Source organism: Elaeis guineensis, chromosome 2 (assembly GCF_000442705.2).
Source record: "Elaeis guineensis isolate ETL-2024a chromosome 2, EG11, whole genome shotgun sequence".
In the NCBI taxonomy this organism is placed as follows: Eukaryota; Viridiplantae; Streptophyta; class Magnoliopsida; order Arecales; family Arecaceae; genus Elaeis; species Elaeis guineensis.
Genome location: NC_025994.2, coordinates 119358243 through 119502421, shown reverse-complemented (window position 1 = coordinate 119502421; position 144179 = coordinate 119358243). Strand labels below are relative to the sequence as shown.

Genomic DNA, 144179 nt, shown 5'->3' with positions numbered 1-144179 from the left:
ATATATTTGTTGATAGATTGACATACAAGCTCAAGCTTGACATGGTGCATATGATATGCAAGTTCATGGTTGTCTAATATGAGCAGATGTAGTCTTCCTTTTGGGTTTTTCTCATGACCTTGGCCTCATTATTCATTAGGCCCAAACTATCAATTGATCAGAAGAACCATTTATATGATGTCAGACCAACATACAAACTCAATCTTGTCTAGTATGAGGCTATGAGCATCTCTAGCCTTCCTTTTGGGTTTTTTCTTGTGACATTGGCCTCATTAAGTCCAAGCTATGAATTGGTTTAAAGAGTCTCAAAGGCTTGCCTCTGTTAGTCTGGAGCTCGAGAACTTTTGCAAGCCCAAATAGTGCATACATTATTTTAAGTCTAATGCTTTAAAATAGTTTGCCTCTTTTAAGTAAGTATATATATGGTACTAAATCTGATTTGGTGCTCATCCCTGGTACTAGCTGAGGCAAGCGTTGCAGTATTCTTGGTCAGAGCCGATCCCGGGGAGGGTCGAACTGGGCAACCACTTTAGGCCTCAGATCCTGCATTGATGTTCCAATGGGATGCAAAAATAGTTTTCTATAATATTATAATAAAAAATAATTAAATAAGTTAATGATAGATTTTACATATTGCTTAACGAACATATTTATAAGAAATTATTGCATATAGATTAATTTTTTAATGATAATTGATGTTTAAAGTATGCTAATTTTTAATAGAGAATGTCTTATTTTTTCATTTGGCCCGAGGTCTAAAAAATGTCAGAACTCTGTTCTTGGTTCTTTGGTATCCGCATAAAAACCCTCGCTTTGGTGACGTCTTATCATCTCTCCTCGTTTTTATTATGTTTCAAGAAGGATGCTGAGTAATTTTTCCCATAAATTTCAATATTACCGCTTTTAACCATCTTGGAGAAAGAGCACAGGCGGGGATGTGGAGGAACCATGTCTTGCCCAGTGCTTACTATTTTGGGCTTCCAGCGCATATTTGCAAGCAAACGATTGGTGGAATCAACTACTATTCCTGTATTCCATCAAAAAATGAGTGCTTTAAAATAGTTACACTGCAACTGAAACCCGATTAGAACTAGTTTATTCAAAGTCCTTAATAACATTAATGTTATCACAATAACAACACTTTCTTAAAACCGCAACCAACAATTATAATGATTGAACGAGGCAAATATTATTTGCCAATATATCCCTTCCCGAAACTATTATCAATTTCCTTAATGATTACATGTTAAAGCAATCGTCTAGATTTGTCATCAAAATGATTACAACCTCAAATAATTGCCTGTGCCAAACATTTTTGCATTTTCAAAATTTAAAAGAAAAAAATGCACACAAAATGTATTTCAGGTTGTAAAAACCAGAAATATGATATTGTGAGGCAACCTAAATGGAAAGGGGAAAAAAATAATGGATAGAAAGACTTATTAAATAAGAATTTTTTTAATAAACAGTGTAAATTTTTTATGCTAATGGGATAGTTGTTACGATGGAATCCATTATGACCTTCCTCATGTTGCTATCGTAATAATCTATCTAATACATTAAAGGAGAGTTTGGTGCACTCTCGGAACACCAAGTGCCGAGCTGAGGTTGGGCCACATGTCGAGCATGCATGTGTCGATGCACATGTTATGCTATGCCATGACTATAGTCAGATCAGGGGCAGCTGGGCCTAGAGGTGAGGGATGGTGCCATATATCCCTTAGGTGTCTGAAGGTTCAGCTGAAAATAAAATAAAAAATATCAAATAGTGAGAGGAAAAAAATATTGAAAGAAGAAACAAATTAAAGCTGATCAGTGTTCCTTACCATTTGATTTAATAGGGAGGTAGTGGAACAGTCAACTAAGTGTATTTTAGGAGCTGAATAAAAAATTCAAAGCGAAAGAATATTCAATCCGATGGTAAGGGATGCTATTGGGATTCAAAATCGAATTAATGATGATGTATGTTTTTTTACCGCGGTTAACAGGCCATTCAGAAACAAAAAAGAAAAAAAAAAAAAAAAGAGAGAAAATGAGGTGATGGGGAACAGTTTAAAAAATTGAAAAAAAAAAAAAAAAAAGAAGAGATAAAAGTGGTGATGAAGGCTTCCCTTATAAATGTCGTTCCGTATCTGAAAGGTCAGTTGAAAATAGAATAAAAAATATTAAACAATGAGAGAGAAAAAATATTGAAAGAAGAATCAAATTAATGTTGATCAGTGTCCCTTGCCCTCCAATTTAACAGGGGAGGCAGCAGAACAGTTAATGGGGTGTTTTCTAGGAGTTGAATAAAAATTTAGAGCAAAAAAATATTCAATTAAAATAATAAGTGATGCTGTTGGGATTTAGAATCGAATTAATGCTGATGTATATTTTTTATCCCGATCAACAGGCCATTCATAATCAAATTAATGCTTATCGATTGCCGTCGGATTTAAGTGAGGATTCAGGAGATTGGGATATCAGATTGGAAGGAATAATCTAGATGAATGCAGATCGAAAAGCAACGGGGTGCACCGGATGCTTGACAGTAACTAGTCATTTCAATATGGTCCAACCAATGGGATCAAGTTTGCCTCTAGGATTTTATCTTGTTGTGTGTCATTCTCGATTGTGATCAAGGTGAGCTCCTTATGCCTTGATCGTTTAAGCACTCACCAGAGGAACTAATGGGAGGTTATTACAGGGACTTTGTAGCGTTTCTTTGCCATTCTACATTATCTGAGTTAGAAGGGATTTGTTTCAGCGTTGACAACGTAAGCCTCCATTTGTTTGATTTTTTTTTTTTTTTTAGATTCATCAGAGCATTGACGTATTGCTGTTAGTGGATGGCGGCCATCGTCAACCAACGTGGCATCATGTGAGATGGATTGGGCCGATTGAGGGATTAACAAAGAAAAGAAGAGTGAATAGATCGGTTCAGAAAAATAAAAAGGGACAGAATATACCTTACGGTTTGTGGGGGACAAATAAATAAATAAATAAATAAATATATATATATATTCATAAATTATTAAAAATATTTTTTCTCTGATTTCAGCTGGATATACCGGTACATTACAATCTATGGATTTTCCAGTTGATGATGGATTTCTTTTATATTTAAATCCCGTCGCGAAGGGTGGGTTCGGCGCCAGTGGAGCTTTATTTGAACTCGTGTTTTCACTGTGTAAAAAGGATGCGTCTATGTTTGCAGGTGGTGCACGTACACGTGTGACACAATGGACCATAACCACCACAATGACTACTGAGACATTATATCAAAGCAGTTGCTTTTAAATGTCGGCATATCTGCGGGAGATTGAAATCAACTATTGTCTAAGCACGAGAGTGCATGGGCAAATGGCTCTTCCAAGCCACGCAAAGCTGGTTGGGTTGAGGGCCACTGAACCCTAACCCAAATGGGTCACCATTGTACCCAAGAAGGTGATTGAATGGTGTTGCTGCTAGAATCTGAGGTCACTCGAGATTGGTACAGGTATGAGGTGCTGACGAGGTTGGATGCCTCTTGAGGTAAAGTAGAGAAGTGTGGTGAAGCAACCGCACTTGGAGACGTAGCTGTCCGGACTTTTTCGAAGTGGGGTTGCCTTAAAAATCAAATCCACTTATTGGAGATCTTTTGGCAGAAATCCTCTAATGCTCAAATCAATTGAATCATAGGAAATGATGGAAGAGAGAGAGTTTCAATGAAGAATGCTGTGGAAAAAGATTTATCTGAGGATTCTCCGACTCCCTCTGTTTAAAGGGAAAAATTGATGGTCGTCACTGAGATGGATGGAGTGTGGGTTAACCACCCAACAATGGTTTTCATCATGCAATAACTGCATGGTAACGACCATCCATATTTCTCTACATTTATAACTATTTTAATTATGCAATTAGAGTTTAATAGACATAACTGTCACCGAGACCGTAGCTGTAACATAATCGGGCATCTATCATCTCCCTGATTTATTTTCAGTTCATCATAATCCAAGGTGCATTACTTCGGGCAGCTTCAAGGTTATATTACTTTGGTTTACTCCAAGACTAAACAAGCAAATATTCACCATATCAAATAGTACAAAACATGCCCTTTGGATGGATCCGATCCTTCAGTTACACATTGTTGAGTAGTGTGGCTCGAAATATAGTGGTTCATCTCTTGGATAGGAAGATTCAATGCTTCTCAATCCTAGAAAAATAAGACCAAAACCTCCAACTTATTGTTGCTTGGAGAATGTGGTGGTGGAAAGTTGTCAGATTGCAAGTTAGATCAGATTGATATGGTCCGGACTTCATGGAATCAGACTGGTGCGAACCACCTTCGCAGGCAAACCGAAAACTAAAACCAGCTTGACTTGACATTGCACTTAAAAAGATGTTCAAATCACTCGGTTGAAGAAGAAGAAGAGTAGACTAGCCATTATAATTGAAGTTTTTTTTTCTCATAAAAGACTCTGCAAAATGATTAAACCAAAAAATTAAAAAAATACATTGTGTATTACAAACAGATATAAATGAACATATTAGTTCAATAATATACCCCTATTAACGAGGCATCATGTGTTTTCTTTTTTAATTTTCTTTGATGAAGGTATATTAGGTATGCCTTATAGTTTTGATTCAAGAATCTTCCATGTAATGCGCAAGAAAGATCAATTGTTTCCAAAATATAGGATAAATTATTTCCCACCAATGGGTCGGCTGCAATCTGAGAACCTGTCTTAGTCTAATTCTGATCTGCCTTGTAGTCTACTAGACCTTTTGTTTGCTAATTAAAGCCACAAAATAGAATTCGTTTTCATAACATGGTTGCGTACATCCCACTTGGGCCATGGCCCAGAATCCTCAGGCGATTTAAGTCGATGGGCCATGGAAAGCGATTAACGCTGATTGAGCATGTTAAAGAAAATTCTCACCTTAAAAAGAAAGTATGTCTTTATTTTTATTTTTATTTGTGAGGCTGGCGAAGCCCTGTATCTTAAAACTTTTCTTCGAATTTTTTGGTTTTTTATTTTTTAACAAACAAGCACGGTCATTCAGTTCTTTTTTTTTTTTTTTTTTTCTTTTGTTGTGTCTACGGTCATCCAGTTCTAAAGCGATGTAAAGGACGAGTTATCTGTTGGTGTTCACGGGCAAGGCCGTGGGTTAAATTTCCGAACTCAAATTGGTGCATGTCACCCTTATCTGCCCCTCACGTGTACATCTGGTACCCCAGAAGGCAACCAGCTATTATGCGATCAGAAGCGAGCTTGATCGGACTGATGAACGCCGCCACGTTTGCACACATGCATGGATACAACTTCGAACAAAAGTGTCAGGATGGAGCGAAAGGGCCGAGAGTGAGTGCTCAATTGGACCAACGAATGCCACCTCATATCCAAAGGCCAGGAGCGAGTGCTCAATCGGACGACTGATAAATGCCACCTCAGATCACAACTCACATGTTGACACGGTCGCATCCGCATTGCACCCAATGTCAGTCCATGGCACGAGAAGCCTTGCGGCATCAACACATACGAAGGTGGGGCTGCCGTTGAGCCATCAACAGTGCAGCACCATCGACAGTGGAAAGGAATATTTGCCTTCCCACGAATCTACCATTGGATCATCCACTTCTAGCTTTGAGATCTATATAGGCAGATAAATGATGGAGTTCAGAGTGCATTGAGATCTGTGCGGTGGGTGATCCAATGGTGGCTTCGCGCGTAGGCCCAAAAATGCCGCCGCTCGCTTCTCTCCACCTTTCCTCCCCCGGGGAAGGGGAAAAAGAAATTCTATAGCTTAGAAACCGTTCCAGGTCCCCTGATGATTGCTGCATTCTCTGATTGGAGAATTTCTCATTCTCGCAAAGAAAGTAACAGGTGAATTGAGATAGTTGTCCCACCTCTGGGGAGACATGCTAGCCTACCATGCAAAGGTATATGGAAGAGTCTCTCCGAGCCCAGCCATGCTGATGCAACTCTTTTTCGTAGAACTCGTGGTGTAATGTACAAGATTTTAAGCCTCAGGGCTCACCAACTTAAAAACTAATGAAGAAGAAGAAAATAATAAAAAAACTGCAAGTCCACCCAACCGAGTCAAGCCGTGATTAAGGTGCAAACTGTAGAGAGAAATAGGCAGAAAGGCATATGACCAGGCACTCAAATCCATTGTGGCTAGCAATCTGATTACCGGCATAGGCTCATCTGGCCAGCAATTAGAGAACAATGATCGGTATATGGTAGACCTCCACATAGCAAGACAAGTCACGATAAAAATATCAGAGCTCAATCCAACCTAACAATCCTAAATTAGTTAGGATAATGATTGGAATCAAATTGATCCCTGATTTAAAAAATAGCATGGAGAATGAAGGATAATACAAAGTCTGAATATAATTCCATTAAAAGATAGCATAAATTACATCAAAGCTAAACAATGCACCAAGGCCCTGGTCTAACATTATTTGTTCCTCTCATTTATTACATAATTAACCCTGAAAATTCAGCAAGGACAGGGAAGTTTCAGGGAAGCTAAGAGGGCATTAGACAACGGGTGTGATACACCGCTTTTAGCAGCTAGCATAGACAGTACTGAAATAGCTTTTGATGTTGTTGTCGCACAGGATCTGCAGGAGCTTGACGTTGGATGGGCTCACAAAGCACGGTGTCTTGAATTGGCTTATTGAAGTCCCAAGGCTTTAAGAATGTTCTAGAATCTTCTGGAAGGTTCCTTTCCGGACAACACGGAGCTCAAGCGGTCCAATGCCACCCGCCTTCCTTGAGCTGACATAGCCTGCATCCACAAAAGCTAGGTCTAAGCAGTTGCAACAGCTGCTTAGAACCTCGTCGCTGGCATCCGAGCTCAGCTCCAAGAAGATCGCATAGTGGCCAGGGTCTGTTGAACGATCGACATGGCTCGTAAAATCCACAAGCTCTAGTTCCTCGGCTGCTAAGAGCTTGTTTGCCTCCTCGGCAGCCACCATCACGTCTTTCTCCGTGTTCTTGTCGATGTTGACGGATAGGACTACGCTTCTCCGGCATACATACCTCAGCTCAGGCGTGGAGTTATGGGATCCTGCTACCTTTACGATGTCCCCCAGCCTATAGTGATATAGACCTGTCATCGGATGCAAACCACAAACACTATTGTCGGCAATTAGATACCACCAAAATAACTTCACTGATTTTTTTTTTTTTTAATGGTGATAAAGGAGGCAAGTGCCACTGTAATATTATTATTTTTTTGACTGAAAGCAGAGGTAGTAGGATGCTACTCTTTTTTATTACTGATAAAAATCAAAGTTATATTTCCAAGAAAAATAAAGAAACTACATTAGATATAGAAGGAAAAAAGAAAAAAAAAATATCAGCAATTTATTGCAGTAGTAGCTAAAGTATCCAGCTTCATTCTGAGTCTCCTGTGTTTGTCTTGATTCTTCACAGAACAGAGGTGTTTTCAGCCACGAAAAATCTGAAGAATATTTTGCAAAACAAAGAAAACAGACCCTTTCCTTCTTAGAAATATCTGATTGTTTTTTTTCCCTCCAAATTTTTTAACATACCGTGGTCAATAATTGATCACCTGCCTTACTCTCAAGTTTATTTTTATTTTTTCTTCTCTAAGTAGTCCACCATATAATATTATTAACCTGGAGAATGTACAAATGGAGGAGATTGGACGGAGTGAGAGAGAGAGAGAGAGAGGTTACCATGGGTTGCAGAAGCTCAATTAATGAACCCTTGAAATTTCAGCGACATCAAAGAGAAAGCACCTGACGTGGATGATATTTCACTGATTTCATATGGGCGAGTTGTATTAACATCACAAGTTTCAGGTGATCAAATTAAAATATAGCAGCAAAAATAGGAAATTTGCGGTATCATAGTACATGAAAGACATCCAACAATCATACAGAAGACACCTTATGAAAACGTCCATTAGAGCTTCTACTTCCAATTAAAGCTTTCCCAGCGTTTCACCAAACATGGCCTGAAGGCATGAACAGTAAAAATACGATGACAGGACAGAAAGAAATAGAGCAATACCTGTAAAACTGGTGATAACAACTTCATACTCTTTGCCAAGCTCAACTTCTGTAAGACCAACTGGCTCTGTGTCACGCCCCGAATCCAACACCCGGGTCGGATACGTGATGGCCGCACACTCCTTAGAGCAAGCCCTAAAGAATATGCAAGGCCAAATTAAATCATTACAATCTTATCAACCATAATATTTAATTTCAACAATAATTCATAAAACTTGCATAATTACAATTAACATTCCTTCAATCCTCTGATCAAGTATCAACGGTACTCTATCTATGTATCCGCTCACTCACAAATCCATACCATAGCCAACCATGGACATCTTGTAACTCTGAGAAGAAAAGAAAGATAAAGGAGTGTGAGCTTTACAGCCCAGTAAGAATTCCCATATCACACTGATATAGTAATATAGTCTGAAAATAAGGATAAGCAATAAAATATAAAATCTCATGTTCAATATCCAGAATAATGCAAACATTCATAAATTTTCTGTCTTGTCAAAATAGATGCATCATCATATGTTAACAGGTGAAACACTTTTATTCAACAATTATTTCATGTCTTATCTTTCATTCTCCTTTCATAATCACATGATTCTTAACAGTTTCTTTCTGGCTCTGGACTATCCAGTCTATACCTCAGTCATCATCCGGATCGAATCCATTTAAAAAGTCTTTCAAGACTATCCCAGGATGAGCTCCTGGCCGGCTGTCCCACGTACCAAAGCCCGTGAGAGGCTGTCCCAGGCATAAGCTCCTGGCGGGCTGTCCCAGGCATGAGCTCCTGACCGGCTGATCCACCTGTAAGCCAGTGGGGGCTGTCCCAGGTATAAGCTCCTGGCGGGCTGTCCCAGGCATAAGCTCCTGGCCGGCTGTTCCACATGACAAGGCTAGTCCATACCATATATCTCTTTCTTTTTATTTAATCATTATGTATTGATTTCATCAATCAATTCTGTCTTGCATTATGATCAATTCAGATATGTCATATCCATATAATCATGCCATCAATCTCTGATACGTATATATTAACATAACATACTCATGCTCAAAATCAAATAACAGTATCTCAGATATAATAAATTCATCGATCTCAAATCCGACAACGCAAAAACAATAATGCAAGACCAACAGTAAAATAGCATATATATAATAGTGATCATGTATAGAGATTCTTACCTTTACCGGTGACTAATCCAAACACAGAAATCAATGTTCTTCTTTGATTTATGAATTTCTCTAACAAGATATTCCACTCGATATCATATGCAGACAATCATCTCTTCATAACCCTGATCAATATAAAAATCACATATATGGAGAAAATTATCGATAATCGATCCTAATAACACAGATCGAGGACCTCTCTTAGAATTAATCAAAATTAGGATTTGTCTATGTATCAGGATCCTCCACTGATCCATAAGACTTCTAGAGAGAGAAAATCCATGAAGAGAGAGAAAATTCTAGAGAGAGAAAGTAGAAAGATAAAGTGGAGAGAGAAACCTTCGTATCCTTCCGATGAGGCAATCATGGTCGGGATCATCAGAGGTCCTATCAGGGTGACTCAATATGAATCAAGTGTTACAATTTCAAATAGGATCGGCTGGGATCAGATCTATCGCACGAATTTCGGAGCAATCTCAAATCATCTTATTTTCATCTCAATTTTATCCTAGGGTCCGTGATGAAATCAGAGAGAGAGAAAGACTTTAGAGAGATAAAATCCACAAAAAGAGAGAAAGATCTAGAGAGAGAAAATAGAAAGAGAATCTAGAGAGAGAAAGTAGAGAGAGGAGAGAGGAAAGATTTTTTTCTCTTCTTCTTCTTCTTATTTTATTTTTATTTTTATTTTTCTCTTTCTCTTTTTCCTTTTTTTTCTTTTCTTTTTCCTTTTTCTTTTCTTTTTCTTTTCTTCTTCTTCTTCCTTTCTTCTTTTCTTCCCGCGGCCACCCTTGGCTGAAACAGGAGAAGACCGTGAGGTCCCCCCCTCGGTGGCTCGGGCTCCGGCAGCTTGACCGGAGATCCGGCAACGACGGCGATGGGCAATGAACGGCCGGTGGCAAGGTTCGGCCGGCGAGAATCAAAAAGAGATCGGAAAAAAGGAGATTTCTTGTTCATGGATTTTCCGGCGAAGACGGTGGCCGGCGGCGAGGCTTTGGGCCAGAGGAGAAAGGGAAGAGGGAGAGGAAGAAGGGGAGGGGCTTACTTTGCTCCGACGGTTGAGAAGAGCTCCGGCGAACCCCTTTTCTTCCTGTTCAAAGAACTTGCAGAAAAATCTTGGAAAAATCCCTCTAAACTCTTAATAATCTCTCAAAATCCCATGTTAAAGACCTAAAGGGAGGGGAAAGGGGGTTTTATAGAGGAGGAATCTGGTTTTTACTCGGATTCCCCACTCCTTTTCACGGTGGGAAGAAGACTCTCAACGGGAGTCTTCTTCCTCCCGATTCCTCTGTTTTCTCTTTTTTTTTTTTTTTTTTTTTATGTGGGCTGTGGCTGATTCTGGGCCGGGGTGTTACACTCTGATTCTATGTAGTCAATGGTGGCACTATTCTCCAACTCCTGCAACTCAGGCTTTACCAGAGGAATAAATTCGAAGAACGAAATGCTCGGAAGCACTGCAAACGTTGCCAACTCAGGAGGCAGTCTAGAGTTTACATTTACACCAATGTTTCCCTCAGAAGCCCCATAATCCGCACTTATCAGTGGCAAGCTTCCTGCATAATATCTTAATTTTTTCAAGTATGGTTCCATTGCTCCCGTCATAATGCCATAGACAGACGTATTTGGCATTTGGAAAAAGTTCTGGGATCACACCGTACCAGTCACTTAAACCCTTACATTTTTTATATGTGGAATCTGCCAGTGTGGGATTTGGAAATAAAAGTTTAGAAACAGCTGCGCGCACGGATGGGACAGTACTTCTGCTGGAGAGAACCCCATGCCTGATATCATTACAAAGATCTTCCCAAACCAGCTCAAACGTTCGAAATGCAATAACTAAGCTGTAGGCAAATTGTGCAAATACGTGCTGCACTTCATCTGCGTAAATTAGCCCACACAGAAGGTGACAATAAAGAGACTGGTCGAAATCTGGACCAAATGTAACTTCATCAGGACTGCAACACTGAGATTGGATATCCTTCATTGTGCGTTTGAATTGTTCATGTGCAGCGGTGAGGCCCCCACTTGTTTTCATCTTGCATGCTACTGTTAGATGAATTGTAAAGCTTTTCCGTTCCCAGTTGGGGATTCTCTGCAAGAAGAAATTGTTGGTGGATTTAATATCCATGTTTGAATAAATGAATATATATCCGATAAGCATGCAAACAAATTAAGGCTCTCTCACATCAATCGAACAAAACATGGTTATATACTTTCTAGTTTGTCAAATGGATACAAATTACAGAACTATGGTATTTAGCCAAGGACGTCTAAACTAATTAAACTCGACGCTCAATTTTGACAGACCCGCGGTCCATTACCAGAAGGATAAAATAGGACGAGAGGACCTAAAAGGCCAGTAAACAAAGAAGCGGTCTATTCAAGTCAGTATGAAAGGTTATGAAATTTTGAGAAAAGGTACCACTAAGGATTTCATTGAAGGCTACCATACTGCGAAACACTTCGTACCGGTTTCTAAAAGAAAATGCAGTCTTATATGTCTGAAATATTCCTCCTTCATTAAAAGGCAAAAATTTGCGCTTCCCTTTTGTGGCACCAGAACTGTAGCAAAAGACAATATTCTTCCCAGTTAGCTGGCAATTGATATTTGGTAGTCAATATACCAAAGAAAACAAGGCACTCTACGTAATTAATACCTGAATGAAAATGCTGTTAAAGGCTTCCCGGTGAAAATTATCCATAGGTCCCTGGATGGATCCGATTATTTTTAAGTCCCTGGACTTTTCAAATTGAATAAAAAGTTCCTGAAATGCTAAGAAGTTATTTTTAAGTCCCTACCGTTCACACAGATTGGTTAAATAGATCCATGTTCAGATTACATGGATTTATATTTAAGTTACACAGGTTTATGTTCAGGTTACGTAGGTTACCTGATTTCAATACCTGGTTATGCACGTTCATATTTAGGTTATACAGATATGTACCTTGATTACACAGAAATAACTCCTTGGCATTTCAGAGACTTTTTATTGAACTTGAAAAGTTCAGGAATTTAAAAATAATTTCTGATCCATGTAGAGACCTATAGATAATTTTCCCATGATGTATCTCCATCGATGATCTTCTGAATGTAAGGCTCCAGATCTTCATGGGTTATAAGAGGAATGCAAGCCTTAAAACTCTTGGGGTCAGTTCTTCCTCCAAGACCGAATTTCTGCAAGTACTCTGCCTCACCATTTTGTTCAAGAATCTTTCGTAGGGTCTTTTTCGGGACCCAACCGGCATCCTTCATCAGCATCTCGAACTCCTCTATTACACTTTCAGGATTGAAAACCATCATCTTCTCCATGTCAACTAAGCTAAAAGCTTTAGAAAATATGTCTACCGAAGATCCAATGCCAACAAATCCTCAATGTTGTGTGAGGAGTCGAAGTGAGAAGGTTCCAATTTTATAGACCTCTTCACTTCATGAACCACAGAGGATACGGACACCTGGCCATTTGGATTGAGCTAGTCTTGTCACCGAAATAAGGATAGTGGGTCTACTCATGATATTTCGGTAGTTATATTTGTCAACGATTTGATCAAGGAAGCACTCATCATTAAAGAAACTTGAAGTTGCAATGGGTATATCATCACTTGCTCAGCACCATATAAAATTACCGTTAAGTGCCATCTAAAAGTATTACAAACTGGCTCATAGTAATAAGTTCACTTCATCTGGAGAACAAAGTTGAGCAGAATCGACGTCACAATATACTTACTGATTTCCCCACTGCAGTCAGCATCTACAAAATTAACTCCTCCCAACTATAATTAATCATGTCTACTGAAAAATCAATTGGTGATTATGCTAGTGAAATTGTGGAAGAAAAATGCCTGGTGTACTCCTAGCATACCTCCATTCTGTTGGCTTATTTTAACAAGCCACAAAGAGCAACTACTCACAAAAAACAAAGAGACAAAGTGTTGAAAAAGATTCTTCAATTCACGTCGTTTTTCATTTACATACATATTTATAGTTGTTTAAGAGATACAATTGGCATCCCTTTGAAAAGACACATCCCTGAAAACACCTCTTTATCCAATGGACACAACACTTCCCAATGGATACAACCCTTCCTAATGGAAACAACCTTTTATGAATGGACACAACCTTTGATGAATAGGTTTAGTAACCAACATATTCCCCTTTAAACCTATTCATAGAGAACAAACTCCAAGATTTATTCTTAATTCGCTAAAAGCCTCAAGTTGAAGTGGCTTTGTGAAGATATCTGCAATTTGATTTTTCGATTTGCAGAATTCAAGCTTAATAACCTTATCGTTAACTTGTTTCCCAATAAAGTGATACCTTGTATCTATATGCTTGCTTCTTCTATGTTGGATAGGATTCTGTGCTAGCTCGATCGTCGACTACTTATCAACAAAGATTGTAGTTGGGCCTTCTTGTGGATGACTTAATTTTGCCAATAAATTTCCTAGCCATATAGCTTCACAAACACTTGACACCACTGCAACATATTCTGCCTCACATGTAGATAGTGCTACAATTTATTGTTTTTTCAAGCTCAAGGTAAAAGCAGTAAATCTTAAGTAGAATACATATTATTAGGTGCTTTTTCTTTCATATTGATCTCCACCCCAATCACTATCTGTGCAACCAACCAACTGAAATAGGCTAGTTTTGGAATAATTTAAGCCATATCTAATTGTACCTTTTAAGTATCTTAGGATCCTTTTTGCTGCTTGCCAATGTGACTCTTTAGGATTCTCCATGTAATGACTCATTAAACCCATAGACAATATCTGGCCTGCTAATAGTCAAGTAGCGGAGACTTCCAACAAGACTTTTGAAGAGTGTGGAGTTCATTGATTTTCTGTTATCATCTTTACTAAGTTTTATTCCATATGCAGTTGGAGTACTAACGCCTTTGCAATGCTCCATTTTAAATTTCCTTAAGGTAGTCTTAGCATACCTTTTTTGAGATATAAAAATTCCATCATCACGTTGCTTTACTTCAATGCCCAAAAAATAAGACATGAGACCATCATTTGTTATTTCAAACTCTCTTGTCATGCTTGCTTTGAATTCTTGAATCATCTCATGACCACTTTCAGTGATTAATAAGTCATCCACATAGATGCAAATGATCAAAATATCTCTCTTTTTATCTTTCTTGATATATGTAGCATAGTCATATGGATATTTGTTGAAGCCACTTCCTTGGAGATAATTATCAAGTCGAGTATTCCATGCTCGAGGTGCCTGTTTCAAGCCATATAATACCTTTTTTAATTTATAAACTTTATTTTCCATACCTTTAACTTTATAGCCATCGAGTTGTTCAACATAGACTTCTTCTTCTTCTAAATAGTGATTAAAAAATACCAACTTGACATCCATTTAATATATCTTCCAATCATGTTGTGCTGCAAGAGAAAGAATCATCCTTATTGTATCAAAGCGAATGAACGGTGCAAATACCTCATTATAGTCAAATCCCTTCTTCTGCTTATATCCTTTTGCAATAAGTCTTGCTTTATACTTAATAATCATGCCATCTAAGGTTCGTTTGATTTTATATATCCACTTTATGCCAATAGCATTGTGGCCTTTAGGTAGCATAGTTAGTTCCCATGTTTTGTTTCTTTCAATGGCCTTAATTTCTTCATCCATAGCTGCTTTCTATGTTTCACTTTGTAAGGCATCTTCAACAGTTAGTGGCTCTTGGTCAACAAATAAACATTGTAAATTGATACCCTCTGTCTCTTCATAGATTTCATCCAAACTCCTCATCTTCAATAGACTTGTGTTTCTACTTGTTCTGGATGACCTTGATGATGAAGAAGATGAATTTTTAGATGATGAAGTTAGCATTTGTGGAGTAGATGCGGAATAAATTGGAGAAAGAATTGGTTGATTGTCTAGCATATGTATATTTTCCTTATCTTCAATAATTTCATCCATGAGCCTTTAACTTTGTCCTTCTTCTTGTGTGCTCCAATTCTATGAAGCATTTTCGTAAAAAATTATATCTCGGCTAATCACCACCCTTTTTGTCACTGGATTATAAAGTTTGCAAGCTTTTGATTGCTTGCTATATCCTATGAAGATGCTTTTCTCACCTCGATTGTCTAACTTTTTCCTTTTCTCCTTAGATACTTGGGTGTAAGCAATATACTCAAATATCTTAAGATGACATTACAAGAAATTAAGATATTAGCAATGGTCATTAGCGATAGCATTTCATTACTAATAGGGGTATTAACGACGATATTACCGACGGTAATTTTTTCATCATGAATAATTATTTTACCAACTGCTATCAGCGACGGCATTTCTGCTGTCGCTAATAGTAGTTTTAGTGATGGTGAAAATGGTATTAGAGATGACAAGACCGTCGCTAATAATCATTAGCAATAAAATTCATCATCACATATTTTTTTATTTATTAAAATTATTAGCGACGATGAAAAGAGTATTAGCGATGGCACTACCGTCTCTAATAATCATTAGTGATGGCATCTACCATCACAAAAAATATATTTTTTTATTTATTAAAATTATTAGTGACGGTGGAAGAGTATTAGCGACAGCATATGCCATCACTAATACTGAATGCAGAATATAATTTTTTTTTGAATATAATATAATTTTAAAATTTAAGACTATTTTCATCATTTATTATCTAAATAATTATCTTAGAGTATTATCACAAAAGACCACCTCAATCTGATATCCCTAGCTATGTCGATCAATAAAATTTTATTTTGATGGTCACGAACAATCATATAATGATCTGATAGTTAGAGACCACTGATGGATCTGAAAACTTACAAAGATAATTTTGATGATATTTATAGTATACTATCAAAATTTTACTTCAATCGGACATCACTATCATGGTCAATTTAGTATGAAATAATTTAGACCGTTAAATAAAAAATAAGTGATCAAAAGGCCCAAATGACATTCGATTATAAGATAATTTTTTAGATAAATGATCTTTGCTACTATTTTGATCATTTGTATAGTGGTGATCGTAAAATTCTAACCACACATATATGAACGATCCAAAATTATGTCTCTTGATACTCTTTCTTAAAGTTCTTAAGTAATTATACTCATACTTTTATAAGATCTGCTTAACATGGATGGTTCATATATGTATGGTTTGAATTTTATGATCACCACCATATAAATAATTAAAGTAGTAGCAAAGATCATTTATCTAAAAAATCATCTTAATTAGATTGGCCTTTTGATCATTCATTTTTTATTTAATGGTCGAAATCATCCTATGCTAAATTGAACATGATAATGATGTTCGATTGAAGTAAACTTTTGATAGTATGCTATAAATATCATTGAGATCATTGTAGCAAATTTTTGGACTCATCGGTGGTCTCTATCTATCAGATCATTTTACGGTCATTCGTGACTGTTGAAATTAAATTTTATTGATAGACATAGCTAGCGCTATCGGATCAAGATGATTTTTTATTATGATACTCTAATGATAATTATTTAGATAATTAATGATAAAAATAAATTTTAAATTCTAAAATTATATCATATTTAAAAAAAATAAAAAAAATTATATTCTACCTCTATAGTAGTGGTTGCGTAATAACTACTGCTATAGGTCTATTATAGCGATTACACAACCACTGCCATATATTGTATAGCAGCAGTTTATATATTACTATGACTAAAATAGATTTAAAAAAAATTAATTATAAATTTTTAAAAACTATTAACGACGGTATTAGAGACGAAAATACCATCGCTAATAATATTAGCGACAGCATTGAAGACGAAAAATACCATCGCTAACAATCTACCCCAAAAAAAAAATTTTTCCTCCCTTCGTGTGCCCTCATTTTCTCCTGCGCGCCCTCCCACCCCCCACGTTTTCCCCCACTCCCTCTTTCCCCCACCTTCATCTCCCCGAGCCCCCGACCACGAGCATCCGATTGCCTCCTGCCTCTCCAAGCCCCTAGCCGCAAGCACCTGGCCGCCTCCCCATGCCCCAGGCTGCCTCCTGACTCCTTGAGCCCCCAACTACCTCTTCGAGCCCCCAGCCACCTACCCGAGCCCCCGGTCGCCTCCCGCCTCCCTGACCTCTGGCCTGCCTCTCCGATCCCTCGATTGCCTCCCACCTCCCCGAGCTCCTAGCCATGAGCACCCGACCGCCTCCCGCCTCCCCGAGCCCTTGGCCGTGAGCCCCTGATCACTTCTCTCCTCCTCGAGCTCTCGACCACCTCATGCATCCCCGAGCCCCCGACCGCCTCCCACCTCTCACCTCACCAAGCCTCCGATTGCCTCCTACATCCCCAAGCCCCCTGCTGTGAGCAACCGGCCACCTCCCCGAACCTCCGGCTGCCTCCCGATGACCCCAGCTACCCTCGCCTCCCCTTGCCTCCGGTCATGAGCCCTTAGCCGCCTTTTGCCTCCTCGAGGCCCCAACCACGAGCCCCTGGCCGCCTCCCAGACCCTCGGCCACCTCCCACCTCTCTGAGCCCTTGGTCGCCTCCCATCTCCCCAAGCCTGCCGGCCTGACCTCGCAGCCCCTATCCTGCCGCCCCCAGCCTCTCGGCCCTGCCACCCCTAGCCCCACCACCCCAATCCTGCTAGCTTGTCGACTCGACCTCGCAGCCCCTATCCCACCAGCCCGGCCCCATGGCCTCGACCTTCCAGCCCTTGCCCCATCGGCCCAACCCCTTGACACCAACCCACACTGGCTTCCTGTGGCCCCATCTTTGCGCTCTCGTCTCTACGACCGCATCCTCGAACCGACATCCTATCTCCGAGCCAGCATCCCATATATGCGGTTGCTGTGTGCCTTGAAAAATTTGATAAATCCATGGTCATCAGCTGCGGTGTATATCGACCTGCGTTTAGGTATAGAGATTCGATCTCAACTTCATAGTAGATATGATCTACATTATAGATACGATCTATATTTTTTATTTTAGATTTCAGATTATGCATGTTAAGTCATAAGATCCTTACTTAGGTAGTTTTTAAATTAGATCTAATGCATGCTAGATTAAAGTGTTTAATCTAGATTCATTCCGCTGCATTAAGATTCAAAAAAAAATTTTAGTTACATGCATGAAACTACTTGCAAACTTTCAATGTTATCAGAGCCAGGTTGGGACATGAACATAAATGCATGAATCTGACATCTAAAAAATCAGAAATAAAATTGATTTGATTTATTGATGTTTCATGCAATACTATCAAAATCTGATTTTATTTACTTGCATATATGATATGTGTAGTGTAGTTTATTTTTTGAGTAGTCTAGTACTCCTCAAAATCTATGGTAAAGGCCATCCTGCCATGGAAGACTATGGTGGAAGGAGTGCCTGCATAAATTGAGAGAAAGAACCGCGAAAAGAAGACTTATATGATCTGAAACTTTGAAATTTTTGTGGTTGGCACACCTATCGAGTTGATTGATTTTTGATTTGAGATGGGCTACACAGCCTTAGGCAGTCCACCATTGAGCATTCTAGTTCACAGTCACCATCAGACTGGAGGTCCTATAGGGATCACTGGATACGGATGGACATATAGGGGGTCCTCTACAATCAGTGGAGCGGCGAAGAGTACTCCAGTAGATGGCAGAGGGTCCGACAGAATCGGGTCCACCCAGCAGGATCCGATCAGGCACATGGGCGACTCCGTCGACACACATATTGTGATCGACAGACTGATAAAAAATCTTTATCAAAACTCTTAACTAGAACTGTAAAAACTTATATATATATATATATATGCTTTAATTAATTTAATTTTATTATTTACTTATTGTAGATACGATAATTGGATCATCCATCAGGCCAGCTAAGGTTGTGGGAGGCCAGACACCAGTCTAGGAGGATTGATGATTACTTAAATTTTAGATCATGACAAATCATGATAAAAATTTCAAACTGTATTTATTAAGTTATTATAGGATCTGATATGTATATTAGAACTAATGTATTTCTGAATTATGTAGGCGGATTATGTGGAGTACGTTGTTGTGTGACATGACAATGATCCATCCACTCAGCCCCTCCTTGATGTTGAGGGATGGCTCGGGGTCACTGAAGGGGTGAATAGAAGCTGAGTCATAGGAGTCGGCCATAGCTTCGACCCTCCAGCGATTCGATACTGTTCGGTATCATCACAGGCCTTGACGTCCCAGATTTGGAGCGATGTGTACGTGGAGACGACAGTAGCAATGACAAAGCCATCGCTAATAGTTTTTTAAAAAAAATTAATTTAAAAAATAAAAAATTATTAAAAATGGTATTAGCGATAACAAAGCCATCACTAATAATTTTTTTAAAATTTTAATTTAAAAAATTAAAAACTATTAGCAACGGCATTATCGTCGCTAATGCTATTGCTAATAATATTATTAACGATGATAAAATTATCGTCGCTAATAATGATAATTAGTGATGGACGTATTTATGTTGGCTTTTTAGCAATAGAAAACCATCGTCAATAGCATTAGCGATGGCAAATTGATTATTAACGATGGCAAATAATCATCGCTAATAGTCAATTTTTTTGTAGTATGATTGATACTTGGCATATATCCACTCCATGCCTCTTGTGGGGTCATGTGCTTAAGACTCTTGGTCGGACTGCTATTAATCAAATAGGCTGTACACGCAACTGCTTCTGCCTAAAATAACTTTGGCAGTCCTTTCTCCTTAAGCATACTTCTTGTCATATCCAAAATAGTCCAATTCTTTCATTCTGCAATGTCATTTTGTTGGGGAGAGTATGCTGCTATAAATTATTGGTGAATTCTCTCTTCTTTGCAATAGCTTTTGAAAATATTCGAGGTGTATTCTCCATCTCTATCCGATCTTAATATCTTCAATTTATAACCCCTCTCCCTTTCTACCATGGTCTTAAATTCTTTGAAAGTAGAAAAGGCAGCGGACTTTTCTTGAAGGAAATAAATCTACAGTTTTTTAGTGTAATCATCAATGAATGTAATAAAATATTTATTACCTCCATATGACTCTGGTGTAGGTCTGCATATATCTAAGTGTACTAACTCCAAAAATGTTGAGGCACGCCATGTCTTGCCACTTCTAAAAGGAAGTCAAGTCTGTTTGCCAACTATACATCTGTAACGACCCAGAAAAAAAAAAAAAAATAGAGGAATCGGGAGGAAGAAGACTCCCGTTGAGAGTCTTCTTCCCACCGTGAAAAGGAGTGGGGAATCCGAGTAAAAACCGGATTCCTCCTCTATAAAATTCCCTTTCCCCTTCCTTTAGGTTTTTATCACGGGATTTTGAGAGATTGAGGAATTTTTTTCAAAAGGATCCGCGGGTTCTTAGATGGAAAAGAAAAAGATTGCCGGAGTTCTTCTCGGCTGCCGGAGCTCGAGGTAAGCCCCTCCCCTTCTTCCTCTCCCTCTTCCCTTTCTCCCCTGGCCCAAAGCCTCGCCGCCGGCCACCGTCTTCGCCGAAAAATCCATGAACAAGAAATCCCCTGTTTTCTGATCTCTTTTTGATTCTCGCCGGCCGAACCTTGCCACCGGCCGTTCATTGCCCATCGCCGTCGTTGCCGAACCTCCGGTCAAGCCGCCGGAGCCCGAGCCACCGAGGGGGGGGACCTCACGGTCCTCCCCTGTTTCAGCCAAGGGAGGCCGCGGGAAGAAAAGAAGAAGGAAGAAGAAGAAAAGAAAAGAAAAGAAAAAGGAAAAAAAAGAAAAAGAAAAAGAAAAGAAAAAGAAAAAAGAAAAGAAAAAAAAAAGGGAAAAAAGAGAAAGAGAAAAATAAAAATAAAAATAAAATAAAAAGAAGAAGAAGAGAGAAAAATCTTTCCTCTCTCCTCTCTCTACTTTCTCTCTCTAGTTTCTCTCTCTAGATTCTCTTTCTATTTTCTCTCTCTAGATCTTTCTCTCTTTTTGTGAATTTTATCTCTCTAGAATCTTTCTACTCTCTCTGATTGCATCACAAACCCTAGGATGTATTTGAATTAAAAATATGATGAATTGAGATTGCTCCGAAATTCGTGCAGTAGATCTGATCTCAGTCCGATTCTATTCAAAATTGTAACACTTGATTCATATTGAGTCATCCTGATAGGACCTCTAATGATCTCGATCATAAGTGCCTCATCGGAAGGATACGAAGGTTTCTCTCTCCACTTTCTCTCTCTAGAATTTTCTCTCTCTTCAAGAATTTTCTCTCTCTAGAAGTCTTATGGATCAATGGAGGATCCTGATACATAGACAAGTCCTAATTTTGATTAATCCTAAGAGAGGTCCTCGATTTGTGTATTAGGATCAATTATCGGTAATTTTCTCCATATATGTGATTTTTATATTGATCAGGGTTATGAAGAGATGATTGTCTGCAAATGATATCGAGTGGAATATTTTGTTAAAGAAATTCATAAATCAAAAAAGAACATTGATTTCTGTGTTTGGATCAGTCATCGGTAAAGGTAAGAATCCCTGTACATGATCACTATTATGTATATGCTATTTTGCTGTTGGTCTTGCATCGTTGGTTTTGTATCGTCGGATTTGAGATCGATGAATTTATTATACCTGAGATACTGTTATTTGATTTTGAGCATGAGTATGTTATGTCAATATATATGTATCAGAGATTGATGGCATGATTATATGGATATGACATATCTGAATTGATCATAATGCAAGACAGAATTGATTGATGAAATCAACACATAATGATTAAATGAAAAGAAAGAGATATATGGTATGGACTAGCCTTGTCATGTGGAACAGCCCGCCAGGAGCTTATGCCTGGGACAGCCCGCCATGAGCTTATGCCTGGGGCAGCCCCCACTGGCTTACAGGTGGATCAGCCGGCCAGGAGCTCATGCCTGGGACAGCCCGCCAGGAGCTTATGCCTGGGACAGCCTCTCACGGGCTTTGGTACGTGGGACAGCCGGCCAGGAGCTCATCCTGGGACAGTCTTGAAAGACTTTTTAAGTGGATTCGATCCGGATGATGACTGAGGTATAGACTTGGATAGTCCAGAGCCAGAAAGAAAATGTTAAAATCATATGATTATGAAAGGAGAAATGAAAGATAAGATATGAAACAATTGTTGAACAAAAGTGTTTCACCGGTTAACATATGATGATGCATCTATTTTGACAAGACAGAAAATTTATGAATGTTTGCATTATTCTGGACATTGAACATGAGATTTTATATTTTATTGCTTATCCTTATTTTCAGACTATACTACTATATCAGTGTGATATGGAAATTCTTACTGGGCTGTAAAGCTCACACCCCTTCATCTTTCTTTTTTTTCTCAGAGTTGCAGGATGACTTAGATTGGCTATGGCTTGGATTTACGGGTGAGCAGAAGGATAAATAGAGTGTCATAGTATCTGATCAGAGAATTGAAGGAATGTTAATTGTTATTATGCAAGTTTTATGAATTACTGTTGAAATTAAATATTATGGTTGATAAGATTGTAATGATTTATTTGGCCTTGCATATTCTTTAGGGTTTACTCTAAGGAGTGTGCGGCCATCACGTATCCGACCCGGGTGTTGGGTTCGGGGCGTGACAACATCCTTCACATATTTCTTTTGGATGGTTCATTTTTAGAAGCCCTTTCACCATTCCATTAATAGATAAAAACTTCAATCCATCAAAATTTAAATGCCCGTACTGCAAATGCCAAAGCCATGTGTCATCCCTCAAATGTGCTTGGAAGCATCTCTCAACCACTGTCTTTAAGTTGATAGAAAACATTCGATTTTTCGACATCCAAACCTTTGCAATCAACTTCTCATTCTTATTTCTTATTTTTTAAAGTCAATGTAGAGTCATCCATATGGATGATATAGTCTTTTTCTAGCAATTGTCCAGTGCTGAGGATGTTGCTCTTTGACTCTGATACATAGTATGCATTGGATATATACTCATGTGAGCCATTCTTCAAATGGATCATAATCTTTCTTTTTCTCTTCATTGAAACTTTGGAAGAGTCGCCAAACTTGATATTTCCATGTACATCATCATCTGTTTCCATGAATAGCTCTTTTTTGCCACACATGTGGTTTGTTGCACTTTAATCAAGGAACCATATGTTCGAAGCATCTTTGTAACCTTCTTGACAAGCAAGTAGGAGAGTTGGCTCTTCTTTCATAATACCATCAGTGTAGTTATTTTCTCTTCAATCTTTTTATTCCAACATTCTTTGCTATAATGACCATAGTTTTTGCAATTATAACATTGAATATTAGACTTACTAGTACCACGCCGATTAAAGTTTCAGTCATGATGGTATCCTCCTCTTGTAGAGTTGCGACCTCCATTAGTATAGAATCTACGATCATTACCTCCTTTTTTGTTGCAATTGTCTCCTTTGTGGTTCTCACTCTTTCGTTCATTTAGCTTTAACTTTATCTCCAAAACTTGTTCGATTGACTCTATATCAGATTTTTTTTACAACTTTTGCTCATGTACTTGAAGAGATCCTGTTAGTTGATCGATGGAGAGGAACTCGATGTCCTTCGACTCCTCTATGGCAATGATGATGTGCTCAAACTTTATAGTTAATGAGCGCAAAATCTTCTCTACAACTCAAACATTTTCAAATATCTCACCATTTCTCTTCATTTGATTCATAAGAATCAAAATCTGAGAAACATAGTCTGCAATACTTTCGGACTCCTTCATGCGGATGCCTTCAAACTCGGCTTGCAATTTCTGCAAGCAAATTCACTGCACACGCTCATCTCCTCTGAAGACGATGATGAGGATATCCCATGCTTCCTTGCTCGATGCCGCTTCAGCAATTTTCTCAAAAGAAGACTCCTTCATTGCTTGATAAAGGAAGAACAAAGCCTTCTTATATCCTTCAACTCATTTCTTTGATTTGCAGAAAAACAGCTTATTCTTGAGCCATAGGTTCATGATACCCATTATTGATGATCTCCCATAGATCTTGGGATCCAAACAATGCCTTCATTTGAAGAGATCAATTCTTATAATTTTTCTTTGAAAGTTTTGGAATTTGAGGTTGAAAAAGCTTGGTGGTCATTTTCCTTGACAAAATTTCTCCCTTGCCTTGGCTCTGATACCAGATGTGTTGGCTTATTTTAACAAGCCACAAAGAGCAACTCACTCACTCACAAAAAACAAAGAGACAAAGTGTTGAAAAAGATTCTTCAATTCACGTCCTGGTTTTTCATATACATACATATTTATAGTTGTTTAAGAGATACAATTGGCATTCCTTTGAAAAGACACATCCCTACAAACACCTCTTTATCCAATAGATACAGCACTTCCAATGGACACAACCTTTCCTAATTGAAACAACCTTTTATGAATGGACACAACCTTTTATGAATAGGTTTAGTAACCAACACATTCTATCTTTTGTAAATTGCTAGGGTAAAATGGCAACTCGTGAGCCACCTAACAGGTCATCTATGGTGTCCTCATTGGACCCATAGAACTAAAATCCAAGGGGTTTCTTGAAAGACCTCCAACCACCCTCTCTCTAACCAGACAACTTAGATCTCTTTAAATATCATTGGTGCCATTCTGTGCTCAGATTGGACAAACCGTGCTCTTTTTGAAAAAGTAGTGCCTGCATGTATTTGCTACAGCAAAAACATGAACGGTTTCGCATTGCCACATGCTTCATGTGTAGCACCAAACTATGGAGGGCCCATATAATAATTGCTTCAATCAGAGAGGTTTCATATCACAGTTATTGGGTTTCGGTTTGTATCTTTCCCATAAAAGAATGGTTTACCTTCTTACACGACATCAACCATTAAATTTCACAATGATCATTTTAAGATCTATGCAATAACTAAAATAAAAAGATTGAAAGCTTTGAGAGCTATGTAAGATACGATCCGACCTTATTGCTATCCAATCTAGGGCTTCAAGAGGAGGACTGAGGCACGATATGATTTTTCTGTATAATTAATTTATATGACATTTTCTCCTCTCAACTATAATTAATTATATCTATTGAAAAATCAATTTGTGATTATGCTAATGAAATTATGGAAGAAAAATGCTCGGTGTACTCCTAGCATACCTCCATTCTATTTTTTGTAAAATGTTAGGATAAAGCGCCAACTCATGGGCCACCTAACAGGTGATCTATAGTATCCTCATCAGACCCCTAGAAACTAAAATCCAAGGGGTTTCTTGAATGACCAGCAGCCACCTTTCGCTCTAGCCACACAACTTAGATCTCTTTAAATATTATTGGTGCCATTTTGCTGCTTTCTGTGTCCAGATTGGATGAACAATCCTTCTTTTTGAAAAAGTAGCGTGGGTACTTTTTTTGGGGTAGGGAAGTAGTGGATGGACTAGCTCCTCATTGATTCACTACTTTGCTTCTTTCTGTGGTTATCACTTTCTATTTTGGAGACCATGATGGAATCCTTACAGTTGGTAATTTTTGAATAATCCACTACTGTTTTGCTAAAGTTTGGATATTACTGTCTGAGTCTCTTTTATCTACTATCTTATGTTTTGGATCATTTCTACTATCACTGTTTATTCTCTGTAATTCTCTAAAATGAATTGTGTAATTTTTTAAGATATTTTTTTATTTTATTTTTATGTAAATATTTAATTTTTTTCTTAATAAATTTTTTGGTGAGTAGTCAGTTGTTCCCGCTGCTCTTCAATACATCAAAAAAAAAAAAAAAAAAAAAAAAGCAGTGGGCGTACTTGCTACAGCAAAAACATGAATGCTTTCTCAATGCCACATGCTTCATATGCAGCACCAAACTGCGGAGGGCCCATACAATAATTGCTTCAATCAGAGAGGTTTCATATCACAGTTATTGGGTTTTAGTTTGTATCTTTCATGTAAAAGGATGATTCATCTTCTTACGCGGCATCAATCGTTGGATTCCACAATGATCACTTCAAGATCTGTGCAATGAATAAAATAAAAGAATTGAAAGCTTTGAGAGCTGTGTAAGATGCAATCCAACGTGATTGCCGTCCAGTCTAGGGCTTCAAGAGGAGGACTAAGGCATGGTAGGATTTTTCTATATAATTAATTTATACGACAATTACTCCTCCCAACAATGATTAATTATGTCTACTGAAAAACCAATTTGTGATTATGCTCGTAAAATTATGGAAGGAAAATTAATGCTCAATGTTCTCCTAGCATACCTCCATTCTATTTTTTGTAAATTGTTAAGATAAAATGACAACTCGTGAAATAGGTGACCTATAGTATCCTCATCAGACCCCTAGAAACTAAAATCCAAAGGGTTTCTTGAAAGACCTGCAACCACCCTAGTATCCTCTCCAGCTCCCTCCTGACCACCGCCATTTTCCCCACTCACCCCATCAATGCCGCTTCCCCAACCCCCTCCCCTCTTCGGCTCTCTCCCGATCACTATCCTTTTCCCCATCTACCCCACCACTGCCGCTTCCCCAACCCTCTAGAATACCTTCATTCTATTTTTTATAAATTGCTAGGATAAAATGACAACTCGTGAGCCACCAAACAGGTGATCTATAGTAAGGGTTTTCTTGAAAGACTTGCAACTACCTTCCGCTCTAGCCATATGATTTAGATCTCTTTCAATATCATTGGTGCCATTTTGTCTCTTTCTGTGCCCAGATTGGACAAACAATCTTCTTTTTGAAAAAGCAGTGTCTTTGATGGGATCCGATGCATTAATGCTGGTATGATCGCATCCAACACGAGGACTTTCCAAGGGATCATCTATTTTAGTACTACTCTCGCCCAAGCATGCTTAGCTGCAGAGTTCTGACTAGATTTAATACATTAGTGCTGATATAATTGCACCTAATGGATACTACTGACTCTAATATGTGGATACTATTGACTCCAGAGAGTTCATTGGTGACTTGGGCTTAATTGACCTCAGCTACACTGGACCCCGATTCACTTGGTGCAAGAACCATCTTGGGGGAGCTAGGGTTTGAGAGAGGATTGATCGAACACTTGTTACTACTGATTGGCTCCAGCAATTTCCTCACCACCAAGTGCAGCACCTTTTGAGGATCGCTTCAGACCATTGTCCGCTTCTCATTACGACTAATGGCCCACGACTGCCCAGGGATCCATTCAACTTGATCAGGGAGGTTTGGAGGATGCAAGTGCATGAGGATGCAAGGTACTGGGTGGCTAGGAGGCTCGAGCTGACGAGGCATAGGATCATCCGATGGAATCATCTTGAAATTGGAAATATCTTTAGGTGGCTTGAGCAGGTAGAGGTAGATATTGCAATGCACCAGAGGAGAGAAGATTAGGAGGGGGGTCTAGTGGAGCTTGATTTGAGGGAGCTTCACTACAAACTCTCGAAGTGCCACTCTCTTTTATGATAGCAGGAGGTCTTTTGAAGGCAGAAGTCTAGGGTGCAGTGGATTAGAGAAAATAACCGCAATACTAGATTTTTCATTAGGCTACCATGCTCTGTAGGTCGACCAACTGAATCAGACAGTTGAGGGACCCCGATAGTAGGATGGTGGAGGATAGCGTGGGGATCCATGACCAGCTTTTTCAATTCTTCAGCTCCTGTTGGACTGCTCCCTTGGATGAGGATGCCCATCCTACTTGCAACATCTCTGATGATGAGAATATGGCTTTGACTCATCCAAAGTCTGCTATTGAGGTGCGTGGGGCCCTTTAGTCCCTCGAAGAGGATAAAGCCTCAGGGCTTGTTGGCTTTCCCCTCTTCTTTTGTAGATATTGGTCAATTGTCAGTGATGAGGTGATGGAGGCCATGCAGATGGTCTTTGATGCCAAAGGTATTCCTGAGTAGTGGTAGCAGATGTAGATCATCTTTATCCTGAAGCGACCCGATGCATTGGCTCTGGAGCATTACAGACTAATCAGCCTTTACACCCACTCTCTATAAAGTATGTGTGCAGGTTTTGATTAGACATTTACAATTGATTATTCCTTGACTGATCAGCCAGGAGCAGGGTGCTTTCCTCAGTGGCCACTGTATCATGGATAATTTCCTACTAGCTTAGGAGTTTATGTATGACTTGCGATGAGCCCCATTCATCGGAGTTTGATGGCCATCCAACTAGATATAAAGCGGACGTATGATCGAATGAGCTGGCGATTTTTGATCTGCATACTTCCTGAGTTTGGCATCCCTAACAGATGGATTGATTAGGTCATGGACTGTGTGGAGGCTCCAAGTTATGCCATCTTGGTCAATGGTTCCCCTACAGAGTTTTTCCACTCAACAGGTGGTCTTCGACAAGGGTGCCCTATCTCCCCTTATTTATTTTATATTTTGATGCTCTTTCTCATGCTCTTCGAGCGGCAGTCCAGAGGGTAAAGCTGGAGCCTTATTGGCCTACCCCAGGGATGCAGCCTCTCTCACATCTTCTTTTTGCAGATGATTGATTACTTATTGATCGTACTTTGGTATGAAATATGAGGTGCTTCTCATCTATTGTTGAGGCCTATTATCGAGCATCGGGCTAGCTTATGAATCTATAGAAATCTAGTATTATCTTCAGTCCCAAGATGAAGCCCCAGGTGAAGCAGGTGATTCGGGACAAGCTGGCGATGTCTGAGCATGTCGGAACCCTAACATATCTTGGGGTCCCTATCATCAAACAGCGACTTTGGAGAGTTGATTGTCGACCCATGGAGTAGTGGATCAAGAAGTAACTAGATGGCTAGCAAGCCAATACTCTCTAAATGGGGTATGTCACTCTTATCGGATCCGTATTGAGCTCCATCTCGATATACATTTTGGCGAATATTATTGTCCCATGCTATTATAGGACTTTTGTGGTGCCCCATAGCCTTGGAGGTGGCTACAAGTAGAGCTGATCGATAGGCTTTAGGTTCACTATGGCGGATGCGGTCATAAGTTAGGACGAGAGCGATCCTAGGGTGGAGACAGTGCATAGCATCCACAAACTCGAGGTTCAAGCAATGACAACTTCGAGGAGCTTAGTTGGGGCTTCAGATATCTAGAGGCACAAGATGGAGTGAGAAATCAAGAAAGGGCTAAAGACTGTAGTGAAAAGTAGATTTTAGGGTATTGGGTCAACTCAGTACTAGACTGGATTGATCAAGTCTGAGAGAGACAGAAAATAGGCTCTCAAAAAAATTGACATGATACGCAGGTTAGCCAGCTCAATTTTAGACTGAGTCGACTAAGTGCCAGATTAGTCGCCTCAGTCTGAGACTGAGCCGACTCAACTGCAGTGGGATTTTTGATTTTGTCTGGGATTGAATTTTGATCCTAAGATATTAAGGTCTGGTTTGTTAGGTCTTAAGGTGGCTAACTCAAGGATTTAAATTGAAATTAAGTCCAAAGATGAGAGCATATGAGACATAGGTGTATATGGGCTCGGGTGAGTGTTTTCATGTAATTGGGTCTAGCCAAGAGAGTTTTTCAGCTGGGGTTTATTAGGATATATGTGTAAATCCTAGGGTATATAAATCATGTATTATAACATATTGTTAATGGAACCAATACAAAGCTTTTCTCTCTAAATTCTTCATCTCTCTCTGGTTTGCACAGCGCCCTAGGTAGAGATCGAGCAAAAATCCTGATGTCACCTTCTTTGGTGCAGATTGCTAGTGTTCTCAAGCATCTGTGTCTTGAAAATCTGTACAATATTTGGTGCAAAGTGGAGTATGGAGAAGGAGACGTCAGGATTAAAGTTCTCTATCAAAGGTATCTTTCTCAATCAGATTTGTGTTGTTTGTGATTGTGGTTTGAGATATCATGAGCAGGGGTTGAAGATCAATTTTGAAAAGTTTGATGAAAAAAAATTTTCTTAATGTGGAGGACAAGGGTGGAGGATTTGTTGGTTCAGTAAGAGCTGGATCTGATTTTGGAGGAAAAGCCAAAGGGGATGACAGATCGAACTTGAAATTCTCTAGAAAAGAGGGTCTGTTCGCTGATCAGATGGTATTTGACGGACTCGATATTGTACGACGTGCTAGAAGAGAAGACATCCAAAAATTTATGATCAAGATTGCACTCTCTGTACATGTGAAGGAACATATGCAACAAGCTTATGCTGAAGAAATAATTTTATAACCTTCGGATGGAAGAAGGTGGAAATATGTTGGAACATATTCAATAGTTTGACCAGTTGAGTATGGATCTACTCAATTTAGGTGTGGCTATGGAGGAGGAGGATAAGTCCCTGATGTTGCTATGCTCGCTATCTGAGAGTTTTGATCTACGGGTGATGACTCTATTGTACGAAAAAAAGATACTGGTATATATGAGAAAATAGTGTCGATCCTTCAGACGAACGAGCAGAGGGAGTAGATGGTGAGAGGTAATATAAAGCTTTCTCAAGATGTCATGGTGGTTGGTGAAAGGTCTTGGAGGGGGAAGGATAGACATGAGGTAGCGGAGAGGCAGACATCTCCAAAGAGAATCAGGGAGGTTAGTTGCTACATGTGCCAACAGCTAGAGCACATGAAGAGAGATTATCCTCGAAGGAAGAGAGAAAAGGGAGAAGGTTCTAGATCAAAGTCATCTAATGCGGTGGCTGAGAGCAATATATCAGATGATCTTCTGATGTTATCAGCTAGACATAGAGAGGAGGCAGATCAATGGATACTGAACTCTGCTAGCTCTTATCATTGTACACCTCACCGAGTATTGTTTGCTTCTTACACGTAGGTGGGTGAAGGGCAGCAGGTGATATTAGGAGACGGGAGCTCTTATAGTGCAGCAGGAGTGGGTTCGATCAAGCTGAGGATGTTTGACGAGAGGATGCGAACCTTGACAGATGTGCATCATGTCTCGGATCTCAGGAGGAGCATAGTATCACTTGGATACTTGAAGGAGAAGGGCTTCATTTTCAGAAGTGATTCAAGGATGCTGAATATCCCCAAGGACAGCAGGATTGTGATGAGAGGGAGGAGATTGAGGAGTTGGCTGTATTAGATGGAGGGATCTGTTGTGTCCAGAGAGGTCGAGGTGATTGCTTTAGTCATGGAGGATCAATCGGAGGTTCCGTCGGTGCAGATTAAACAGTTGATGGTGTATTTATCAGAGTTGCCTATTGTGGGGTCGTTGGATCACAGAAAAGTGGAGCACTGAGGATAGGTGCATCCACATGTGGAGGAGCACCGAAGAGAGATTTCTTCATGGGTGATGATGAAGTCCATGGCCATGGCACGAGCTCTAGGTATCGAGGTGTAGAGGGAGATAGAGTTTTTCAGACACTCAAGCAGTGGTGAACGAACACTAGGAGATGGCCTAGAGGTATATGCATCGGGGATGGATGCTACGGTGGTGACAGAATGCAGAGAGAAACTTTCTACAAATGCATTTTTGGAGACTCATTTTCGAAAATGCACTGCTAAACTTTCACACAAGAACCTTGTATACAAAGTATCAACACAAGAAACTTGCTCCAAATGCACTGCTAAACTTTAGATAAACTCATTTTCGAAAAGGTAATAGATAGTAGTAGTATAAGAATTACTTGTTTGTACTAGTATCTTACTACCTTTCACATGAATTTGAGGCTTACCTCTTTGGCATTAATTATCATCTTCATTCTCAACCTGTCTCATCTTCTCACATTGCTCCCCATAATGGCGATAAAATTCTATCAACTTCATGGTTTTGTAGGACATTTGATGAAGAACATTGTTCATACTTTCACTTCTTTGAGTGGACTTCATGTGAGCAGAAAAATAATCTAAACTAAAAGTAGGGCACCACTTCTCTTTGATTCTGTACAATGCCTTCAACCATTTATTGTCAACAAGATTAAAACTTCTAATCATCTCACTCCAAGTTGATTGAAATTCAGTCTCTGATTGACAATCATAAAGACATTTATTAAACAAACTCCTGAACTCAGGCTTAGCATAGAAGCTCCCAATTCTTTGAGCAGCATTTTTGGAGATATGCCAATAGCAAAGACAATGACAAGTGTTAGGAAAAATCTGCTTTATAGCATTTGCCATTGCTTGACATTGATCAATGAAAATAGTCTTTGGTGGTTGGTTCTCCATTACCTCCAAGAATGTCTCAAACACCTAAGTGAATGTCTCTGTAGTTTCATTCAAAATAAAAGTACAGGCAAAAAATATATTTTTTCGATGATGGTTGATGCCAACAAAGGGTGCAAAAATCATATTATATTTGTTTGTTCGATAAGTTGTATCAAATACAACAACATCCCCAAAGCAATTGTATTCCAATTTTGATCCCATCCCTCCAAAAAAAGTTTTCTAATCACCCATCCTCATCCAATGTTTCAGAATGGTAAAACATCGGATCTTTGGCTAGACAATGATTAAACTAAGTTATCAAAGTTTGTGCATCATCCGTTTCAATTAAATTCATCTTTCTTCTATGGACAAAGTTCTGACAATCTCATTTAATAAAAGGAACACTCTTAGCACTACCCAATTCTTTAGACAAGTAAAAGTAAGCTTTTGTTCCTTCAATTTCTACATCTATCATCGAACTAATTACACTAGTATTTGTAGCATCAATATGCCTATTGATTTTCAAATATTGCCTCAATTCAGGTTTGATAAATTCATGATTATGCTCCTTATGAAAGTGAGTGACTTTCCAAACTCCATTATTAATTGTGAACCAAATACAAGCTTTACAACCAGTTCTCTATATCATTCTTCTAACCTTTTTTGGTTTACTAGTTTACCAGGGTTATCATCATTATAAGTTCCATAACAAAAACATAAATAATCACGTTGCTTGATAACTGACTTATCAGTAGCATTGTAGGGAATATTACCTTTCCGAATATCAAATCCTTTTTGTATGGCATACCCACAATACAACTTGTATGCTTTATCTTCACTACAAACTGACATTCTAATTTTAGATTCAGTCAGATCATCTTCATCATCAATACTTATATCTATTTATGATACAATGTGAAGAAAACAACATTCAGATATGAAAAATAAATTATGACTTTAGTTGTAAAATTGGTTTGCTAATTAAAAAACTTATAAGCTATAAGTAAAAGAAAAAAATAGAGTCTGAGATAGTGAGATTAATATACCTGCATTAAGATTCCCATCTTCAGTTTCTAATAGGCCAATCGATGCCATTTGTTTCTAGAACATAGTAAATACAAATAAATAATAGATTAAATACTTTGAATATACTATAAATTTGTATTTATGATGTTCTAATGAATGTTCTCGCAGAAGAGTGGAGCTAAAAAGAAAGAAGCTGAAGGAGTTTTTTTGTTATGGAAGTGATCTGGAAGATGAAACGGTGACGTATATAAATCTGGAAGTGATCTGGAAGATGTGGACATCCTAGTGACTCCATATTGTAGTTGCAGATTCTTCCTGGATCAACGGAGTCACTAGGAGCAACCATCCTGAAGTCTCGTGGGATCTTTCCTGAGACAAAATGGTACTGGATTGGTTTTGGTGCCTTGGTTGGATACACGCTGCTTTTCAATGCTCTGTGCACAGTGATCCTTACGTATATAAAACGTGAGTATAAATCTCATAACAACACGTTGTGGAAAAATTGCAAACTCTTGCAAGTTTCAGGTTTCAGTTGTAGGATTGAGAACTCTATTCTGAGCATTGTCTAATGTCCGCAGCATTTGGGAAAGCTCAACCAGTGATATCTGAAGAGACATTAAAAGAAAAGCATGCAAATTTAACTGGTGAAGTATTAGAAACATCATCCATAGGACGGAACTCTATAAATCAATCCACATTCGGAGGTAAGTCTAGTAAATGTGTTTGGCATAAGCTAATTTCGTTGCTGCACGCTTCACTAATTGTAATTTTTATGGTGTGCAGCAACTGCTGAAGCTGTTGATCCAAATCAGAACAAGAAGAAAGTGCTCCTTCCATTTGTACCACTTTCTGTCACCTTTGACAATATAAGATACTATGTGGACACGCCACAGGTAATACCATGGCAATATATGCTAAACCTCTGCGAGACTACCAACGTGACATACATAAATCCTGCCAAAAAAATTGAAATTTTTTGGCAATCTTGTAGGAAATGAAAGCAGCATAACAGAGGACCGATTAGAACTCCCAAAGGTGGTGAGCGGGTCTTTCAGGCCAGGAGTGCTAAGTGCTAACAGCTCTAATGGGTGCTAGAGGAGCCGGTAAGAGGGCATTGATGGACGTGTTGGCTGGGAGAAAAACAGGTCGATATATAGAGGGAAACATTACCATATCTGTCTACCCGAAGAAGCAAGAAACTTTAGCTCGTGTATCAGGATACTGTGAACAAAATGATATCCACTCTCCACACGTGCATATCAGGATCTGGCATGATATTAGCTGCCTTCAGCCTTCTCTCTTCTTGATAGCTCCATTAATATATCTGCATAGTGTTAACAGAGATGATTTATTTGCAGTCACCCAAAAAAATTGCGATAAAATGAGAGACTAAGTCAGTGCCTTAATTTTGAGCAGCTGATATTTACCGTAATATGTTCCTGCTCCTTGACAACTTCTAGAAAAGGCTAACGTTTCCGGCACTGTCATCTCACCTATATGAAGATCGTTTTGACTTACATAGGCCGCTATTCTCTGATGAACAAAATCATTCATTCCATGACCGAATTTCTCAGAATCTATGCTAGTTAGAACCCTTCTCCAACTTCTGTCGAGTTCTCTGTTTTCTCTTCGGGACTCTTGCTACGGATTTTTTTTTTTTAAATAATATTTTTTAATAAAATATTCTCAAAATATGGTGGTTTTGAAACTATTTCCAAAACAACCGTTCCATCGCTACCTCAGCTGAAATCATGGGTTCGTCCACATGGCCATCTGACGTGGGCCAAAAAAAAATTGAAATCATGGGCTCAGACCACGGTTTCACTAAAGTATGCGCTAAGATGATTTTTTTTTTTTTTGCATCGTTTCTCCTGCCCCCTCTCTCTCTTTTTTTTTTTTTTTTTTTCTTTTTTGTCCTTTTCCCATGCACGGCCGCCCTCCATTTTTTTTTTTTTTTCCACTCTACTCTACCAAGGAGCGTAGAAAAAGGGGCGTGGGTGGTCTTCGATACTCACGTGGAGCTGCGGGGGCTCGGATTCATCAGAGCTTGGGAAGGGAAGGAGAGGGGATGGCGATGGGGTCGGGCTGTGGAGGGTGCGGAGGCCGGTCGCACAGGAGGCTCTTGAGGTCGGGGAGGGGAGGTGAGGGAGGTTGGGGGCGTTGGAGCTGGGGGAGGGGAAGGGGTTGGTGGTGCCAGAGTGTGGGGAGGGGAGGGGGTTTGATAGTCATGTGGAGCTAGGGGCGGTGCGGACGGCTGCGGCCTGGGCCTCACGAAACGGGGGAGGTTTGGGGGGGGGAAAAAATATTTGAAGAAGAGGAGAAAAAAAATAATATTATTTTATTATTAATAATAATTTAAAATATTATTTCTAAATAATAATAAAGTAGTATTTAAAAAATTAAAAAAATAATATTTTAAAAAATAAAAGTAAGGGAGGGTAAGAGATGAAAACAATATTTTTTCAATAAAATATTTTTTTAAAAAAATAAAATATTATAAAAATAATAATAATAATTTTTTTAAACAAAAGGCAACATACTCCATCGTTAGTATATTTTTAAAATTAGAAAATAATATATTATTATTTTTAAATAATAATAAATTAATATTTTAAAAAATATTATTATTATTTTTATAATATTTTTAAAAAAATATTATTTTTTAAAAAAATATTATTTTCATCTCTCATCCCTTTCCAACTTTTATTTTTTAAAATATTATTTTTTTTAATTTTTAAAATACTACTTTTTTATTATTTAAAAATAATATTTTAAATAATTATTAATAATAAAATAATAATTTTTTTCTTCTCCCTCCTCAAATTTTTTTTCTTTTTTTCCCTTCCCTTCCCCCTACCGCCTCTCCTCCCCACCACTCTCCCCCCGTCGCGTGAGGCCCAAGCCACTGCCATCCACGTCGCCCCCGCCGCGGCCCTGCCCCACTGCTATCCACACCGCACCCATCATTCATGCCGCACCTGATTCTGTGCGACCACTAAACTCTCTCTCCTCCCCTCCGGCACCACCAACCCCCTTCACCTTCCCTTCTCGGCCCCGAGCACCTCCCATGCTACCTGCATCCCGCGCGACCGCCCCCCGACCCTTCATGGCCCTGCCCCGCTGCCGTCCTCTCTTCTTTCCTCCCTCGGTCCTGGCAAACCTGAGCCCCCACGGCTCCATGTGAGCATTGACGACTGTCGGCACCCATCCATCTGCGCTCCTCAGTAGAGTGGAGTGGAAAAAAAAATGAAGGGCGGCTATGCACAGGAAAAGAAAAAAAAAAAAGAGAGAGGGGGAAGGAGAAACAACGAAACAAAAAAAGAAAAATAAAGAAAAAAAATCTTGGGCTCAGCCCACGACCCACAATTTCAAATTTTTTTGGCTCACTTCAATGGCCATGTGGACTTGAAATCATGGGTTTAACTCATGATTTCAGCTGAGATGGCGATGGAACGGTAGTTTCAGAAATAGTTTCTGAACCACCGTATTTTAAAAATATTTTATTAAAAAAATATTATTTTAAAAAAAAATCCGTAGCAAGAGTCCTGAAGAGAAAACGGAGAACTCGACAGAAGTTAGAGAAGGGTTCTAACCAGCATAGATTCTGAGAACTTCGGTCTCAGCATCGAGCGGGCATTCTTTACAACAGTCTCAGTTGTATTGGACGTCTGACTCGGTACTCGTAAGCTTACTTATGTTCGGCTAAATCTCCCATTTAGTTACTGATATAAACTGACTAAATCCAAAAGCCATCCGCACACATGCACTAGTGATCCACGCTGCTGGAAATTTATGCTCTCCTTTCCCGTTGTTGCGCCTCCACTCCTGGACTTCATTCCTGCCTCTGATGCTCTGCAAAAACCTTCCTTTTCTCTATTTTTAGGTCTTACTCCAATCTCCAGCCGACATCAACCAACTCTCCAGGGAGTGCAGGGCTTTCTCGAGAACTATTCGCTTTGTGTTTGCTTCATAATTAAAATTTCTTCCATTTCTTTCCTTTCACAAACTCCAAACAACCCAGATTGTCAGTGCATCCCATGCTAGTTTAAGAAGTGAGCTTGGTAATTTGTTTCTCCAATTCGAACACAGGATGAGGATGGTGTAGCAGTTCGGGATACTCTGTATCGACAATTTAAATGTTATCTCATTCCAGATATCAGCTGAAAATCTGCACAACAAAAATAGATCGTTGATGTTTTCCTCTTCCGTGCAGCACAATGTGCAAAATGGTGGACCTGGGATGTTTCTTTTCAGATTGTTTGCTGTAAGCATCCTGTTGTTAAACAATAGCAAATTAAAACCTTTGATTTCTGTTGGAACCCGCATCTTTTGATTTATTCTAGCGAACTGAGGTGTGACTCCCTCGTGTTTGAAAAAATTGTAGTTGCATTGGACCGTGAATTTGTGCTTCTTTGCTGCATTTCCGTTATATAGTATCAGTTTTGGTTATAGTCTGAATGGTTGACATTCGACTTTCAATTAAGCCTTCCTGTCTTAAACTTCTTCTCTATAGCTGGGCCCACGTAATTGGATGATGATGATAATAGTTCTTCTGTTAAATTTTTTTTTTTTTTCTTTTATCTAGTCAAGGGTTGTTCTTTCACTCAACTTTGTTTTTTATTGTAAACAATGATTATTTATTTTTTTCATATTGTAAGTCCATTAAAAATCAGGTGTTTATGTATGGTAGCTGATCACTCATTTCTCAATTTCTGTTACATGCTCGACCTCTTAAATGGAAGATGCGCAAGCTTTTCAAACGCAGCAATATTGTTGAATTTTACCTTCAGTTTGGGGTATATTCAACGAGTATGGTGAGGTCTAGTTAGAAGTATTGTATTATGATTTGCATCTCAATTGAATTGTGAGGAAACAATAAATAATAAGTTGATACGTAATTGTAATCTCCTAGAACAAAGTTTGAAATATCAGATGTGTGATAAAGAACAGCAGATAAAACTTTGATATGGCGTCTCTTCCACTCTGAGAAGAATCAGATGGAATGGCAAAACAGTTGATGCTTTTTTTTTTAAAGGAAAGGGAATTAATGCCACTAAATAGTTAGTACAATTAAATTTAAAACATCACCGTAAAGGCGCAAACCATATCACACCAAGCCCTTAACCCCCGATACACTGTTGGCCAACCACTAGCGCAAATAACATCCTTCTCAGATTCTAGAAAGATCCATGCGTAATTTCAGCTATACACAAAAAATCATAAACATCAATTTGCTCGTCTTAAATTTCAGGAAATTTCAACAATAATGCATTGGAGATTTTCGAAAAGAAAACGATAATGCAGTGGAAATGTCATAAGACATCCCAGAGACATGGGCTCAAGCCGCCATGTGCACTTACAAAGCTCATGATTTAGGCACGAACCAGGAGTTAAGATCCTTCTGTTTCCAGTTAACTGGACCACAGTAGCCACAACCCAAAACAATATTTTTTCCACAGCAGAGATGTGCCAACTTTAAGTCGAGAGTTGGGCCAAGAAAATGAAGAGCTCAGAAGATGGCGGAATGACCTTTAAAACAGAATGGGTGATGGGCGCAAAACTGCTCTTCCGTTCTCATGGGTTATTAATTAAACAATCAGTCATATATTTCCCCACCAAGCGCTCAGCACATCAGCATACTGCTCCATGAATGGAAATCCACTTTTTTTAGGTAAAGGTGTTTTCCATCTAACATGAACTGAAGATAATTACACAAAATGTTGACCATTTAGCATAAGTTGAGCAAGAATAAATCACGGCCTATTATAAATACTGACATAATCTCAGTACACTCTATTTTTTTCTTTCTTTCTTTTTCTATTTTCCTTTTTTTTTTTTTTAATGAAAAGGTTGGCGTTAGCAACCATCATTTATTCATAAATCAGCGGAGATGCGTTGCCAATTGGACTGGCCCAAAAAAAAGGGAAAAAATAAAAAATAAAACAGAACCCACCAGCATATATAAAAGTCTTCTAGAATATCTAGAGTTCATCGTGGACATTGGCATTGGACGGAGATGCGTTGCGGTTTTCAAGAAGGTACCGTGCAGCAAGAGATGCATGAAGGGCTGCACCATGTGGGAGTGCCTCCTCGTTGATGGTAAAGTATGGAGAGTGCTCGACATGCGATGCTCCACGTGAATCGTTCTTAATCCCCACATTGTAGTAATACGCCCTGGGAACAGCTTCAGCGAAGAAAGCAAAGTCCTCGCCTCCCATCATTGGCTTCCACTCTCTGACATCGTTGGACCCAAGCATTTCTCCCGCAACCTTCTGGAAGTACTCATGAAGATCTTTGCTGTTGATTGTCACAGGTTAGAAAGGGTGTTGTTCGTTCATGAAGTCCGTAGTAGCATTGCACCTCTGCACAGATGCTTGTGCAACAATAACCTGTGGTTACCAAAACCAAGAGCATCAGTTTCTGGGCAAAAACTTATGTACAGCAGAAGGTAAAAACTCTCCTGTGCCCACAACACGCACTGCAAGAGCCTTAGGCTAGATACAGGTAGCTTCTAAGGGTTCATTAAACTTATGTGATGAGTGAGTGATCCAGCAAGCATATGTGACGATAAAACCCGTTATGACTCACAGGGAGGGTTCATAAATGGAAGGGTCAGAATTTCCCAAAGAGTTCATATTAATCTGACCTAATAATTCATATCCATAATTATTTACAGTAATTAGAGGAAAAGCAGGTGTAGTTGGGGTTCGCATTCGGTCAGGTTAGTTTAAGCACATGTTTGTAGGTTCCAGAGGAAACACGTAAATCTGAAGTCAGAAGAGGCATTTTGGATCCTTGACGGAATCTCCATCACTAAAATAGTTGATGCAAGACTTCATATGGAGATCATTATGGAGAGAATCCCGAAGACATAACCTCATTTCAAACTTGAAATTTTTGGGCACTGCAGGTTAGACTGGGTCTCATTCTTTTATGAGAAATATGTTAAAATATAATATTTGTTCTTTTAATTTTTAAGTTATGTAAGTTTTGGTTTAATTGTATGTTGGGCTCATGTTGTTATAGTAGTTGATGTATTGATGTATGAATTTTTGTAGGATGTGGTAGCTTCACATATAAGAAGCCTTATGTACTAAGGAAAAAAAAAAAAAAAGGAAAGAACTCTAGATTTATATACTCCCCCAATTTTCCATCTCATTCTCCACTTCAATCTTCTTCCAAATTTCATTAAGTTCATAAATAAAGCTAACAAAAGTGGTATCAGAGCCAAGTTGATCGACAAGATTTGAGTTTAAAAACAACAAGTGGGAAAGAAAGCACAATTCAAGAAGATCTCCATGGTAAGTTCAAGCAACATGAGTATGAGTATCAATCAACCTTCTATTCTTATTTTTTATGGACAAAACTATGATTATTGCAGCATCAAGATAAAGAACCTCTTCATTTCACAAGAGATTTGAGATTTGGTGGAGAGTGGGTATGAAGAGCCATCCACTTCAACTAATCAACAAAGGGAGCAAATGAAGAACTACAAAAAGAAAGATGTCAAAATCCTCTTCTTTATCCAACAAGCGGTGTCCGATAAGATTTTTTCAAGAATCATTAGAGCCACCAAATCAAAGAAGGCATGGGACATCTTACAAGAGGAATTTCAAGAGAATACCAAGGTAAGAACTGTCAAACTTCAAACTCTAAGAAGAGAGTTAGATAATTTAAGAATACAAGAAAATGAGAAGTTAAAGGATTACTTCTCCAAAATCATGGAGATTGTTAATCAAATGAAGAGCTATGGTGAAACCATCACCTAGCAAAAAATATGTAAAAAAATTTTGGCTAGTTTGCCTCCAAAGTTTGATACCATAGTTACTATTGTTAAATAATCTAAAGATCTTTCTATTTTAAGTATTCATGAGTTGATGGGATCTCTTGAAGCTCATGAGCAAAGATTGTTTAGGCACAAAGAATTATCATTAGAAGGTACCTTTCAATCTAAGCTCAAGGTGTTTGACAAAAGTCCTTAAAAAGAACCATCGAGTCAAGCACAAGTTAAAGGGGAGTCATCTAGAGGTGGAAACTAAAATAGAGGAAGAGGAAGAAATATGAGAGGAAGAGGAAGGGAAAGAAATAACTTTTCAAGAAGTTAAAATGATGAGAGCACTCAACTTAGGTGCAACATATGTAAAAGTTCTTCTCATGTTGAAAAAGATTGTTGGTTTAGAAAAAAACTCCAATATTATAATTACAAAAAGTTTGGCCATGTTCAAAATGATTGTAGATACCAAACAAGTGAGCAAGCACACTTCTCCGAAGAAAATGAAGGTGGTCAAAGCACATTCTAAGTATGTCAAACCGCAGAGGAGCAAAGAATGATGTATGGTACCTTGATAGTGGATGTAGCAACTACATGATCGGTGATAAGTCCATCTTTATTGACATTGATAGTTCTTCAATCTCACAAGTCAAGATGAAAAATTGTGCACTAGTCCAAGCAAGAGGCAAAGGGACCATTGCAATTGACACAACAAAAGAGAGAAAGTTCATCCATGATGTTCTACTTGTTCTGGACTTTACATAAAATATTTTAAGTGTTGGATAATTTATTGAGCATGGACACACGGTGCACTTTGAAAATAATGGATGCAAGATATATGACAAAAGAGAGAAAAAACAACTTATGGCAAATATCAACATGGAGAAAAATTGAAGCTTTTTTCTCATTTTGTACTATACAAAGAATGTTGCATAGAAGATGGAGGTGAATGATGAGTCATGGCTATGACACAAAAGGTATGGACATTTAAACTTTCAAAGCTTGAGAAGTCTACATCAAAAGAATATAGTGTATGGTCTACCGACAATACAAAATAAGAAAAAAATTTATGAAGGATGTGCACTTGAAAAACAACACCGAGAAGCATTTCCAAAAGAGCATGCATGGAGAGCCAAAGCACTATTGGAGCTTATTCACACCGACATATGTGGACCTATGAAAATTTTTTCTCATACCGGTAACATCTATTTCATTATCTTCATTGATGACTACTCAAGAATGATATAAGTATACTTTATGAGGCATAAGTCCGAGGCATTCACCATCTTCATGAAGTTCAAAAATCTTGTGGAAAGACAAAGTGAGCACTATATCAAGGTGCTAAGAAGTGATAGAGGTGGTGAATACAACTCAAATGAATTTAAAAAATTTTATGAAAATATTGGTTGGTAAAGATAATTGACCGTTGGCTATACACCAGAATAAAATGGAGTTACTAAAAGAAAGAACCATACTATTTTTAAGATGGCTAGATCTATGCTCAAAGATAAAGGCCTTCCAATTTTTTTTTGATCGGAAGCAGTGTACATAGCGATGTACTTGATGAATAGATGTCCAACAAAATCTCTCCAAAACAAAACACCATTTGAAGCTTTTGGTAGAAAGCCTTCGGTAAAGCATTTCAAAGTCTTTGGATATGTTACTATGCACATGTTCCAATGGAGAGGAGGCACAAACTTGATGAAGCAAGTGAAAAATACATTTTTGTTGGCTATAGTTCAAAATCAAAATGCTATAGACTTTTTAGCTTGAAGCACAATAAGGTGATCATATAAAAATATATTCTTTTCAATGAGAAAGCTACTTCGGATTGGAAAGATAAAAAAGTTGAAGAAAATGTTGTTACTCTTGATGAAAAAATTCATGATGTCCAAAATAAAGAAAATAAAGATGAAGGTTCACCATAAACTTCTCCAAATATAAGTCCATCACCAACTTCAAGCTCAAGCTTATCTCCAAATTTCACTCCTACAAGAATGAGAAGCCTAAGTGACATTTATGCCACTTGTAACTTTTGCATGATTGAGCGTAAAATTAATAAAGAAGCTATACATGAAGAAGTGTAGAATAAGGCAATGCAAGAAGAAATTGATATGATTGAGAAAAATAAAATTTGAGAGCTAGTGGAGAAACCAAATGATAAGGAAGTCATTGGCTTGAAGTGAATCTATAAAACAAAACACAATTCGGATGGATCCATTCAAAGATATAAAGCAAGATTGGTAGTAAAACGGTACTCTCAACTATTCGAATTGATTATCAAGAAATTTTTGCACCTATTACTCGACATGACACAATTAGAACTCTCATTTCTATGGTGACACACAAAAGTTAAAAACTACACCAACTTGATGTAAAATCGACATTCTTGAATGAGATATCGGAGGAAAAAATTTATATAGAACAACCTCAGGCTTCATCATCAAAGGTCAAGAAAGCAAACTGTACAAGTTAAAGAAAGCATTATATGGGTTGAAGCAAGCACTCCAAGCATGGTATTCTCAAATTGATGCCTACTTCAATGGAAAAGATTTTCAAAGAAGTCCAAGTGAACCAACACTTTATGTGAAGAAGCAAGATAATAACATTCTCATTGTTTCTCTTTATGTTGATGATTTGATCATTACCGATAACAATGAGAATATGATTTTAGTTTTCAAAAGTGATATGATGAGAAGATATGAAATAAATAATATGGATTTGCTCCATTACTTTTTGAAAATTGAAATCAAGCCAAGAGAAGATGGTATTTTTATTTATCAAAAGAAGTATATAGAAAGCATTCTCAAGAAGTTCAAAATGGAGAATTGCAATGTTGTGGCAACACCTTTAGTGATAAATGAGAAGTTCATGAAAGAAGATGAAAATGGTGAAGTCAATGCACTACTATATAGAAATATTATTGGAAGCTTATTGTATCTCACAGCTACAAGACCGGATATAATATTTGCATCAAGTTTACTTTATAGATTTATGCAAAAGCCAAGCAAGATCCATTTTGGGGTGGCAAAAAGAGTCTTGAGATACATCAAAAGAACCAAAGATTATGGCATCATATATGAAAGAAGTATAAATAATAATGTAAAGTTATTTAGATTTTGTGATAGTGATTGAGTCGGAAGCATTGATGATATGAAGTGCACATTGGTTATGCATTTACTTTTAGATCCGGTGTCATATTTTGGGCATCAAATAAGTAAGATATTATGGCATTGTCATCTGTGGAAGCCGAATATATCTCAACTACCTTGACGGCACAACAAATAATTTGGTTGAGAAGAATACTAGAAGATGTGGGTGAGAAGCAAAAAGAAGCCACTACACTACTTTGTAACAACAAGTCTACCATCTCTATAACAAAAAATTCTGTCTACCATAGCCACACCAAGTACATCAAAATCAAGTACCATTTCATAAAGGATGCGGTACAAAAAAAGAAGTTGAAGTATGTAAGGACTCAAGACCAAGTGGCGGACATCTTCACCAAGGCATTACCCAAAAAAAAATTCATCTACTTTAGAGATCTTATGGGCATTCAAGAATAACTATTAAAAGAAAGTGTTAAAATGTAATGTTTGTTCTTTTAATTTCTAAGTTATGTAAGTTTTGATTTAGTTGTATGTTGGGCTCATGTTGTCATAGTAGTTTATGTATTGATGTATGAATTTTTGTAGGATGTAATAGCCTCACATATAAAAGGCCTTATGTACTAAGAAAAAAAAGAAAAAAAGAACCCTAGATCTATATTCTCCCCTAATTTTCTATCTCATTCTCCACTTCAATCTCCTCCCAACTTTCATCAAGTTGGTAAACAAAGCCAACAAAATAATGAGTGCAGCTTATTGAGATCCCAACCGGACCTGACACATTGATGGTTATCGTTCTCTATAAACATTTAGCAGCATGGTGTTGGTTGACCTAATGGATTAGGCTCCTTCAGCAACATGATGAATTGATGATAGAATGAGGGCAAAACTGGCTCCAGCTTCTACCGATTGGGGCTGGTCTAAAACATGATGTTTCCAGAGTGATCAGTTTATGTTTGGAAAAAGTTCCTTAGGATAGCATACCTCCTCAATTCGCTGCTTCAGTTGATAAAAAGCTTTGTTTTGAAAGGGCGCGCAAAGTGCCACCAATTGTAACAGAATCTGGAATGACATTAAACGCGCTACCTCCTTAAAATTTTGCGACTGTTACTACCTGTAACGAAAAGCTACATGAATCCAATACCTCCACATCGTCATGAGAAGAGAGGAACCAGTAATGTAACTTCTAGCTTGACATGATCATGTAAACTTAGATGTCAAAGAAATTGATTGGGGGAATGAAATAGGCATTGTAATTTCAATCAAACAAGAAAACATGAATCAAGCAAGCTCCAAGAGTGTAGATGTTTTCCAAAATGATTTAAATGAGAAACATTCATATATATATATATATATATATATATATATATATATATATATATATATATATATATATATATATATATATAAACTAGATACCTGTGAATCCATGGGATCAGCCTCACGTGAAACAAGATGCTGCAAGCTTACAACCACATTTGATGCAGCTAAGATTGGATCTATTGTATCCTGGGGAGACGCACCATGACCTCCCTTTCCGCTAATTACAGCCTTGAAGAACCCAGTCGCAGCCAAAATTGGCCCAGGCCTGGATGCCACTACACCAACAGGAATCTCATGGTGTACATGATGAAACCCAAAAATAGCGTCTACGTTCTCCACAGCTCCAGCTTCTATCATTTTTTGTGCCCCACTACCTCTTTCCTCAGCTGGTTGGAAAAGAAGGACGACTGTTCCCTATTGCAAATAACAACTATCACGAGCAGTTCACAACATGAATGATGAGGCTTTGCCCCAAACATAAATTTTTAAAAAAAAAAAAAATTTGAAGAAGAAAATATATTCTTGATCACACAGTCACTCTAGAACATGAAAAGACTTTTTTTTGCAAAATAAGCATAAAAGATGGACAACAAAAAATGAATACAGTATTTACAATATTACAGAATAACTGCAGCAACATCATCATAGAAGAAAGCAAAATTAAGGATTCAAATTACACAGGCATCACGAAGCTGGAAGCCCCAATATTAAGATGAATTTTCATGAGCAAAAGATAATTACCAGATAGTTTACTTTGCCACGTTAAGGATCACATATCCTTGGATTGCACGACAAAGCAACTTTTATCTATGCAAAATAATTCTAATGACAGCAAAATACTAATGATCCTTCATCAGTGCAAAGGACTCACGAAGCAGTTAGACATACCAATGGTAACTTCCTAACACTGACCAAGCAAAAACACCATTTAAATTAAGAAGTAGGATGATTTAGGTTATGGATTTTGCATAACTGCAGAAAAAAAGCTAAATATAATTTAATGTGGTTCTTCCTTTACATGCATCTGTAATTCAACTCAAAAATTGTGAAAGCCTTTCTATGGTAAAAACTGTTGAAAATTAAACTTGATTTGGGCTAAGTTTCAATCAAAAAACATTGGGCCTTGGACTTGTATAAGCCCAATTGCACTAAAGAAGGTCCATAATATATAAAGATCTTCATATTTCTAAAAAACTCTATAAATATCTATTGTTAGAAATATCTAGAATCATATATCTTTCTTTAAAAAATATTTTATCTTGATTCTAAAAATCTCTTTTTTGTTTTAAACTCTATGTATCTAGAAAGATCTATGAGGGCTATAAATAGAAGACCTCTCCCCATTTGTACTATGCCAAGAAGAAGTAATAGCAAGTATTTCCTTTTCAAGTCTACACTCTTCTTCCTCCTGTGTTCTCTTCTTCCTCTTTCTAAAGCGTATATTTTTCCTTAGCAACCAATTCCTCTTCCCAATTATAAGTAGATTAGAGCTTTATCTTCCAATCAAGTCCCATTAGAGTTTTCCATAATCCAACATACTGGTATCAAAGCTAAGGCTCTAGAGTTAAGAGAATGGCCCAAGGCATGTCCTAGTTCCCCGGCTCACTAAAGATAACTTTGAGAATTGGTGTATTCAAATGAAGGCATTGTTGGGCTCTCTAGATGCTTGAGAGATTGTGGAGAAAGGCTACACCGAGCCTGAAGATGAAGCCACCCTAACTCAAGTTCAAAAGAATAGCTTGAGAGAAAAAAGAAAGAAGGACAAGGAGGCCCTCTTCTATATTGACCAAGATATGGATGAATTTTCATTTGAGAAGATCTCATGTGCTACCACCTTGAAACAAGCTTAGGAGATTCTTCAACAATCCTACAAAGGAAGAGAAGCAGTGAAAATGGTATATCTCCAAACACTTCGAGGTGAGTTTGAAGCTTTGCACATGAAAGCCTCGGAACCAATATCCAATTATTTCTCAAGAGTTTTAACTATTGTTAATCAACTCAAAAGAAATGGTGATAGCATAGATGATTTTTGGATAGTTGAGAAAATACTTCATTCTTTAGATCCAAAATTTGATTATGTGGTTGTAGCCACAGAAAAAATCAAAAGATATACCATGAGTGTTGATCAACTCACATGATCACTACAAGCCCATGAAGAAAGAATCAAGGAGGAGTCGGTGGAACAACTTCTACAAACAAAGCTCAATCTAAATGATGGCAAATGATGGCAATCGAAGGAACCAAAGAAGCCGTGGAAGAGGTCGTGGACGAGGCCGTGGACAAAGAAGATATGATCAAGCCGAGGGTGATGAAAGAAGTCAAAACCCACAACCTACAAGAGGTCGTGGAAGGGGAAGCTACTCGAGGTTTAGTAGAAGAGGAAGATACGATCAATCTCAAGTCAAATATTATAATTGCAATAAATTTGGCCATTATACTTCAAGTTACAAAAATCAAGTCCAAGAAAAAGCCAACTATGTTGAAGAGAAAGAAGAAGCAGAAAATACTTTATTCTTGGCCTACAAGGATGAGAAAAAAGGAGAAAAAGACTTATGGTATCTCGACACTGGGGCGAGCGATCACATGTGTGGAGACAAAAGCATGTTCGTGGAGCTTGATGAGTCGATGAATAGCAATGTCACCTTTGGAGACTCCTCCAATTAAAATTTCAGTAAAAGAAAAAGGTACGATGACTCAAGAATGATTAAGTCATCAATTTATCTCTAATGTCAACTATGTACCTGATATGAAGAGTAATATATTAAGCTTGGGTCAACTATTGAAAAAAGGCTATGATATTCATCTTAAAAATGGTGGTCTTTTTATAAGAGATCAAAAAAGTATCTTAATTGCCAAAGTTCCCATGACAAGTAATAGGATGTTCATGTTGAACATCCAAAATGATGTAGCAAAATGCCTAAAGGCACGCATAAAGGACCCTTCTTGGCTTTGGCACTTAAGATGTGGATATTTTAATTTGGTAGCCTGAGCTTGTTATCAAATAAGAATATAGTAAGAGGCCTACCTTCAATAGACCATCCTGATCAACTATGTGAAGGATGTCTACTTGAAAAGCAGCATAGAAAGAGCTTTCCAAAAAAGGCCATCTCTAGAGCAAAAAAGTCTCTAGAATTGGTTCATGCTAATATTTGCGGGCCTATTAAACCAACATCCTTTGGAGGCAATAGATATTTTTTTCTCTTTATTGATGACTTCAGTAGAGAAACATGGGTATTTCATGCAAGAAAAATCAAAAGCTTTTAATATATTCAAGAAATTCAAGGCTTATGTTGAAAAGAAATGTGGCCGTTCCATTAAGGCCATGAGGACTAACAGAGGGAGTGAATTCACATCAAAAGAGTTCATTCAATACTGTGAAGACCATAGCATTCGTCGCCCCTTGATTGTGCCTTATTCACCACAACAAAATGATGTTGTGGAGAGAAAAAATAGGCACATTCTTGATATGGCCTGTCGCATGATAAAGAGCAAGAAGATGCCTAAGGAGTTTTGAGTGAAGCTGTCAGCTGCGCTGTCAACATCACCAATCGATGTCCTTCAAGAAGCCTATGGAACAAAACTCCACAAGAAGTATGGAGCGGAACGAATCCTAGAGTCTCACACTTCAGAGTATTCGGAAGGATTGCTTATGCACATATTCCTGAACAAAAAAGACCCAAGCTAGATGATAGAAGTCAAAAGCTCATCTTTGTTGGCTATAAAGCTCAATCGAAAGGCTAAAGGCTCTACAATCCAAGCAATGGCCGAGTCATCATTAGCAGAGACGTGGAGTTTGATGAAGAAGGCACATGGAATTGGTCCTCTCACTTAGAAGGCCAAAGCATTTCTCATCCAATTGAAGAACAAGAGGAAGATGAACATCAAGAAATAAATGAGCCTGCATTTCCACAATCACCGACCCTAATCCAAGAGGAGTCATTATCAGAAGAAAGCCCGAGGCAAAAGACCCCAAGAGTCAGGAGTCTCGAAGAAATTTATGAGATAACACAACTATTTGAAGATATAACGTTATTTTGTCTCTTTGTCGACTGTGAGCCAATAGGCTACGAAGAAGCAATGCAAAGCAAGAAGTGGAAGCAAGTATGGATGAAGAGATCAAGGCCACAGAAAAAAATCATACATGGGAGCTGACAACACTTCCACAAAGCAAGAAAACAATAGGAGTGAAGTGAATCTACAGAGCAAAAAAGAATATGAAGGGAGAAATTGAGAAGTTCAAAGCCAAACTAGTCACAAAAGGCTATAGTCAAAAAGCAGAAATCGACTATAATGAGGTATTTGCTCCCGTTGCTCACTTAGAAACTATTAGATTACTTATTTCTCTTGCAGCACAATATAGATGGAGTATTTATTAAATAGATATTAAGTCAGCCTTCTTAAATGGTTTTCTTGAAGAAGAAGTTTATATTGAACAACCAACTGGCTATGTTATTAAAGGCCATAAGGATAAAGTTCTTAAACAAAAAAGAGCTTTATATGGGCTAAAGCAAGCACTGAGAGCTTGGAATAGTAGAATAGACAAGTATTTTCAAGATAATAATAAATACCCTCATGAATATGCTTTATATTCCAAAGTTAATGAAAATGGAGATCTGTTGCTTGTATGTGGATGATTTGATCCTTACAGGAAATAAGCAAAGCATGATAGAAGATTTCAAGAAGACGATGGCCAAAGAATTTGAGATGGCAGACATCGACCTCATGTCATACTATCTTGAAATAGAAGTGTGACAAACAGAAGCTGGGATCTTTATTTCCCAAGAACATTATGCTAAGGAGATCCTTAAGAAGTTCGAAATGGATATGTGCAAGCTGATCAACACGCCTGTGGAATATGGCATCAAGTTATCAAGAAAGTCACCTGGAGAAAAGATTGATCCTACTCTATTCAAGAGCCTCATTGGAAGTCTAAGGTACTTAATATGTACGAGGACAGATATTCTCTTTGGAGTTGGTCTTATCAGCCACTACATGGAAGAGCCGACTGATATTCATATGAAAGCTGCTGTTATTAAAAGGTACGATCAACTTCGGCCTACTCTATTCATCATCTAATAGCTTCAAGCTCTTTGGATATAGTGATAGCGATTGGGCCAGAGATGTAGATGACCGAAAAAGCACAAGCGGCTTCGTATTCTACATGAGAGATACAGCATTTACATGAAGTTCTAAGAAGCAACCTATTGTGGCACTATCCAATACTTGTGAAGCTGAGTATGTGGCCGCTTCGTCTTATGTTTGTCATGTAATTTGGCTGAAGAATATGTTAAAGAAGATCAAATTAGTTCAAGAAAGCCCAACAGAGATTTACGTGGACAACAAGTCAGCACTTGCTCTAGCAAAGAATCTAGTTTTTCATGAAAGAAGCAAGTACATCGATACAATGTTCCATTTTATAAGAGAGCAAGTGGCAAATAAAGAGGTGCATCTTGAGTTCATAAGGTCAGATGACCAAGTTGTTGACATCTTCACCAAGCCCCTCAAGTATGAAGTATTATTCAAGTTGAGAGGACTTGTTGGAATGACAAAATCAAGTTTAAGAGGGGGTGTTAAAAATTAAACTTGATTTGGGCTAAGTTTCAATCAAGAAACATTGGGCCTTGGACTTGTATAAGCTCAATTGCACTAAAAAAAGTCCATAATATATAAAGATCTTCATATTTCTAAAAAGCTCTATAAATATCTATTGTTAGAAATATCTAGAATCATCTATCTTTGTTTAAAAAATATTTTATCTTGATTTTAGAAATCTCTTTTTTGTTTTGAAGTCTATGTATCCAGAAAGGTCCATGAAGGCTATAAATAGAGGACCTCTCCCTATTTATACTATACCAAGAAGAAGTAATAGCAAGTGTTTCCTTTTCAAGTCTCCACTCTTCTTCCTCCTGTGTTCTCTTCTTCTTCTTTCTAAAGCATATATTTCTCCTTAGCAACCAATTTCTCTTCCCAATTATAAGTAGATTAGAGCTTTATCTTCCAATCAAGTCTCATTAGAGTTTTCCATAATCCAACAAAAACTACTCAAATGTGTTAAACTGCAAGTAGTAGTGTGGTAATCATATCATGAAAGAGTTGTTCTTCCTCACTTCCTTTCATAAATTCTTCTAAATCACTGCAAACACTCAGCACCTACCCTCATCCTTCATGTAACAGAGTAATCTTGTTACTAATTACTAACTTCAGATTTTTAAAAAGCTTTTTTTTTTTTTTAATAATTGCCCCTTATACCACGGAAAATTTTACATCCTGTTCATAGAGCATGGCTATTGCCCTTATAGGGAACAACATCACCTTATTGCTTTTACTTCATCACACAAATGGGAAAGAGGTGCAGAATTTTAATAAATAAATTTGCAGTTATACAGTATAGTAGTAGGAAACAAAAGTAGAGCACATCGAGAGCGAGAGGAATCGATTTCAAAAATTGTAGATATCTCGTACCAAAATAAAGCGTGCTTAGATGGAAAATGATCCTAGCTGGTTTCAAATACGGCCACTTCACCAAAAGTATACATCCCAAAAGTATATATATCTGTTGTGAACTCTGTCAGAAAGATTCTGACCTTAACTGTGGATATCTATTGTAAAGCTAAACTGTAGCTATTCATGATTTAAGATAAGTTCAGCGCATAGCGCAATTGTTTCTTCAATCCCTTCTACAGCGTTATCTGCTGAGGTAAGTTTGCCTAAATCAAGACATAACCAAGAACTCAACAAATTAATTTTTATGCACTTTCCAACTCATACAATTCAGTAACAATATATCTTGTCACGGAAAACCCAAAAACTTAATGCCAAAAAATTAATTAGCCTCGATAAATTAACACAACCACCCACACAACCCAGCCTTTTCCATCAAGATGGAGTTGTTTCATAGGTTCATCTTGGGATTGGGAAAGCTCGCTCCAACAAAGGAACAAGTATATGGTTCTGACTAGCTTTTAGCATTATATCCACCCTCTTACAAATTGCGCAAACATTCCCGTTAAGATGAAGAGCTCAGGTTGGCACAAAATAAGCCTACACTGAGTAACAGCCAAAAGATCCCAGGTTAGCAGGTAACTTGATGGTGACCATTCAGCGTGCAAATGTCAATAACTAAAATTATTTACGTTTACAAGAAAGGGCATAATGCTTAAGGATCGGATATGATGGGCTGCATGCATGCATGCATCCATGCATACATACATCCATACATACATGCACATACATACATACATAGATATATGCATACATACACACATGCATACATACATATGTGCATGCACGCATCCATGCAGACATACACACATATGTGCATGTGCATGTGTGCATATGTGTGTATGCGTGCTCGCGTGCGAGTAAAGGCCATAACCTCTCAGAAGATTAGAAAAGAATTGATGAATATATATATCAAACCTGCAACTCATCACGATACCCTTGAAGAAGCTTAGCTGCACCTAGCAGCATCGCGACATGGGCATCATGGCCGCATGCATGCATCTTGCCAGGGACTTTACTTTTGTGCTCCCACTCCACGCTCTCCTATTCATTGCCAATAGAGCTGGAATTCAGCATAAACATTGCCAAGAATTGGAATTTGCGAAAAATAATGCATGATGTAATAAATTTCACGAAGAAATAACTTTTATAAACATGCTGATCACTTGTTTCTTTTTGGGAGGGCGGGGCACTGGAAGTAAGCTTTTTCTTTTTTTCTTTTTTTAATCGGAAGGAAACATTTTTTTTTTTTTTTTTAAGGAGATCAAACTCTAAAATTCCCAACCCAGTAACCAACAATGTAACAAGCTTTTAGAGCTTAAAAAGCACCGGACCTCCACGGGGAGGGCATCCATATCGGCCCGCAACGCGACAAACGGAGGCTTCCCCGTGCCGACAAAACCTGCAACACCCGTGACGGCGATCGGATGCTTATAGGCGAGACCCATGGCGTCGAGCTCCCTCCTGCTGAGCTCGCCGGTTTCGAATTCCTCGTAGCCGAGCTCCGGATTCTCGTGGATCCTCCTCTTGATGCCCACCATCCAGTCCGAGAACTCCGATTCCTTAGCCCTCCGGAGGAATCCAGCGGGATCGAGAGGAGAGGAAGACGTGAGGACCGAGCTCAGCAGAGAAGAAAGGAGAGACAAAGCGACCCATCTTGGGGAAGCCATCCGCTTCGCCCTCTTCGGAAGAGTGATCAAGCGGAGAAAAGGGAGAAAGAGAGGGTTTTATGGAGGTTTTGTATGGAGACGGGCGCCATGGGTGGGGTGTTGGATGGATTATTATATCAATTTCAACTGGTGGAGCCGTAGCAGGAAAGCGGTTGGAAAATTGTTTCAAAAAGGAACATTTTAACTCGGGCCCATTACCATGCTTTCGGCTCTTCCCATACTTATCATCTCGTACGTGCACGTGAAAAATATGCATCCGAACTCGGAAGGATCAAAATAATGAAATTTGGTACGAAGAATGGATGGAGAATAAGATGAACAGTATTACGATCAAATATATAAAAAATTATTTATTTTTATCTATAAATTTTATAATTTTATCTATAAAAAATATTTTTCAAAAAAAGATGGTTCCTTCCTATATAAATTAAATTTTTTTTTGACTCACAACTAATATGGAACTAATAAAGCTCTTCTTCTACACCATAATAAATAAAAGATTACAGAAAAGATGGATGAAGAAGATGATGGATAAAAAATTGCTATTATCATGCTTTAGGCTCTTCCCATACTTATTTATCTCATGCACCTGAAAAATATGCATCGAGAGGGCAAAGATGATGCTGGTAAATTTTTTTCTTCTATTTGATACGAAAGATGGATGAAGAAGAGAAGAGATAAAAGATTAGAGGAAAGATAAATAAAGAAGAGGATAGATGCAAGAATCTTCTATCTATCTTTCATATGTCTGGTGACACATAAAAAGATAGATAAAAATAATTTTCTTCTCTATTTGATAAAAGATGAATGAAAGAAAGGATGGATAATATTTATATAATATTTTTACTAGACTATCTTTTAATAAAAATATTACTATTATCAATTTATAATACTTATTTATAATAAAAAAATAAATAATATATAAATTTATAATCATTATAATCCATAATTATATAAAAAATTATATAAATATTTATTTTTAATTTAATTTAATAAATAATTTTATAAATTAAATATTAATTAATTATATATTAATTAATTAATTAATTAATTAATTAATAATTTAATTTAAATGATTAATTAATTTTATATAAATAGTTAATTAAAAATAGTAAATAAAAATAGAGAAATAGAAGATACTTCAAATTGTTTAATTATAACCATCAAAATTGTGTACTAAAATTCAAATAATTAGTAATAAAAGTTAATAATATGTATAAAAATATATATGAATAATATGAATAAAAAAATATTATAGTTTTATCAAAAAAATTAATGAAGAATAATTTTATCAATGCAAAAATTCATCTATCAATGCCCATCCATTAGAAAGCTAGGGTGGATGGACAATCACTTCTTTTTTATCCATCATCCCTATAATTTTTTGAACCAAATAATGGATAAAGATCATCCATCTTTTCAATATCATCCATCCATCCTATCATGATTCTAATTGAATATAAGATACAAGTTCACCAAGAAATTTGTGAAATGTAGATAATCATATAGTAATTTTCTATCATAATTGTTGGTACGAAAAATTGCCTAATATCGAGGCATTGGAACTAATGACAAGATAGGCCTCCTGAACATGCGACCTTGCAAGTTGGCATTATCCCACACGATCAGGATATGATTCGTTGGGCATGAGATTATTGCTCGATATTTTGAAATATCATGATTGAAGTTACCTTATTGGTTCAATGACAACTATTGCCTAGCAGATGCTGTGTTTTAAATGAAATTGCAAATCTGAACACTGCAGAGATAAGAAATGGTCGGCGATGACTAGAAGCCGATCGTCATCGTCGAGGTCTACTCCGTAATGCACGAATGGTCAGTCTTAGATCGTCAGAGAGGAGAATGGCCAACCTCAGACAGGTGGAGAAAGTAGTGATCGATCTTAAGTTGGCGATAACCTCAGTTGATGGGCCTGTCAGATACAGTCATTTTGGGCTCTCAGACTTTTCACTAATTCGGCTCATCCAAAAATTCCCCCAACAATAATAATTGAAATAAAATAGTTGGCTAACAGGAGAAATGATGTGTGACTGCATGACTTTTAAATAATTTGGAGAACATATTGTAGCTACATGCAATGTGATTTCTGCAATATCTACACCTATAAAATGGAAAGGAGATAGAAATATAACCGCTCTCCAAAATTTAAAAAAAAGAGATGAAAAATCATTAAAAGGTCATCTAAAATATCCAAAATATTTTTAAAAATAGATATATTAAAATTATTTAAATTATTGCAAGCTCGTAATTTTTTCTACAAAGCCCAGGGCAAAGGGTCAATTACATAAAAGTGAGATATCCTTAGACATGCCTTATAGCATACACAGGAGACAGACTTCTTTGTAAACTAATAAATGGATTCTTACCACAAAAAAAAAACTAATAAATGGATTGGTTTGGGAAAGCTAGAGATTTATTCTTATCTAATAATTGAGCAACCTTGAGGCCAGATGCGAAGTATTGTCCATAAAATATCCATATCCACGCAAGTGGGCAAGTCATAACTGACAAAACGCGGCGTTAGTTTAAATATAACGGAATGTTAGTTATATATATATATTCTTATGGGGGTTCTCCGAGAGAGACGGGTGAGATTTGGGTGCAGATGGGGAGAGTTTATGCTATGTGCCTTCAAAAGCCGGCAGGCGCAGAAAAGAAAGGGGAATAATTCGATGGCGACCAAAACAAGTTTCCTTGCCATTTCTTATCTGAAAAATATGCAACATTTTCTGGAATATTCTATATCAAATGCCGACTTTTCTCAACTGCAATTGCAATTTTTTGCCCCATTGGAGGTGGGGTATGCAGATAGATCGAGGCCTACTTCGGATCATTGTTTTGCAAGTCAAATGAAATTTTGGATCGTCTTGGATTTGCTTGGACCGGACCGAATAATTGGGTGTTGGTCCAAAGTCTTAATGTATGCCCTGCTGGTATCGATCATTTCTTATTTCATCAACGGGGATTTGATTTATGAACACTTCCGGCAATGGAAATGATTGACTATGTTGCAAATTTTTCGTTTGGTAGTTTCAAGAATGTTGGAGGTGCAAATCTTGTTGAGCACAATAGTTGTCTTCATTTCCTTTTCCTTTTTTCGTTTTATTTACAGCCCAAAAATTTACCCGTTCTTGTTGTTATTGTGAGCCATACGGGTCTCAAATTTCTGTTCACAAGGAGGTGAAGAAGAGAGAGAATCTGAAGGACCGGGAAATCTTAGAATCCGGTTAAATTATCTAAAAAAAAATACATGTTTTTATAGGATGCAAAAAATTCTCTATCTCTCTCTCTTTTTTCTTCTTCTTCTTCTTTTTTTCCCCTTTTTTCTTGAGGATGACCCCCAACAAACAAACAAGCTATGAAGTGAGACCACGAGATTGTGAATTGACACCGGTAGAGCAGATGAAATCCTGCTCTATATTTCAAAATGCATGGAACAAAGGTGAAAAAATGGCGAGTTAATTTCATAAAAATCGTCCTCGCCCACGTCAAATGCCCATGAGTACCGAGCATGCTTTCTCTTGACCGTAGACGTTACCTTATTATTTGCACCGTAACTACAAAAATATTAAATTTGATTACGAATAGCAAACTGTTAAGACCATAATACCTTCAGCAAGGTGTGGCAAAAACTCGCATCCCTTGATAGCCCAACCTGGCTCAATAATTTGATCCCATTTGCATTGAGTTTCTTCTATGTTTTTTGGTTTGAGCCGGAGAAAAGTCTGAATTTTCCCTGGCTCAGGTTTATGACAACAAAAATTTTTGATTCGGATGAACCAAAACCACCTAGCATCAAATTGGTTTGACCAACCAGGTTGTCTAAGACCAGCTGGTACTCAACTTATTGTTAGTTGTGGAATATGTTTTTGCAAGCACCAGGAGTTGATACGGATCCAAGTGAGCAAGTTGAGTTGGATGGATGGGTCAACCAAAGATGGGATGGATGTGGGTGCCAAATAGGTTGGACGGATTAGTTACGGAATGAATAAAAAATTTATAAATTTAAATTAAATATATTTATTAAATAGATTAAAAATTTAGATATGAATTCGATCTATATATTAAACAGAAAATCTGAATCGATCCACATAATCTATTTATTAAACAAGTCAAGTCAGATTAGACAAGTTAATTAAATAGATGTTTAATGATTAAAATGATTTAAATAGATCAAGTGAGTTGGATTAAATATGACAGAAAATAGATTAAATACGTCTTAAACAGATTAAATAGATCAGATTATGATTCAATCCAATTATTAAATGGATCAAAAATCTAAATTTGAATCGATCTATTTAATAAATAAGTTTAAATGGATTGATTCATTTATAATCCACATTCATTTATATCAAATCCGAATTTGCTTAAAGTAGGACGTTCACAAGGTAAATTGATAGATCAGATCATAAATTGTCTCTCTAGAGAGTCTCTATCTCGAGGACATGGAACTCATTTAGCTGACAAGCTTGTTCTTTTTTTTTTTGATAATATAGAGAAAAATAAAATAGATACAGTAAGGAAACACCAGGATGGTCTAAAATAAAATCTCTCTCTAACATCAACTTTCAATAAAAAGATAAAATCAGGATGAAGACTAAAGGCATCAGTAAAATGAACATTGGTACTAGTTCCAACCATCCAATCTTCTATAGAGTTCACTTTGCCTAAATACATGAACTGTTTTAAAGTCTTGAAATAAATGAACAAACAAATCGCTGGAGCGTACAAAGCATGGACATGGACTAAGTCACAGACAAAGAGGGACAAGCTTGTATTTTTGAGAGTAAAACTTAAAAAATAGGCGGACGAGAGGCCAATGAGCTTGTTAATATTGCTTGTTTTGTACAATCATTTTGCACGTGGACCACCCATTTCTCTGAGTCAATCACCTCTGCGTATCGATGCTGATGTTGCTCTTTGAACAGAATGCAATGGTAGGTCTTGAGCCAATGGCGCATGGGGAGCGTCCACATGTTTTATACACAAATAAATAAATAAATACAATGGACCGGATTGGATCATGCAAAATACGTCAGGCCAGTTTGGTAGAATCTGGTCTTGGTAGTGGACCAAAGGCATAGACAGCAAAAGCCAAAACACTGGTCATGCCAAATTCAGTTCAAGGGTACACGTAGACATTAATGCTTAACCAACCCAATCTAAACCATTGCAAACATGTGATCCTCTTCCTGGAAAGAAAGTAATGTCGGTAACCAAAAAAAAAAGAAAGTAATGTCTGTTTTTTTTCCCCCTTTTTTATCTAATTTGAGGCTGGCGAAGCCCTACGATTTTTTTTTTTAAATTTTTTTGATGAACACGAATGGTCCTCCAGCCCTAAAGTGATATAAACGACAAAAAATGTCTGTTGGTGTTCGTGGCCATGGCTGTGGATTAAATTTGCGAACTAAATTTGGTGCACGTCACCCTCATCGGCCTCTCGCGGGTACATCTGAGACCACATGCCTACCCGTCCAAGCCACTGTGGCTCCGCATGCCTCCGTCCATCCATTTTTCCTACCGAAAATGACCAAAATACCATCAGATTTCTTCCATTATAACAATTTCCGCCCATCCCCGGCAGAGCTATGAAAAATAGGAAAAAATGACAGGCCGAGTGGCTGCCAAGTGGCGATCTTCTGCAGATGCTGGCTGAAGTGAATATTTGTCAATTGTCGTGATAGAAAATCATTAAGGTATATTTACCGGTACTAACTTATTTCATGCAAATTATGACATGCATATATATATATATATATATATATATAAAAGATTTATTTGCCTGTTGCATTGTGTCTATGAGTTTTGTCATGGTTGCCCCATATTTATTCAACTTGTATTAGAAGTTTAAGCCCAAATTAAAGAGTCTAAATCACCTATAATTCATATTTTATATGGCAAAAGGCGATATATGTTTGGACAGCCGACAAATTATCCATATCAGATTGTACCAAAAAAAATTACTCATGCTCAAGAGAGAATGAGAGATGCAAATCAAAATGGAGCCAAAATAAAATTTGAAATATCTTTGATTCCGAATATGGTAGAATAGCTTATGTATGTCTAAAAAAAGAATCCAATCTTATTTTTAGAAACATGGGTGCCGGCAACCACAAAATGGATATTGCATGTTTTTTATTTTTCATAGTTAGAACTGATCAAAAAAAAAAAAACTTTAACATTGAAATCCAGCCATTTGATCAACGGAATAGGTTGGGCATTGATTTGAATCTTGGTTTTGAAGTGATCCTTGCAAATAAAGTCAAGTTGGATCCAACTGATTTGCTCTTCTTTGCATGAGTAGATGGTTCACGTGCATCATCAACTTTTATCTTATCTGCTCATTTTTTTTCAAGTGGTTTGAAAAAAAAACTTGGATAAATTATAAAACTTTTAATATCAACCACATAATCTATCATCTTCTGAAAATTCCATCAATTCACATGTCGTAGAAAGAATATACATGTTGCGATAACGATAAAAAATGGTTACTTCTAGTTTACAAGTAAATGTCAAATATAGCATCATCTTTATACTTTCTTTCAGATTCATTCCAACCGTATCTCTTTTTTTTTTTTTTTTTTTTTTTGTGTTAAACAACATTATCTTTTCTAGAATTGCATATATGATTCTAACATACATTTTTTTTCCATAAATATTCATTGTATTTGCGATATCAAAATAGTATCCAGCATGTGATTGTCTAACTTTTTTTCTAAGCCTTCATGCAAATTACTTGTGACCCATCACATCAAATATAATAAAATAGCAATCCATTCTCAAATATTTTATAAAATTCTACTGCAAAATTACAATGAGGATATTAGAAAATATGCCACCACTGCAATCCTTCCAACATTTGCATCACTATATCTACCCTAACTAAAAAAAGGGCCTTCACGCGCATGAAAGTGGTGATTTATGACTTCCAAATATTTTCCATTCATTTATTTTTGTGGGTTGTATCAGTAACTCCACCCCTAATCCGGTGACTGGCCCAAGTAAACGGCCGGAAGGGCTCGCTCGTACGACGGATCTAGGTTTCCGTTTCTAAAAGCAAAGCGGGAAAAAAAAAAAAAAAGGAAAAAGGAAAGGAAGCCGGACCGCCTGGATCCATCTCTGTTCCCATATCTGTATATAAAAGAATACCCCCGCCGCCACCGATAACTCCGAGAAGAACAACCTTACTCCCCAACTTCTCCTCTTCTTCTTCTCTCCGCCGCCGCCAAGCAGCGGAAAGGGAAAGAAAGAAAGAAACCAGGAACAAGAAAATGGAGGCTGCCGCCGTGTGATTCTTCCGATCTGATCGCTCGCTCGTTCGTGGACGATTCGACCGCCGCCGCCGCCATCGCCTGTGGGACTGGGCCTTGGGAGGGTTCGTTCTTCTCCGCCTCTGGGTCTTGGTTAGGGTTTGGTTGGGTCTGATGGCGTCGGAGGATGTGAAGAGCACGAGCGAGTCCGCGGTCAAGACGATCGTGAATCTGGCGGAGGAGGCGAAGCTCGCCAGAGAGGGTGTCAGGGCTCCCGGGCACGCGCTCCTCAGCATCTGCAAGTCTCTGGTGGCCGGTGGCGTCGCCGGTGGAGTGTGAGTTCTTGAAAACTTCGGTTATTGCAGATTTTCTTGGCAAACATTTCTCTTTTCTTGATGATATATGTATATGTATATATTTTGATTCCCCCCTATTTTCGCATTTTATAGTTTGCTTTTCTCGTATGGAAACCAGTTGTGGTGATTTATTTTATTTTTTTAAAAGTTTGATTTTCGAGTCCTTTTGACTGCAAATTTTCACGATCTGTATATATTCGCTATCGGTTCTAAATTTTAAATTTTTTTGGTTGCTTCCTTGTTTGGTTTTAAACTCTAACCAAGTTCTTGATTCTTGTCTATGGTGACTAGTATCGTGGCATGCTGATAGCTGCTTTAGGATAATTATTTGTTGCTTAGATGTTAAACGGCCATTGACTGTATCAACAACTATGCTGGAGGACATGGACATCTCCATAAGATGATGTATATTTGTGATACCATAGCCTACTAGGTCAACCCTTTCTGTTCAGATTGTTGGTGTTTCTCTGACAACTTAGCTCATCATAACAGTGTCACAGGGAACGATTGCATTAAACAAATTATTTATCTGGTGGTTGTATTTGACATATACATGAGATATAGGAATGATGGAGAAAAATATGTTTAACAAGAATTGTTTACTGTAATTAAGAAACAGATGGGTGATTCTTGATGGAATTGTATCAGAGCATGTTTGATGCCCTAGGTAGATGAATCCAGATACTAAGATGCACCAGTCTAGTATGACATTAACCTAAATAAGGACTCATGGCTTTTTGAACTCTAGAATAGAAACAATGAACAAAGAAGAAGAGTGGTGATTCTGCATATTTGCTGAAGCTTCCGATGTTAGTAGCATGAAAACCATTCATCTTTTGTTTTTTTCTTTTCTTTTCTTTTTCTTTTTCTCTTTTTTGGAAAAAAGGAACCTTTGGTAATTTTTTTTTTTTTTAAATTTTTTGAGAAGCACACCTGTAACTTTTGTTCCTTATGAAACATGAAAAGGTGCAATGCTGAGATATGAACAAAATGAAGTGTATATTGAAGTTTGTTGAAGAATTCAGAGTTATTATTTTTCTTTTATGAGTTTAAATTCTGTGGCAAATAAGAGGTAAAATTACCCCAGATCCATTGAATCTTTCCAAAAGCTATGATCTTGTAATGCAATGCAAGTTGCTTTATCTTTACCAGAATGTAAACGTACAATATGATAGTTGACATCCCAAACTATGTGGTAATTTTGAACTTCTGTAACTTTTCCATGTAAACCACTTTATATGGTTCCCCTGTTGGATGGTTAGCCATCAAAGCGGTTTGTCTGGAATATGTTCAGTAGATCCAATTGGACTATTTTTACAGTCCATATCTGTTTTTGATCTTCATATGATCACATGATCTGCTGGCCTCTATTTTGCTACTATTTGTTCTCTGTTCTTGCCTTCAGCCTCTCATGCAATGATCCTGCAGACTAATTCTCCCAGTTTTTGGCATGAATGCATTCACTTATATGGTTCCTCAGTCCTTCCTCTAATGCAACAAGAAGGCAAAATATGTTAAAGCCCAGATCCAAAACTTCCTTTTTCACTGAGAAGCCCTCACCAAAGCATGTTGATTAAGCATGATACTCTCTGCAGGAAATATACCTTGTCTTCATCTATTGATGCTGTCGTTTTCAGCATTCCATTGACCTCTCCCATGATAGTATGTTTGAGAATCTAGAACTCATTGCCACTCAGTGACCTAAGTGAGTGTGGCGTTATAATTTGTCAATTTGTGTCACATATTTTTGGTATGAAGTTTCATATTAGTAACAGTCTTCTGATAGTATGCTTTTCCTTGCAAATTTCATCTTAGTGCAATGGAATTTGTGCAGGTCACGGACTGCTGTCGCTCCTCTCGAGCGGTTAAAAATCTTGCTTCAGGTAGGTTCTTCTTTTCACTAATTTCCTTTCTTTTCTTGTGTTTTTGACTACTGGTTAAAAATCTTGCTGTTTCTTTTTTCCTCCCAACTACTGAAATTGGTTCAGGAATTTTAATGTTAGCAAATAGTCGATCATTAGTATTGCATCTTAATCTAATTTGGAACAAGCTTGAGTTCTTTGATGTATAATTGCATGTCTCCTGAATGGGTACTTTGTTGAGTGTATCCCAACCAATTTACATAATAATAAAGGATCGGAAACTTTCTATGCAGGATGTTTCCTTTCCAAAGAATCTTTGTCAGCTTGTAATTTAATGATGGCAATTTTTTTCCACAGACTAAGCCTTCTGTGTTTGTTTCCTCACCTGTCTCATAAGGAGTAGAACCTATATCAAATTATCAGCGTATCTCCTCCTATCATATTTAAAATTGGCAGAAATGCACCTATGTACATTACATTAACAAAATGAATCATCTCTTTTTCATTTCTGATCCTTATCTGGACTTGCTTTCACAAATCTTTTTGTATTTTCTTGTGTATATTGCATAACCAAAATGATTCGTCTCTTTTTTTTTCCTTTGCTGGTGATCATCTGGACTCTCTTTTACAAATCCTTCTGTGTTTTGGTCAAGATCCATCATATCAGATATTTTGTCCCTTTTTCTAAGCTAACATATACCTTTCAGTGTCATTGCAAGTATTTGAATGCAATAAAATGAATGAAACACTGGCCTTCAAGAAGTTGCTAAATTTATATGAATAAAAGCTTTTTATACCACAGGCTACTCGTTATGTCCTCTTTTGAACGTTAAAGATGTCAACCTTTTATTCGCATTGCATACTAGAGATCCCCTGATAATTCTACTCCACATTAATTAATTAGTTTAAGTCATGAATCATGTTTGATCCAGGCCAATCACTGTGCTTTTGCATATCATGAAAGACCTTATTGTGAGAGATGGTATTTTGGATTAAGATTTGATATTCATCACAACATGTAGCTTGAGTGTCTCTTCACTCTGCATTTATGAAAGAGTGACGAGAAGCAGTTAGAGTCGTTATTGAGATGGATGTGCTTTAGTTATAATGGAACTAAACCTAGGGCCAGTCTTTAATCTCTTTACTCTTTCAGAAATGAAGAAAATATTGGTAATCAGGCATTGGTGTTATGATATTTTTGGAGGGACCAGTGATGAAATAAGAAGATGAAATTATATTATGTTAAATTCCAAAATGGAAATATGGAAGAAAGCTTATTACATATAAATATGGTGTATCTGGACTTAAAATATACCTCTCTTGGACTAACATGTTTCAATGGACTTTGGTTGTTTTGAGAATTTGCACCCAAAAAAAAAAAAAAAATCTTGCCATATCATCTGAACATCAAGATGGGCTTGAAGAAATTTTTTCTTATTAAAGAAGCCTTTTGTGTTCTGTTTTTTAAATACTTCATGAAATGTGTTAACTAATCACTTTAATATTTCCTTGCATATGCATATATAATTGCATATGGACACAGAACTATGTGAAAACCATGGTAAACATTGATTAAGTTGTATGTAAGACAAAGGTGGTGTTGATAATTGGTCTTCATTATGGATCCTCAATTAGGTGAGTGCTAAAAGGTTTGCTGTTGTGTGAGATTCAAAAGCAAGTCACTCTAGGTGGGACATTGAGGAATTGGCTAATTTTTGCCTGGGAATCTTGGCTATTAATTTCTAACAGACTAGTTTTTCTTCTTTACAGTTGCAGTTGTTTTGATCTGTGAAATATTGATTTAAGAGTATATAAGAATAGAGTGGTCTTTATAATAGGTCTTCATTACATATATTTGATGGAGGTGAGCGCTAAAAGATTTGCTGTTGTGTGAGATTCCAAAGCAAGTGACTTTAGGTAGGACATCAAGGATTTGGCAAAATTATTTTTCCTTGGAAGCTTAGCAGTTAATTTTTAACAAACTAATTTGCCTTCTTTTATGGTCAAGGTTGTTTTGATCCATGACATCAATATCATTTAGGGAAGTGGAGAGATGGACTGAAGTCACAAAATTGTGTCAAAATAGTTGGTTACTTAATTAGTTCCTATCTCGGACTTCTTATTCAGAACGAAGGAGGTACTTGTGCATAAAAGAAATCTGTTCCTCGATGATGAATAGTTGTTGGGAAATTAAGTAGGCTAGAGTGACTTCTTTTTTGAAATCATTGAAGTCATTGAAATATGTTTCAGATAGTGTTATTCTATTAACTGGAAATGAGACAACTTATTGAGTGTCAGTTATATATAACAATATAAAAATATCAAATAAAGATAATGTTTTACAAGTACATATTTTGCTTTTACTGTTGAAAATCTTCACGTAATCGAACATTTACAAGGCCTTGATATTTTCGAATGGTTTGGCCCTAGCACAATTCTTTTATTCAAGCCTAAGTATGTTATGTGGTACTAGAGGGTTGTTAAGCCACACAAACACATCATGCACGCATGATATATTCATATGTTGTTTTTTAATTGGAAAGAGTATTTGATTGTAATGGAGAATTTATTGAGACAGTATGGACATGTATAATGGTGATCTAAAGAAGCAAGTAGTGGTACTTTAATCTTTGTTGAAGAATGTAGGAAGAGGAGGGGAAAACCTAAGGTAACATTGATGGAAGATGTGGTAAAGAATATGGAAAAGATTGAATAACATCTAAGGCAGCCTAAATTGGAATTTTTGGAGAGCAAGGATTTATAGAGCGAGTGCAAAATGCTTGGGCAAATTGCTATGCTTGTGGTTGGAGTATGTGAATATGTGAATATCTCGTGATAATGAAATGTTATTCTGTCCTCTTTATTTGTGGAATTTATCATTTTAATTGTGTAGTATTGCTGGCAAAATGCAGGTCCAAAATCCTCACAATATAAAGTATAATGGAACAATTCAAGGCCTTAAATATATATGGAGGACTGAAGGTTTTCGAGGACTATTCAAAGGCAATGGTACTAACTGTGCACGCATTGTCCCAAACTCAGCAGTCAAGTTCTTTAGCTATGAGCAAGCATCCAGGTATGATTTTGAATCACATAATCTCATTTTTGTATTAGCTAGATGAAAATAATGCACGCTTTTATAAGCTTAGAAGATTTCGAGGTACTGCTATGTTGCTGTTTTGACTTCTGCATCTGCTCTTGTCTAGCTTTTTATGTTCTCTAGCATGACAGACTGGCAGAGCACTGAAATCATGCAGCACAAATGCTTGAAATGCACTTAATGTCAAGCTTCTCCTGCATACAGTTGTTTGTTATCCTTAGATAAAGTTCAAATGGAGATTTGGGATAAATCTTGCTGCAGTCGAAGTTAAAACATGGTTCCCATATCCTAGGTTCCTTGATTGGAATTAATAAGCAAGATCCTGGGAAAAATGGAATGCAGAGAACAAGGCAAAAAATTAATTTCTAAACATTGTTGATGAGTGATTGCTCTTAGTTTGTGTGACAAATATGCTATACTTATACTTAAATCTGCTGTACAAAAATCTTGTTTCTCACTTTACCCCAGAGATAAAGCTCCTTTTATGGCATTAACAGATATATGTGTGAATGTATGTGCAATACAATTTTCCATGCATGTTTATGGTCAAATTTTGCTAGAAGATGGAAGAAATGATTTTGTACATGGACATGCATGTGCAGAAGTTATATGCTTCAGAACTTATGTGCTGGCTGTGCATGCTTGTTGATAGTTGATCTGTTCATTGAACAAGACACAATATAATGATACATATCCTTTTCATGTGCAAGTATGGAATCCGTTTGATATTTATTATGTAGTAAATTTATATTATATATAAGACCTATTTATTTTCTTCTCTTTCTTACTAATATTTGAATTTTTTGCAGTGGAATTTTGTGGCTTTACCGACGGCAATCAGGCAATGGTATGACCATCCCTTTGTTTTCTAGCAACTTTTTAATATCATACAGGCCATGTTTTGTGAGACTGTCAATGATTTATTAGCTAATATCATGTTACGTTGCTCGTCTGTTTTGCAAACCTTCACCAATCCTGATATTTGAATGTTTATGCAAGACATGCCCCTTGCTCAAGCATGGCACATGTATCGATGCACATAAGCATGTAGACAAAGGTGTGATCTCGTATGTCGAAGTTTTTGATCAATATCTACATATGTATAAATAATGGAAAACTTAGCTGTGTTTAATAATTCTAAACAGTTTATATTAATCTCTTCTTGCTTGTTCACTTTAAAAAAAAAAAAAAAAAAGATAATGGTCACTTAAAGAAGATACAGAGTTTTATTTTATTTTTTTCCTTTTTTAAGTTCTATGCATTCATCAGTACTAGTTAAAATTTTAATGAGGGTTAAGAACATTTTGACACTGTCCTGTAGAAGGAATTAATGCTTTACTTTGCATTGGGTTGTTCATTGCTGTAATTTGTTACAATTAGAATACTTGTGAAGTTGAAGTCTCAAATGAATGTATTTTCGTTGATATTAATAATTGCCTAGTGCCTTGATTTGAGTACCATATCAATTAAAATTTGACCCAACATTGTTGCTCTGGTGGATTGTAGCAACACGTTCATGCTATAGCAGCAGACAACTCATCTTCTTATGTGATTTTCTTGTGTACAAATCAAATTCTTGTTGTGATAGAAAAGGAAGAGCTAGATCAGTAATATGTCAAATATTTGGACATGAGACTAAGTTTTGCATATTTAAGTGAACTTGCTGATTTTGTCTTAAAACTTTGAGTTTCTTTTTTGTCATAATTATGTACTTATTGAATTGCCAAATTGTTCCATTTTAACTTATGCAGAAGATGCTAAACTCACTCCTGTATTGCGCCTTGGAGCTGGAGCATGTGCTGGAATCATTGCTATGTCTGCCACTTATCCTATGGACATGGTCCGGGGCAGGATAACCGTTCAGGTGCTGTTTCAGGTTTCCTTTAGTGAATTATTGTCATTAATCATAACTCAGATAATTCAGTGCACTGCCTTTGGATCTTTGTGGTGAAAGTGTGGTGATTGTTTCTTGTTTTTCGTTCCTTGCCATTAAATCTTTCCTTTTCTTTTTCTTTTTTTGTTCCCCTGCAGACTGAAAAGTCTCCTTATCAATACAGAGGAATGTTTCATGCACTAGGTACGGTCTATCGAGAGGAAGGCTTTCGTGCTCTGTATAAAGGCTGGCTTCCATCAGTAATAGGAGTGGTAAGTTCTTTCTCCACTATATGGGCAAGAATCCTATTTCATCCATAGTTGAACTGCCAAAATTAATGGTTGGGTATTAATGCAGTGTTGATGTCATATTGGAAAACTTTTTTACAATGACTTACTAATGTCCTGTTTTATTTGTCTGGTATTTATGTGAAAAACTGATATTTCTTCATGCCTCTGTCGGTAAAATTTGGTGGATGACTAGTTTTATTTTGTCTCATTTTCAGTAAATTGTTGCTTTAAAAAACTCCATTAGTAAAATTTGTGATTGTAGCCGTCATATATGTACTCAACGTAAATAAAAGCAAAATGCAGTGGACTTAACACTGTTAACATTTCCATGGAACATTCATATCATCATAGTTCAATAATGTGTTCTGCTGAAAAGTAAATGATGTGAAAAGGATGTAGTTTGATTGAGTCCATATTTTTGTAGTTGTCCCATTGATGCATTTAAATCTACCGAGATCTGTCTTCTTCAACAACCCCCCCCCAACCTCCTCTCCCTTCTGTCCCTATTATACCCCTCTATTCCCCCTGCCCTGAGCCTCTGAGCTCCTCTCCCTTATAAAACCCACTCTCTGTCCCCCTACCATAAGTCACTGACCTCCTCTCCCTCTTCTCAACCACCTTCCCCCCATGCATGCAAATCACACGCTTATATATAGGTTCTTCTGGATGCTGAGACACCCATGTCATGTCTCTTAGCATTAATTTTTATGTTTTTGGAACTCAAATTTTGTTTTTACTTGCAGATTCCATATGTGGGCCTCAATTTTGCAGTCTATGAATCCTTAAAAGATTGGTTAATCAAATCCAGGCCATTGGGTCTTGTTGAAGACTCAGAGCTGAGTGTGGTGACAAAGCTTGCTTGTGGTGCTGTTGCTGGAACCGTTGGCCAAACTGTTGCCTACCCTCTAGATGTTATTCGGAGAAGAATGCAGATGGTGGGTTGGAACCATGCTGCTTCTGTTGTGGCAGGCCAAGGAAGAAGCAAGGCACCATTGGAGTATACTGGAATGGTTGATGCATTTAGGAAAACAGTGCATAATGAAGGCTTTGGGGCATTATACAAGGGCCTCGTTCCCAATTCAGTAAAGGTTAGTGTTTAAAGAATCAGCTTAATGAAAGTTATCAGGTTGCCATCAAACCATGAGTCTCCTTGTTTAAAGAATCAAACATTACATTTGAAGTATGTATAAGTGTAAATCTATTATACTTTGTTTCAGGTGGTGCCGTCCATTGCGATTGCATTTGTAACATATGAGGTTGTGAAGGATATTCTTGGAGTAGAAATGAGAATATCAGATTGAAGCAAGAAAATGGGGTCCAACACTCCCAACTGCTATTTTGTAGGTGCTTTGACTACCTTTTTTGTAGGTGGATGGTAGAAGATAGGAAAGGTGTTCAGTATTAAGGCCTCAATCCGTGTTGATATCCAACCAGTATTTCAGTACCTGTTGCCAGACATCTAGATTTCATCTCGTCAACTTGAAGAATAAATTGGCTGTATGGCAGGGAGAGTATGTGTCGCTTCCATGATATCTATTGACTCAATATTGAGATTGTTATATCAGTTGTTTTGCTTCTCTGATTGTCCATGCAGTATGGGCCATCTTGTCTTTTCTTCTTTAACAAAGCCTTCCTGTTAATCCAGATGAAAGCCATAGGTGTTCCCACCCTTAAATAAAAGCTACTATTATAATGAGAAATGGCCTATTTATTTATTTATTTTGGTAGACTCATGTTTCTTCCTATATGTAGTGTAAGCATGATGGTTCAAGAGGTATTTGCTTCCTTTTAATTTCTGGGTTTTGGTTTTTGGTCAGTGCATGCAGGGTTGTAGTTGATAGTTTTTAATTTTGCATGATTTTGATTGTTCCTCCTCTCTTTTGATGATAATGGTCCTCCTCTTAAAGATATTAATTTCACCTTTTTATGTTCTGGTAATTGACCATATGGCTGAAACCGTGAGATCCGTGGGGATTGAGATGGTCCGCCTCTCAATAAAAATGGGTGGAATTATGAAGCTTCTGATGTGATGCATGAAATTGCTTTCAGAAATAATAGATGCAGATGAGTAAGAAAATGCAGACACCATTAAGTTTCTCTTCCCTGTGTGGGAGGGAAGTCCATCACAACCATTGCTGATGGCAGGAGTCAGGTTGCAAGGGAGGTTTGGTTTTTCCTGCTACTCAAGACAATGGTGCGAGGTAGTGTAAGATGAAGATGTCAGTTCAGCTCAGCATAGGAAGCGAAGGTAGGAGGGAATCAGAGATAGATCAGGATAAGAAGCAGATGCAGAACAGAATCAGAGAAGGCAAGTTGGTGAAAGTATCTGCAAGATGTCATGCGCGTGTTGTTTATGGGTCGTGCGCAACTTACCTACCGCATTCAGAACTTCCAATGCTTCAATGGCCCGTTGATGCTCTTGGTTTTGTGTTGAGAAGCTGAATGGGAGAGAATCCTAGGTAGGCTGAACTCAGCTGCAAAAAAAGAATCAATTTGTATTGTGCGTACAAGAGAGATTCTAATCCAGAAAACCCGGCAACGTGGGCCCTAGTAAGTTTATTATTTCTCTACAGGAAGCTACCAGAGTAGCCTTGTCCCCAAAATTTATTTTTGTACAGCACAATAATAATAAAAAGGAGGATGGAGGCTCGGGAATTGCACCGTTAGTTAAATGGGCTGGGATATTAATTAGCGGATTAGGAGCTCCATGGATGAATCATCTGAAAAATGCTTACCATCCTAGAAGAAAGCTTGGTATGCTTGTTAAAGGAACTGTAGTTAACGTTTTGCCTATTTGGAAGGACATCGGTAAGGAGTTCGATGCATTTTGGAGCAGCACCTCTTTTAGATTTGATAATGGAGAAAATATCCGAATCTAGAAGGACACATGGACAGGCTTGATACCCTTCTCTTACCTCTTTGTTCAGCTTTACCACATGCTTGTCAGACTACGATCAACTGGAGAAGCATGAGATGGAATACTAAATTGTCTCGTTCACAATCTCTTCAAAAATCTAGATAGCTTGAATTGATGCAGGATCCCTTTTGTACCTTCAGACCTTCAAGACTAGCAAATGTTCCTATGGAACCTAACTGATAATGGCATCTTCATTATAGACTCTTATTACAGGTGCATTGACAATGGGGTTTTACTCTGTCCATACCACAAATCTGTTCGAAAAGCTATTATGCTGAAGTAAAAGTTTTCTTTAACTTGCACCGAAAAACAGAGGCACAAAGGGAAGATCCTTGCTAAAAATGGTTGGAGGGTGAGCTCTCATGGTCCATTTTGTGGACCTAGCTTGGAAATAGCGTTGCATCATTTTATTAGGTGCTCATTCTCTGAAAAGCATTTGGTTTGCTTTAATATTTCCCTTTAATGTGGATGGTCAACCCCTGAACCTTCATGCACTATGGACTTCCCAGAGAGGCAAGAAGATAAGTTCATCTATTAGAAAAACATGGGATCAATTTCTTATGGCTCTTGCTTGCTAAATTTGGCATGAAATAAATGCAAGGATCTTCCTTTGGAATAGTCTGTTGATCAGCATTGTTCTTCCAAAAACACATCACACCATCCAGTTTGGCAAATTTTATGTTTGGATAAAATGGTAGACACTCACAGAAAGCTCGGGAGATCTCTGGCTCCCTTGATGACTGTTAACACTAATGATCCTTCACCACCATTGTGGTTCCTTCTCTTTCTCTATATTTTTCTCTTTCATGTTTTCTCCTGTAAACTCTAGTATTTATACATACGAAATTGATGTATAAATTTGTTCACTTCCCTCATTATTCCCCAACAATCACAAATGAATTCTTGCAATTTGAAAGGAAACACCTTTGCTTCTTACCATTTTCCCCAGCATGCCAGTCACATTCACTGTTTATAGAACGTATGAGTCGCGAAAGCATGCCTCAGCTAACTTCTGCATTCTTAAAGTGATGGTTTTTTTAACGATTTGATGCTGAGCTGAACCACAGCCTCCATTCTCTTCCCACAATCTCACTGGTTATCCAAAGTCAGCGAAAGAAGAGATGGGGAAAACAAGGAATTTTACAATGAACGTCCAGTTCTCTTGAGTATTGCAGGGAGGTACCGGACAAGATAATCACACTTCTCGCGGTGGTATTCAATCGACAAACATAACTGTCTTATGGCCTCCCTTTTCTCATCATTCTTGGCCAGCACCTCCTCTTCCTTCTCCTTCACCCTCTTCTCCAGGTCCTCCATCTTCTTCTGAGACTCGTGCACATTTTCCATCAACTTCACTTTCTTTTTCCTTCTCAGCCAACTTAGCTCCTAGACTCCCTGCCTCATCTTTTAACATCAAGATCATCCCATCCTTGCATTCCAATCTCATTGTCAGCTCAGCTTTCTCTTTTATCAGTATTTCCTTCTCATAAATCCGCTCCCCCAACTAACTCTTCATGATCTTTAGCTCTTCCATGCATATTAATAATTGACTTGGGATCTGACTGTGCTCCGGTTCAGAGAGGGTTTCTAGCTCACGTAGTCCCATATCTAAAGCTGAAATCCCAGGGTTGACAGCTGTTTTCACTCTTATGAGCTCATTTTCTCAGAAATCCAACTTTTTACCAGATGTGTACATCTGTTCCTCAAGTTCTATGCATTTCTTCTGCATGACTTCCACCATCTTCTTATGTATTTCTTCCCTCTCCTTGTTTTCAGTTTCAGTTATTTCAAGCTTCTGGTTTGATAAGTGGAGTTGGACTTTAACTGTTTGAACTTGTCCGTTCAACTTCGCAATCTCTTTATCCACCCAGGTTTTTTCTGTTTCAGAAAGTGAGATTTTTTCCAAGAGTTCACTGCAATTCTCCACGAGATTGTTTATTTGTTTTTTCTGCTCTTTGCTCACAGTCTCTGCACTATGAAACTTTGCATATAACTCCCGATACTGATCCTTGAATTGATTGCACGTCTTAGGCAATTCATGAAAGCTACTGCTCAGCTCTTCCAGCATAGTTTCGTGAATTAAAATTTTACTCGTTAGCTTGTTTTCCAAGTCATTCATCAAAATCTGATTTTCTAAGCAAGCATCCCTAATAATTTTCATCTGTTCTTCCACTATGTTTTTCTGGATGTGCAGCAAATCTAGCTCCATTTGAATTTCATTTGCATGGATGGATGCTTCCTTCAGCACTTCAAGCTTCTTAGTGAGAGATAACACTTCACCTCTTGTTTCTTCCAGCCTTCTCTCCAGATCAGTGTTTTGATTGTACAGATCTTCATTATCTTGTTGCAGCATGCACTTTTCTTCCTTCAGCCGTTGCAGCTCAATTTCTAGTTTCCTAACATTATCCTTTGCCTGCTCTAACTCTGAGGTCAATGCATTTTTTTCCTCCACTGCAGCTCCAATTTCTCTATTCTGATCACTCAATTGGAGATCCACTATTTCCAATTTAAGATTCAGGTCATCAATTTCAATCTGCAACAGAGATTTACCATATCTTAGTTGTTCTGATTCATTCTTTGACTCATTGAAGAGCTTCTTAGCCACCTCCAGCTTGCTTTTGTGCTCCTGCGGTATCAAATTTTCCTCTTTCAACTGTTTCAACTCATTTTCTTGTTCCTTATTATAAGCATCTGCCTGCTTTAAGTTGCTCATAGCCCTTGAATTTTCTGAGGCCAATGTGTTAATTTTGTCTGCTGCTGTGCGAAGTTCGTTGTTCAGACCAGTCAGTTGGAGATTGGCTCCATCCAAGTCAAGGCCCAGGTCATTGAGTTTGACAAGCAATTGAGATTTATCAATTTCTAGTTGTTCTATTTGAGCTTCCAAATCATTCACATTGATTTCAGCCTGCTCTATTTTGCTTGAAAGTGCTAGAGTTTCTGTGATCAATAAGTGCTTCTCATCATTCGTTGCCTGCAAGCTCTGCCTTAACTCAGATGCTTCCTGGGTTCTAGCTGTCAGTTCCTGCCCCAGCTCCTCGTAATTAAGCAATAACGGGGAGTTCATATTCTTTATATTTTCCATTTCCATCATCAAGATTTCTTCTTTATCCCATGCTTCTTGAGCCAGTTCCACAGCTTCCTTATGGTTAGATTTCAAAGCATAAAATTCCTCGTTTTTGGCTTTTATTTGCTGGCACAGATCATTAACAGTATTCAGCAATTTTGCTTGTTCATCTTTCAACACTTCAGAGTCCATTGTCAGATTTTTAATGGTGTTCTCAGCCTCTTGTATCTGTGACAATGACCTTACAATCTCTGACTCCAAAGCTCACTTCTCTTCTTCACTTGCTGCCAACCTCTGGTTCAGTGCATCTCCTTTTCTCCGAGAACCATTCAGCTTAAGTTTCAAACTTTCCTTCAGAGACAACAACTGCTTCTTCTCGAAAGACAGCCAATCAGTAGCCGATTTCTGGTTCTTAATAGTATTCTCAGCCTCTTGCATCGGATGTGAGGACCTTAGAATCTCTGACTCCAAAGTTCCCTTCTCTTTTCCAATAGCTGCCAATCTCTGGTTCAATTCATCCCCATTTCTCTGAGAATCCTCCAGCTTAATTTTCAAATTTTCATTCTCAGACAACAACTGCTTGTTCTCAATAGACAGCCTATCAGATTCATCTCTGAGGTCTGCCAAAGCTTTCTCTGCATCCTGTATCTTGCTCCAAAAAAAGAAGCTTTCAGATTTCAATGCTTCCTTTTCTTTATTTGTATTGCTTAATTGCTGAATCAAATAATCCACCAGCTGAGCTCTCTCTTCCATTTCTTGCTTCAATTCTCTGTTATCGGATGCCAATTTGGATATCTCATTTTTCATCCATTCATTTTCAAGTCTGCATTCTTCTATGTCTTTTTCTGCATCATGTAGCCAACTAAAAGCTTTTGTGTTTTCTAATATCAGAATTTCATTTTGTTCGTTAAAACTTCCTATCCTCTGATATATGTCAACTTCTTTCTGAGAGAGAATTTCTAACTTCTGCTTAAGATCTCCATTCTTAGTTTGCAAGATTTTGACACTCTTAGCCATGGATTGGAGATTGTTCTCCGATTTTGCAATCACTGCTTGCCTTTCTGCTAAATTAGCTGAGAGCCTTTCTGAAAGAATGGTATGCCCTACAAAGCCAATAAATCTTATTATTTGATAATAAAGTAATATTTTATTTTCACTACATGCATATTTCATGGGTATTGCTTTGATGTTATATTTGATGACATAATCTATCCTTATGTTCCATCGTATGGAATTCATGTTGATGATAGAGATCATTGACAGGGAGACATGATATTCTATTTTCTTTGTAACATTAAATTTGTCCACAATCTAAGTGCCTAGTTAGGATAATGTGCTCATTGTTGGTTGCTGCATGTTGTAGTATTATTTGTCATAGAATGATATGTCTCAATCACTAGAGTGGAGACTCTTAGTAACATTGAAAATATTTGTAGGAGCCAAATATTGAATTGGACCAGTATATATATTCTTAAATCTAACACTATCACCGTGTTCTAAGCACAATACACAGAAAGTCTTTATGACCTGAGGATGTTATTAAGTCTGATGTACAATTTGTGTGGTTTTGATATTGTCAACTAGTGATGCCTAATAAAAGGCTATATACGGATATGTTGGACTACACAATGAGTGCACGAAGGCTTGTTGTCATCCAATAGAGAATTCATCATTCCTATGGTAGAAAAGAATATTTTAGATTGTGTCTCTTATATTGAACAGAAAATCCGGCTGATCAATTTGAAAAATTGTGTTATGTTTTATCTATAATAATAAATATATATGATATATATTTCTAAATTAAAAATTTTAAATTAATTTAATTGTTCATTTATTATATAGAGACATACATATAAGTTGAAGATTGATAGTGTCATTGGTGGTTTAATCCTATTAGCTTATATGAAATATTAGTTGATGGAGGGACTAATATGTGAGAAACTATGAAAGGGGTCTCACAAATAAATCTCTAATCCTTTGGGTGAGATTGTAATTTGTTGATGGGCATGATTACAATTGTTAAGTTAGTGGGGACTAATTTACTAGAGGAAGAGATCCCATAAGGATCCCACGCTACATGTTTTTACCCTAGCCTGTATACATGAAATAAGATATCGGAATTTCATGTCACTAAGACCTCACTAAATGTTTAGAAGGCTTTGGGAATTCTACAAATTCAATATACCATCATGACCTTACTAAATATTTGGAAGTTTTGGGAATTCTAGGAATTCAATATACTATCATGACCTGACAAAATATTTGGAGGTTTTGGGAATTCCAGGAATTCAATATACCATGATGGCCTCACTAAATGTTTAGGAGGTTTTGGAATTCTAAAAGTCATTTAAGAATTCATGACCTGACTAAACAAATAAAAATTCTAAAAGCTTTTGAAAAGCTATATCAAGGGTTTAAGAAACCCTATAAAGCATGGATGTAGAATCTTATGTTATGGAAGCCATCACTCCCTCTTAAGGCATAAAGGGCGAAAAGTTCAAGAACATCGTGTGTGAACTTTGGAGGATTTTGCACATGTGAAATCTCTATAAGGTAACCCTTGTCCATCATATAAAGATACGTTGTTCACGTGGTTGGTTAATTCTGCACAATTATTTATTTATATACTTTCTAAATTAGATTTGAAAGCATTTCAACTAGAACTTTCAAAATCAGAAAGATTTGCAAACATTGTTGCAGCTCCAGCCCGTAGCTCATTCTCTCTCCTTTTTGCATCCTCCAACTGTTCCCGCAAAGTTATGTAATCCTCTAATAAGCTCTGCACTTCCACTTTCCATTCTTGAATTTTGCTTCATCTTTCCTTGTCATAAATTTCTGCTGATTCCAAATCTAATGAGTCTGATTCAGAGGAACCAAAGGCAGATGAAAAGCTTCCACTGCTTTTTTCATGGTGAACTTTCTTGTTTAACTTCACAGACAAGCTATCATAAAGTGCCAAGAGAGTTTGGTAGACTTTGTGAAAATCCTTGATAAGGGAAGCCAATTCAGACTTGTTAAATGAATTTGCAGATGGATCACTCTCCTTCTCACTTATTAGCTTCAGTATTTTCTCTACATACTTCTTGATGTCTGCAGAAAGAAAATATAACTGGTCCACTCACAGTTTTTTTTTTTTTTTCCTTTCTTTTTTTAAAAAGGGTGAAATTACATGGAAAGAACCCCAGGTTAACTAAAATATCCAATACCAGACTAAAGAACAATTGGAATATGTTTGCATGTCAAAACTGGACAAACTGATAATGGAAATAACCATATGGCAGCAACACTCTTGCAGACTGTAACCAGTAAATTATTAAAAAATGACAACAAAGGCTCGTGCTTGTATCACAGATCAGTCAAGAGAGAAGCTGGAAACATACCCAGGCATCTTTTTGACCAATGGAAGAAAATTTGTAGAAAATAACGACAGCAATCTCAGGACACCATTCCAAAAAAAAGGATATTTTTCAACGGATTAAGAATGTAGTATGAAGACCTTATGCAGTAGTACCTTTCTTGTTCTCCAGTATGTCTGACTTCTTAGCATTGATGCAGCTCCCGAATATGGAAGATAAGAATTTCCTATATCTATGTTTCTTCTTCATCTCTAAAAGCTTAGCTTTCACCTCACAGTAGCCTCTAAGCAAAACTTATTTCCATTAACTTGTCTGTATTTGAGAAACTACGCACCAGGAATCTGAAAGATACAAGAAAATAAGTCTTTTCCAGGACATGCAGATGATAGCCATATTCATATTATTCATACTATAAACTGCATGAGTGACAAATTGGCTCATAGAGTGAAAATAACATATAGAGAAAATTATCAAAAATTCACTGAAATCAATTTTCTTTTTTCCTTTTTTCCCTCGGTGAAATGAACAGTTAAATGCATCACAAATGCAGGGACAGCAAAATCTACAGAGACAGGTTAACCATGCCCAAAAAAGTTCCAATTATTACAATATGAGTTGTCTTTCAATTCTACAGTGAAAGCTCATGTCCATTTTACTGCGTACGAGATAGTTAACAGCTTTGCATTTAAAACATAGAATGTCATAAGAAGGTTCACTAACATGATAAAAATTCGTGATGAGCAGGGTATTAAGCATTTTAGATCCATGTTTGCCTATGAAACCTAGAAAGAAAGAAAATGTGCTGGCTGATGAGCGGAAAACTAAATGTTAACACCTCAACTCTGCTTTCAGCAGATAGAATATACAGGAGAAATTTATGCCCTCCTGTAAATCTTAAACCCGAACAAGGAGATTTGGTAGTGGTGTGGAAAAGTTGAAAGAAAAGGTATCATTCCATATGGAAATTATGTTCTGCTTAGAGTCCTTGGAGGTCTGGATATGCGGCTGAGTAGGACATCCTCGTCATGGTTAAGAGCTTGAATGACATCCATATCATCATTTACCACCTAGCTCCTTCTTGGATTTTTGTACCTTGTGTTGTATTGTTCATCAGATTCCATTATATTCTATCATAAATAAGAAAGCTATCCCATTATTGTTACTTTTGACATTTTATATAACTCTAGACATTACATCTAATGGTTTGAACCATAACCAGTGTCAAAATGTTTCTTTTCATCGAAGACAACACAAGATAGTCCAGCCAACTCTGATATCCCATAATAAATAGATCAACTTCTGCAATACTGGCAAGGGACATCTGTGTATGGGTGCTTGATGAAGAAGAAATAACATCAAGGAATAATGAGAATTTGATCAAGAGTATCATTGGTAATGGTCAATTTCTTTTGCCTTTGGAAGATTTTATCTGTATCAATTTTTTGCAATGAATTAATAATGTGGTTTTCAAACAAGCTCAACAATGTGTGATAAGGCTAGTCGCCAAGTCCCCGCATAAATACAATTTTATTCTGCAAGCAATTCTACGCTCTATTGAGGAAAGATTGTCCTTCACAGCAAAACAACTAAAATGGACCTAAAAGTACTTGATAAGTTTTTTGACTTCTTACTGTAGTTAAAATTAAGAAACTCATGCAAATACTAACTTAATAAGGTAGCTATCATACTAAGCGATGTTAATCTTAAGGGTCAGATAAGTCTTAAGGGTCAGATAAGTCATGGATCTACAATACAAATTGCTTTTCACTGAAAGTTGCCGCATGTGTAAAAGGTTCTAAGTTTTGATCAACACCAATTTGAAACACACCTAGGTTCAGAGTCCTGATCAGTTTCAGTCAGTTTGAACTAATTTAAGTGGTTTTAGCCGTTTTTCACCAAATTAGATTGATTTTGATTCTCTCCCTCACCCACTCCTCTGTCTCTCTCTGTATGTGTCTCTCTCCTTGTGTGCACATGTACATGCTTTTGTGTTTGTGACTTCGTGAATGTGTGGGTTCACACACACAGCCGGTGGAGACATTTCTGATAAAGGATCCCTGTTTGTGTGGTCCATTCTAGTGACACTATTCCTACTTTTATCATCACTTCGATATTGGCAGGGGTAATTACTATGTTATTAACCGATTGAAACTTTAATACAACCTTCTTTGGTGTGAGCATGCACAAGTGCTTGTGAGGATAGTCAAGGAGCATAGTGCTGCTTGAATGGAGAGGCTTGGAGGACTGAATTCAGGACGAGATTGACGCCATCATTGCGGTGAATAGCTTGAAAGGTTCTATTAAGATGACTACTAGCTTTCTATGTTACTCTTAAACTATCTGTACAATGATATCTAGGAACTGCAAAGCCTCTTCTTGTTGTCAAATACTTATTTTTCCTTGAATTTCTATTAAATTACATAGGTATGTAAAATGATGGCACAAAAATCCAACTTTGGTGCTTGTGTAGCTATATTCCTACAGAACTGAGCTGAATATCTTTTAGGATTCATGGATTGGACTGTCCGTTTAAAAATGGCCTTATATCAACCAAACTTCATCCAGCTCAAATCCTATAGAAAGCAAAAAAAAAAAAGATATATGAAGGTCTTTTTTTCTTTTCTACAGCATAAAGGCTAAGATTTGGGTTGGGTTTGGATAGGCTATAAGAAAACGCAAGCCAGATGGACCAACATGCCCAATTCCTAAAGAATTTTCAGCCTAATCCTATAGGAATATCCAAATAGGCCTTTAATGGTGTCAATGACCCAGGCTTATCCTTAAAGCCCTAGCAAACATCCTCAGGTGGCAAGCTTCTTATTTATGGAATTGCGAATAAACATATAATCGCAAATTTCTTCAAACTTGATAGAAATGAGGCCCACATATAAATCAAAATGGTTCAAATGCTCAAGAAGATCTATGCAGCCCTAGAGTGACAGAGGAGCTAGGCCTAGCACATCATGCTAGACCGAATGCATTGCAGAAACCACCCAATGGGTGAGGCCCAAAAAATCCATCAGGCTGATATAAAATCCTCATAAATACCATCATATTCCTGAAAAAAATTATCTACTTTACTATATGAACTCAATAAAAAAAAAATCAAAGACCCATTTAGGGATCATCATCCCACTCTGCCACCGTCTCTACAAAGAAAACTACCATAATATTGTCCATCAAGCTTTTCGTCCAATTCTTAATCTGGTTTCTTCTAGCCTCGACTCAAATCATCTAAATTCAAAATTTTAAATCCTATGGGATGTGGTTGAGATAGAGGATGTCCCAAGGCATCCCTATTGGGACGTTGGGATGTTAGTGGGATGGCCCTATCCCGATGCATGGGATGATACCCTGTCTCGAGATCCTATGGGACATCCCGCTCGGACTTGAATCTTTGTCTAAATTCAACACAGAAAATATGTTGCTTTCAAATTGAACAACACAAATGACATCCAAAAACAATAAAAGGAATAGAACTACAAAGCACAAATTGCAGCATATCCACTAAAATTTCATAGCATTCGGATAAAAAGCAAATGATTTCATCAATATCTCTCTTTTGTTTAACTCAAAAAAATCAAGAAATAGAACCATACCTCAAATCTTTTCTCCTCCTTTCAAAATCCTCCCAAGAATGAAAACAAACAGCGGCAGAAGACCTGAAACAACCGAAGCAAATCAATTGCGAGCCCAATAATTTGTCAAAAGACTCAAAACAACTATTGGGAAGAAATGAAGGAAAAAAAACCACCTGAAGGGTGTTAAGAGCTTGGAGAGTTTAAGTGGAGCAGAGAGCAATGAAGGATGGAGAAGGGATTATAATTTGGAAGCTTCCTAAATAAATTCGCCATCCAAATCTTTGTGAATCCGGCAGCAAGATTCAGTGTTTCTTTTATTATTTTTGGTAAACCGGATTTATTAAACCATTCTGCCATAAATACACCCGGAGCCACGGAATCAATCTTTCGGCACCCGGACAAGGTTGCCAGTGGCGGGAATTCTCCTATACCGAACCTGTTTTTGTTTTTTCCAAAAAGAAACCATTGGGGTCGCCGAGAGCGGTCGTCTTGACACTTTGGGTCTCTTTGCGGCTTTTCATCGAGCGGGTGGTAGGGCCGGCTTACGGCGGAGGATGGACAGTCCAATGGGATCTGGAAATGGAGGAAGCCGAGCGTCGGCAGTCGCCGGCGAAGGGGCTCGAACGTGGCTAAGGTTGCCTAGGGCCAATCGCGGCAGACTGTGTGGACGTCGCATAAGATCTCGGCGGGTGAGGTGGAGCAACTTCAGCGATACTTCACGAAGGTCCTGGAGTTCCCTGAAGACGAGATGGAGGAAGCGCAGGGAAATCGGAGAAGGTGGCAATGTTCGCCCGGAGTCTTGGCCGCGGGTTCCCATCGACTGGGTTTCGAACGATTTTAAAGGAAAAGGCTGGCCGGAAGGGAATGTCGAAGCTTTTTCACTGGCCGAAGATCACCTGCTTTTTCGGTTTAAATTGGAAGAGGAACGGGATGTTATACTCAATGCTGGCCCCTGGATCGTCGCCGGTTAGCTCCTTGCCGTCGAGCCGTGGGTGCCAGATTTTGTGCCGGGAACAGATATGGTCAAAGAACAATGGTGTGGCTACGTCTCCCTTCTCTCCCGATTGAGTTTTGGAGTACGCGGCGGATTTTGGGCACTATGGAGGAGCCCAGGAAGCCGGTGGTCATCGACAACTTCACCGACCAGCTCCAGAAAACGCGGTTCGCCCGAGTCAAGGTGGAGATCGACGCATCGGCGCCGTTGAAGCCCGGAGTCTCCATCAACGGGAAGAATCGGATCTGTGCTTCTCCTGTGGACGGATCGGCCATTCCGATGAAACGTGTTGTTTGCCGCCAGCCAACAGCTCTCTTTGGCCGGAGAATGTTGTTGAGGTGAATCCGGCACCATGGAGGTTTTGAGCTGGATCCCATCAAGCCGGCGTCGTTCGGTGGTGGAGAGGGACCGGGAGCTGTGGCCCGGCCTCGGCTGGGCCCTTGGCTGATGACTTCCAAACTCCAGCCTCCTAGGGTTGCCACCGGTTGATCAAAGGGGAAGAAGGAAGGTGAGTCACGACCCGCCGTGTCGACTCCTAGACCGAGTCATGTGGAATCGCCCCTGAGGCATCCGAGTCTTCCAGGTTCCCCCTCGGATTTGGAAGAAGCCATATAAAGTGTCTCGCCGGCGGTCTCCAGATCAGCAGTCCGACCGGCGCAACTCGGGGGCGTCGGTGTGCGGCGATTCGCCAACTCAGTCCGGGTCTCCCCCATCCGTGTTGGCTGACCGAGGGTTGGCTCAGGTGGACATGGACATGGCCCGGGTGGAGGGCCCAGTGACTTCGGACCTGCAGATGGTGGAGATGTGCTTTTAGACCTCGGGCAAGGAGGGTGCGACTCCGGGCCTGGCCCGGACACAGCCCGCGGACCAACGGCCTGCCCGGCATTTGAAGATGGACTTGGCCCGTTTGGTTCTCTTGGGTTTGGTGCTGACGGGCTGTCTTCGTGGCGTGATTAGGGTTGTCAAAAATTTCATTCAAATCATTTAAACCATCCAACCCGATCCGAACCGAATCAAATATAGCGAACTGATGGTTTAAGTGGTTCAATTCGGTTGAATAAATTAAAAAAATTAATATTTCAATTTGATTGTTGATTTATTAATTTATGCTATCCGTTGTAACCGAACCAAACTGATAAACCGAAATTAAATCCGATGAAACCAAACCAAATTGATAAACCGAAATTAAAATACTGTCATTACACACACACACACACACACACACACACATATATATATATATAGACACACACACACACACACATACATACATACATATGTATATATATGTATATGTATATATATATCTGTATATGTATATATATACATATATATATGTTACATGCTTCATATATTTATATATACACTCGTGTTACATGTTTGTTCAGAGTTGGATTATGTACTTTGTACGAATTAAGAATCTGAAATATTAATTTTGTCCTATTTCAATTCAATGTGAACCAAATTTGACTTGATTATGTACCATAATAAAGAAACAAAAAATAAAAATCTAATCGACTAATCCACTTAAACTGAAAAATTATTCTAATCGTTCAAATATTTGGGAAAGCTATATGAACAAACCAAATTGATATAAAATTAAACCGAAGAAATCGATTATATTTAGTGAAAATATTTAATTTTAAAAAATTTTAAATCGAAACATCAATTTGATTTAAAAAATCATTCAAAATCGAATTGGTCGAATTGTATCTAGCCCTAGGCATAACTGGGGTGATCCAGTGGAGGCAATGACATGGACTGTTGAAGGGTTACATTGACTGCTGAAGGGTTGTCCTCGCCTTTACCTCCAAATAACTTCGATTTTTGGATAAGCCCAATCGTCCGAAAACCCTTAAAATTTTTCTCCCCTCGTCCCTTTATTTCTCTCCAATTCCGTCAAAAATTTTCAAACTAAGGTTAGGGTTTACAACATCCTTATCGGAGTGCTTGTCATCCTCGTTCGCAATCGTGATGTAGATAGGCACGAACCAAAAGAACAACTCTAGGGCTTCCGCACCGAAATGGCCACAGTAGGAGATTGATGGCTTCAAGGTCTTCTTCGATGATCTCGAGTGCTTCTCCACTGAGGATCTCGTCTTCTTCTTGGAGTCCTCATTCTGAAAGTCTAAGTATGAGACGGTCACAGTGATTTTGAGTTCGCGGGAGAAATCCCTCAAGATCGAGATTGGGAGGATGAGGGCGGTTGAGGATGGCGTTCTGGATGCAAAATATAAGAGCTTGGATGTCCAGGCAGAGGCCGTCGCTGAGAGGTGCTTGGAATGAGAAGAGAAGTCCAAGAAAGGAGAGGTGGGACTTCGAAGAAGAGTCTTCGAGTTGGAGCAGAAGCTTCACGAGGAGAGGGACTTCAGTGCCTCACTGGAGGCAAAGCATAGGGAGTCAGAGGTTCAGAAGCTCATCGCATGTGAGGAGCTTGAGAAATTCAAAAAGAATTGTATGAGACTCGAAGAGTAGTTAACCAGAATCAAAAAAGACCTATGTATAGTGAAAGTGAGGGAACAGAGGGCTCTACATAGAATCGATGCTTCATTAGCAGAGCTTAAGAAGGAGGAAGAGAGAAAGGATGAGTTTATTAAGCTCAAGGCAGTGAATAGGGATGGAGAGTGCATGAAGCGAATGTCAAAGGATGAGTGGAAAAAGAAGTTTGTAGAGTTACAAGTTCGGACGTTGCGGCTGATCGAAGAGAATGCTAGTATAATAGAGCGGCAAAAGTCGGCAGAGAAAGAGAAGCGGGGAAAGCAATCAGAGGAGAATAGCAGCCAACGAAATGTGGAAGCTCATGGAAACCATGCTCTAACGCGGTGCTCGGCAAAGCATCAAATGGGTTCTGCAAAAAAGAAACCTCCTTTTATGCAGCTTAAGGCATACAGTCTATCAAAAATGTTCATTGATATCACTAGTAGCAGTGATAGTGATGAAAAGACAAGCGCCACTGCCAACACTTTGAAGAGTGCTGAGAAGTTCAATTCTGATTGGAGAAAGGTTGATGCATTGGACTATGGAAATAGGCAATACAAGGAGAATTGCTTATGCACGTCATCTTCCAAAAGGAAGCATGCTTCTGAAATGGTGGCCAGTGGCAGAAAGAGTCAGGATGATGATAAGGATGATAATGACAATGATGATAGGATTCCGATTGGTAAACTTATTCAAGGAAAAGAGAGTAGGTGAAGTTCTTCATGATTTTTAATCTTTCTTCTAGCCAGAGAAAGCGGAGAAGTCATGGTCACTTTAAGGAACTAGTCGGGTTCGATGCAACAATGCGAAGGAGCAAAAAGTGAGCAGAAGGAAACTTCTATTATGGAGCTGAAGGCTAAATTTTTGCCACCATATGATGCTGGATTCGATAATGCTTCTGAAGAGAAGCTAGTGATTTAACTTTGCTTTGTGCTATATACTATCGATCAATCAAGGAATCAGCAAGGGCAAAACAACATCCCAATCGATAAAGGCAAAACAACATCCCAGCAGGAGATTTCGCACTTTTGATGCATACAGGTATTGACTTTCTTTTAAAAGCTTAATTTTTTCGGTATTCTTTCTTAATCAAGCTAAGCAATGCTTCTGGATGTGCTTGCTAGCTTTAGTATGATGGTATAGCAAACATCCATCACTTGTTCACCGAACCAAATGCATGAGCATAGAGATCTTGCACCTTTGATGCATACAAGTACTGACTTTCTTTTAAAAACTTAATTTTTTTCGGTATTCTTTTTAATTGAACTAAGCAATGCTTCTGAATGTGCTTGCATTTCTGAGCACTCATCCCTCAGCCTAGGATAGAAGATGATAGACCTATAGGTAGAGCACTCATCCCTCAGCCTTTTTAGAGTAGACGACCGACTGGTTCGATTGGCGACTCTCTTCCGAGCCCGATGGTAGAGATTTTCTCTTTGACTGAACCCATCGTCATTTGTCTCCAGGATCAGTACTACATCCTGAAGTAGTTTCAGCTATTTGCACAGGATCCGGATAGTTGGATGATTTCTCTTCCTTCGGATCAGATTGCCTTTTATGTTAAGAACTTTTGGGCTGGGCTCTAGTTCCCGATTCTGGAGTTCATTCGAAATATTCTTGATTATTACCAACTCTGTCCAGCCCAACTTGTGCGGAATTCCAATCGACTTCTTATTGCTTTTGCTTTATTGTGTCGTATGATCCCGATCAAACCCAGACCTTCTCTTTTTCTTGCTTTCTTTGTTCTTCGCTCTCATCCGAAGGTTGAAGACTAGTGGTTCTTCAGTCTAAGGAAGGGTCTATCTTTCATTCTTAGTCTCCCGTCCTCCATCCATGATTGGAAGACGCAATTTTTCTTTATTTCTTCTTCTAAACTTTCCTTCCACTTGGAGGAATCCAAGGGCTAGCCCAAATGAACACAGCTGGATTGATGAAATCAATTAGAAAGACTTCCTCCGATTGAAGGATATGGAAGTTCTCTCGCAACAGGAGCTGTTGATGGAGCAGTCTCTCTACGACATCGGATTTAGTTCAGTGCTTGCCATAGGTATAATATAGTTGACCTTTCATTTTCATCATCATTTTTTTTATCTGGCTTCAGATTTGTAACTAAGTTGCTACTTTTTATTTGCAGCTATGCAGCGTACAGCTCGACCTTCGACAGATGAAGTCCGACGGCTTGCCGCCAAGAAGAGGCCTACTGCAAGTGCAGGCCCTTCCCAAGCTCCGAAGAAGGGTCAGATCGATACTCCTTCGACAGTAGTGAGCCAGACCAACATTCCGTCAGTAGTTGTCACACAGGTTCGAGCTAAGCCGGTCATCACACTATCAGCCCCGACGATGCTTCTGCCACCAGAAGTCTCATTATCGGAGTAGTCTGACATTAATGATGTCACCACTACTGAACCACCACCAGCTAGAGCCACATCGATGGAGTCTCGGGCAACTCCCATGCTTGAACCAGAACCAGTCACCACGGCACCGATATAACTTTGGTACCTTCAACACCTAAATAGATGGCGGCATCAAATGATCAGTCACTTACTGGAGAGCGAGGGAAGGCACCGGTGACTTCGACTGATGATGGGTCGTCGACGGGCTTCATAGAGCTCTTCGACATTCAGATTCTAGCCGGTGAGTCGGCTTTAGCAAACCCTAAGTTGGCCAAGCGATTCTTTGAGACTACACTTCTTCTGACCGACAGGGAGAGTAGGAAGAGTTGGACGGTGTCTGAAATATTTTCATCCTTCTACCCAATAATCCTTAATATAAGTCGGTATTTTACTTTCCAATTGTCTTCTCTAATTTATTTTTCTAACTTGTTTTCTCTTCTTTTCAGTTTGCGTAAGACATGTTGCGCTGGAGAGTGGTTATCAAAATATCACGGACTTCCATCGAATGTGGACCGAAAAGGTTGCGCTCGCCAATGTCAAAAAAGCCGTTGGCATCGAGTGTTTTCAAACAGTAACTGAATGAAAAAAGACAACGGTTGAGTGGGAGAAAGTGCACCAAGAGGAAATCTCTCACATTAAGGCTGAGTTGGAGTCGACTAGAGCCGAATTAGAGTTGGCCCAATAGACTATTGAGTCCCTGGAGTCCCAAATTAAGAGCAAGAAGCGCTCGATCAACCGGCTCCGAAGAAAATATGATGGCTGCATCGAGGAGCTGGAGAAGGAATGGAGAAGGTATCGGGCCACTGAGGAGAGGTTGGTACTGATCGATGCAGAGTTGGCTTTTGCCAAAGAGGAAGTGAAGTTAGCTCGAGAGGCACTCAATCAGGCATAGGAGCAGGCCGTTGATGATTATAAAGTATTTGAGAATTTCAAGAATGAAATCTTTGAGGGTGGCAACAGGCCTACTGGATTGGATATGAAGATGGCAGAAACATTATCGAAAAATTTTATCTGGACCTCAACCTGAGCCATATCACCATCCTAGCGGGGTGGTAGAAGAGAAGCCAACCGATAAGGCAACAGTCTCGACTGAGGAAGTTGCATCAATCACGATAGAGTCTATCCCAACTACAGAGGAAACCGCACTAGAGTCGGTCGGAATAGAATCGGCCACAATCGAAGGCTATGAAATTGGAGCTGCGGCAGCTATTGACATAGTTAAGGAGGAGGCCGATTAGCGATCATAGATTTTTCTTTTTGTTGTCGGATGATAGTCCGACTTTTCTTTTGTAACTGGATCTTGGATCCAATTTTGCACTCTTTTGTTGATAAATAAATAAAAAGTTTTCTAAGTGTTGAACTCTTTGAATGTGTTGTTCGTCATCATTACCAATGCAGTCAAATATCTATCGGATAATCGATCATCAATCGGTATGCCGACTCAGAATTGATAGTTGAAGTCATAAAAGTCGTAGAATTCATCTGTTAGCTGGATATCAACCAACTGAACTTTAGACAAAATTTTTTTTAAGTATTCGATATATGGTGACAAACCGAATATCTTTCGACCGACCGAAGTCGAGTCAGTATATTTTTTGACTTAGTCGAGATCAAATCGACTTATTATTCTGCTCAATCGTGATTAAGTCGGCATATTGTTTCGCTCAATCATAGCTGAGTCAGCATATATAGTTATTTGACTGAAGTTGGTATATAGAGTTGTCTGACCAAGATTGGATCTTTGGCTGATTAGTTGTCGGTCAGATATCATTTTGTAGATGAATATTTAAGAAAAATTAAAATTCGATCATTTCATTTCAGATGTGTTGTACGTGGATAACTTTATTGATAATATATTTTCAAATTATCAGTATTTTATGTCCGAAGAATAGTTGTTCCATCGAGAGTCTCTAGTTGGTATGCATCCAGACGAAGGATTTTGATTATCCAGTAGGATCCTTCTCAGTTTGAAGATAATTTTTCTTGGTCTCAAAGTTTTGAAAATTCTACATTCTTTAAAACCAAGTCTTCTGGATGGAAGACCTTCAGTTTGACCCTCGCATTGTAATATCGGATGGCTCTTTACCGATATACGACCATTCGAATTTGAACTTGTTGTCGAGTCTCTGAGAGTAAGTTCAAATCGGCTCTTCAACATTCGGAGTTACTTGGCCCTGCATATTGTTCAACTCTCATTGATGGCAATCCAATCTCTACTGGGATCACTGCTTCTATTCCATAGGCCAAGTTGAATGGTGATTTTTTTTTATTGAAATGCGAGTTGTCCGATACGCCCATAAAATCATATATAATTCTTCTATCCAGAGGCCTTAGACTTTATTTAGTCAGATATTGAGATCATATAGAATCGTCTGATTTGTCACCTCCACCTTAAAGTTAGATTGTGGATGGCTGACTGAAATGAGTTTGTATGTAATATGAAGCTAAGTACAAAATTCTTTAAAATTCTGATTACCAGATTATCGAATTATTGATCATTGTCGGTGATAATGGTATACGGCAAACTGAATCTTTGAATGATAGACTTTTGAATGAAGTCTTTCATCTTGCTTTCAGTGATCTGCATCAGGGGTTCAACTTCCATCCGTTTGGTGAAGTAGTCTACTATGACCATCAAAAATTTTCTCTAACCAAGCGTCAAAGGGAAGTGATCGAGTATGTTAACTCCCTATTGCACGAATGGCCATGGTGCAATGATCGATGTCAACTGGCTGGCTAGTTGATGATGTATGTTGGCATATTTCTTACATGGTTCGCACCTCCAAATAAACTCTACTATATCTTTCTTCATGGTGAGCCAGTAATACCTCTGTCATAGGACTTTATAAGTCAATGACTTGTCCTCCAAGTGATTTCCGTAAATTTCTTCGTAAACTTCTCGGAGAGCATAGTCGGCATCAGTTGATCCTAAACATTTAAGCAGTGAAAGAAAGAACGACCTCTTGTAAAGTTGTCCATTCATCAAGATGCATTGCGAGGCCATCCACCTTAGTCGTTTGGCTTCCAAAAGATCCATGGGCAAAGTCCCATCGATCAAGTATTGGATGATCGGATCCATCCAACTTGGTTCATCATTTATTTATAGTATTTCATCAACTTTATCGATACTCGACTGTTCGAGATATTCAATAAATATTCGATCGAGTAAGTTTGATGAAGTGATTGCGAGTCGAGACAATGCATCAGCTCGGACATTCTCTATTCTCAAAATATGTGAGATCTTAAAATACTTGAAGGTTGGTGTGAGATCTTTCACCTTCTAAAAGTACTTCATCATAGTCAGATCTCAAACTTCAAATTCATCCTTGACTTATCTCATAATCAGTTGTGAGTCGGTAAAGACTTTCAGGGTGTCTATGCCGAGCTCTTTGGCAATCTTCAAGCCAGCTAGTAAGACTTCATATTCGATTTGATTATTTGATGCTTTAAAGTCAAACCAAAGAACGTATTCCATTACAGTCCCTTCAGAGTTAGTAAGGATGAGGCCAGTCCCACTCCCCTAGGCATTGGATACTCTATCGATATGAAGCACCCATATCGACTCAGATTCGACCTTGGCACTTTTAACTTCTTCCGACTTGTCATCAAATTTGTGCTCAGGTCTATCATCGGGCATAGTACATTCGGCGATAAAGTCGGCTAAAATTTGGACCTTCATTGATGGTCGTGGGCGATATTGGATGTCAAACTCACTGAGCTTGATTATCCATTTTGCCATCCGACCAAAGATATCTGATCGATACAAAATTATCTTTAACGGCTAGTCCGTCAAGATCACTATTAAATGTGCTTGAAAGTATGATCGAAGTCATTATGTCGATATGATCAGAGCATAGCTCATCTTCTTTGTTCTTGGATATCACATTTTGGTATTATGGAGTACCTTATTGGTGTAGTAAATTGGCCATTGAATCCAATTTTCATCCTCTCAGACAAGCACCGAATTGATCGCTTTTGTTGAAGTCACCAAGTAGAGATACGATATTTCTTCCATCTTCGATTTTATGAGTAGTGGGGGAGATATCAGATATTTTTTCAGATCTTCGAAGGACTGTCAGTATTCATCCAACCATAAGAAGTCTTTCATTTATCGCAAGGTCTTGAAGAAGGACAGACATCTTCCTACCGACTTTGAGATGAATCAACTAAGTACGGCGATCCTTTCATTGAGTTGTTGTATCTCTTTCTTGGAGCTAGAATGTTTTATATTGATGATGGCCTTTATTTTCTCCGAGTTAGCTTCGATTCTTCATTGCGATATAAAAAATCTAAAAAAATTTTTGACAGTCACTTCGAATGTACACTTGGTTGGATTTAGCTTTATCCGATGTTGTCGAAGTATGTCGAAGACTTCTTATAAATTTTGAATATGATCAAAAGTTTCAGCACTTTTTATCAGCATATCATCGATGTTGACTTTCATGTTACATCTGATTTGTGTCTTGAACACTTTGTTGACCAGCTGTTAGTAAGTTGCTCCAGTATTCTTTAAATCGAACAGCATCACTTTGTAACAATAAATGTCTTTGTCGATTGTGAGGGCAGTATGCTCGTCATTTTCAGATATCATCTGAATCTGATTGTAGCTCACGAAGGCATCCATGAAGCTCAAAAGTTGATGTCCTGATGTTGCATCGACTAGTTGGTCAATCTTTGATAAGAAAATATTGTCTTTCGGGCATGCTTCGTTCAGGTTGGTATAGTCGATATAGATTCATCACTTTTCATTGGCTTTTCTCACCATTACAATATTAGCGAGCCAATTAGGATAGTTGGCTTCTCTAATGAAGTCGGTTGTGAGGATCGATGATCCTTTATCTTTCGAAGGTGAAAGATATTTTCTTCTGTCTCATTGGTCTAACTTTAGGATCGATGTTTAATCGATGAGTTATCACTTTCAAAGGAATCTCTGGTATATCAGTCATCGATCAAGTAAAAACATCAATGTTTGCTCTCAGCATGTCCATCAGTTGTTTTTGCTCTGGATCAAATAACTGTGACCAAATTTGAATTATCTTTGTAGGGTCATCTTCTCTTAGTGGGATCAAAACTAGTTGCTCAGCTGGCTCACCCATTTCTTCATTTTTTCTTTATCCAGTTTGTCGATCGATAGAGAGTCTTCAGGCTTACTACTTTTGACAGAAATCATAAAGCAGCGTCGAGCTAGTTGTTCATCCCTACGTATTTTTTTGATTCTATTCTTTATTGAAAATCAGACAAGTAGATGATATGTCGACACCACCGCTCTCAATGCATTAAGTCCCAATCATTCGAGTATGGCATTGCAAGCCGAAGGGACTCAGACAATCGTGAACATCAAAAGGATGGTGTTTTGTTGTGGGTCGGTTCTTATAGTTAGTGGGAGTAATTTCTCCTTCCACATTGACTGCATCTCTAGTAAAGCCGACTAAGAGCGTAGAGACTCTTTTGAGTCGGTCAGTTGGTAGTCGTATTTTTGAAAAAGTCGAATAGAATAAAACATCAGTTGAACTTTTATTATCAACTAGAATTCTCTTCACATAGTTTACTATCATCATCGAGACGACGATAACAGTATCATGGAGAGTCTGTATTCTCCAAACATCATCTTTCGAAAAAAAATTACATTATCATCAAGTCATTGCTTCTTTGTAGATTCTTCTTCAGAAGTGACCCCCCAATCTCTTGATCACTTGAAAATCATATTGATAACTCCTACTGTCGGTCAATTATCGATCGCTTCCTCAGATTGAGGCTGTGGTTGTCGATCGGTATGAGTGTGAATCAGACGATCGCATCAAAATTTGGTAAGGTAGCCTCATTGGATCAGGGTTTCAATCTCGTCTCTGAGTTGAATGCACTGTTCGATATCATAACCATGATCATGGTGAAACCAATAGTATTTTTTTTTATCGTGGCTCTTTGGTGGTGCTTTCATCAGTGGAGGATGACGGAGATACTTTTCTTCCTCAATCTCCATCAGAATCTACGCACAGGGAGCAGAAAGAGGAGTATAGGAGTCATACTTGCTGCCGTAATTATTCGACTTTGGACTCTGTCGGTGAGGTGAAGCTTCCTTGTTGGTTGTTGCCGACTTGATTTGGCTGGAGCTTCACTTTTTTTTTTTTTTTTTCATCTTTTCTTTCTTTTTGACGTTGGTCAGTAGCGTCTTCATCCGCATGAATATACTTATACGTGCACTCCAAAAGTTTTGTATAAATTCGAGGGAGAGTCTTATCCACAGAGTTAGTGAATCTGGATCCCATCAGACCTCTCTTCATGGTCGAGATGGCCATATCTTCATTGAGATCTCGGACCTCAAGTGTGATGGCGTTGAAATGCGCCACGAAGTCTCTCAGTATCTCTCCTTTATCCTGCTTGATGGAGAAGAAACTATCGGATGTTCTCAGCATCTTTTGGCTGGTACTGAAGTGAGTCACGAATGATTGTTCGAGCTACTCAAAAGAGTTTATGCACTCCAACTGAAGTACAGAATATCAAGCTCGAGCAACCTTCCAAATGGTAGTCGGAAAGCTAATGCATAGGAGGGCATCGGTTGCCCTTTGAATCATTATTATAGCTTTGTAGCTCTTCAAATAGTCGATCGGATCAATGGAGCCATCATATGGCTCCATCTACGGTATCTTGAATCTTGGCGGAATTGGCTCATCCAAGATGTGATCGGAGAAAGATGAAGCAGTGTGGATGCCAAGGTCGTTGGAGGACCTTCAACCATCCACTCGAAGTCAGACAAGTTGACGGTCAATTTCTTTAAATTTACACTCGTAGTCGTCGAGCCATCATTACCATGAGAATCCAGAGATAGAGTCTTTTGAAGAACTCGAGGATCGAGAAGTTGAGGGTATGCACGACCTCTTCTCCTTCTTGATGCTATATTAATGCGAAGGAGGAGACCGCCGCAAATGACGGGCGGCACGGTGAGTGTCGAGAAAGTGCCGGTTCGATATGGTGAGAGTGTCGAGACGATCGTCGTTCTAAGAATGGAGAAAGAGATCATCGTGGAGCATGGCAACTGTGCCTGGATGGCACTGTATGCACTGCCAACTCCTCTACTGTCGATTGCTGCTGCTGTGTCTGTTATTGTTGGAGACTGTGTATTGCCTTCGTCAGTATTTTCATTTGTTGCATTAAAGCAGTGAGTTGGGCGTCCATAGTGATAACAAGATGCAAAGAATTGAGCTCTGCCATTGAAGGTGGAGGAAGGAGGTCTTCCCGATGAGAAGATTATCTGACGGAGCCGATGGAGTTCTCTTGAGCTTTTATTTTTATCATAATTTCTTCGCTTCTATTCCCGACCTAGTGCGCCAATCTATTGTGGTCAATCTCCTATTGCGCCTAGCTCCGACGTAGAGCAATCTGCAAAAGAAGTCCACCAATCGAAATCGTATCTGACGGAGATCCTCCAATACTTAAGTCAGTGGAGAGTGGTGATAGCAAATAAAATATTCAAAGTGACAGAGTATTAGTCCAGAAGTATTTTATCCATACTGTTCATTTACCTCTCTTTTATAGATGAGTTATTGTTAATCGTTTATAATGGTTAAGCACGTGGGTCTCATTTAATACGATACTATGCGATTGTAGGATGGACAATTAATGTCCACTAACGATCGTGGTATGTAATCGTTACGTACTTTATGCGCGGGTGATTTTTAATATATCAACTTTATGTTAGTAAATATGACGCATCGACTGTATATCGATGCTATTGATGGTCCGACTGACCATCGATCGGTAATTCCGATATATCAATCAGTCAACTGTTATGTAGTTGATCAAGTTGTTATGTTGTATCTGTCAGGAAAATCGATCGAATGTTACTGACAGTCGGTCGGCTTGCCAATTAATAGTCAATTATTTATCCCCTAGCACTGATAGAAGGTCAGGCATTGAGATCCATAGAAGCTTGAATTGGACCTTGTTTGATAACTTGACTTTGACGATTTGTCGTCTATCACCGATCCATAATTGGAATGACCAACAATAAATCAGGAAGCCGATACTAAACCAGAGGGAGCAGATTTGATTGCCCCAACACCTAGAATCACCAGTTTACTGTTTGCACTATGTTACACGATGTCTAACATTGGGTAATATTCATGGGATATTGTTGTTCCTTTATAAATGGTTAAAGTCTTTCTTTCTGGAGCATGGTCATTTTTTCCCTCAAAAGAAACAAATTTTGTTTGGTATACAATTTAGAGCAATATGATACCTCGTGCACTGAGAATTTCTTACAACTGGACAGAAGTAGGCCAGGGAAAGTGGATTGCCGACATTCTTTCAATCCTTGTGGCCACGGTATATTGCAGAGATTGTTCATTAGGGTTGTTATAGCTGGTGTCTATGAATCTTCCTCTGGATTTGCCCAAGACAAGAAACTTGGTAGTCATAACAACAAGCTATCTAGATAATCTTTTTATTTTCTAATTGAGATCATACTGCTTAAGTAATGATGATTAAGGACACAACTGGCCCTCTATGGCCTAAAAGGGATAGAATCCAGGATATCAAAGGTGACATACGCCTGCTTTTTGTTGATCTTCTCTGCAGTGTTAAATGTTGCCTAGTACATTGTATCTAGTTGAGTGCTAAATATGCAATCTCTAACTTCCAAACCCTGCTCTGATTTCATGATCTTCTAGTTGAGCACTAAAAGGAAGAGTTTAGCATCCTATGATGATCTAATAATAGTACTTGGAACAAAAATAATACACCTTATGACATCTATTAGTTTTTGTATGGCTGATTTTGCCACCACCCAGATAGCAATAAACAGCGAGTCATGTTGCAGTTGAATTCATGTCCTTCGTAGATTGGATTTGGACTTTGTTGCTAGTGGATTGGATTTAGTTCAACACCACAAGGGGTGCTAGTTTTCTCTTCCCTGATTTTGTTATTTTCCGGCCTTCTAATGTTGCTCCTGGACACGTGTATGCCCCTCGGTGGATCTGGTTTTGCCGCAACCCACGACTTCCCAAAAGTAGAAGGCCATCTAACATATAGCACGCACAAAAAAAGCAAGCATTTCTTCTATAGAAAAATAAATAGCAGGCATGTATATATTTGTTCCCAAGTGTTACACGAACGCATTGTTTTGGTCCAGATACACAGTTTTGTTATTAAAATCATCCACGATGAGACTTTTTAAAGCACTTCCTTTGCAGCATAATGTCGAAAAGGGGCGTGCATGCATGTTCTTGCTAGCACAAACATATGATATATAGATTGGTAGAGAAAAGTAGGCTGTCAAAAATTCCCAAATGTTGCATCTTAGAAAGGTAATCATAAAAAACATAGCAGTGTTGCGAGGTGATGAGCTAAATGTATGAAAAGTTTTCAATAAAATTCAGCTTTAAATAATGCAATTACTAGCAAATCTCAAAATCTATTGGAACATGTTAAAGCTGATCATCATTATTGTAAAAATTTAAAAAATAAGACTAAGCTGATAAAAAGTATAAATATGCAATACATCACTAACTTGGAGCAATGGTCTTAATTTCTCGATGGATGATTATAGAATATAGAGTACCATGTTATGATGTAAAACTACTGCGAAAGCAGCATGGTGATTGGAAAACAATGTTTGTTAAATCTAATGATCATATCTCCAGAAGAAAAAAATGATAGTATATATGTTAAACAACAAAAAAAGAATTAAATACAACAGGAGATGACAGCAGTGTTTGGAGATTTGGAGATAAGGCTATACGAGAGAGAATGAGCAAGCCGTACTTAGGGTGAAATACTAACTTCTTTGTGAAAAATAAGACAGATAAGGGGGAGGGCTGTAAGAAAAAATGCAACTCTTCTCAAAAGTGTAACAATGACAGTGAAATGAATTTAGTCTTCTCTAATTGGATAATAAGAATATATAATAAATTATCATTTCCTCTATGAACATAGGGTTTCTAGAATGGTAGCTGGATTAAGCTCTTCTTTGCTCTTCATAATGAATAAGAAATTTATGCTTGTCTTTCTCAGTCAATCTCACGGCTTATTTGAATTTTTCTATAAAAACTACTTTATTCATTTTTTTGCGGTTCATCTTAAAAGCAATATCTTAGAATCAAAATGCAATAACAAACATATGCTTATCTTGCTTTGTTAAACCGATAATTTGTTCAATATTTTGTAATTACACTTCTCATATTTGTAAGTCATCTTAGAGCCATCTACTTTTAAGGGGCATTTGATTGGGAGGAGGTGGGGTGGAATAGCATGGCCCAATCCAACCCCCCTCCCCCCCCTCAAATCTAATCCTGACTCTCTCTTAAAGATTCAAATCTTTATGCTGATTCTGGTTCTAATTCTAGTCATGAGCCGAATGCTTCGAAAAATATGGCGACTCCAATACTCCATTCGAATTCATTATGATTACAATTCTAGTTGCAATCGATCATCCTCTTAGTTCTTAATATGAGGAAGATATGTTTGATTTACAATCAGAATCGAAATAAATTATAATGAAGATCAGAATGACCATATCTTTTGAAGCATTTGATTCGTAATCGAAATCGAAATCATTATGGAGATTTGGATCATCAAGAGAGAGAGTTGGGAAGAGGTTTTAGGAAAATTGAGTTATTCTAATTTGACTTCAAAATTAAAATCAGAACTGAATTCTTTCAACTAAATGGTTAAAATGAGAGTCACCCATTTCAGACCCAACTCCTCCCAACTAAATGCTTTCTCAATAAGAGTTTAATAATTTTTTGGTGGATTCTACTTTGTACCCGAGCTTTTTAGAAGCAGCAAACAGGCAAAGGCAAAAAAAAAAAAAAAAAAAAAAAAAGCTATAATTCCAAATTTCCGTTACGGCGTTGTGGCTTTTCTAACACAAGATCCGTCGCGGGTACATGCCGTTCAAAAAAAAAACCCCTAAACGCGGGGCCATGCGAATTGCACGTGCCAGAGAACAGCTTACTGTATGCGGATGGGAATTATGCTGTTTCTCAACATGTCCCCACATCGTCCCCACACCGTCCGATCGTCCACGTGAACTCCGTCGTCGTGGCCCCGGGCTGGACTGCCCACGTGACGTCGCTCCTCTCCCCACCCCCCACGCACGTGCGGTGGCCCCCGGGGTTGTGGGGCCCACACGCCCGCTGGCTTCCTTTTCCTTCGGGCCACAGCTTATAGCGGAGGGACGTGGTCCTTCCCTGGCCTCTTGGGCCGTCGCCCCGGCCTCTTCTCTCGAACAGGAACCACCATTTTCCATCAATCAGAACCTGGCCCGCGAAAAAAAATACGTGGAAACTGCTAATTTTACTGACGTGTCAGGTAAGAAACGGAAGGTACAGTTGATGATGTATTCGGTTGCAACCCAGCGGTGGCAGATTTCTTAGAACTGCATGTCGGATGGGTCCCTGATGAAAAGAAAGCCGTCCGGTACTTGGAGCGCGGGCCCCACTTTCTGGCCCCTTGATTTCTGCGGGCGAGATAACGTTCCGATGAACCGCCGGAACATTCACAGGAGGTTCCGATTGTACCTTGAAAGAGAGAGAATGATTGATCTCCTTTTGAGATGCCAACTATTGGATGTTCCTCACGCAAATTACAACATACTTCGATATCAGTGCTAATAGATATCAAAATGATTATTATACGATCTAATAATTGATATCATCAAAAATAATTAATTATTATTTTATATAAAAAATATAAATTGAACCTTCCATGAAAAGATAAGTGAACCATATGGATCCAAGTGTTAGCATTCTGTTATATGATTTTATCGTGATTCGATATTTATATCTATAAAAATTATTTACCATTTGATTAGGATTCACGTCAATTCTATATTTAACTCGAATTAGATCCGAGATAAGCCATGCTGCAACTTTGGGCATCTATAACCGTCATATCACATGTGCCATTTCTTGAGAATTCAATCAACATTTTTTATGTAACTAAACATGAGTCCATTGGGCTTCAATGCAGTTGATCAGATATAATTGACGTTAATTTTCTTTTGAGTGAATGATAGAATTAACATTAGTTGATGATATGGATTATAGTGCCTCAAATATAAACTCAATCCACACACTGTTTGTCAAATTTGAGCCAAGCTCTGATAACTAAGAGTCAATTGGATGCTATTTGGAGATCATCCTAGACATAAACACAGTTTATATATTATAACTGGATGAGTGCTAGGAAAACGTTCCTAACTCAGAAATCCAATAAGTTATATATATACAGACAGGTAGATATGGATTTGAATGGAATCGATTAATTAAATGAACTAACTCCAAATATTTGGTTCTAAATCCCTGTTCTTGGCCCCGTTTGGGTTTCTACCAAAAAAAAAAAAAACGTTCGGGTTGCATCTGGGTCAGGCGTAACTGTCACTTCATTTTTTTAATTAGACGGCTGCTAGGAAGCGGCGCTCAGCCCATATTTGCAATTTTTAGATGGTTGGCCCGGGGAGCCCCACGTCACCGAGCCAGACTTCTTTTAAAGTAAACTCGTGTCTATTTTATTCCCCTCGCTTTTTCACCTGAGCTCGGAGGGGCTAAGAAAACTAAGGCACCGCTCCACCGGAAATTAATTAAATATAACAAATATATATATATATATATATATATATATATATATATTTATTTATTTATTTATTTATTTGTTAGATACATGTACGAATGCGGTGGAATAAAATAATAAAATCTTAAAAATTGTCAAACTAAAGACACGATAAGATGTTTTCCGATTCGCGACCCGAATTGATTGCTTCAAGCGTCGGAAGAGAGAGAAAGAAGGAGAGAGAGATTCATTCGTGGTAAGTGCTCCTAAAAAACCTCAGTTCTTTCCACTTATGGAAATTTTAGGGTTCCTGCATTCGCGGTTTTTCGCTTCATTAATTTAGGTATAGAGTCGCGACTTGGGCAGAGTTCGATCGCTCAAGTTCGAATCGATTTCGGATTTTCTGGTTTTTTGCTTCAATTTTCACTCGTTTTGGTGCGGCCTGAGTAGTTAGGGTTCGTGTTTGCTTCTTCTTCATCTTCTTCTTCTTTTTGCCTTGATTCCTTCTTTATGTGGGTTTTCTTCATCTTAATCTTGCTTTCCGTTTGTTCATTCTAATTCTTTATAATAACAGTCTTTTCTTTTCTTTTTTTTTTTTGTCTTAATCGAGTACATGGATTCATCAAACTTGGATTTTTCGGCGGTGCAGTGGAATCGGTAATCAAATGCTACGATTGCTGGCATTTGAAGAGGAGTCTGAGAATTTCTGGTGGTTAAAAGATCTTTCCTTTCTAACTGGTTTCTTTGTGGCATTGGTTTTAACTGGGTTATATCCGGAGTTTTCCAAGAAATGTTCGCCGTTTGATATGGTTCTGGCTATTGGTTTTGGGTTCGTTTTATTCATGCTTAATAAACGCCAGGAACGGATTATATAGTTGATTTCTTTTTGGTTGTTCATTTGGCTATTGCTTTAAAGCTGCTCAATGTATTGCTGAGGTCCTATATTTGTTTGATAGCTAGATATGTAGTAGGGTTTTTGCCGTGCATGCGATATGTACGGATGAAAAGTGTTACGGGCTTGTTGAGGAAGCCGGGGATTTCTGTTGCAGTTCATGCAACTGTGGATTCTTTTAAGATTATGTTTAGCCCATTTGGTTCCTGAAGTTTGCCCATCTTATTCAGTTCAAGTTCTCCATTTGAACCGCATGGAAGGGAATGCTGAAGTGAGTGAGACCATAGAGAGCTCCATGGAGGCTACTCACCTGAAAAGGAAAGAGAATGATCAATCACCACCGCAACCAGATACCCACAATCCCTTGCAAACAGCTGCTCCAGTCGTCTCTCGGCAAGTTGTTTGGCCTGAAGGTTTCTCTTTGCTTGATTCACCCGACATGTTTCTAGAAACTATAGCCGGAAAGAATCTAAGTTACGGTACAGCTTCACAATCTGGGTCTGAGCCACTTTGGGCAAGCCCTCGCTCTTCAAATGATCCTGGAGTTATGGTGGAAGAGTTGACTCTGAAGAACTACAAGAATCCTAACCTGTCTATTGGTGACAGCTCTGTTAGTGGAGAAAAACCACTTGTCAGGAAAAGCCTATGGCAAAATTTTAGGAGGCTTGCAGGTGGACAGAGAGATGTGGCAGCCAAAGAATCATCGACAATGGGCCACCAGGAGGATGCAGGGAAAATAATTCTGTCACCACCCAGGATTCAGAGACCTCCGCCATGCACACAATTGGACCCAAATAATTACAAGTTCTCTGAGCATTTGGCTGAAAGTGATAACCAGATGGCCTCAAGCAATGCCCTGACAAGATCGCCTTATGGGATCCGGACTAAGGTCTTATCTGCACCAGGTTTTCCACAAGTTTTGGTCAAGAACTCCTTGAAGGGTAAGGGGGTCGCATATAGATATCAAGGAACTTATCAAGCCCCAGGCATGATGATCCAAAGTCAAAATATCGAAAGGCCTAGTGGCAATGTTGATATAGTTTCTAATTCATCACATAGACCCAGTGGAAAAGCAGATGGCATGGCACTTTTCGCTGGCTGCAGTGGTAGGGTTTCAAATTCTCATGATGATGGAATTAGCTTGAGGGAATGGCTTAAACCCAAGCACAAAAAGATAAACAAGATTGAGAGGCTGCGTATCTTTAAGCAGATCCTGGAGCTTGTAGATAGTTGCCACGCTCAAGGACTTGCTTTACAGCATTTACGGCCATCATATTTCATAATAATGCCTTCAAATCAAGTTAACTACATTGGCTCTTTTGTTCCCCAAGGTCAGATGGAGCAGTTGTCAGCCTCAGCAAGTCAAGATTTTCATCCCTTGGAGAATCACTTGAAAAGGAAAGTGTACATGGAACAGAATAAAGATGCCCACGAAATTTTTATGTCAAAGCATCAGAAACTTAATGAGCATCATAGTACCAGCACGCAGCATCATGTTTATCCTCCCACCGGTGGCTTGAAAGGTGAAGATCATAATGGAGAAATTGATGTTATTATTTCCAGAGAAAGAAATTCTATGTGTGATTTAAGGGAACAAGTAGGATTTGGGGAATCATATGACACTTGTAACCTATCCTGCACTCCAAGTAAACCCAATTCCAGAACCCAACAGTCAATATCTGAAATTTTGAACCTGGAGGGGAGGTGGTATGCTAGTCCGGAGGAGACAAATGACAGTATATGCACTTTCTCCTCGAACATCTACAGTCTTGGGGTTCTTCTTTTTGAGGTATGAAGAATGTTTACTATGTCCTTTTGATAGTTTATATTTTAATAAAGTAAAAGCTCATCAATGTCTAGCTATATTCTGAATTTTCATGTGATGGAGTTTTTGAGATTATTCTTAATTATAGATGCATGTACCTATAGAGTACTACATATTTACATAGTCTTCATATCTTTTGATCCACATAAATCCGTAGTTATGTGTCTGTTGGTTTCTTTTATTTTGATTTGGGTTTATATGTTGCAATTTGCTCTTGTTCAATGAATCAAGTTGGTTTGCATTGGGGGAAAGCATTAGAAGATAATGAAGGAAAAAGAAAGAAGATTTAGATAGACTATTAAAAATAAATATGATTCTTTTGCATGGAATAAGACCATAAAGTGAATTGGTTCACTCCCTACCAGTTTGTGATGACCATCAAAATAAGGTTTAGACACAAGCGTATAAGCATTTCCAGCATATTATGTGCCTCCATATAGCTCATATTAGCATTTGTTTTATGTAGTGTTGTTTGGCATAGTGTGCTGAAGTTGTTGACCTGGATCAAACTGCTGTGGTGGCTGGGTTGCTGGTTTCTGGTTCAACCGTGGGTCAACTGCAATTTGACTGGTTGAAATAAATATGTAATTTCTAATATTTCCCTCTCTCAAATACCCAGCAACCAGTCTCCTCCCAATTCGAAATCTGATGGACGCAGTGCCTCTGATCCCATATCATCTGGGTTGAACAGTCCAACTAATGAACCCTCCGGGTGAGATAAATATGTGATTTCTATTATTCTCCTTCGAAATCTGATGGATGCGGCATCTTTCTTGGTTGAATGATCCAACTAATTAACCTGCTGATCAAACGCTATTGATTCAGTGCATTTCCTGGTACACTACAACCTGTTATTCAAAATTTCCAGAGGCCCTTTTTAAATGATGGAGACTCATGATACATGTAGCTTGGGAATCCAAACTGTTCTTTATCATTGACAATGGTTAATGTGCCTAAAAACTGCAAATCTCTGTTGGAACAGTTTATCATTCATTTTTAGCTCCTTAACTCTATTTATGCCATTTGTTTTGTTGACACTTGTTGCATAGGTAACTTCCACATCGTAGGAATTGAGTTCGATATGCTAACTCTCTCTATTGATATGATATTTTTCTTCCTCTTCAGCTCTTTTGCTATTTTGAAACATGGGAAGTGCATTCTGCTGCTATGTCAGATCTTCGCCATAGGATTCTTCCTCAAAATTTTCTTTCAAAAAGTCCTAAGGAGGCCGGATTTTGTCTTTGGTTACTGCATCCAGTGCCTTCATCTCGTCCCAAGTCAAGGTAAGTTCCTGCTGATATAATTATTGATGTACTTGAATGCAAATACGATTTATATATTGGGACAATATTTTGTACATGTGGTGTCTAATGAAAACTGCTGCTAAAGCCTTTCCCATGAAGTCTTTCATGTTTAACAGTCATGACCTTTATTATGCTTCTCTTTTTCATTTAGGCATAGATTTACTAAAGGATGCAAGAAAATAATTTTCTGTTTGCTTTTTTCTAGCATTTTGATGCTATGATAATCATGACTAATAATTTGAGGTCCACAAGCATATTATATTTAAATAAATTATTATGTGAAATCAGCCTTCTAGGTGGACTTAGATTTCATTCCAGATTGTAATATAAAGAAAAGTCAAAGGTTTTTTCACAGCCTAGGCTTGTGATAATGGAATGAGATGCACATGACTCATCTTTAGATCATGAAAATTAATCTTGTCCGATGAAGAAGTAACAAGAGGGAAAAGTCTCATGAGCCATAGGCTGAAAGTTGAAACTACGGCATTATTCCCTAACTTCTAATATGTGGGAGCCTAACTTGTCGCATCTGCTTGAGGTCCACTTTGTGGCCTCATATCCATGGAATGCAAAGGCATTACCATCTTAGTTTCTAGCCTTTTTTCCCTGAAAAAGAAGTCAATTTAATGCAGTCAGCATTCAAGCTTTAGAAAAAGACCATTACGATGTCATGTTTGGTAATCAGTAATTTTTTTTTTTTTTGAGCAAGAAAGCAAGCAAGCATGATGATGTTTCCTGATTTCTATTATTCTCTGTTACCATCAAATTAAAACTGATGGTCTCATTAAGATATATTGGCTTAAGGACTTCAGATATTTCTCATACAGTCCTAAACTCCACGTGATGTCCAGGGTTTTGTAGTTTTTGCTGAAGATACTTTCATAGACGTAGCCTAAAGGATGTTAGATCCTTTATAGGTATAGCAACCCATTTTTCAGCAGGGACGTACTCCATCTGAGATGTGCCTATTTTTGTCCTTTTCATTAGATCGAGATTATAAAGAAGCCTGAGATTTACACTTTAGTTACGAAAGACAAGAGAGCCTTAAGGTTCAAGAGTGTGTTAGTAGAGAAAGGAAATGCCCAAGGTAAGTTATAAACTTGAAATTATGACGGGGGGGGGGGGGGGGGGGACCATCATAAACAACTACAGATAAAAAGTGGGCCACCTGGTGCCATTCAACCATATTTAGTGCTCTAATGTTGCCGGAGACTATATATTTGTGAGCACATTGTTCTTGATCATTGGCTGGCGTAAAGCAAGAGCCTTTGACTGGTCAACTGGCTACTGGGCTATAGAAGGAATCTACATATGGAAGGAGGACGAATCAAGAGTTAATAAGTTATAACAGTAAGCAAATAACTGACAGAAAAGGCAGTGCTAAACTACTCAGTGGACAACACACCTATGTATCCAACATTTTCCTCACTTCCCTTTCTGTCAAAACCCTCTAGTTTCAGGAGAGCAAGCCACAATTTGCAAGCTTAATGAAACATGTTCGACGGACAGCAAACCTATGCATCCAACAGTTTGCCTCACTTCCCTTTCCATCAAAACCCTCCAGTTTCAGGTTGGCAAGCCACATTTTGCAACCTCGCTGGAACATGTTTTGCACTCCTGGAACCCACGTATTTGTCCATCTCATAAAAGCGATAATTGCTACACTATGCTGTCAAGCCATTAGCAAGCCAAACTTGTTAGTGCTCTCTTGATCCACTTGGTTCATGCATGCACTATTGGCTTCCAAGATTCAACCAAAGCCTGGAGAGATCACATATCTTAAGGTGTGATTCTGGTGGATTCTAAGCACTTTAAGAGTGAACATGGACAGTGAACAGCGGCATTGGGCCAAGCTAACTCATGCACAAGGAAAAAAAATTGTACAAGAAGTTAGCATGGTAGAGTATGTCTCGGTGGCAAATGCATGGCCCTCAGTATTTTGAAATTTGCCTATTCTAGGCAATGCTTATTTTTTCTTGATTGAAATGAGTCAGGGAAAGCCTAACTCAGTAATATTATTACTTAATAGTTAGAGTTACAGAAAAGAGCATTAGTTTCCAGACAAAACCATGCTTTGGGTTCCAACCCCACAGCCTTTCGCTATTAATAATGTGCTTGTACCATGAGGGCAGGATGCTTCTCGTGTGCATGCCCACCACACAAGCAGATGACTTGACCTTTCAAGGGGGAAAGAAGGTGGTATTTGGCATTGTAGTGTTTCTCCTCAAAAGTAATAGTGAAGTGTTGAGATCTTGAAAACTTCATTTCCGATGCAGTTTTCATTCTCATTTTAAGCCATCGAGCTAGAGGAGACAAGAGGATGGAGTGCATCATGAACTATGAAAATGGAAGTAGTGTACTTCTGCAAAGTGAAGGAGATCCATGATAGGAAGAGGGATGCTGCCAACGTGCAGTAGGGCGAGGCATGACTGCTCTAAATCGAAAGATCCTATTGTTCCGCTCCTTCTAAAGACACCAATATCCCGCTACGATTAGAGCTTCTATACCAGGTATTAGATCCTTATTAGGAAGCGGTGAGTGCTATGAACCCCAAAGTTCTAGTTGATTGAATGGCATATTAGGATGCTAACGTATGAGAAAAGGTAGTTCTGAATTGCTTGTGAAAACTGACATCCGATCACCAAGTGGTCTACTGTCTTCAAGTAGGACTGGTAAAATATGATCCGACCCGCCAATCCAATCCATGTTCGACCCGCTATAAACAGGTTTTTGTTTAGGTTAAACGAGTTTGGATCATAAACGGATCGACCCGTTTAACCCATTTAATAATTGGGTCGAATTTAGATTTTAGATATCTGACCCATTTAACTCGTTTAATATTCAGGGCGGGTTGAGTTAGATAGCCCATTTAACCTGTTTAACCTATTTCTGACCAATTTAATCTGACTTGTTTCACATGTTTAACCCATTTAAGACTCATTTAACCTATTTAAAACTTGTTTAACCTGTTTCTAATCTATTTAATCCGATCTGTTTAATCTGTTTAATCCGTTTAACCTGTTTAATCCGTTTAACCTAATTTGACCTATTTAATAAATGGGTCAAACGGATCGGATCGGATTACTTGTTTAATAAATAGGTCGGTTCATGTTTGAATTTTTGACCCATTTAATAAACAGTTTGGGTTGACGATTTTCTGATCTGATCCGTATTGATCTGATCCATTTATGACCCGACCCGATTCGATTGCCACCCCTATCTCCAAGTGATCGCCACAGAGGCTATAGTTGATTGGTCCTGTCCAACCTCTCTTCACCAAGTTAATTCGTGTTAAGATCCTATCTTGGACACATAGGAAGGTGAAAATCTTGGCTTTTTCAGGAACTTGAATCTTCCATACAAGTTTACTGAAGGCAAGTCGAATGCCCCCATCAATTAAAAATCTGTAGCAGTGCTTGGCAGAGAATTTCGATATTTGGAACCACCTCCAACTCACTCCATTGCTTTCATTTGATGTTTCTATGTTGTGAAGGATTGAGGTAAGCATCTGAAACTCTTCAAGTGCTCGTGATGGGAGTGGCAATTGAAACGTTGTGAGGAGGTCTTGCTGTTGGATAAATTTGTTGAGAGAGGTTCCAGAATCTATAGCCATCAAAAAGAGGATCGAGAGCCTTTCTTTCAGTGGTAGATCGCCCATCCATTGGTCATACTGAAATGAAATTCGCAGACCATTTCCAACTAGGGGGAATGATAGGGTTCGGAATAGTTCTTGATTTTTCAAAACACCCTTCCAAAAGGGTGAAGCATGCCTATGAATGTTGTTTGTAGGATTGGATGGCAAGAATCAGTTGTAGTAAATCCTTTGTACCAGTGTGCAGTATGGCTTACTTAGGCTTTCAAAAAAATTCCATCACCATTGTAGGAGCAAGATCTGATTGAAGACAGAAGGATTAATAATGCCCAAGCCTCTAAACTTCTTAGGTTTGCAAATGTTTGTCCATTTTACCAGGCAATGACCTGGTGAGCAGCTACCCTTGCCCCTCTAGAGGAATGATCTTCTTAGCCTATCAATTTTTCAAATGATCTCCTTTGGTAGAAGAAAGACAGACATCCAGTAGGTTGGTGTGGCCGTGAGAACCGCATTCACAAGTGTTAACCTTCCAACAATTGATGAGGTATTGGCTTTCCATACTGCTAGTCTTTTTCCATTTTTTATTATAAGGGAGTTCCAATCTGATTTTCTAAGGGATGAGTGGTGAAGTATACCTGAATAGGTAATGGGAAACTCAGCCTTCTTACTACCCAGTATATTAGCAAACATTGACACTTGAGAATTGGATAATCTGATGCCAAGCACATATGATTTTTGAAAGTCGATCTGCAAACCAGTTAGGAGCTCGTAAGAGTAAAGGATAAACTTGAGGTTGTGAACGTGGACGACATCTGCATTGCAAAACAATAAGGTGTCATCTGCAAACTGTAGACGTTGCATTTGACCAGTGATTTGGAGTGGACTGATACCTACAATTAGATTGTTGGATGCTGCTCTCTTGAAGACTCGATCTAGAGTATCTGCCACCAATAACAAGAGTTGTGGAGAGAGGGCATCGCCTTGTCCAAGGTCCTTAGAATGCTGAAAATTCCTCCCAGGTTTGCCATTTATGAATATAGAAGATTTCGATGTACTAAGGAGGTTAAAAGTCCATTTACACCACTTGGATCGAAAGCCTCTAGCTGATAGGAGCTGGAGAAGACAATCCCAGACCATACTATTAAAAGCTTTTTCCAAATCTACCTTGAATACGACACCCTTTTGTTTAGCTTTTGAACAGAGAGATAATTTCAGCAGCTGTTGAAAAATTTTCAGAATGACAGGCCAATTGAGAATGACAAGCAATGCCCATTACCAATCAATAGGAGTAAAGAATTAGATAGATCTATGCTACGAAATGGAAACATATCTTGCCCATGATGACTTGTTTACATTTTGGTTGTAGAGGGCCCACACTTGAAAGGAGGCCCTTGTTTATCTGTTTTGAATGCAATTTTTTTCACCATATAATGGTGCTAGTCCAATAAGAATTACCACTTTGAATCTGTCCACAGGGATTTTGCATTGTAATATGCAAACCTCATTTTCTTATTTAAATTACCACTATGACCACCTCTTTATTTATATATATGTATGTATGTATAACTATGTCCATGTGTATGTGTATTAGTGTCTGCTGGTAGAATTTTACATATGGCATCAAATTAAATTAAGAAGGGGATATTTTTTTTCCTCCTTTACATAAATTTTAAGTATCATTTTAGTCTGAATTGTCCACTGAAGTCATCCTCTGATAATTGGTGCTTCTCCTTTTCTTGTGCCAGGGATGTGCTGCTATGTGATTTAATATGTGAAGGTAGAGATTTATCATCCTTAGATCACTCAACAGCAGCTGTTGATGAGAAAGATGCAGAAGCAGACTTGTTGTTGCATTTCCTCTTATCTTTGAAAGAACAAAAAGAGAAGCGCACTGCCAAGTTAGAAGCAGACCTTGGACGTTTAAAAGCAGATGTTGAAGAGGCTGAGAGAAGACATTTATCAAGAGCTAATTTTGTTTCTAATGGCAAAGATCTGCTGCATAACATCAGTGATATCTCAGACATGTACTCTTGCAAAGGACGTGTAAATGTGGAGGATATATCTAGCATGTCCAGGTCAAGTATTTATCAGGAGAGGTTGATGAGGAATATGGACCAACTTGAAAGTGCATATTTTTCCATGAGATCCAGAGTTGAGATGCTGGAAACTCATGCTCCAACACGTCCAGATATTGATGTTTTGAAGATTCGTGATAAATGTTATGGATTTGAGAATGGTACTGACATGTTGACTGAATCAACTGACTGTCTTGGAGCCTTTTTTGATGGTTTATGCAAGTATGCTCGACATAATAAATTTGAAGTGCGTGGAAGTTTGAAGAATGTAGATATCCTTAACTCTGCAAATGTTATTTGTTCATTGAGTTTTGACCGGGATGAAGACTATTTTGCTGCTGCTGGGGTATCAAAGAAAATTAAGATTTTTGAGTTTGATGCTCTTTTAAATGACGATGTTGATATTCACTACCCTTTAATTGAGATGTCGAGTCGATCAAAACTCAGCTGTGTCTGTTGGAATAACTATATCAAGAACTATTTAGCTTCGACAGACCATGAAGGTGTAGTTCAGGTCTGTATTCCTTATGCTCATGTGATTTTTCATTTGGTCGTATAACTCTGCTCATACTATTTCTAGTGTACTTTGGGTGGTTACTTTGGTATATAGCTTTAATTTCCACCCTAACTTTATACTCATGAGTAATTATCTATATCCTCATAATTATAGCAGCATCTTTTTTTAACCAACTTGCTTCATATGGAATCAATGGGTAATATTGAGAGCTTTTTCAGAACTATCTTTGTTTCCTGAAAATGAAGAGTAAATCTGGTTATTTGGTCAGAGGCCTGTGATTTGCTGCACATGAAATTGTGTTTTTTCATATAAGTGTCAATGTTACTAGGTTGCATTCAGTATTCACTAATTCAAAGTACATACAAAGAATCTGATTTCTTGAAGTTTGACCGCCGCTGAAGGTGTCACAAGTGTCAAACCTTATGTGGAAGTACAAATTAAGTTAAAATGCACAATGATTTTCATAATTGTAACCATCAGGTATGCCCCCTAATATGTAGGTTAGCTTTGTGAGACCTCATTTGACAAGTATGCCTGTTGAGGGATTCCTTTGATGTTTTTGCGAGCTTAGGATGTATTGTAAATCCTGAAGATCTAATGCTGATGGATTTCCTAAAGTGGTATGTGTTGTCTCTGGCTGCAGTATTGTGTAGCACTGGTTGCCGTCATGCAATACTTGCTTGAATGTATATATTTGTCTTTCGAGTTTCAAGACTTAGGATTGTTGATATTATTTGAGCCGATGTGGAGTACTGAAATCTAGGTGCACTTCTATTAGGCATAAATATAGAAATTAGGAAACTTTATTTTATTTGGGAATTAGAAAATTTTATTTTTATGTGGACTATAGGACTAGAATTTTATAAGGACTCCAGTATCTTATTTCTATGTGGGCTTTTATTAGAGTTTTGGATTGTCTATATAAATCTATTACCGTGTTAATTGAGAATACAATTTATATTATTGAGATTTGAGAATACAGAATTTTGAGTTGCCTTCTCCCTTAACCTTTTCTTTTCTCTTCTCTGTTCTCTCTCCTTCTGCCATGCGTCAATTTGGTATCAAAGCAAACTTCGATCCACCACCACAGCCATGGCATCTCCGCTGCTGTCCCTCTCTCACTCACGCCTGTCCCCCCACAGCATCACCTTGAAATTGTGCTCTTCAATCTTAATGCTCAGCACCGTGCAACACACAATCGACTCCATTAGGTTCACCTTAGTCAGATCCCTCCGCAGGTCAAAAAGACTTAAAAAAAAAAAATCATTCCCCTATTTTTCCACCAATCCCCGATTTTTTCTTGATCCCTATCTCCATCCTGGCGACCAGCAGCTTGCCATCCCTTTGTTGGAGCCCTCTCGCTCCCAACCATGTTGCTGTCCTCTGCAAGTTCGTGAGGGCAACTACTCTATCCCCGCCATCTGCTCGAGCTCCTCGATGGCCCTCTCACTTCCGCTGCTGGTCACCACTGTCCCCAAATCGAGGCTTTCCTCCTGAGGGCCATCGACCTACCCTTACCCTCGGCCTCTAAGAGGTCATCGCTGTCTAGCGGCTAATCACTACCGGTCTTCGCCACTGGGAGGCCTCCGCATCATCTCTGACTTGAACTCCACCAACCATCAGTCACCGAAAGGCATGCTTGCCTGTTTTCCATGCTTACTCTGAAATTTCCACACAGTTAGGATCCAATCAGGATTGGCGATACAAATTGGGACTTGTAATTCATGTGGCCATGAAGGATTCCAGTTCCATTCCTGTGTCTTTGTATGTAATACTTAACAATAGCCGAACAAAAATTATTAGTAGTCGAAGCTGGGGCATATAGTTGAAAGCATATTGATCACTTGTACAAGAAAGATACCAATGAGAGATGGTTCACAAACATAAGAGTGATGGTTATGTGATCCAAGGATCTGAGTATCACTGGCATAGGAAGTGTCAGCCAGTGACCATTGTCATGAGCCATCACTGCCATGCTGAAATGACCATCATGACATGTGCCACGATATCCCATGCTGAAACCAAAGAGAAAAAGACCTAATAGCCCATCTTTAATTAAAATTTTGAAAAAAAAGGCCTTGATAGGTGTTTTGCTGGGCGCTGGTACTAGCACAGCATGGACTTGCACTTGAAACTTGTATAATGGCATTAATGTTCGTTTCAAAGCATTGTATGTTTTTAATATGGGGAAAGCAAAAGTAGTATTGATTTCTTTAATTCATGCCTTAGAGGTTTGCAGAGTTATCTATTAAAATCATGCCAAATCTCTATTTATGCAGTCATTTTCCATGTCTAACTTATATAACCAATGCAATAGATCTCCCAACTTATCAACTGGTGGTCCTAGCTGCTTCCTTGGCCGCACTACCTTGTGTAGGAATTTGGCACCATTTGTTAGAGGATTGATGGGCTGAGAGTTGCTTATAGAAAGTCCATAGGGCAGTGAATCATAATTTGATTCCTGAGTTTAACTCTCTCGGATGGCCAGCCTTATAGACTAAGGTTAAGAGGTGAGTTTTTCTGAAACTTAACTCAGCTGTTATTTGTAATTTAGATGTTCATAAATGTTTCTCAATGAGGTGTGTCATTTCATGCCATAAAACTTCAGTGTTTTCTGTTTGTTTACTATATTGCTCCATAGCTCAGGCTAGTGCTAAAACATAAGATTTGAGATAAATTATAGTTTGTATTCTCTTTTTTTGCTCTTCTTTTTCCTTCAGGTGACTTTTAATCAGAAGCACTATTTATTGTTCTTTAGTTATAAATTCAGTGTATCCATCAATCTCTTCTTGCTCTTCTTCTTTGACTAGGTTTTGTTGCAAGGTTATGTAATTTGATTGGCATGGGTGGCATGCAGTTATGGGATGCAAGCACGGGTCAAGGATTTGCACAGTTCATAGAGCATCGAAAAAGAGCTTGGTCTGTCAATTTCTCACAAGTGGATCCTACTAAGCTTGCCAGTGGAAGTGATGACTGTTCTGTAAAACTTTGGAGCATTAATGAGGCATGTTTTCAATCTCACATCCAAGAGTTGGATAACTTTCAGGGTTACTTTAAAAGTTATACTTATTTTGGAATAAATATCTTCTGAAACTAAAATGTAAATAAAGTCGACTCCTAAGTAGTGCCTTTGACATTGTGGATCTCTATTAATTTTAGCACCTATTTGGCAACTTGCACTTGCCAATGCTATTATGGCACCATTATATTATCTATTTAATAACAATGTGCATATATATAGACATGGTTTTGAATCCCATGGGATGGAGGTTTCTTGATTTCTATTCCATCCCGTCCCGATAGCAGTACTAATTATGCATCTCGGTAAATATCCTCCATCTCTTTATCCTTCTTCCTTCATTCCTTTCTTTTCTTTCTTTTCTTCTTTTCTTTATTGTTCTTCTACCTTCTTTTCTTTCCTTTTCTTTTTCTTTTTCCCTTATCCCCTCCTTTCGTTCTTATTCTTTCCTCTTTCTTCTTCTTTCTCTTTCCTTTTCTCCTTCTTTCCTTCCTTTATTTTTCATCTCCTTTTCCTTTCTTTCATTTTTTCTTTTCTTCATCTTTTCTTCCTTTTTTTTCTTTCCTTTCTTCTTTTCTCCTCGTGTAGATGGGTTTCGGAGGCCCGACCTCGTCCCTATGCTGTTTTCTCATAGGAATGTGATGGAACAACCAAAATGTCCCCGGTCCCACTAGAACGTAAAATCTTGAATATAGATCACGCGGTTAAACATGAAGTTGTAATGAGTTTGCAAACAAGTGAGGAACAAATGTTGTGGTATTACTTCAGTCATAAATGACCTCATTTTTGTGCTTCATAAGTTAATAATTCATGATTTTCATGATTGTTCCTTAATGCCAAACAATATTGTTTTCCTGTGAATGGCAGAAAAATTGCATTGACACGATTAGGAATGTGGCCAATGTATGCTGTGTCCAGTTCTCGTCACACTCCTCCCATTTGTTGGCTTTTGGTTCTGCTGATTACAAGATATATTGTTACGATCTGCGGCATACCAGGATCCCCTGGTGTACTCTGTCTGGACATGGAAAGGCAGTCAGCTATGTGAAATTTCTAGATGCAGAAACACTTGTTTCTGCATCAACCGACAATAACCTTAAGCTTTGGGATCTTAACAGAACCAACACTGGTGGGTTGTCAAATGGTGCTTGCACTCTGACCTTTAGTGGTCATACCAATGAAAAGGTTTGTAGCTTGCTTGATAGCTTCCACTTTTAACTTTCTATGATTCTGCATGTTTTATAACTATTAGAGGTATAACTGACAGTCGTTATTTATGGTTCCTGCAGAACTTTGTCGGTTTATCAGTTTCTGATGGATATATAGCCTGTGGTTCAGAAACAAATGAAGTAAGTTTATTTACCATTTTCAAATGTCTGAAAATTGGAATTAAAGCTGTCGCCATTTTTAGGCTGTCTCTGGCTCATTGGCTATTTAGCTTCTATATGGCGCCTCATCTTTTCATCCTCTTCCTGTTGTTTGGTAGATATAGTTTTGATTTAAATGGTTGGACCTACAAGATTCTTTCATTATGCAGAATTAATCTACTAATCAGTTCCTTTAGTGATACCCATGAAGTTCTAACCCATATGCGACTTGGATCACGGAGACAATTTTGTTTATGCAGCAGCTTATTTAGCTTTATACCTGTAGGTGACTTGTTGGATATTTATTTTGGAAAATTGTCTTGTATAAATGTTGTGCTTTTTACAGACTGTATCCATAAGCTAATCATGTGGAAATAATAAATGACTCAAATCGTATCCCATCCCAAGTCACTGTCTTAAAACATTAAGTCTATCCACCAGCAACTGCTATAACAATCCGGTGATCGTATTATATTAGAGTCTTATTTCATTCTAAGATAGATATGTGGACAACAGGACAGCTAATTTGTGCAAGAACCTCAGTTGATGGCCATGGTACTGCTCTGCACATCCACAACTGACCATGTGTATTGTCACTTTAACTGAAGTAGGATTTAAGCACAGGCTGATGGGATATTTTCCCAGGGAAATCCAGACAAGATTAGAGACTACAATAATTCTCTGTTTTGATCATCTGGACTTGTGATTGATCCCCCACCACTTGTTATGTTGTTTTAAATGCCCAAAAGAAACAGCTCCTAAATGCTGTGTTGTATTTCTTTACAGGTTTATGCTTACTATAAAACTTTCCCCATGCCGATAACTTCCCACCAGTTTGGCTCCATTGATCCAATTACTGGGCAAGAGACAAGTGATGATAATGGACAGTTTGTCTCAAGCGTTTGCTGGAGAGGCAGGTCAGACATGGTGATTGCTGCAAACTCGAGCGGTAGCATAAAGGTATTACAGATGGTTTGAGAGGAGAATTTATTGATAATCTTGAGCAAGGAGGCAGAGAGAGTGAACGGAAGCTGCCATTCCAGAGACTGGTGATGATGAGTTAGAATTCTTTCAGATTAGCTGGTTCAATTTTCAAAACTTCTTCACTTAGCAATATGCCATTTTGGCTCGGAATCAGATATCTAGGGTCTAAAGTTGACAGAAGATATGGTGAATTGTGCAGGTCTGCATTTATCTTGTGGTATTGATCGCCACGTACCCATCAAGAATTGCTGCAGATTCTCTGAGCTTTTGTAGCTCTATGTTTGGTATTCACGGGTAAAAAGGATCTGATCCCGCAACCTGAGATCATAAGTATCCTTGTCAACCAGGCCATGGAATGGAACCCTCTTTATGTTGGCTCGAGCTTTGTTTGCAAGGAGAAGAAGATATGCTACAAGAAGCAGAAGATTGTATGCCAAGAATGGAAAAAAGTACGATGACCTATTCAGACTTGTATCAGACAAGATGGTATGCATATTGGAGTTCACTTCTTGCTTGAATCGAGAAAGCAGCGACAATCAGGACACTTGGTCTAGGAACTAAAACAGGATATATGTACAGGAATTTTCTAGAGGCTCTCAGGGTTGTATATCATTAATGTAAGCAGTAGTGGTACCAAAGGATTATGTAATTAGGTTTTAGCATATGGTGTTAAGTGGTGCGTCCCACCCTGTTTTGAAGGGAAGGAGGTGGACCAACCAACGCTCTTGCGGACACGAAGAACATGTATATATAGTGCAAAATAACCATTCTTTATTTAACAAATGGGATTTGATGTAAATATTTTAAGTTAGTGTGATTTCTATCTGCATAGGGTGGTGTTTCGGTGTAACAAAAGACCACGTATGTACGGATGAAAGCATTCTTAAGACAAAAATTATGATATACAAAGTCAGGAAATCCAACAATCAGGAATTTTCCTTTTGAATATAATTATTTAGTGCATGCCCTCCATCTCTCACATTATCCTTCTTCGGGAAAATGTTATGACAAGCACATGTGCCCTGAAAGGCATCTTCTGTTTCTTGTTTCTTTAATGGAGCTTTTGATAGGGATGATTTTAGAAAATATGATAAGAATACCAAAACATTATACTGGAATATTTGTTTTGAATGTTATGACAAGAAATTTGTTTTGAGCGTTTTTATCTAATGTAATGACAAGAAATTCTGGAAAACTCCGATGTTAGGTGTTATTTTAGTTAATAAAACCAAAAGGATTTTTAAATTCAGAACCTCCCAAATGGATCTTGTGCTGGCCGAACAGCATCTGTTTATTAGAGATTGAATAAATTTTTAAGTGGCCTAGTTGCTTTTGCGACCTTAAGTGAACTGCTTTGTAAATCACCCAGCAGCTGAACTTGAACCATGAGTTCGAGCAGTCAAATATCATGTTTGAGGAATCGTGTCACCCTTAAATCTTTTGCTTTATCGCAAGTAACTGAGACAAAGGATCTAGGAGGAAGGCAGCCAGGTATGATTAAGAATACACATTTTGTACGACAGAAGAAAGCAGTCTACAGCAAATACTCTGACATATGACAAATTGACAATGAAGAATAAATAGTTCACCAATGCAAATCCAATGGGACATGTAGCTGCTATGGTTTTCTTGATTTTCAAAAGGGAATCTCACATTCAAGATTATGCTGGATGAAAACTTTCGTGTGCTGCTCGATTAGTGCAGGTGTGGGGCGGCATCTGTGACGAGAGTGAAAACATTGGATTACGAGATGCAGCATCATAACAGACCCGCTATCATCTGTACGTCAGGAATGGCAACTAGGTTTCAAACAATCTATGCCCCGCAAGAAGTCTGGTATACAGGATCTGAACATGCAGTTGGTGTGCTGCTGACTGCAACGACCCCGTGCCAGTCGTTCTTTGAAAAAAATGAGCAGTTGGTCAGTGTGCTATTTCTCAATCTGAGACATGCCCGGATGTCCTCCGTCTTGGGTTCATTGCTATTGTTGGCATCTGGCTCTCAGAGCTCATCCGCAAACCGCGCCCACAACTAAGTTGCTGTGGTTTCACTGTCTTCCCTTTTTGGTGCTGTCCTGAAGAGTTCAAAGCAAAACAATTGCTCAGCCATCGCTAGCAGTGAGAAGAAGGAATTTTGATACATAAAATTCAGGAATGGAAGAAGGTGAAGATAGTTCTTATAAGGTCAGATTTAGAATTCGGAGCACTTCAATTCGAGCAAGTATCAGAATAGTCTTTTTCCTTCTCTAGGAGATCATAACATCAGCCGACAAGTAAAAGATATTGTTGCAAATAAACGGAAAGGACCTAAAGCAATTAATATATTATGGAAACAACTAAAAAATCCAAGATTTTCTGCACACCAAGTTTTTAGTTCAGCGAAAGACAAGTTTTTGCATTTTGGCTTTGCTATTCATATATTCAACAGCAAAAAGAACTGACACATACTTGATCTTCTACAGGACAACCAGCTTAAAAAAATATGATTTGTTAAATAGCTTAATTAATTCATTGTTTGACTTTGGACAGACAAACGCTAAAGGTTTTATCATGAAAAATATATCTGATTCCACGATGAATGACTGCCTCACTTGTAGCGCCTGGAAGTCTGTAATAATCAAAGTTCGTTGCACCTATTTCAGAACATCCGAAGCTACATTACAAGAACCCCATTACTAAGACAAGTAATAAACTATAGATCTAAACTGGCAAAGAATCAGTTAATGAAAAGAAAGTATCACATAAAAGCAAGAAAAGGATTATAGGTTACCTATTTGCTTGTTGACCTTTCCATGGACTTTCTTTGCTAATGCCTTCTTGTTTGAGTCAGGAGTCACCTGAGATAACAACCTCACGGAACCTATGGTGGTGGACAAGACATCTTCTGTGAGAATTGTACCGAATGCATTCTCATCTCCACAAGTCGATGCCTCCTCGCTTCCTGACTCCGAATTTTTATCCTTGACATTTACACTAGTTTTCTCCCTCTCTATAACCCTATAGGCATACATCTGAAAAGGAATTTCTGAGACCTGGATGGTTTCTTTTCTTGCCCAGTTTGTGAATCTCTTTGATAGACTCATTTCGATGTCAAAGTAATCCACTGGAGGTACCATTGAATCAGGCTGACCCTGATTGGGGTTCATAATTAGAAAGCGCTTGGTGTAACGGAGCACTCTACAAAGAGAAGAGAAGCTTGGCCGTTGAGAGGGATCGGCATGCCAGCATCTTTTTGTTAGGCCGGTGAGATACTTTGGAGATTGAAATGGAAACAGTGGCCTTTCACCAGCCCTTATGTTCTTGCTCATCTTATCCCCCTGAAGATGATTGTCTTCAAAGGGAATTTTTCCCGTCAGCAACTCGAAGCATATCATTCCAAAGCTATAAACATCTGCTTTCTCTGTGTACTTGCTACTACTAGCTTCTCCTGACAGCTCCTGCTCTAAGAGAACCTCTGGGGCATACCAGATACATGGATTCATGGTAGCAGCTTGAGTTGCTGAAACTTTTGAGTTCTTCAAAGGTGACAGACCAAATCCAGCAATCTTTACATGCAAATAACCATCAGGAGAAGAACTCCTTGTCCTAACTAGGACATTGGAAGGGTTCAAGTCCCCATGATATATCTTCCTTGAATGCAGGTACTCCATTCCTCTTACAATCTGAAGCATTATGTCAACTGCCACCAGAGGGGGGAAGGGGATTCTTCTCCTTGAGCTACAAATCTCTTTGATATGATTGGAGAGATCCTTGCTCATGAGATCCATAACTAGAAAACCCTCTTTCTTCTCTTCATCATAGAATGAGTACATATAATGCATCACATTTGGGTGGTTGATCGATGTCAAGAGAGAGATCTCATTCATTAGTGGCTCAATCTCTCCAATGACATGCTTCACAGCAAAACTCTCCCCCATCCACTGGACTTCCTTGTAGTTGCTTGACCCAAATCTCCTTTTCACTTGGTAGTCCTGCGATCCCACAAGGACCGAGGCTGCGAAAAGCTTCCCTTTTGGACCCATCAGTAGCTCTGCGAGCCGCTGTTCTTGCTTTGTCATCGGTTTTGACCCCGAACTCCTCTTCTCCTCTATCATTTCAGATAAAATCCACCTGTCCTCTTTCCAGGCACTGTCCAATCTACTACATATGTCTTGTGAAACCAGGTACAATTTTCCGAACTTGTGCTGAAAGAGCTTCGGTTCCATCCATTCCCTCTCATACTTCTTCGAGAACACCACCCTCTTCTTGTGGATCTCTTCTTGATCAGACCCTGACATTTCTCCGACTTTCTCAATCGCCTCGAGCACAACAGGGATGCACCATAGCAAGTTGTGGAGATGGAATTCGATGCAGTCAGTGCTCTGACTGAGCGCAATTGCTTTCCCCCACCAGTCCTTGGGCTCAAGGCACTGCCTGATGTACTGCTCCCCCTCCCGGAAGATCCTGTGGAGCTCCTTGAAGGGTTGCTCGAGGGCCTTCCACTTGGTGAGCTTCTCCTCAAATTTCAGGTAGTGTCGGATCTCGTCGCCGATCCCCTCAAACGCAGCATTGAAGGCATCCACCAGCAGGCAGCACTGGCGCTGGTTCATGCGTATCTCATCCCGGAACACCATCAGAGCCTTGAGGCTCCCCAGGACTTCACCAATCTGCCGAAACTGCTCCATCCCCGGTCGACAAAAGAAGTTTCGACCTCTATTGGATCTCTTTTCTCGGTCGCTAACCAGATATCAAGAAGATAGAGTCATCGGCCATAAGACTCAACCAGACTATTATGACCTCCTTTTGATCAAACAAAATGACACAAAAGAAAAATCAGAGATTATTTTTTGTGCAAATCTTGAATTCTCGGCAAAAAAGAAGCCAACAGTATCAAGAATCACCAATACAAAACTCATAAAGAGAAGCAATCAAGAAAAGCTTATTTTCAGGGAAGAAGATTCTATTTGGAGAATTAAGTGTCAGATTCTTCTTTCAGATTATTGCCCTCTAATCAACGCACGGTTTCTTTTAATATATTCCGCATATGAATTTTATCAAAAATTAAGGAACCATCCTCATGTCAGTCTTCTATCAGACCAAAATTCCTCCAAAATCTCTTAAAACCAGAATCAAGCTTTAGCCTCCATTCAACCAGAATCTTTCAACCAATAACCCCAAGAACAAGGAATGAAGACTTGCCTAAAGAAACAAATATTTTTCCAACCAATATCAAATCAAGAAAATCATAACCCATAACGTTCAAGAAATCAAGCAACGCTATTTTACGTTGACATGCATCGATCGAAACATATGAATTGCTATCCTTACCGATTCTTATGATCCGCGTCGACGATTCCAGCACAAACAAGCAGTTGGAGACAAGAATTGGATCCAAGAGCGGGTTACAAAAGGAAGAGTTTTTGATGTGATGAGAACAAAATAGAAGAAGAGGCGTTTCCAAAGACAAGGGAAGGAGGCTGATTTGGAAATTAGCGAAGAAGAGGAACCCGGGGGGCGGAGGAAGGGATTTGGGAGAAGGGAAAAAGAGGACCTCTGTTGTGATGGAGACCTGCGGTTGGAGAAGTCTTTGAGGCGTATTTCCGCGTAATTTAATTTCATATGGCGAAATAATCATAATTAATGGAATAATTAAGGATGATTAATGCTGGGCGAGTGGCGGTTCCCGCGAGCCTTTTTGAATTACAGGTTGCCTTGGTGCCAACCACTAACCGCCTCCAGCCGATCCACGATCAGCCCCAGCAGGCCTCCCGCTGCTGACGTGGCCACGAAACCGCGTCATCTTCCTCCTTCCCGCTGCCTCTCAAATTTCTCGTCTTGGGAAATATCCAACGGTGGAGAGTACGAGCTTGAAAACCCAAATATTGACAAATTGATAAATGGTATAAAATTATAAATACACGTACTGCTTTTATAATAAAAAAAAAGTTACAGTAACTCATGAAAATTTATTGAGTCGATAGCTTTTCAAGTTATTTATGTATTACTCTCTCTCTTATCATGATATTGTATAATTTTGTCTTGCATATTTGTCAATTAACAAACCTGGGGGAGGCTATCGCTTCCTCCATTCCACTCTAAAAAAGATACCTTTTGAAGTTGTGTATCATGATCATGACATATTAAGGTCCATATTATCCATAGAATAGCAACAGTTGTAAGGTATGGAACTTAATATACCATTATTGTCCTATAATACATCAATTATTGTGGATTTCAATATTGATTATTGTGCTACAAATTTGACAACATTGAGCCAAAATTATCAATATATGTTTCTTGCTTTTGTGATTAAGAAAGAAGATAGCGTTAGCAAGTAATGAAAATCTTAAATCAGCATTTGTAATTACAAAATATTTTAGAAGATTATTATTAATAGTATTAATTTAAGAACAATAGGACTAATGTTTCATTGTTGAAGCCCCATACAAATAAAGCTTTTAAAGTTAAAATTTTAGATCTTGATTTCTTTTTCTTAGAGATTGATAGCACTACTTGTAAATATATACTACCATGACATCATCAATAACAAGAAGTAATATTATTAATTTATAATTTGAACTAATTTAGTGATAAATTTTATTTTAGATTTATTAAGTAATTAAAAGCTGTCCAAATTAAATATTTTCATTGTCTTCTCAACATGTTCGGCAATTTGGGTTGGGCTCTAACCGCATATTTTATTGCTTACATAAAATTCAAATACAAATTACGAATCTCAACCTTTTATAGCACATATTAAAACGTCGGTTTCTAAGAGCCTGCATTATAAACGGTACATGAAGGAGAAGGATGTAATTGACCATCGCTCCAAACAAAACCGTAGACTCTAATGTTTGATAGTTGTTTAAAAGTGTTTTTATTACCCAAAAAAAATGATGTCCCCCGTTTCTCGTTTCCAATTTCTCGGTCATTTTAGGGGTTAAGTTTCCGTTTAATCACACTCACACGGGAGAAGGGAGAGGAGCCGCCAGGGCCACCACACTCCTAAAAGATTTTTTTTTTTTTTTTTCTTTTGGTAAAACACTCCCAAAAGATAGTTAGTGGCACCCCTTTTCCACCAACTGACCGCTTTAATACAAGTCTCCTCATCTTCCATTTGCTTGAACTGCAGACAATCATAAACGGTGGATGTGTGTTTTGTTACTATAAACATCATCATGATCTTATTATCTACAGTCTAAGTGAATTATTTGGAGGGCTCCGTATGAAGCATGAGTTATGGCATGGTGCTGGTGGCAATACTAAGCGAGCACAGAGGTTTAATTCCAGCCTCAATTCGATTAGGCTTTGGAATATTTGTTGACAAACTATCTTTTTCCTAAGCCATCTAGTCTTCTTGTCCGAAAGGCTATCATGCCTATTACTAGTCAATGTTCAATGGATTATGGGCACCTTTCAAATGCGATCTTTATCACATTGAGGGAGTTGTGTCTTATGGTAAAAGAATATATACAAGACACTGGGCAGATAATTGACCAAGGCACAGAAAAACATTCTCGAGTGATTCATGCGTGATACGCAAATTTAAGACTTGGAATGTCTGGTCTCATCTACTGCAACCCAATGATGACTTCCCACCAAACCCCTCACGCCTAAGCCCACAAATTTACGCAGTCCATTCCACTCCCTTATATCAATCAATACATAAGACTTCGGCAATGTTAGGTTGTTAGTGCAGTGTTTATATTCTGATCCTATTATCTACCTATATTTTACAACATTAAACGTATTTTATAACATTAAAAGAGAGTTCAGTGACCGCCGGAGCATGAGACATGATGCTATTTCTAGCTGTTGGATATGATGCACAGCAGCGGCCGGAGGCATCCATGTGTCTGTGTGATCGGAGGCCGAGATTGGAGCGTGACACACGTGTCTGCAGACTGGTTATTGGATCTCACCCACTATGTACTTCCCATTATGTACTTGCAGAACGCAATCTCGACGAATGAACATTTTAGGAAAAAGTTGGAGCCATATAAGGGCATCTCTCCTTGATAGGAGAAGAAAAATGCATGACTTGAATAAAGAATATTTGATATCTGTGTTAAATATTGTGCTACAGATTCTTCCAAGATCAACAGAGCCACTAGGAGCGACCATGCAAAATAAAAACTATTCAGGACCACTGGAAATGAAAGAAAATTGACAAAATCTTGAAAAAAGGTCTGGGTGCAACAGGATTCCAGTTTTGAGATTGTTTGCAATAAACTACAGAGAGTCCCACTGAAACATTGGGACGACATCAGGAGTAATCCGTGCCCTGGCTATAACTTCATCTCTAAGCAACGTCTTCAGCACCTGTGCTCACAAAATCACATTCTCAGCAATCCAATTAACAAGCAACCTTTAATACAATTCATTGGAAATCCAAAATTTCATATTTTGAGCCATCATTACCTCTGGGAAAGGTGACTCCACGAAATAGAGATTTTACTTCAGCACAAGCTTTACTTTTTCATCATTGGCCGTGGAAGCATGGATGAAATCAATCTCACAATCACAATATTAGATACATCATGACTCTGTAATCTAAATGGGCACCCTTTTCTTTTAACTGGAATCACAAAATATAAATCATCTCCACTGAGACTATACAGATATGTTAACTAGAGCTATCAAGAAGAGAGAACGCAGCCAATATTATGCCGGATCCTGATATCGATAACTTCATGAAGGTGAGATACAAAATTTTAATTAGAATTTCTCTTTTAAAATCTCCAACCATAGTGAGCTCCCATATGATCTTCTATTTGAATTTGAAATAAATGGAACAAAATGTTGAAGGTTGTCAATGAAATTTTCCTTACTTTTCTCCTATGTAGGCAGCTGCAATGGATGGATAAGAAAACTATATTGTCACAGAGTATATATTGAAGGTATATTTCAATTATATATCAACGAATACTTATAAAATGAAATGAATACTTAATAGGCACAAAACTGATCATCTCTTCAATCACTTTCTTTAAATTATGCAGATCTTAGGACTGAAAGTTATACCGACACTATGGTAGAAGATAAGATACAGAGAGGTGTCTCCGATGTAGCAATTGATAATAAGAACAAGGCATGTCATGACAGATGTAGCAATTGATAATATGAATATAGTTCAAAATTCTTTTGAACGAGGCTCCATAGAATTTATGTGCCGATCTGATATCTCCATATTTAAATGGCTTCAACTTCGAGTCCTTGGTTAGCATGCTATGGTAAGATACTCATCAAACCTGCAAGAGTACAGTTCATAGATGAGATATCAATTGGTCTGATGAGGTCTTTAGTTAGATCATAGAAAATAAACTTTCCATTCCCTACAATAAGAACAAAAGCCATCCTAACGCCCTAATGACATCAATATATTGTGTTAGTAAGAAAAAGCTTTAGAAAGCTAACCTTTAGAAATTTCTTTAGGAAATGAACTTCGACCATTCTGAAGCTCTATGTCCTCTTCAAACAGAGGAATATATTTTTGTATCCCATATGATCTTATACAATTTCAACGTGGATTTTAAAGATTCCAATTCCAATTATAGATATTGTAGTCGGGATCAACTTACCATATATATTACCACAATAGGCCACTAATCCTACTTTTTTACTTTTTCTTTCTTCTCTATAGTTGGGATGGAACCTCTTACCATTGAAACTGCCAACCTACGACTGAGTGACGAGGAATATACTGAATCTAGCTGAGGGATAGCACAAAGAAATCAACATACACAGTCATCGATTGCAAGAGAGGAAGACATTGCTAGAGACATTGGTTAGAGCTGCAAAAGAGGACAATGAACAGTTTTTGTTGAAGGTCAAGTACTGGATTGAACGGTGAGGACTTACTTGCCTTACTATTTCACATCAACTGAATCCACAATAGACCTTTAATCTTGCTTGTTTACCTTCCAAACGTCAGAAGGTAACAAATCATTCTATTTTAATTTGTCAGGTCAACATAACTAAGACAGAATGATTTGTTTACCTTCCTACATTTGGATGGAATCCAATGACATAGTAAGTTGCCAAAACCCATACTCCAACCTCTACAATTGTCATTGGAATCTTCAAAATCTACGTTGAAATTATATAACACCGCACAGGATACAAAAGCATATCTTGTGTTTGAAGAGGACAGGAGCTTCAAAATGATCAAAATTCATTTTCTTAAGGAATTTCTAAAAGTTAGCTTTTTAAAGCTTCTTCTTGCTAACATTATATTTTGATGTCATCAGAACGTCATAATGGCTCTTGCTCTTGTCATAGAGGATGAAAAGTTCATTTCCTATTGTTTAATCAAAGAGCTCTCCGGACTAATTGATATCTCATCCATAAACAGAACTCTTGCATGTCCGATGAGTATCTCACCTATAGAATGCAACCAAAGATCCCAAGCCCAATTCATTTACATATGGAGATATCAGATGGACACATATATTCTATGAAGCCTCACTCAAAAGAATTTTGAACTTAGTTGTTCATTTTACCAATTACTATATCTGTCGTGATATGCTTCCTTCAGCCACCAGAGATATCTCTCTATATTTTATCTCCTACCATAATATCGATATAACTTTCCAATCATAAGACCTATATAATTTAAAGAAAGTGACTAAAGAGATGAACAGTGCCTATGAAATATTCATTTTATTCTATAAACATTCCTTAGTACATATTTGAAATATACAGCATGTGCCTTCAATATATACTTTGTGACAATATAGGTTTCTTGTCCACCTATTATAGTTGCTTGCATGAGAGAAAAGCAAAAAAAAATTTATTGACAATCTCCAACCCTTTGTTCTATTTATTTTAAATTCAAATAGAAGATCTCACTATGATTAAAGATTTTAGAAGAGAAATTTTAATTAAAATTTTATATCTCACCTTTATAAAAACATTGATATCAGGATTCGACATGATATTAGCTGCCTTCTCGTTTCTTGATAGCTATGGTCTCATTGTAGATGATTTATATTAGTTTCAAATTATTAAAGAGGAAGATGGGGGATCTATGTTTTGAAACTAAAGAAAATAGATAGAATATGTATGATTTTGACCTTCAAATTTGAGTTCAGCTTTCCAGCTAAGGCCAACAACAATGTAGTTTTTTCCTTAGCCTAGGGGACATAGGAGCAAAGTCACCTTGAAACGTACAAGAACAGAAATAACAATATACCAGATGGAGTGATGCTACAATTGATCATTAAAATAATAACAAAAAATCTTTTAGAACAATTCATCTTACTTTCATATGAGGCGAAAAGGAAAAAACTCCCGCTTACTTGCGAGGCTTGATGATCACCAAGGATTGGCAATGATATCTTTCTTTTTGGTAAATAGCATGTAACCCACGCTTCACAATGGAATTTATTTTAAATAAAAATAAAAATTTAAAATATTTTATTATTATATAAATTTTAGACAATGTAATATATAGTATTTTTATTAACTGATAATTTATGTTCATGCTAATCTTCAGCTACCATAATGTCTTCATTTAAATTGAAAATACAAATACCAAAAAATTATATTAGAGTATTACTGAATTGAGTCCCATAACATAATATAAATCAAAATAATTGAAGAAATAAACCACAATTTTAAATATTTAATATTTGATATTTAAATATCAAATATTAAATCTTAAAATCAATTAACAAATATAATTCATAATTTTAAATTTATTTTTTCTACTAATCAATTTTTCAAACCAAATATATATATATATATATATATAGTGTAATTTCATACAACCGATCTTTGGATATTTTATGAACCATATATAATAAATTTAAATAAAAAATCCTAAAATTAATCTTAAAAACTCAAAAAAAAATATTTTTTTTGTTGAATTAATGTCATCCAATTAATACAATCAACTTGTGTTTTTAATCTTCTAATTTTTTTTTCATTCGTATATAATAAATCTAGATATTTTGTATGTTTGGACATAAATGCTTAGAATTGATCCAAAAAAAAATCCAAAAAGAATCGTGTTAAAATACAACACATTGGCCTAAAAATGCAATAAACCAATCCTACATCTAATATTGCAATAAGCTTAGTTAGACAGATCTTTTTAAATATCCGACCCATCTTGAACTCTAATAGGACACATTTAACAATACTCAAACAGGGAAAAGATAACTTAAAAGACAGAATATAGCGAACAGATATTATGTTCTGGGTTCATCCATCCCTAAACTTATAGCAAGTGACAAATACATTTAGATTGCATTCCAATGTTAGGTTGTAATGAAAATTTCTCAACCCATCTATTCCTTTTTTTTTAGCCAAGCAATCATTTGTGAAGCTAAATTAGATCACTTCTTCTCAAAGACAAAATAAATTTTCCAAAGATCTGGTATGTAATAAATGCTTCACTCTCTCTCCTCCTAGCCCACATAACCTAGTTGACCAAGGAGTAATCCTTCTTAAAAAGTTTTAAAAGGTGGAATAATTTTATCCTCCATTTATTCCTCCAACTTATACCACTTAATTTAGCTAATTTTGCTTTCTTGTTTTGAAACCTAAGTAATGAGACCTTAGACATTTATTGAGATGAAATATTACCGCTATTCATCCTCTTTTTAGACTTTTACTAACAATAACATGTGCTATGCAATAGGATTCAATTAATTTGCAAAAAAATTATCAAGAATATAATGATAAGCGAAAGCTAGAGTTGTATTGAACATTAGATGATATGTCAAGATCCAAATGATATATAAACAATAACATATACATAAGAATTAGCACTATACTCATTCTCAATTTATTGAATACTTGATCTATATAATCAGAAAATAATTATAGAATTGCATCACTCTTTCTCTATTCAAGAAGCACATAAAGTATGTCAATTCGAGCTATAACAGTCATTAAACATAGAGGGATTGGAAGGTATAAAATTTTTGTAATATAAAAAAATTTAGATGAAGTAGAATTTTTTTCTTTGCCATTAGCAGCAGAATAATTAGGGACTGACGCGAATTTGTATTAGAAAAAATAAGTTCTACCTAAAATACAAATAAAATCCCACCATCACCAACATCAAACATTCATCCAAAATAAAGCAAACAAATATACAAACAAAATATACCCATCATTTGCAACAACCTGATCAAAAAACATATTTAACATACAAATAACAGCTATAACTGCTAAACCAAAAATATTCTTTGTAAGTCAATCAAAAATATAAACTACTAAAATATGAGGATGAGACGATTTGAACTCTAAATCTTTGAATGGACCATCCACAACCTTATTTAATAAATTAATTAATTGATAATATATTCATTTCTTTTAAACTTTTATGTATAATTACCAACGCAAACCTCTAGCCATCGTCCATATCTTGCCATTCGGCTGCTTAACCTTCCCTCGACCGAGACATCTGAAAAAATCAGTGAAAACAAAGGAAAGGTCAAAAAATAAATAAATAAAAGGTAAGTGCTTTTCCAACATAGATTGATCATTTTTTTTTCTTTTTGCTTTTTTTCCTTTTCATTTCTTCCACTTTTTTTGAGATCTACCGGAAGGAGAGAGGGGATGGGTTTCTGTGGTTCTTTCCCATTCGGCGGCTCCAAGCCTCCCATGCAACTGAGACACCTGGGAACCTCCCAAAAAAAAAACGGAAAAGGAAAGGCAAAAAAAAAAAAAGAAAAAAGTAAAAGGTAAGTCCTTTCCCACCTAGATTCATCATTTTTTTTCTTTTTGCTTTTTTTTTTTTTTTTTTTTTTGAAATCTGCCGGAAGGAGAGCATCCGAGGGAAATCGGAGGGGTTTTTTCACAAACCCCTGGCCATCGTCTAAACTTCTCCATTCGGCCGCTTCGAGCCTCCCACTCGACCGAGACACCTGAAAACGGAAAAAAAAAAAAAAAAAAAAAAAAAAAAAAAAAAAAAAAAAAAAAAAAAAAAAAAACAGAAGAAGCATCGGGAGAAACATAAGAAAAATCAGCAAAAAAAACAAAGGAAAAGCGAAAAAAATTAAAATGTAGAACCTTTTCCCACATAGATTGATCATTTTTTTTTCTTTTTTGCTTTTTTTTTTTTTTTTGAGATCTGCGGGAAGGAGAGCACCGGAGGGAAATCGGAGGGGTTTCTCCGGTTTCGATTGGTCCCTTAAGTTTTTTTTTTTTTAATTTCTTTCTCTTTTCGGAATGTGGGAAGGAAAGCACCTGAGGCAAATCAGAGGGGAAGACCGACGCCAGTGACGATGGGGAGGAAGGAGACGGCGTAGACCGATGGGAGGTGGCGGTGAGCAGAGCAAGCGGAAAGCACATGAGGGAGATTGGAGCGGAAAGCACATGAGGGAGATTGGAGCGGGAAAGCCGATGTCGGTGACGATAAGGAGGAAGGCGATGGCAGAGAACGGCGGGACGTGGTGGTGAAGAAAGCAGGGCGTCCAAGACGACTCGGGAAGGTTCGACGCGCTGGGAGAGCTTTGAGGAACGACGCCGGTGACAATGGGGAGGAACGCGACGGCAGCGACCGGGGCGGCGAGGAGAACCGGGAGGAGGTGGGCGTCCGCGAGGATTCGGGACGACTCGAGAATGTTCCCCAGATAGCTGACATTTGTCGCGCTGAGGAGTCCTGACCTCAACTTTAATATCATTGGAATATGTTACCGAGAGGTAGCCTGGTGCAGGAGAAACCAAAATCAGAAGAAAGTTACAAGCACAGAGGTATTCTGCACTACTGTCATGATAGGAAAATTTGAAATCTGCAACGTAGCTCAAATACGTTAATAGCGGAATCCTTAGGTCGTCGGCAATCCTCTATTTTTTCTAATATAAAAAAAAAGATTAATATGCATTTACATTATAATCATCAAAATTTATTAAAAAAATATAAAAAAAACGGAAAAAAAAATAACAATATATAAAAAAAAAGAGGAGCTCTCAAAATAAAAGAAAAGAAATCAACAAATCAGAATCCTAAAACTCACGTCAATATTGAAAATTTAAAATTTTTTCTAACATTAAAATTTTAAAATTTAAAATTTAAAAAAATATTTTCACCATACTGCTGTCAGAAGCAACGCCGATCTTCGAAAAAGATCGTGGATCATTATGTCTGCATCCATCATTGCAATGACGCCGTCTAAGAAAAACATAGAAGGGGAAAGAAGCAACTGGTGCAAAACAAAAAAAAGCTTCCATCTTATCGCGGAAGAGAACATAAAAAGAAAGAGAATCCATGGATCGGTCTGTACCAACATGATCAGACACCATCGAGAGAAAAAATTCCGGCTTCCACCGTCCGTCGCCCACCGAAGAAATCAGCCGAGGGGATCGGAGCGCAGAAAAGAAAAGAGGGAGGGTTGGTCCACCGCCGAAAGGGACCAGCGAATGGGGAGAAAGAGAGAAAGACAGAGAGAGAGAGAGAGAGAGAAAGAGGGGGTCCGACCTTCCGCCGTTTGAAGAGAGGGAGGGAGGGGGAAGATGGAACCGGGAGGGAGAGAGGAAGGAGAAGAGAGGGAGAACACAGGCGCCGACTGTTTGAAGGGAAAGCCAGGAAGAGGGGGGTTGAACCGGCGCCGGGAAGAGGGAGAGAGATCGATGTGGGGTTGAACCCAGATCCAAGAGGAAGAGGGGGCCTCGCCGGCACCCGAGAGACGCTGGAGAAGGGAAAGGAGAGATAGGGAAACGCCCTCGCTGGAGAGAGAGAGAGAGAGAAGAGAGAGGGGCCGGCAGCCGGCCATTGCCGGAAGAGATCTCAGTGCCCGACGGCCGTCTTAGGAAAGGAAGCGCCGGAGGAGGCACGAGAACACCCGATGAAGAGAAAGAAGGAGAGAATGGGGGAAGCACGGGATCCGTCGGACGGGGGAGAGAAGAAGAGAGGGAGAGGGAGAGGGAGAGGGAGAGAGAGAGAGGGGTAGAGAGAGAGAAAGAGCGCATAGAGGGGCCAGGCGGCCGGCCATCGCCGGAGGTGATGCCCGACGGCCGTCGGACGAAGGGAAGCACCGGAGGAGGCTCGAGAACACCCGGTGAAGAGAAAGAAGGAGAGAATGGGGGAAGAACGGGATCCGCCGGAGGGGGGAGAGAGAGAGAGAGAGATGGGTCCGCCAGAAGAACTGGAGAGAGAGAGAGAGGGGAGCGAAAAGAAGAGAGGGAGAGAGAAAGAAGAAGAAGAGACGTGGGTCCGCCGGAAGAACGGCAGAGAGGGAGTCAGGGGGGAGAAGAAGAGAGGAGAGAAAGAGAAGGGAGGCCTTTGTGCTCGGAGACAAGCGGGAAGGAAAAAGTTTTCTAGAGCTTCTCTCTCTAGAGAAGATTAGAGAGAGACGCCCTTCTCAGCCTCCGTATGAATGCCGTCGGCAATTGTCCACGTAGTTTCTTCTTCGATGTTGTGGTGCTCATATCGCACTTTTATGGTAGGTAGTTCTGTCCCAACTCTAAAAAAGAAAAGTAAAAAATAAGATTAGTGGCTTATTGTGGATCCAGTTGATGTGAAACAATAAGGCAAGTAAGTATTAGGAATGTACATTGCCTATATATCAGAAATATACAGAATATTAGAAATGTACATTGTCTAGAATATCTTTTTTACAATAGCATGTTACAGAATATTAGGAATGTACATTGTCTAGAATATTGTCTAGAATATTTTATAATTACTATGGCATGTTTTTGAATTAGGAAGATCACGTGATTGATACCGTGATCTCTTCAATTTCCTGTCTGTTTCTCTTTTCTTCATCTCTATATATGGATGTACATATCATAGTGAAATACAAGAAAAAGATATCTTCTCCATTTTTTTTATGTTTCTCCTCCTTTTTCTGAATCTCTCAGGCTTTTCTTTTACATGGTATCAGAGCGGGGTCGCCATTGATCCAAGTCTTTTCCTCGATTAAGCGCTTACAGCAGGTTGTTGCTGAAGCGTCCTCTTGCACGTAGCTGGAGGCAAATAGTTGCTACATCTTGTCCTCATCAACATGTCCGATCAAATCGATTAGAGCACCACAATCAAATCTATGGTGGATGGTTCGTCATCGACCTTAAATGCTGCGCATGATCCGGTATCTCCCTATTTCATCTCACCTTCAGAGAATCCTGGGAATGCCCTTGTGACATCTCTACTCAAGGGACCGAACTATCCTGCATGGCGAAGGGCCATTATCACTGCTCTTCGAGCCAAACGAAAAATTCGGTTCGTTGATGGGACACTTGCACGACCTATAGATGGATCGCGGGATCATTTTCTCTGGGATACGTGCAATTCAATGGTGATGTCATGGATCTACAACTCTGTTGTACCAGAAATCTATGATAGCATCTCTTTTTTTGAAAGTGCTCGAGATATTTGGGTCGATCTTGAGGAAAGATACTCTCAAGGTAATGCTCCTCGCATTCATGAGTTAAAGACTCAAATCTGGAGTTTCAGGCAAGGCAATGATATGACTATTGCCACTTATTATGCCCATCTTCGTGGCTTGTGGGAGGAACTTACGGCTTATTCCAAGGTGCCGACTTGTTCATGTGGAGCCACTAGAGAGATCCAAGTTGAGAAAGAAGAAGAAAGACTACATCAGTTTCTTTTTGGTCTCAAGGACTCCTACGACACGTTGCGAGATCAGTTGCTGTCCATGGAGCCATTACCAACAGTTAATAAGGCATATGCCTTATTGATTCGAGGTGAAAAGCAGAAGGAAGTCACCGCTGTTCGAACTTCTCAACCCGAAGCCGCAGCTCTCGCTGTTAAGCCCATGACAGAAAGGGCGAATAAAGAGATCGGCTCCAAGGAAAGGAATAAAAAAATATTTTCGATGCGACTACTGCAAGAAGACAGGACATACCCATGATAGATGCTTCGAGCTAATCGGGTACCCACCTGGATGGCAATCCAAAGATCGAGTTAAGGGTAGAGGCAATGGAGCCGAGACCGGTAGTCAGCACCAAGGAGGGGTTGCCGTGAATGCTACTACACCATTGAATACAGACATAATCTCTCCAATACCGGGTCTTTCTCCTACACAATATCAGCAACTTATTTCCTTTTTTGGACAAGATAAGACTCAAAGTGCCGTAAATTTTGTTGGTAAGGCCTCTCTTGATTCTTTTCATCATTCTTGGATCCTTGATAGTGGTGCTTCTGAACACTTAACCTTTTGTAAGTCCTTTCTTCATGATATTGAACCTCTTGATAATGCACTCTCAGTTACTTTACCTAATGGAGTCAATATGCCTGTACATTCATATGGTGATGTTACTTTGACCAATGATATTACCTTGCATCGTACTTTATATGCTCCTAATTTTACTTGCAATCTTGTTTCAGTAAGCAAACTTGCTCGAGAACTTAATTGTGCTGTTCTCTTCTTTCCCACATTTTGTACTCTACAGGACCTTGCCACGAGGAAGCTGATTGGATTGGGTGAACTCTGGGATGGTCTTTACTACTTCAAAGGCTTGGCAATACATCCTGCACGGACAAATAAAGTCAATGTTTCGATTAATCTCTGGCATGCTCGGTTAGGACATTGCTCTTACAAGCGTTTGAAACTTGTTCCTTTTCTTTCAAATACTTCTTTTGATTCCATAAATAATTGTTGTGACATTTGCTATCGTGCAAAACAGACAAGAAAGCCTTTTTCCTTGAGCATTAATAAATCTGCTTCACCATTTAATTTAGTTCATATTGATATATGGGGACCATATCGCACCCCATCACACACAGGAGCTCATTTCTTTCTCACTATTGTTGATGATTGCATAAGGGCTACTTGGGTTTATCTATTACAAAGAAAATCCGAAGCATACCAATGCTTTGTTAATTTTCATGCTATGGTCAAAAATTATTTTGATGCCAACATTAAACACATACGTAGTGATAACGCTCAAGAGTTTGTAGTCGGACCATTGAAATCACATCTTCTAGAACATGGGATTATATCACAAACTTCTTGTGTTGGGACACCAGAACAAAATGGGGTGGTTGAGCGTAAACATCGACATCTATTAAATGTTGCCCGTGCTCTAAGATTTCAAGCCAACTTGCCTGTGTCTTTTTGGGGAGAATGTGTTTTGACTGCCGCCTATTTAATTAACTTGACACCTACACCAAAATTGAATGGTAAGAGTCCCTACGAACTCTTATTTCATAAACCACCCACCTATGATCATCTGAGAGTTTTTGGTAGCCTTTGTTATGTGCATGAGATGTCCCGTGATAAATTTCAACCTCGTTCTCGTGCTTGTGTGTTCGTTGGATACCCTCTTGGTCAAAAGGGCTATCGTGTATATAACCTTGAAACTCATGAAATATTTACTTCACGAGATGTTATCTTTCATGAGAAGATGTTTCCTTATTCTCAAACATTACCTTCTTTTTCTATTATACCTTCTTTTTCACAACCAAATCAGACTGATTATGATGTAGGATTTCCTTTGGCAACCAATAATTTACCTCATGTACCTAATTTGGGTCAGACCCAAGGACAGATTTCAAACCCTATTCTTTCTCATGAGTCAGATCAAACACAAACCAATTCCATTGATTCGAACCAAATGTCAAGTTTGAACAAAACTCTTGATGCAATCGACACTATCTCTCCTGAGCAGGCTTCACCTTCTAAGACCATTGGACCTAATTCACGGCCCGTCAGAGATAGGAAGCAACCCGTTCGATTACAGGACTACATTGTCGATGCCCCAAGAGTGGGGAGACCCTCAGACACATCCGTCAATTCAGTGACCTCAGGTAAGCCTTATCCTATTTCTTGCTACCTTACTTATTCTAAGCTTAATGCTTCCCATCGAGCTTTTATTTCAGCTATTACCTCTCATAAAGAACCTAAAACCTTTTCTCAAGCCATTAAGGATCCTAAGTGACGAGAAGCAATGGGGGCTGAGCTCACTGCTCTTCAGCAAAATGGCACTTGGACTTTGGAGCATCTACCACTCGGAAAGAAATCCATTGGATCGAGATGGGTATACAAAATTAAATACAAGGCCGATGGTTCTATTGAGCGATACAAGGCTCGGTTAGTGGCAAAGGGATACACACAAATAGAAGGCCTTGACTATACTGAGACTTTTGCTCCGGTGGCTAAATTGACTACAGTACGGTGTCTCTTAGCTGTTGCTTCCGCTAAACATTGACAGTTACATCAGTTGGACGTCAACAATGCTTTCCTTTATGGCGATCTTCATGAAGAAGTATACATGACACCTCCGCTAGGATTTCTAAAACCAAGTGACACACGTGTTTGTCGGTTGCGTAAGTCTCTTTATGGACTCAAGCAAGCATCAAGACAGTGGTTTGAAAAGTTCTCACACTCCTTGCTCCAATATGGTTGTACTCAATCTAAAGCCGATCACTCTCTGTTCACCAAACAGGATGAGGACTCTTTCATTGCCATTCTTATTTATGTGGATGATATGATTATTACAGAGAATAACCCTTCGAAATGTCAGGCACTGAAACAATATTTGCAAGACAAGTTTCACATTAAAGACCTGGGCAACTTAAAATATTTTCTTGGATTAGAAGTGGCACGATCACCTTCGGGTATATTTGTATCACAACGAAAATATACTCTTGACATTCTCTATGAGACCGGAATGATTGGGACCAAGCCCACAAAATTTCCTATGCAGCAACATCTCAAGCTCACGACGGATGATGGAAAACTACTTGATGATCCAGATCCATATCGTCGATTGCTGGGACGACTCATTTATTTGACTATTACTAGGCCTGATATTGCATACTCGGTTCATATTCTGACACAGTTTATGCAATCTCCTCGGCAACCACACTTAGACGCAGCCTTCCGTATTTTACGATATTTGAAAGGGTCTCCAGGTCGAGGCATATTTTTTTCAAGTGTCAACACCTTTCAGTTATATACCTATTGTGATGCAGACTAGGCAGGATGTCCCATGACAAGGCGCTCTACTACAGGTTTCTATGTTTCCTTAGGAGATGCTCCGATTTCTTGGCGTGCTAAGAAGCAGACAACAGTGTCTCGTTCCTCTGCAGAGGCCGAATACCGGGCTATGGCACACACTATCAGTGAATTACTATGGCTTCGAGCCCTCTTATCCGACCTCAGTGTTTCACATCATGGTCCCATGTTCCTTTATTGCGATAATCAAGCAGCTTTACACATTGCTGCAAATCCTGTGTTCCATGAGCGGACCAAACACATAGAAATTGATTGTCATTTTGTCAGAGAGCGACTACAATCTCAAGACATTGCTACACGATATGTTCCTACACATTGTCAGCTTGCAGATATCTTTATCAAAGCTCTCGGCTGTGATCATTTTCAAGAGATTCTATGCAAGTTGGGCATTCGAAATCTCTATGCGCCAACTTGAGGGGGACTATTAGGAATGTACATTGCCTATATATCAGGAATATACAGAATATTAGGAATGTACATTGTCTAGAATATCTTTTTTACAATGGCATGTTACAGAATATTAGGAATGTACATTGTCTAGAATATTGTCTAGAATATTTTATAATTACTATGGCATGTTTTTGAATTAGGAAGATCACGTGATTGATACCGTGATCTCTCCAATTTCCTGCCTGTTTCTCTTTTCTTCATCTCTATATATGGATGTACATATCATAGTGAAATACAAAAAAAAGATATCTTCTCTATTTTTTTTATGTTTCTCTTCTTTTTTCTGAATCTCTCAGGCTTTTCTTTTACACAAGTCCTCACCGTTCAATCCGATCCCCGAGCTTCAACAAGAACCTTTCATTGTCCTCGTCTGCAACTCTAATCAGTGCCTCTAGCAATGTCTTCCTCTCTTGCAACTCAAGACTGTGGATGTCGATTTCTTTGTGCTCTCCCTCGGCTAAAATCAGTATATATATTCCTCCTCACTCGGTCGTAGCTCGGCAGTTTCTCGAGAGCAGCCCACTTCAGGGCCAGCTTATCATCTTCATCCTGTGAAGACTGTGAAAAGATGTCATCACCACCCCTCCGAGTCAAATTGTTCCTTTGCAAACTCCTGACTCTGTACGCATCCCCGGCGTCCATGGAAGCCATCTGAAAATCATCCAACATCAGTTAGCTTCTTCCAGCCAGAAGAAAATCAAAAGCGAAAAAATATATATAATAGCTTCCTTCGACTTGATTTCAAGCTAGCACTCCTAGATGAGTGAAGCAAAACTCGGAGAAGCGATGTGGATTAGAAGGCCTGCAACCAAAATAGAGAATAAAAGAGAGGAGAGGACAATGGCTTTTCAGCCATCAAAAATATTTCAAATGCTTAAAATAGAGAGTGGCAGCATTAAGAACTGAAGAAATGTTCGTGCATATCAATAGCAATTCAGATATAAAGTTTTACCCAAAAAAATTATACTATAGTAAGGAGAACTGAAGGACTGGGGTCGCCAGGGCTGCACCTTTGACCCCGCCACCGGCGACTGCAGCGGTAATCTCTCCTGCAATGGCCTCGGCTTTTCTCCCCTGGCCACCCTCGGCCAGGGCCAGACCCAGGACTTCTACGACGTCAGCCTCGTGGACGGCTACAACCTCGGCATCTCCATGACGCCGTTCCGAGGGAAAGGATTCGGCAGCGGCGAGGTGCGGGAGCGATCTGAACGCGTTGTGTCCGGCGGGGCTAGCGGTGGGGCAGGAGGGGCAAGGGAGGAGGGTGGTGGGGTGCAAGAGCTCGTGTTCGGCGAGCGGGTCGCCGGGTACTGCGGCACGGGGAGATACCTCGGAATGCGGCTGTTCGAGACGCGGAACTAACTCCTACGCCTACCCTGCCAGTTCTTTGTAAATAAAAGCTGGTAGCTGTCTTCCATCAAAAAGAAAAATTTAAAATAGAATTAGCAATTATGGCTTTCCACATGAGGATCCCAGTGCCTCCGTATTGCCTGCACCAGAACCTTTAGAAAATACCTATTTCGCAGGAGCTCTTTTTCTAAATAATATAAAAAAAAAATTATTTATAAAAATAATTTAAAATTTAATTTTTTTATTAAAATAATATAAAAGAAGAAAACATCATTTTAAATGATGTTTTTTCTCCTTTCACGATCATCCTTTTTTTCCACGATAACATCGTCTCAAAAAAAAAAAAAATATTATTTAAAATGATATTTTTAAAAACATCATTTTAAATGGTGTTTTTATAAACGCCATTTTGACTGGTGTTTTTAAAAAAGCCATTCAAAATGGTGCTTTCTATTTTTTCAATAAATAAAAAAAATCAAAAAAATCAAAAAAAATAAAAAAAAATAATTTTTAAAATTTTAAATTAATAAATAAATTAAAATTTTAATTTTGATTAAAATTTAAAATATAAAAATTTAAATTTTTAATTCAAATAAAAAAATAATTTTAGATATTTTTTTTCAATTTTTTTTAAAAAAAATGTCTAAAAAAATCATAAGAAATTAAAAAATTAAAAATATCATAGAAAAAGAAAAAAAAGAGAAAGAAATATGAAAGAAATAAAAATTTTAAATTTAATTGAAAAACATCATTTCAAATGCTTATCAAAAAAATTTTAAAAATTTAAAATTTAAAAAATAAAAAATATCATTAAAAAATAAAAATTTTTAAAAAATTGAAAAGAAATAAAAATTATAATTTAAAATTTAAAAAAATAAAATTTTTAAGATTAATTGAAATAAAAATAATATTTCAAATTACTTTCTCAAATTAAAATTAATTTATTTAAAAAATATTCAAAAAAATAAAAAAAAATAGCCTAAAAAATTTCATAAAAACAGAAAGAAACGTAAAAAAATAGAAAAATTATATAATTATAAATTTGACTTAAAAAAAAATAATTTGAATTAAATTTTGATAAAAAAATAAATGCATAAAAAAGTAAAAAAATGAGGAAAAATGTGGAAAAAAATTTATAAATTGAAATTTAAAAAAAATAAAAATTTTAACTTTAATTCAAATAAAAAATATCATTTCAAATTACGTTGTCCATTTCAAATTATTTTTTAAAAAAATTATCTCAAAAAAAAAAAATATTGTAAAAAAATAAAAAATACCCTAAAAATAAAAAAAGGAAAAAAATAGAATTGAAAAAAAAATAGAAATTGTAATTCTAATTGAAAAACAAAATTTTTAATTTTTAATTTTAAAAAATAAAAATTATAATTATAATTGAATTAAAAAATATCATGTTAAATAATTAAATTAATTTAAATATAATTATTTAAAAAATATTTTAAATAAAAGAAAAGAATACGTAATAGAATGCTAAAAAGATAAAAATGGAAGAAAGCTGAAATTATAATTTCAAATGATAAAAATTTTAAAATAAATTTAAAAAAAAATATCATAAAAAAATAAATAAATAAATAGTAATAAAATTAAAAAAATATAATTATAAATTAAAAAATTTTAATTTTAATTTAAATTAAAAATTATCATTTAAATTATTATTCTTATTATTTAATTAAATTTATTCATTAAAAAATTATTAAAAAATAATTAAAGAAATTAAAAAAAATTAAAAAAACTAAAAAAAAGAGAAAACGCCAAAGAGAATGGCGTTTTCTCCTCCCCCAACCCCTTCTTCTCTCCTTCTCCCTTCTCCCTCTTCTTCGGCATCTCTCCGACGGCACGGCAGCACGGCGGCGATCTCTCAGCGGCGGTAAGCTCTTCCCGCCTCTCTCTTTCTCTTCCTCTCTCTCTCCCTCTTCCCCTCTCTCTCTTTTCCCATTTCTCTCATGCCGGCGGCGGGCCGCGCGCCCCGGCAGCGGGCCCCGGCCCCCTCCTTTCCCTCTTCCTCTCTCTCTCCCTTTTCCTTAGCCGCCGGCCACAGACGGCCGGCGGCGGGCCGCACGCCCCGACGGCGGGCCCCGGCCCTCTCCTCTCCCTCTTCCTCTCTCTCTCTCTTCCTCTCTCTCCCTTTTCCTTGGTCGTAGGCCACAGACGGCCGGCGGCGGGCTGCGCGCCCCTGCGGCGGGCCCCACGTCCCGTTGGCGGGCCCCGGCCCCGTCCTCTCCCTCTTCCTCTCTCTCTCTCCCTTTTCCTTTGACGTCGGCCACAGACGGTCGGCGGTGGGCCGCGCGCCCCGACGGCGGGCCGCGCGCCCCGACGATGGGCCCCGGCCCCCTCCTCTCTCTCTCTTTCTCTCTCTCTCTCTTCCTCTCTCTCTCCCTTCTCCTTGGCCGCCGACCACAGACGATCGACGGCGGGCCCCGCATCCCGACGGTGGGCCCCGGCCCCCTCCTCTCCCTCTTCCTCTCTCTCTCTCTTACTCTCTCTCTCTCTTTTCCTTGGCCGCCGGCCACAGACGGCCGGCGGCGGGCCCCGCGTCCCGACGGTGGGCCCCGACCCCCTCCTCTCTCTCTTCCTCTCTCTCTCTTCCTCTCTCTCTCCCTTCTCCTTGGCCACCGGGGACACACATATTTCATCTTCCATTTGGTGAGGCGACCATCACTTTACAGGATGTCAGCATCCTTACTGGACTACCAGTTGATGGAGATCCAGTTACCGGAGTTGATCCCACGCTTACCATTCTGGAGTGGCAGGCTTTGTGCTTGCGATTGCTAGGGTTTGAGCCCGACACACATTTTTTCGATCATTCACGACTCAGGATTGAGTGTTTGGATGATCGTTATCGACATTTTCATATTGCGGATGATGCACCAGAGGAGATGGTGCAGCAGTATGTTAGGGGTCAGGTGCTGCAGTTGTTAGGTGGTGTCCTGTTATCCGATACTTCATCGAATAAGATAAAGTTGATGTTTTTGCCATTATTAGAGGATTTAGACTTCGCTCGTCGACTCAGTTGGGGCAGTGCAGTACTAGCTTGCCTATACAGAGCTATGTGTCAGGATTCTTATGCTGATCAGAGCGAGATTGGTGGTTATCTTGTATTATTACGGGTATGTGAATTAAAAATTTTTATTTTTAATATTTAATTATATTTTATATTGAATATATCATTTATTTAATTTTTAAAATTTGCAGATTTGGGTATGGGAGCGTATGCCAACTATCAGTCCATTACGACGATGATTGCTCGAGATGCCATCAGAGCAGCAGGATCCTGATGTTCCATTCAGATTAGACGGACCATTGGGATACAGGTATCGAAATATTTTTTTTTATTTCAAATTTACTATTTTAAATTTATTTAATATTAATACATTGTGAAACAGATGGAACGTTGCATTCAACGTTCATCATGTATCGACGAGAGTGGCACGGGTTTATAGGTACCAGTTGGATACATTAGTTGATACATCTAGACGGGTAAATTTTAAATTTTTTACAAATATCATTTTACAGTATTCATAATCTATTAAAATTTTAGCTTACTAATTTTTTTTATTTTAACTATATCAATTTTTGTGGGAGCCATATACAAATGGGATATTGGCTATACTGCCGTAGATGTGTACAGTTAGACACAACATATGGACTGCTAGGGTGCCACTTATTTGTTTTGATGTGGTAGAGTGGCATCTTCCCGATCGTGTCCTGCGGCAGTTTGGTCAGACTCAGGACATCCCAGAGCAGTTTGATACCAGCCAGGGACTTCATCGTATTGATCGATGAGGGAGAGCTCGTATTGACTGACGTATCAGACATGCAGAGTACATCGATATTTGGGATGCACGTCGAGATCACATTGTTCATGGTGATCCTATTTTAAAAGGCCGTTCATATACTGATGACTACATTGCTTGGTTTTTTAGCATTACGGTGCGAGTCATTGGACAGTTTCAGTATGCAGTTTCTGGATACGAGGACGAGAGTTCTACTGTGCATCTTTAGGTAAGATTACGAAAATTACTTTATGTTATTTGTGTTATATTTTTATTTTATATTTTATACTATACTGACTGTTTTATTTTTATTTTGTAGACTGATTCTATGTCGGATCTCGTGTTGGACGCTCGTCGTGCTTTATCTACGACTGATGAGGATGAGCAAATTTGGATACTGCGGAAGATAGAGAGAACAAGTTCTGGAATATTGGTGGCGATTGGTATTGATCCATATACCTGTGCGCCTTGGTATGGAGCAACTCCAGCGCCAGATATGAGTTATACGCCGTCACCATATGTTTCACATATACCATCACCGCATATTTCGCAGATGTCATCATTCGATGCTGCCCAGATGCCACCGCCTTTTGATCCATAGATGGCAGCACCTTCTTCTTCCTACATCCCCCAGATGATATCACCGGGTATCAGTTGGCCACATGAGTATGATACTTTCTTTTCAGGTCCATCCGTGTATCCAGATGAGAGAGTTAAACGGGTCTCTCAGTCCGTAGATGATCCGACAGCATCAGTTATTCCTGAGCAGCATGATCAGCAGATCTCCTCCATTGATATATAAGAGGAGCCATCACAGCAGGAGCAGCCGGCGAGGACCTTCTTGAGAAGGTCCAAGCGACCACGGGCACCGCGACGTCCTTGTGGGACTTAATCTTTGTTATATTTGTATTTAGTATTTTTTACATTTTTATAGTACTATTTTTTTGTATGTTTAACATTTTTATTCTATTTAATAATATTAAATATTGATTTCATTTTATATTATTTAATTTTAAGTGATCGGATATTATGATTTGTGCATATGGATACACATACTCGAACGTGTCTCAGAATATTAGAAGAGAAAAAGTTATGCTGAAAGGACTATAAAAATTATAACGTAAATAATAATATATCGAATGTTGCTCTTTGAATTGATTTTGATGGTTACAAAGCATTTGAGGAGATTACTAATGATTTTGACTTGAAAAAAGATTTATTGTATTTCAGGGGTAAAATCATAATTTTATCAGATCTGATTCGGAAGTCTCAAGAGTAAGAACAAAAGATGTGTAATCTATTGGAGGTAATTTCAATATTTTTGGATGTGTATTTTGTAAGAAAAATAGGTTTATATTTTTGAGTCGACCTCATGAATCGACTCATGACTAAAAAGGCTAAACGGCACGCAAAATTTTTGACTGCCACACTCTGTGAGTCGACCCCTTGGCTTTCTTTCTGGTAATTTTTATTTTTTAAATTTATTTTTTTTGATATTTTTTTTAAAAAATTTAATTTTAAATGAGAAAAGTAAGTTGAAATGATTTTTTTTATTTTATTTAAAATTAGATTTTTTTTAATTCAAAATTATTCTTTATATTTTTTTACCGACCTTCTGACGTCGGTGGCCAACGAAAAAGAGGGAGAGAGAGAGGAGGCAGCTCACCGCCGTGCCGCCGGAGAGACGCCGGAGAAGAGAGAAGAGGGAGAAGGGAGAAGGGAGAAGGAGAGAAGAAGGGGGAAAGGAGAAAATGCCATTCCCTTCGACGTTTTTTTTTCTCTTTTTATTTTTTTTAATTTTTTAAATTTTTTTCATAATTTATTTAATTATTATTTTTTTATTTTTTAATAAATAAATTTAATTAAAATTTATTTATTAAATTTTTTAATGAGGATAGTAATTTGAATGATATTTTTTAATTTAAATTAAAGTTAAATTTTTTTTAATTTATAATTATAATTTCTATTTTATTACCATTTTTTCTCTTTTATTTACTTCTTTTATGATATTTTTTTAAAATTTAATTTATAATTTTTATAATTTAAAATTATAATTTTAGTTTTCTTCCATTTTTATCTTTTTGACATTCTATTACGTATTTTTTTTATTTAAAATATTTTTAAAAAAAATTATATTTAAATTAATTTAGTTATTTAAAATTTTATTTTTTATTTCAATTTCAATTATAATTTTTATTTCTTAAAATTAAAAATTAAAAATTTTATTTTTCAATTAGAATTATAATTTCTATTTTTTTTCAATTCTGTTTTTTCCTTTTTTTCTTTTTTAGGGTATTTTTTATTTTTTTACAATATTTTTTTTCTTTTCTTGAGATATTTTTTTAAAAAATATTTTGAAATGGACAACGTAATTTGAAATTATATTTTTTATTTGAATTAAAGTTAAAATTCTTATTTTTTTAAAAATTTAATTTACAAATTTCTTTTTTTCACATTTTTTCCTCATTTTTTCATTTTTTTATGCATTTATTTTTTT

At 38.1% G+C, this 144179-nt stretch overlaps 5 protein-coding genes, 1 long non-coding RNA gene and 3 pseudogenes across 18 annotated transcripts; 4 read left to right on the top strand and 5 right to left on the bottom strand.

Moving 5' to 3' along the window:
* Positions 1-6487: 6487 nt before the first annotated feature.
* On the bottom strand, positions 6488-12485 carry LOC105039931 (jasmonoyl--L-amino acid synthetase GH3.5-like; annotated as a pseudogene).
* A 26431-nt stretch (positions 12486-38916) lies between these two features.
* On the bottom strand, positions 38917-53603 carry LOC105039941 (IAA-amino acid hydrolase ILR1-like 1). The gene is given in 6 exon segments (XM_073251393.1): positions 38917-39541; positions 45015-45044; positions 45046-45144; positions 45450-45767; positions 52773-52898; positions 53189-53603. Coding segments are annotated over 6 exon segments (1317 nt in total). The 5' UTR covers positions 53525-53603; the 3' UTR covers positions 38917-39133.
* A 6974-nt stretch (positions 53604-60577) lies between these two features.
* On the top strand, positions 60578-69995 carry LOC105039559 (mitochondrial adenine nucleotide transporter ADNT1). Its single transcript, XM_010915751.4, has 8 exons — positions 60578-61130; positions 62986-63034; positions 65926-66089; positions 66923-66960; positions 67865-67977; positions 68145-68258; positions 69020-69364; positions 69494-69995. Exons 1-8 carry the CDS (start codon positions 60970-60972, stop codon positions 69575-69577), a joined length of 1068 nt encoding a protein of 355 aa, XP_010914053.1. The 5' UTR covers positions 60578-60969; the 3' UTR covers positions 69578-69995.
* Positions 69996-71798: 1803 nt separating this feature from the next.
* On the bottom strand, positions 71799-83172 carry LOC105039568 (uncharacterized; annotated as a pseudogene).
* LOC114912955 (uncharacterized) lies at positions 82541-85380 on the top strand (annotated as a pseudogene).
* Positions 85381-99714: 14334 nt separating this feature from the next.
* On the top strand, positions 99715-116143 carry LOC105039575 (protein SUPPRESSOR OF PHYA-105 1). 7 transcript variants are annotated; one of them, XM_010915780.4, is made up of 8 exons: positions 99715-99861; positions 100728-102286; positions 103448-103605; positions 108964-109807; positions 112668-112814; positions 113697-114014; positions 114119-114178; positions 114983-116143. In XM_010915780.4, the coding sequence occupies exons 2-8, from the start codon at positions 100751-100753 to the stop codon at positions 115172-115174; spliced, it is 3255 nt and encodes a 1084-aa protein (XP_010914082.1). In that variant the 5' UTR covers positions 99715-99861; positions 100728-100750; the 3' UTR covers positions 115175-116143. The 7 variants fall into 7 exon arrangements, 4 of the variants coding, with proteins under 4 accessions (XP_010914082.1, XP_029119751.1, XP_073109147.1 ...); XR_003800556.2 differs by lacking the exon at positions 99715-99861 and having other exon boundaries at positions 99868-102286; positions 114983-115245; positions 115380-116143; XR_003800554.2 differs by lacking the exon at positions 99715-99861 and having other exon boundaries at positions 99868-102286; positions 114983-115255; positions 115380-116143.
* Positions 116144-116591: 448 nt separating this feature from the next.
* On the bottom strand, positions 116592-120739 carry LOC105039592 (uncharacterized). Of its 2 annotated transcripts, none has more exons than XM_010915789.4 (3): positions 120487-120739; positions 117950-119958; positions 116592-117254 (listed from the first exon to the last, which is right to left on the bottom strand). In XM_010915789.4, exons 2-3 carry the CDS (start codon positions 119841-119843, stop codon positions 117118-117120), a joined length of 2031 nt encoding a protein of 676 aa, XP_010914091.1. In that variant the 5' UTR covers positions 119844-119958; positions 120487-120739; the 3' UTR covers positions 116592-117117. The 2 variants fall into 2 exon arrangements, with proteins under 2 accessions (XP_010914091.1, XP_010914100.1); XM_010915798.4 differs by having other exon boundaries at positions 117950-119895.
* A 2460-nt stretch (positions 120740-123199) lies between these two features.
* LOC105039604 (uncharacterized) lies at positions 123200-137895 on the bottom strand. 6 transcript variants are annotated; one of them, XR_012139253.1, is made up of 8 exons: positions 137555-137895; positions 136866-137195; positions 130398-131576; positions 129361-129821; positions 128715-129038; positions 128507-128575; positions 123580-126293; positions 123200-123480 (listed from the first exon to the last, which is right to left on the bottom strand). It is a non-coding gene; the product is annotated as an uncharacterized lncRNA (long non-coding RNA). The 6 variants fall into 6 exon arrangements; XR_003800552.2 differs by having other exon boundaries at positions 128872-129038; XR_012139255.1 differs by lacking the exon at positions 128715-129038.
* LOC140855383 (uncharacterized) lies at positions 132159-132986 on the top strand. The gene has a single exon (XM_073251272.1). The coding sequence runs from the start codon at positions 132159-132161 to the stop codon at positions 132984-132986; it is 828 nt and encodes a 275-aa protein (XP_073107373.1).
* Positions 137896-144179: the final 6284 nt, after the last annotated feature.

Coding starts and splice junctions, on each gene's coding strand:
- LOC105039575 (XM_029263918.2), top strand. CDS start 100,658: ATGCAACTGTGGATTCTTTTAAGATTATGTTTAGCCCATTTGGTTCCT. Junction 112,815..113,696: donor AACTTTGGAGCATTAATGAG/GCATGTTTTCAA, acceptor TGTGAATGGCAG/AAAAATTGCATTGACACGAT. Junction 114,015..114,118: donor GTGGTCATACCAATGAAAAG/GTTTGTAGCTTG, acceptor TGGTTCCTGCAG/AACTTTGTCGGTTTATCAGT.
- LOC140855383 (XM_073251272.1), top strand. CDS start 132,159: ATGGTGGATGGTTCGTCATCGACCTTAAATGCTGCGCATGATCCGGTA.
- LOC105039592 (XM_010915789.4), bottom strand. CDS start 119,843: ATGGAGCAGTTTCGGCAGATTGGTGAAGTCCTGGGGAGCCTCAAGGCT. Junction 117,255..117,949: donor AAAGGTCAACAAGCAAATAG/GTAACCTATAAT, acceptor TGAACTCTTCAG/GACAGCACCAAAAAGGGAAG.
- LOC105039559 (XM_010915751.4), top strand. CDS start 60,970: ATGGCGTCGGAGGATGTGAAGAGCACGAGCGAGTCCGCGGTCAAGACG. Junction 61,131..62,985: donor GGTGGCGTCGCCGGTGGAGT/GTGAGTTCTTGA, acceptor GAATTTGTGCAG/GTCACGGACTGCTGTCGCTC. Junction 69,365..69,493: donor TCGTTCCCAATTCAGTAAAG/GTTAGTGTTTAA, acceptor ACTTTGTTTCAG/GTGGTGCCGTCCATTGCGAT.